A 144179-nucleotide genomic window follows, 5' to 3' on the forward strand; every position below is an offset into this window, starting at 1 on the left:
CAGTGAGAGACATCTGTGCAGGAGGACTCGCGCATCTCGGGCAGCTTTTCACGCGTAGAAGTGTCACACCACTCTGGTGCAGCTTGCATCAGCTTGCAATTAGCTTGCGTGTAAATTTGACTCATCAATACTGCTTGGCTTGAGATCTGGCATGACAGGATGCTGTTTACTTTCTCAGTCCTCTTTGCAGGGGCTGTTTGGGCAGCACTTGAGCTGGTGGAGATCCTGGTACAAGAATGGGAGCTTTTCCCTGTTTTCTGTGGAGTGGGGAATTTTCTCTGCCCGACGCCTGGGTGTTGGGGCTTGCCAGTGGACACAGCACTGTGCTCTGCCACTGGGCCTCCCCATTGATGTGGTGGGTGAGGGAAGACGTGCGTGGGAGCTGTCTGGGATTTTTGTGTTGCAGGTGTTCTTCAGCTTGGGCGGTGTTTGCCGCCTGTTTGTTTTCTGGCTTGTTCTTTTGTGTACATCAAACCTTCATGAAAGGGTGCAGTGCTCTCAAGTAGGGCAAGCAAAAGAAACATAAACATATACATACAAGTTGAAAGAAATGTGGGCATGCACTGAGGCCTGAATCCACCAGGGTTTTGCTCTGCTGCTTTGCTCTGCTGGGGGAAGAGGCATCTCTGGAGAGAGAAGACCTCTCCAGTCCCACCACAGCCCCACGGGAGGGACTGCTGGCTCCCTCCCTTCTGCACCCCCAACCAATGCAGCACACACTACGCTTCTCAAATCCAGTCTGATATCAGTCATGGGATCTGAATCCTACAGACCTTGTCTGAATCCAGCACCAGAGCTTTCTCTTTTGCTTTTACCATCATTTCAGCAAGAGCTAAAGACAAGTGATCCTCTAGGTGACATCACCCCACATATGCTGCTCATTGAAATGGTTGTTAGCCAGAATATGATATAGATTGATTTGGATATGCTTTGGGTAAATACAAGTCAGCAGGCTCAATACAGGAGAGACTGGATGAAATTTTATGGCCTGACTTGTGCTGGAGGTTGGACCAGATGACCTAATGGTTCCTTCTGGCTTTAAAATCCACACATGCAGAAAAAATGTTTGCATTAATCTTGACAATCTTATGTATTTCTTTCATTTGTGTTGGCACGGTGGGTGTCTGTCTTACCAAGATGTTGGGAAACTCTGCCCTGAAGGACACATATATCTGTAGAAACTGAATTTTGGACTCTGCTGGCTTTAGCAGTTTACAGAATTGGATTTTTCTTTCTGTTTACTGATGCAAATATCTGCAACAACCATGCTGAGCTCATTCAGTCCAGGGCTGGGAACAGCCTCATGCAACTCATTTGTCCAGTCATATTAGAGCTAATAGCTTTTTTTTTTTGCTAACTTGCAGGAGTGAAAATTGTAGAGGGAAAAAAAAAAGCAAACAACCCCCAAACTACCAGATAAATCTAAATAATGAATAAATTTGGGGAAAAGGTTATCTGTTCATGGAAGAGTCATGAGCAGAAAAACAAGCTAAATTAGTCAGATGATTTATTCATTGTGAATGATTCATTCCATTACTGGCTGCTTCATCCACAGGCCGTAGAAGCTAATATATAAACTGATAAAAGAAGGGTGAGATCGATCGAGAACAACCTCTCCCTCCTCTCCAGGGAAAATGGGTCACCTGTCCTTGCTATACTACTCTCTGGGCACAAGGCACATCTCAATAGACTATGCATTTGTTTTCAGCTAATGAAGTTTGGTTTTTTTCAGGGCAAAATTTTCCCGAGGAGAGTTTCTTTTCTTTCCATCAGCTTTCTAGTTCGGCCGTCTCCCTTCCCCCATCCTGACAGCTCTCATTGTTCCCAGATGATGGCTGTTTGCCAGCCTATGCAAAAAAAAAAAAGAAAGATGTTGTGGTCTAAATTCAGTGTCCCTTACACATTTGGTGCTGCAGAGGAAGGAAACCTCTGGGTGGCATCAGGATAAGCTCAGTGTAAGACAGGCTGTGTGCTCCTCAAGTGGACCAGGATGGAGGTGGCCCTTCCATGTCCAGGGTGGGACTGGGTGGCAGGGGCTTGGGCATGCTCTACAGTCACACCGGGGCTCCCCGTGTGGCTGCAGTGACTTGTACCCCGTGGCCATGGGATGTGGGTTTTCCTCCTCGGCCCACATCCCACGCCAGCCCTGGTACCACCCTGGGTGTTGGGAAGCCCGGCAGGGAGATCTGCCGTGGTCCTGCCTGCATGGGAGGGACTGATCTGCAGAAAGCTGCCATGCTGGGAAACATTTCTGAGGCCTCTTTTAGCTCCTCATAAGCAATGATATACTCTGTGGTGACATCTCTGCTGAATTTCCTCGCACACAGCACAACCCACTGTTTATCATGTGACTATTTATAAACTGCTGCTGAAGCTTCATAAATAGTTTTTGCTCATTGCAGAAACTGGAGCTGAACAGCTGGAAACTGTATTGCAAGTACAGCCCGAGCTGAGTCTACACAGAAATTACGCACAAGACTCCTATGGCTGGTATTTATTAGGGAGCTGGTGGAGAAGAGCTGCCAGCTCTGGATGCTGAACGCGTTGAGAACTTGGGAGTGCGGAGTTTATTTGCCAGTTCATCTTTAATTAATTACAGAGGACAAACAAGGATTGGAAGGGGCTGTTGGCTGGACTACCTGACTCACAGGGCAGCTGATGTGCTGATGGAGATATTTGCTTCTGTGCTGCGGGGCTGAGCCCGTGCCAGGCACACGGTGCCATTCCCCTGCCGTGACTCTTCTGTGGCCCACGCGAGGTCAGGCACCCATCTCCAGCTTTTAGCAGACAAGTTAAAACACCCCAAAACAAAGCACAAAGCAAGCAGCACATCAGGCAGCAGCCATTTCAGGGAGGTGAAGGGTGGATGGGGTTGGGGATGGTATGCTCCTGACAGTGGTCCCTCCACACACCCCGACAGGAGTTTTGCAATGTTGTTTACAACTGGTAGGTTTTTTGTGAGTAAACATCAGTCTTTATGCTTTTGCTAAACTGATGGTTTCTAAGCAATATACTTGCAAAAAACCACCACCAAAAAAACAGATATAATGTGTACTTATATTAAATGGTCAGGAATAAAGAGGGTTTTGTTTGTTTGTTTGTTTTTTTCCAGATTTAAGAGTTTTTTCAGTCTGAAAATAAAAGAATTTCAAAGATCCTGTTTTTTAAAAAAGTGATAGGAATGAATTAAAGGAAGGAAATATTACAATTAATTTGTAGATGACAATAGCTTTCCAGGCAGCTCTAGTATACAATGTATGGTCTCACAGGTTCTGGAGACAGCAGAAGTTCTCACTGTAAATGAAAGAGGAGAGTGTGTTGGGTCAATACATTGGTCATGGAGTCAGATCTTCAGTGCTAATGTTGCGCAAATGCACAACTGCATTTGATGGCCACAGCTTGGCTACTAAAAGACATTTGTCATTATTAAACCATGATTTGAGTTGAGTTTGATTGGGAAGACTGAGGGTAGATGTGCTGAAGCCTCCTGCTGAAAATCAGGAGAAAGAAATCATCTGTTACAAGGAGTGTGAATTGTGCTTGGCTTGAATGAGATCCAGACCCAAACCAATAGCCTACCTCCCATTTTTGGAAAATTTAAATCCAGAGCCATGCCTCAATTTTATAATTTTATAGCCAATGTGAAAAACAAGGAAAATGGTTAATACATGTATTTTCAGCCCCCCTCTATTATTTTTTTTTTTTTTTCTTTTAGACCCTAACGTTCGAATAGGTTGCATGGGCAGAATAGGAATATACAGTTGTAATACATGACAATGCAGCAAAATCCTGGACTATGTCAATTACTGTGGTACCGTATATTTTCATTTTATTCCGTTGGGGAAATACATCATTCAAGTAACAAATCATTTGGACAATGCAGCTACATGGAGAGTATCCAATGCATGAAGACACTACTTTGCAATGAACTGCATACAGAGTGATATGGAAAACAGGATGAAACTGAGGCAAAATTTCCTGGTCTAATTAGTCATACAGTGCTGCCAAACGAGTGTCTCTCTAGAACACACTTGCTGGCATAAGTCACCTCCAAGATCACTTGTGATATCTGAAGTTACGAGGGACACAGTTGACTCTTTTCATAGTAACAGTACTCTGAAGCAGTGGAAAAAATCCATCACACAAGCCAAATTGAGTTGGGCAGCAGAAAGCTTTGTGGCTGGGAGCAGAAGATGCTTGGGACAGGATGGAGCAAGGCTGAAAACCACCTCCAAATTATTGTATTCAGTACTAGAAGAGCTGCTCAGTAACACGTGCTAGGCAGCCTTGAATAGATCAGAGCAAATGGGTTTTGAAAGGAGGAAATTAGCCAAAAAATGCATTTTGGTTATCTTACAATGACTTCAGAATTAAAATGGAATTATTTTGAATTGCCTGGTTGGAGATTTTTGAGAGAGTTGGGAGAGAAAAAAAGAAGACATAAATAAGGAAGCAAGGGATGGCTTGTCAAGTCAGGTTTTTTTCTACTCACTAACCCAAACACAGAGCCAGGGAAGGGAGATCTCAATTGCCTCCTCTCCCTGGGGAGACATGACCTCTGTGCTTTGCTCCTGGGGGAGCTCCTGAGCCAAAGACAGCGACAGGGCTGCTCCCCCAACCTCTTCCCATGCAGATGTGATTTGCACAGGTAATTAAACACCTCTGGATGCAGGGTCTTCTGCAGACTTGTCAGCATGGCCAGGTTCATCTTTGACGGGGCTTTCATCTTGTTGACAAGGTTTGTTTTCTACCAATATTTAACAATGGTGGAAAGAAAAATCCCCAAGTAGTGGAATATTAGGCTTGAGGATTTCATTTTGGGTGGATGACACTTTTCTTCCTCGGCTGACACTGCCAAGGAGGGATCAGTCAATTCCCATAATTCCTTTAGCAATTTTGGTCTTCCATCTCCATTTACCTTCATATCTTTTTATTAAAAAATAGGCACTATAATAACTTTTGTATCTTGAGACATACGTATGAATTGTGAATTACTGAGTTTAATATAGCATGATCGTCTAAGTCTGTCCGTGCTTCTAGAACTTGGTATCCAGGTCTGTTTGCAACATGTCAGTTATTTTGCCTTTTCAATATCTATTTTTTTTTTTCTTTTTGGCTTATGCAATATATTATTAAAAATTTGGAATGAAATTAATCTATTTTGCAGGCAATAAATTAAACAGAGATGACTCTGGAGAAAATGTTATGCATTATTTTAACTGCAAAATAAATCCCAATGAAGACGATGTGTTTTCTTATTCAGGCATGTAGACCAGTTAGTGTATCTAAAAATACACTCAATCTTTTCATTATATCTGGGCTTTCAGTAGCCATTTCTTTAATGATAATCAAAATGTTTCCACACAGAGAAATAAAACGATGTACCTTTAAAAAAATGTTTTTCTTTGAAGAAGAGGTGGCCAGGTAACCTGGATTCTCAGATAACTGGTGGACAATGGGCAGCAGGAGCAGGATGGGCTGTGGGAGGTGCAGGCGGTGGGTGCAGGTCAGGGCTGGGCAGCTCTTTGCAAAGGGAGAACTCGGAACTAAAGTTTCCCTCGTCTGCTTTGCATATGCATGTGATGGACCTGGCTGCTGAATCAGTTTTTCTTTGCTTTCTTGACAGATTTCACTGAGTTAATGATGTGGAAAATTTGGTAGCAGTGTATATAGCATATATCCTAACTTTTCTCTTGTAATAAATTTAAAATTCTTTTTAAAGTCTCATTATCTTGTCATTTTCAAGAAAAAGCTTAAAGGTAAATGTTATTTTTAATATGGTTGTGGTGATTCTCCCTTAAGTTTTGTGGGTAGAATACCAATGTATCTTTCAATGAATACTTATGAGCTATTGATTAAAAAAAAAGTAGTTGCAGAGCTTGTGGTTCTAGATATGCCTTGCGTTTGGGAGGGTGTATAGATATCTTTATATTAAATGTATTCACACCATCTCAAAAGATCATGCTGGAACTGTAAATTGCAACCCTCTAGCAAAAGTTTAATGTTTATTTAAAGGGGGCATCTTTCTATTACGTTGTTTGAACAGATCTCCTCAGACAATGATCATAACCTCATTCCTTTTTTCCTTCACACATAAGTTATGATATCTATACTCTTCCTACCGCACGTGACTTCACTTTTATGAGCTGTCTCTGGCTCTCACCTGATTTTATGCTTGAAGTCAATAGGGATAAAGCAAAGCCCTGAACAAAACGACGGCCTCAGATTTTTGAGAACTATTAGCAATGGTAAAATGTTTGAGCCTGGGCAGGGAGATGGGATTTTTCCCCTTTTTCCGCAGGGTGGCTGTAACCCAGCTGGGTGGAGGGGGGAGCAGGAAGGTCCCCGCTCGCTGCCGGCGCTGCCCCACATTACACGGTGCAACTTATGCAGGGGGACGGGGTCTGTGTGCCCCCGCGTCCTGGGACCTTTGTATCTGGGGTGGGATGACCCTGACACTTCGCAAGAGGCTTGTGCTGTATTGCTGGGCTGCACCCCCCTGTTAGGCTTGGGTTTAATTCGCCGGATCATGCAAACAGTCCCAGCTAAACACGCTTGTGTTGCTGCTGCTCAGGCAGCCCACGTGCTGCCCAAGTGAGTTACGCTCCATACAAAGCTGCCTATAGAAAGAGGCACATTTTCCCATGCAGAAATATAAGTCCACGCTGATTTTTCATGCACAATTTAGAATCTTTGCTTCTGAAAATGTGACTTGTGGCTTGCTAATGCAAATATACATATTTTTTCACCCTGAATCTAAAAGCAGACATTTTCCAAAATACTGTTGGGCAGAAAAGCTTTATGTCAGATTTGCACGTCAGATTTTTGTTTGCCTTTTTTTTCTTTTCCTTGACAATGCCCTTTAGATTTGCAATTGCCTATAACTTATACATATTATGGAAAGGAGGCTGAAATCTGCATCTAAGCCGTATGTGTTATCAAAGATGAGCCCACTCAAATAATTCAGTAAAAAGTTCGGGCATTAAGTTGGCCACTGAATAGCTGTTCCATCCTATGTAAAACAGCTGCTATCTACTGCATGATCAAGAAAAAAATATCTCCAGCATCCTGATATATAGGTTTTAATACCTAAGCTTTTAAAAATTAATAATGCTACCCTTTAAAAATACTTAGGAACATACAAAAAGGTTTTTACTGAACGCATATTTGGATGAGAAGAAATGCTTCAGTGAGGAGGTAAAAAAGATCTCAGTCTGTACATCTCTGTGTGGATGGGGAAGGCACGTAGGATCCCGTTCCCAGCAATTCCCTCTCTCGCTGTGTGTTTGGCGAACCTGCAAGGGCGGCAAGAACAACCCTGCACCGCAGAGATTTCGTATCCTCTTCTCTCTATCTAGGTTCTCATGCTGCGCTCTCAGCACTGGGGTTTTGCACCTAGGAACGGCTAATAGGTACTAATTATGATTAGAGCAGCAGCTATTTTTGTTATACTTAGTGTGGTCCCATATGCTTAGGATTCTAGAAGACAAAGGGGACAAATTGAACGATTTTGGATGTGAAATTCATTTGCAGTGCTTTACTTCTTTAATCTAAGACTAAAGGGTGTATTGGATATGCTGGCCTAAGAGTGAATATGCGCTCAACCTCCTGGGGATTTTGTCTTACGTGGACTGGCCCCAAAACCTCAGAAATAGTGAAAATAAGAGAAATAAGATTTTTCTCTTATTTTTATTTTAATTTTCATTTATTTTTTTTTAACACAGTTAAATAAAATTTTGCAATCTATTCTGCATACGTAAGGAACTGAAGAGCATGCGTAATGTTATTGCACATTTGAAAAATGCACACGGTAATGAATAATTAAATTCTCCACTGAAATAATTTCACTGATTTCAGTGGAGTTAGGCCAGTAGAGAATTTGATCCCTAACCAACTTGTTTAAAGCCTACTGAAGTGTCACGCTGAAACATATTCACAAACATCTAGCACACCTTACAAATTAAAAAAAAATAACCTGATTAAAATGCTTATATACTATGCTTTCAGTAGATACGATTTCATATATTCTATAAAGTATTTAGTATAAATTCCTGAAAATCCTTCGGCGATTGTCTAAAGGCATGTAAAGAAGAATGTGATACTGCTTCAAGCATGAAAAGAAATGAATTAAAAAGCTAGAATTAATGTGGCTAATTCCAAATTAGGCATATTTTAAAAGAAATATTTTGCCAGGATAAAACTAAGCTAAGGTTCCATATTTGTGTGCAATTTCAATTTTTCTCTACCTTTTATTTTTTTCTTCAGGCACCAGCATAATCTTATAATACTAATAAATGAAAAAACACATTGAGGGAATCAATATACTGATTGTATGATGGTTTTGAACAAGGTTCATTTTGTGGTAGCAGATTAATTTGTGTTTTACTTAACATAAAATTGTCTTTAGCCTTAATTCAGAAGTAAATTGCTCTTTTAAGTCTTTCGATTTTGTTTTTACATAATTAACAGAGAAAAAGGAACTTCAAAACAGTTCAATTAATTTAACAACAATAGCCCTTTGAGGTACAAATACAACCGCTTGCTCCCTTCAAGCAATAAAATTAGCAGTAAATGTACAACGTGAAATAGATTTTAGTACATATCTCAAGCGAGGGACACGTCGTCCTCACTGCAGCAGGGAAACGCTTGCGCTTTCAAAGACTAAATCCCAAGAACATTCAGGTTTCCTCAAAAGCCTGTGTTGCTGAGCAATAATTTAAATTACAAGTAGCTATTAAAAAACAGCAAATGAAATGTGGAGAATCCTCCACTTAAGCATGAGGGGAACTGATTTTTAACGTTTCCTTTTCTAAAACAGGTTTTGGTTTTTATTTACCTTCCCCTCGTTCCCCCCGTAGTGTTCCTATGGAATACATGCATCACAGCTACTTAAAAGTTCAACAGTAAGAGCACAAATGTCAACCAAAGGGCATTATTCAGCATGAAACATCTGTACCAAGTTGTGAAATCATGGTAACACTGTAAGGAATAAGCTGAGCAAAAATTCCTGTGTCTAATATTGTTACACAATTTTATGTGATAAATAGCCAGAACAAATGCTCATCAGAATTACGTTTTTGTTCTATCTTATTCTGCAAAACTAATTTGAGAATGGCCTCAAAGATAGATGATTTGTTAATTTGCAGATGTCCCTCCACTTTTCTCTCTGTCTCTGGTTGTTTCAGGAGATTCTGCATTTACAAACTGTATGTGCATATATAAAATATCTCTCTCTTAGGCTTTTCTCAATCACTCATCGTACCATGTTTAAGTGCTAAATATATGTATTAGGTACACACATGCCCACCCACAAATGTGAGATACATATACATATCTACTAGCTAGACATTCAATTAAATATGTATTGTAAAAGGCAAAAGTGATTTCAAAGATTTGAAGACAACTGTGATGACAGTATATATTACTGTTAAATTCACCAAGGCACATCTGCAAAACAGACTAGGGACTTATCTGTAAATCTTTTCTAGGAAGCTATAGGTAAACATTATCAGTTTGCCAGAACAGTGTGGAAAAAATATTTAAGATTTTGAGAAACAGTTAGTGAAAAATTTGCTGAGGGAGTATTACATTTGCTTTTGAAATGAATTCATCTCCAATAATCAGGGTTTAGTTAAATGGACTAATGCCACTGAATGTTTCAGACTGTCATTTGGGGTGTGAACACTGGCACTTATAGGATACCTTTTAAGCACAATACATTTATGGACTCATTTTTTCCCCCCTCAGGATTAAAAAAATCATTCTTATGCACAGTATCAGTGGCCTTGTTTAATAATTTCCTCGCTGCTGCAGCTCGCCTTTACAAGAGAGGGAGAGTTTAACCACATATGGTAAAAGTTTTAGCCCTGGGGGTTTTGTTATAGCAATATTCTTTTTCAATGCGCTGTCCACCATAACAGGTCTTAACCTTTCCTCACCAGACAGAGAAGCAGAGAAGTACAAGAATGAAACAAGCTATGTTTAGCAGAATTTTTACATACCATAATCTCTTTACCATGGTCAGGCAAGGCTGGAATTTTCGAGATGATCTGTTATGGCACAGATCCACTGCAGGACAGAGCTGATTTACAGCTTAGCACCATTCTCCACTCTTCACTGAGAGTAAGTTAAATGACCCAAGAATAACATTAATATGTACTATAACTAGACAGAATGGTGGTCTAAAGGGTGGTCTAAGGCATTAGCTTTCACCCAAGGAAACTCAAGCTCATATATTGCCCAGAAATACTAATAAGGGTCAAGTATCATTACTATTTTAAGAGGTCGACAATGCGGTGAGTTATGGGGTATGATAGCGAAGCAGGGCTCTTCTCCTGCCTTCTATCTGCCCTCTTGTTTCCCCACCGCAATGTTTTGAACAAATCTTGGCTAAATTCAGGCTCATTATTTTGCACGCTATTACGTGGCTAACTTGGTTTAAAAATACCTGCTGACCAATTTATTTGCTTGGTTGGGCCGATGTGATTAACCTCATCTGAGTCTCACAACAAACTTTTTCTCCCTTTCATTATGGCAGCAGCTTCAGAATTTAAAACAAACAAGCAAACAAACAAAAACCAAAAACAGCTGGGGACAAAACTAAAAGCTGCAAGTTTAAAATTGAGTTAGTAGGGGCACTAAAATATTTCCCCAGTAACAAGAAAGATCTGACAAAACAGTAAATAGAAAAGTAAGATGTTGAGATTATTTTAAGACAGATGCCTTTTTAAAGTGTATTAAGAACACCTATCATGGAGCCTGATTCCAGCAGTTCCTCACACAGGAGGTATTTTATCTTCACAACATCTGGCACTGTCAAGGAGGTACAGTTGTAGACCTTACCAGATGCAGACACTCCATACATAAAAGTACACTAACAAATCATACCATTAATAGCAGCACAACACAAGTGTTTCTTATACATCCATGAAGAGAACTATTCCATGGCTATGGGAAAGCTTAGAGGAAAAAAAGCCACAAAAAAACCCAACAACCCCCAACAGAAATTTCTTGCAATTCTTAAAACGTAAAAAATAACTCTGAGAGCTTTATTTTCAGATTTTTTTATAGATAACTGACAAGAAAGCTTCTTTCTTCAGGGTGAAAAACTCCTTGTCCCATAAATCTGTGTGGTTGACATATCTAGGTAAATTTGTATCCTTGCTCAAAGGGATCACTGGTTTTATTCTCTATGGATTTTTCACTCACTCTATTGTGGAAAGTGAGTTGAGGCAGAAAAAAAAAATTGCTTGATATTTGAAGGAAGGTTTACATTATTTTATATTATCCACACTGTTCTGTTGTCACTTGGATTCTTTTATGAACTGTTTAAAACATGATACTATACTATATAAACCTCACCCATTTTTGAATATGTAGTTTGTTCCATACCCTGAAGGTCTTGAGCCTGATATTCCTCTCGCATCCTCGTCTGTAAGCTGGACATAACTACATCCAATCCAACATAAAACATGAAGGTATTTGGAAGTTATGTATTATATTTATGCAAAACACATGCTATGATTCCTAATTTAACGTTTTTTCTTTCTCCCCTCCCCTTTTTTTTTTTAAAATCAAGGTGTCTCTGATATTGTCTCTAATATAAATGAACAGTCTTCTGTGCTTCAAGTAAGCCTCCCTTGAAGGTAAATCTGAACATCAGTGATATTAATGTAATTGCCACAAACCAAGGATTTAGTTTGCATCTGTTACACTTGATTCTTCCCCTTTGTATTTCACCAGCAATAATCAATATGCTATAGGACTCATCAGTACTATGCATAGGACTTTACAAGAGAGGCAGAATTTCTATTTCTGATTCGTTTCTCCTCTCATGAACAAAGCCCCCACCCTATTATTAAATGATTAAGTACACTAAATATGTCTCAGCTAAATACCCTTTTAAGATCAAAGAGCCACTTGATGTTTTGTATAATATTATCACAACAAAATGCACAGAACAGCAGCAAGCTGCAGTCTCAATGAATTCTTTTAGTATACTTAATACCTCTCCTTTCGAAGCTGGAGTCATAACATGTTGTCAAAACCGTGTTTTCTGTTTCTGCAACATGCTTCAAAATTTAATTTTCTTCAAAATGTGTGTTGTTTCTTGGAACTGAAGTGATTTTAGCTGCCTGCGCCGTGTTATGACAGCAGTGCTGGTGGTGGTGCACGCTTGGCAAAGGGATTAGATATGGGTCAAATGTTTAACCATCTGGATTTACCATGAGCTAAACCTTATTTTTGATACCTCTGTTTAGACTTCTTCCTCGCAGAAGTTTTTCTCCCCCTGTCTCCGGGCTGGTGTGGCCGTGGAACTGCACTTCTCCTACCACCCTGTGGCAATCTCCTGCCATGACAGACGTTCCGCTCAGCCCGGGCTCCCCCAGTCCTTTAACCAAGTTATTTGCCTTCCTGTGATTAATTCTAGGAACAATTATTTATTTTTGTTTGTTTCGATCCAAATAACACACACGTAGGTGCAGAGTGGTGAGAGTAAATCTTCTGTGAAAGAGGCTGCTGCTGCTGAGCTGTTTTTGGATATGTAACTCAAACTATATTATTGTAAAATACCACTTAAATGCTGCAAGGAATAAACTCTGGTTTTGTACCCAAACTATTGATGTATTATAGAGTTGGAGGACCTCAAAGAAAAAAACTGGGTAGTATATTAGGCATGTCTATTTGCTTTAACACATCAGGAGATGATGAATACAAAAAGTTATCTTGATCAAAAAAGAAAGGTTAATACAATTAAAATTTTCTCACTGCATGCACATTTCACAAATTCTCTGAATTTTATATGTAGCAGATGGTGTTCAAACAAATCAAGAAGCTGAAGCTAAAAAAAACACACCAATGGAGAAACTCATATATTTCTTCAAACGATAAGATGAACTGCAGATGTTTGGTGCAGAGTACTGCTGACGCAGGAGACCTGAGAAGCAAAGCCTTAAAAAGAAGAGTCCAGTTGTGTTTAGCACTGGCCAAGCACACCAGCTGTCATGGCATGATTTATGAAGGTTGCTTGCTAGATTTTATGTTGACAGAGAAATTGTGATTAAAAAAAAGGCTGCGAGGTTACCTATGTTAATAGGGAACATGGCAAAATAGTAGCTGCAGTGTACCTTGCACTCCACTTGCAAATTTAGCTTTTCTGGACAGACAAAGATATTCAAGCAGCGTAACTCAGTTCCATCAATCTTTCAAAGTTTTGACCAAAGTGTCTTCATGCTTCTGCATTTTGTCCACATGGTTCTCTGTAGTGCTGCTAAAACACTGTGCTTATCTGCCACCTGCAGTCAAATTAACCCCAAGTTAAGCCTGACGAAGTCACTAAAATGAAAACAGTTGTCTGTTTAAGAACTTGGGAATCAGACACAAAACCAGCTGCTTGATACGTGGTCAAAAATCATTACTGAACATTTAAAAAATAATTTCAGGATTATACTTGATAATGTTTGCAAAACCTACAATTAACTCAATGTTTTACTGGGAGAAAGTCGCACCCTTATGTGTCAGTGTTTCACTTAGAAAATCACATATTCTTAGAACTTGTTGCAACTTGGCTGTAAATATTTACTCTAGACAGCAGCTTAGTACACAAGGTTACAGCCCAAAAGCAAATATTTTATACTAAGTTTCAAATATATGGATTTTCCCATTTGTAAATGATTCAGGCAGCCTTTCCCCTCCCTTAGAACTTCTAACTCAATCTATAAACATAAATATACCATTTCAGAGGAGAAAGGATGAAAATTACACATCAGGGTAGAAGTCCTGAGGGAGTTTATTATGGAGTAATTGGACCAAACAAGGGCCAACTTCTGGCCTGATTTACAGTCTCAACATGTCTATTGACATCAGTGGAGGTCTAAGGCAAGGAAGAATTTGGCTTTAAGGGGTTGGAAAGAGTTTTAAATTATTCCAGCTTAGCTTCCCTGGGCTAACTTCTGCTCTGAAGGGGCACCATTATAAACACGACTTGCAAGAAACTCAACTCACTGCCTTCAGATGGGTGTAACTTAGAACAAGGCTTTGCCTCCTAAACGATGCTTACTCATCAATTCTGAATTTGGCTCATCTAAAATGATTATAAACCTCTGCAGATATTGAGTAACATCACCGAGCATGTGTGGTTTTCTTATGTAATTCCTTGGGCTGCTTGCAAAGCAAAGCTCCAGGCGAGAAGCCAAGTCACATAGAGTATGATTAGCTTCAGAAATAACCACCATTCAGGTTTGTTCACTGCAAGAAGCTCAAGATGGAAACCATTAAATTAAGGAAAATGAAGTAAGTAACCAGTTAGTGTCAGCGTAGTGTTTATAAACCCTTCCTAAGGTCACTTATGTTTCCATGGGGCGTAGAGAAATGTTAATGCAGCTACCGAATTGTGCATTGCTTGGAGTCTTCTATGCTGCGTTTCTGCGTTGCCATCAGACTAGTCTGCCTGTCTCAGAGTGTATTGGAAACGTTGCGAAGCACACTGAGAAATGAGAGGCCAAGAATGCAATTGTCAGAAGGTGTGGATCAATGTCTCTGAACTTACAACGAGCATTTTTCTCATTTATTCATGTACCTTAATTGCCTAAGGTATCTCTCCAAACTTCCAGTGGTTGCTCCCAGCTGCCTCTTGGTTCTGTGATTTTTACCAGATTTACCATGGAAAGAAACACTGGCAGTTGAGTCTGAGTCAGATTCAGGTCCTGCCAGGCACAGAGTTTATGAATGTACCTACTGACTCAGTTTTCTACAGCTCTTGAGCAGTGTGCCACCAGAAATAAGAGAGCTGTTTACAGTGCAGTTATGGTTATTGTTAAACACAGGAAAGATTTGCAAACTTGTCTTAAAAATTCAAGGAGGGTTCCTGGATCTAGAGGGGCTGTTTCTGTCAGTCTGCAGCAACCACACAAGGGTGCAGGTCTGTACTTAACTTCTTCAGATATTCAGTGGCAGCAGTGGGCAGGAAACTGGCTGGATAGAATGAAATTTGGTGTGCAATGGGACTATCCTACACTCTTTTTGATAAATTTGATATCCAGTTGAAAACTAAAATTCAATCAAAAAAATGTTTCATATGATAGGATTGGAATCTCTGCTGTGTGCACTTATGCTGTTGCCTGCCTGGAGATTTTCCTTTGCTTTAGTGTGTCCACCTGTGAGTATTGTTCTTTGTCCTACACCTCCTCAGCACAAAAGGTTTAGCTTTTTTTTTTTTTGTGTTTGTGTAGGACCAAAGAAAGTGGGATACTGGTCCAGTTAGAAGAATAGCCCTCATTCTCCCAAGGCTATGGGTGACGTTATTGCTATGTGATACACTAATACCAGAGAGGTATCAAAACTCACCTTCAAGGAATGCAAAATATGCAAAAGTGACTTAGATACAGCTACAACTTTGTATATACTTTCTCCTCTCTTGCTTTCTTTACTGGAGAATGTGATGTCTCCCCTCTAGTTCTGCAGGACACACACGTGTCAGAATCTGGCGTTACACACTCTTGCCATCCTTGGTAATGTCATTCCTTTGATAAGTTACTGTATTAGAGACCTTGCCTGCATTTCATATGTCATTAAAACTTTGATTAAGAAAAGTCATAAATAGAAATAAAGTATTATGCTATCCCAGCAAGCTACAATGGTGTATATTTAGTCTCCGAAATTGTTCACATAACAAATAGCACTGTAAAACTATTGTTGGTAATCCTCTGTTATTCTTGCTCCTGATAAATGCACTATTGAAATAAACTAGCTCTCCCAGCATTAATGATCATTTGATTAAAGAAAACTTTCTAGTTAACATTTTGTAACAATGTAATAAGTAACTTTCAATTAAATTTTTCTATATGTGGAGAAAATGTGTAATGAATAAATCAGTAACGACTACATAATGGAAGCCTATTAGCAGGGTGAATATATTCTTGTAACTCAAATTTCTATACCACTTTAGTATTATCTTCTATCAGAAGAGAAGGTACAATTACCAATTTTATCTTATCTTAGGCTTATTATTAAAGAGTAGTAAAGGAAACTTCATTCCAGAAGCTATAATGTGATTTTTGATTAATGGTGGGATTTTTATGTGACAAGAATATTTCTCCTAGGCAAAGTATGCAGATGTATCTTTGCCTGAACTGACTTGTTTCTGGCAAGCTTTTCACTGTCAGGAAGTTTTGCTTCTCTATAAACATATGTATTTTCTTTATGTATAGCAGATTTAAATGTACATGATCTAAACTAGTCTGAACTAAATCTATGTTACATTAAAGGGCTTAAGACTTCACTTCAAATTTTAATCTATTTAACTTTAACAAGGCTCACTAAACAATAAACACCTCCCACTTTATCTTATGAAATGTCAAAGTTGTGAAGAGAAACGTTACAAATATGAGCAAAACTAATCATCACTTGAAGTATTCTAAGCAGGTTTCATACTTATAGATACATGTACAGGTTACTGTTATTGGAAGCTTTGTGCATAGAATAATGGCCAACAGGATGTCTGAGACATTATTGAAAATACATTTTCAACCTTTAAAATGTTTCTTAGATTCCTTTGTATTTGATGGAAAGGACATCAATTCAAGGTTTGATGTTCTTCAACTAATACGCGTGATACTTTTAAAAAGGCAAGGTTTGAGTGTGTTAAATGAGAGCTAAATCAGGCTCTCACGGAGATCAGATGAAAGAACTGGATTGGATTTTCGGTTTGATGAACCTTAGGATGTCAGCATTTGCTTGCCAAGTCACAGCTGATATTCACCCCTACGCAAGGGACAGTGAGTAGTCCCAGCCTATACAGACAGTATGTGTAAGGAATATAAGGGCACGTGATTAATACGTTATTTGCTATAATTCTTTTTCCATGCACAAATGCATTAAAGAACACAAGACGGCAGACCAACGCACCTTTAAGGCAAGACCTGAGTGTCTGTCAGTGTCTGTCAGCCTGCAGCCTGGTGTTGTCTTCTGAGTCCTGCTTTCCAGCATCACTTGGCTCCCCTGCAGAGAAGGGAAACAGCTGTTTGAGGCAGTGATGGAGAATCTTGCTCGGTTAAACGTGCTTTGTATCCTACCTGTCCTTGCAAAGAAGGATATTGTTGGCTCCTGAGCTTGGCATGTGCTCTGCTCCTCACACTAGAGGACACTTGGCCAGAACAGCACTCATTGTAGGTCAGCAAGTCCACTCTGCCGCTTTGGTTTTCAGGGCTAATGAGAAACAAACCTCCTATAGATTCATTCCAGTACGTGACTTGATGTTCTAGTAATTTGTGCCTCTACCTTATTTATTTATTTATGTATGTATGTAGGTATGTAACAGATTTTTTCTATTCCTAGCCTGAACCACTATTAAAACACTCCATTTTATTCTTAGCCAAACTTAAGGGATTTGCTCTCGATTTCAATAAAATAACCAAATAAATTGAATTTGGCCTGGCTTCCCCTCTATTTTCTTTTTTTATTTTTAATTTTTTTATCAGTTTTTGTGATTATGTTTTCTTCTGTTAGTGCACACACAGAACCATTTCTCCTGTTCCTTTTATTTCCTCTTTGGACATACAAGATTTGTTTTTCCTAGATTCTCCTTAACTCTAAATAGTATAAAGGTTACTTTGATTTCCCTTTCAATGTATTTTGTTTTCTCACAAACACAAAAAATTCATATTCGTGTATTTATATACATAGATTCATATATGAGTTCATGTAGTCAATACATAAATATACATTCACAAATATCTGTATTCATTCATATGCATAAGTATTTAGATGGTAACTCCAGGCTGGCTCATATCTAACCAGCACTCCAATAAGCTGGCACAGACTGGCATATTCTTTGCTATCCCCTTTTTTAGTCTCCATTGCCAATATAAATTTTATAGGTCACTCAAAATGCACAGAGTCCTGATGTGTGATGCTGCTGCTATTTACACTATTCTGAATATAAGGTTTGGCTCAAATCCTACAAATATCAGTGGATATTCTTCCACTGAAAACAAGTGTTTATGTCAGATGAGACATACATGTAACTCCTGAAACTCGTTCAGTTGTTCAAAACAGGGGTGTTTTTACTGATCACTTCAAATATCGATGGGTTCAATATCTGAGATTTGTTTCCTTTCTTGAAAATACAGAGCTGAAGTCATGTTCACGCTTTTAATTCCATAAGACCATGGAAGAATCGAATATATAATGTCTGCACAACCGAATAGCTGTTTCTGCCAAACTATACGGAAGCAATATTGTTTCAGGTTGTACCAAAGCTGGCTAAGTGAACATGGCCAGCAGTTTTCGAACACTAATGTTATTGCATACAATACTGCTGCTCCTGTTGCATTCTCCACAGTACCTGTAAATATGCACAACATATGAAACACCTTTATAAAGACTCTTCCAGCTTGAAGACCCTATTTTGGCACATAAAAGGCCACTGTTGACTCAGATGCAACATGGGCTACCAGCGTATTTTCCAGGGCAACCACAGGACTTATGAACTCTGAAACCTGACATTCAGATTTCCAGCAACACTCTGAACCCAGTGCAGATCTTTATACATCCCTTTTAAAAACAGAACAAAAAATGGACCTTTCATTTAAGCCCACGTTAGCATAAGAAAGATGATAGTGTAATTTCAAATGTGTGTTACCTTCCACAAAGTATCATGGCTGCACAGAATAATTTCCAGCTTCCCCTGTCACTAATTTCTTAACAAATGCAAATAAAAACCAGTAGCAGGTCAGAGCCACTGTAAGTTACTAATTTCCCTTCCACTGAAATATTTTACAGTCCTTAATTTATTTGTAAATTTTGTTTTAAAACAGAAAGCCGCTTGAGATCTGGCATCTTGTTTTCTGGAGTGTCTGAAGGGAAAACAAGGCTGATGGCAGCCTTGAGAACAAAAAGGCTAAAACGAAATGGAAGATGCCATCTTCAGTTGTTGTAAAGATGTCTGCAAACAGATTTAATGAGATGCACTCATTTTCTCTTTAAAACCTCACAGAGGGTTTTCCATTACACAGTGTTTGCCCCTATATCCTTGTTTTTCCCTCCATCTTCCCCCGTAGTGCATTCTGCCCACCAGTTTACAGCTCTGCCCCATCCCAGTCTAGTGTCTCTGCCATGCTTATAATCCAAGCTGATGAACTGTAATTCTAAGCAATACCCAGGCAAGACAAGCGTCCCCTCTATTACCTGCATAAATTATATGGAGGGCAGGCACAGATCGCCTCTTCTCATCCAAGGCTTCTACGGGAAAAGGGGAGCAATGATTATGATATTTTAATTACTCTTGCATTTAACTTAGCATGAAACAAAGGTATTTGTCCTGGAGTTGACAAAACAGTCTCAAAACCAAACCTGAGTTAATAGAATTGCAGACTTGGGGTTTGAGGGGAAGGGACATCTAGTGGGGTCATATTGCTCAAATTCCCTGCACAGCAGTTTGCAAGCACAAAGAAAAGGGTTCAGACACCACCACCAAATGCTGCTGAGCTTCACTGCTCAGCTGGTGGCTCAGGAACTAGACCTTCCTTTACCATCTGCAGTTTCACAGAAAGTTTCTGACAAATGAATCATCTTCAAATGAGAACCAATGACCCCTTGTTTCTTTTCAATACCTTATTGTGCTGCCCTTAGCTTCACTAATGTTCAATTTTTCAATAAATTATGGAATAGATGCAAATGCTGCAGTTTCTTATGCTCCATTTTGAGGCATCATTGCTGTGAATCGATGAATCTGGTAATCACGGACCTGGTCCAACCAGCTTATACAAAGTCATTTAACGAAATTAAAATTTGAAACTGATCCTGTTATACTGGGCAAAACGCAGGTTCTGGGGACATTCCTCACTCTAGTGAGGGTTCTCACATGTAAAATCTCTGTTTGGGAAATGCTCTTCTTCACAGAATCACAGAATTGACTGGGTTGGAAAAGACCTCAGAGATCATCAAGTCCAACCCTTGGTCCAACTCCAGTCCATTTACTAGATCATGGCACTAAGTACCATGTCCAATTTCAGTTTAAAAACCTCCATGGATGGTGAGTTCACCACCTCCCTGGGCAGCCATTCCAATGCCTGATCACTCTCTCTGCAAAGAATTTCCTTCTAATATCCAGCCTAAATTTCCCCTGACAGAGTTTAAGCCCATGCCCCCTTGTCCTATTGCTTACTGCCTGGGAGAAGAGACCAATCCCTACCTGGTTATAACTTCCCTTCAGGTAGTTATAGAGAGTGATGAGCTCACCTCTAAGCCTCCTCTTCTCTAGACTAAACAAGCCCAGCTCCCTCAGCCTCTCCCCATAGGTCTTGTGTTCAAGTCCCTTCACCAGTCTTGTTGCTCTTCCTTGCCACCCTTGTTCCAACACAGCCCAGACTTCACCAGGACTTATGTTTGGACCTGCCTTAAAGTCAGGTGTTGTGCCACAGGTAAACCATCAGCAATGATTCACAAATGTGAAAAATCTTTGCAGGATTTGAGGCTTTCACCACTCTCTGAGCAAAAACAGTGTCCAGTTCAAAAAATGAAAACGCTTTTAATGAGGTTAGAAAATAAGAGCTGAAGTGGGCTGCAGTGCCCTGGCTCAGACATGTATCTCCTCCCTGCATGCACAGGACATTGCACACCTTTTGGGGGACAGAAAACCTACAACACTCAAAAGTAAGAACACAAGAGTTCAGAATAAAATACGAGGGCACATGTGGAAACAGACCATAAGGCCTGTGAACTATTACACTGGGTGTGATCCTCCTCTAACTTACAACTGGTGTAGATCAATTTACAATTGATGTAGGACTGATATAGACCTGATGTGGTGCAGATTAAACCCCTATTGAAATCAGTGGAGTCAGACATTTATAAAACTTGAGGCAAAGGAGTGGAGAACTAATCTGATTATCTCAGAGTTATGAAAACATCATTTGTTTGCAGAATTGACATACTTTGTGGTTTCTGCTGCTTGACTCTCCAAACATTCCCTTATACTGAAAACACACTTGAAAAATTTAAAGATTTATTGCCAGTGTTCAGTTTGGGTAGGTAATTAATTGTGATGACTATTTATTTTGGACCTGTTTTTATGTATTTTTGGAGGAAAGAGGAAGTTCGCTGCCAGGCAAGAAGGAATCTTTGTTTTGCTTCTTTATAATTTGTGGCTATGTCACTGGCTGATGCATGAAGTTATAGGAATAGCTGTAGTTGCTTTTTCTTTGTGAAAATGCACTGAGCATTTTGTAGCCCTGAGGTTTTTGTTATTTTTTTTCACCTTCCAAGACTTCGGCATCTGTTGCTGTCAGATAATTTGTAGTGAGGCCCACTTGACCCTTAGTTCATAGGTCATCAGAATCTATATGAAGGGGGCTATTCTCTGCTATTGTCAAGCAAGGGATTTACATCCCAACTCCTATTAATGCTTGTAAATCTCTCATGCATCAATGACGAGAGGAGGCCTAAATTACAATCATATTTGCTTATGAATACTGCTAGAGCACTGACACAATGCAAACAGGCATGGAAGCAGAATATTTGAAGAATATGATGTTTCATGTGAAGTCTAACAGGAATCTGATCCTGCACCCTGTAGGGTGCAGTTAGTGGGATACCTGGAAATACATTATTAACTGTTCTGAGAAAAATGAAATGGTTAGGAGAGGTGTTGCAGCCTCGTGGTAACCAAGTCATACAGTGGAGAAAGAGTTGCCTGACCACTATGTGTTAAAACAGTGAATTGCACCAAGTATTAGACTTGTAGCAGACTGCTACTGAGAGGAGCTCATCATCACAGGCTCTTAAGTGGTTCATGATATAGTCCAGGAAAGTGAGCAAGGTGCCATCAAAACTGTTTATAAATATTATAAACAGGCATGTTGAAGTCCACTTTCTAAGACTGATTTTTTTATAACCATTTCCAGTCTTGGTTTCAAGCATTTGAAGTAAAATAGATATTTGTTTAGAAAATCATGCATCAACTCCTTTTCTTTTTGACTAACACTTTTAAGAGATGACACTGGTAGTTTATATCCCTTTGATAAGAAATCAATAAGTGAGGTGTGTCACAGGATCATGGAGGTGGCATCACCCAAAGTGTGCTGGCTGTGCAAACTGTGTGTCACCTTCCTGTGGCTGAGCCCTTCTTGTTTCTTGCTTGGCTTGTGTATTTGTCCAAAAGCTTCTCCAGCTTCCAGTTTGAATGCAGAGATTTACTCGCAGGAATGATCTCAGGGGCACCGTGTGTCAGAGTTACTGTGACCACCACGCCAGCTGCCACATCCCAAACTGTCCTCTTGAAATGTAGTGTAATAGAGTTCTTGTTGTATGGAACTAAATGAAGGAAACAAGCTAATCCTTGCATTGAAAAGGCTACTGTAATATGAATGTGCTTAAGACTATCACAGTGGAAGGCTGGCTGTATTCTACTCAGCTGTCTGAAAATAAATGCTTTTTTTTTTTTCTTCTACATAAGTAAATTGTCACATTTCACCTTGATTTACATGAAATCAGATGTACCTGTATATTAAAGGTATTAAAGGTTGTTGTTAAAGGTATTTCTTCAAATGGGAATAAATCTTATGACAAATTCATCAAATCAAAACTCATCTTGATTCCTTAGAGTCAGCATTGAGGAAGGAGTTCAAAATCTGGATGACAAAGTGATTGTGAGTGATTTAGTCACTCTGAATGCAAAAAAGATCTTCTTAACCATAGGAAAAAAATCATCTCAACACATAACAAGCCAGAATTCAATCTCAAGTCTAAATATTTATACTAATTCTGCAGATAATTGTACACATTTGTCTTCCAGTTTTTAAATGTCAAATTCAAAGACAGTACAGTCAGTTAACCTGCAATTAAAACCAGTGTATACTTATATATTCCACTCTTTCCATGATAAAATTAAGATATCTAATGACTGCACAAATCAAAAGAGAGCTTACAATTTTATCTCTGGCTTTATCTTGTCAGAATTATTTACTACATTTTTCATCCTGGAAGAGCACACCTGCACATACTCGACATTTCCCGAGATGGAATATAAAGGACATTCTCCTCAGGTTACTAAAGTGAAGCACTAAAGGCCTGAACAAGCAGTCTTGACTCATGCAAGTGGTCTCTTTGACTCACATGAGCTAGGGTTGCTGGATCAATCTGTTCTATATCACTTCATTCATTGCTACAAAGGTTACAGGTTCAAAAATGGAACAAATTTGAGCAAGCACTATTATTTAAAAAAAATCTTTCACAACAGTTTTCTTGTGTGTCTAAAAAAAGGTGGGTTTTTTTTTTGTTATTGAAAAAGCTGGAATATCTTATTAAAATTGTTATTTACAATCATTAGTTATTTATGAAGGATTTTATTTCTTAGTGAGAAATTCACAGATATCTGCTGACAAATATTTTAGTAGCTTGTTGTCTCATAACTTAGGACCTATCTGTTTCAGTTTAGATGTTCGTCATCTGGATGTTTCAAAGAATGAAACGGATACACCTATTAATGTGTGTAGCAAAGACTGGACCCACTCTGGACATCTTGCCTTATTCTTGATGAGTTATATGTTGCCTATATAGGGATGTATGTACATATACTTAATATATCCTATATTATGTGATACATGATTAAGCCAGTATAATCACAGATAAACAAAAAAGGCATTTCAAAGAAATACTTATAAACCAAGTACTTTGCAAGATGTATACATGCGTTTAAGACTGTCCATTTTACAGTTACTATGCCTCATCATTTAATCTCCAGGTTAAGTATCAGACCAAATCACTCTTTTGTGGGAAATTATAGAAAAACAAAGAAATGTAACTTAAGCACAATTCAATTAGATGCAAGGGAATTGAACACCTCAATTCTTAATGAAATTAATGATCTTTTTTAATCACAAATGGCCAGACCTTAATTTTACTTGCTATTTAAAAGATGACACCTAGAGTAAAGTCATGTCCCATAAACCACTAAGTGTCTCTGGGATTCAGAAAAGACTGTCCCTTCCTGGATTAGTAAGAGAGTGTCTTGACACACCTTTAGTGCTTCCCATACCAAGACAGCTCAATTATGACTCCAAGATTTTGATTAAAAGGTAAGTGGAGCATCCCAAAGCCAAATGAGATCAAGCAAAGGGCACTCATTAGCTTCAGTGGAATACGGCATCTGTCTAGAAGTCTTATCAACAGCCATTGTCATGTATGGTTGCTTTGAATTTGTACAAATTTTGTTACAGATACATCCAAAGTAACAGAGGAATGATTTTTAGATTATGTCAAACTTAGATATATATTAAGATTTTTTTCCTACTGTCTAAGCAAGACCTACATGTTTCTCTGCAACCTTATTACTTTGTGTTAACAAGCTGAAGAACAGCTTGTTATACTCTATTTTCCAGCTATACTTTATTAATTTTCTGACTATTATCTAGCTCATTTAGGGTCTTATCAGAAAGAGTTTGAAATAATATATTGCAATAGTCCCTCCTAGATGTCTTCAAACCAGAAATCTCTCCAGCAGCAGCTGACTGAGTTAGCATTGGCTTCTGAAAAACAGACTCTTCCAGACATAAAGAAAAATAATCTTCCACTAGCTTATTATAATATGAGAAAGGTATTAATACATGAAAGTTGCCCCAAAATTTTAGTTCCTGAAGTTGAGAGGACAGGTATTCTTGTGCAATGTAGGACTGCACAAAAGGAAGAGACTAAATATCCTGGGATTCTGATTTGACCCAAATAGCTACAGACATACTTATGGTATTGACTTCCAAGCTTGTACAGAAGATGTAAAATGAAAAGGTGAATGAAGCAGTATTAGAAATGGCAGTGTATCAGAGGCTAAACAATAGCAATATTCCAGCAAAACCTCTATCCTATTTTCTGAACCATGTAAGCTTACCAAACTGAGGAATAATGACTATTTCTTCATAGCCCCTCATTATACCTTTCTTACAAATAGTTCTTGACAGTAGAGTCATTTCCCAAAACTTCTAGAATAGAAAAAAATTATATATATTGAGAGACTCTTGTTCTTTCCATGTGACCCTCACATTATAACCAGATGGTAAATCACTGCATTTTTCCTCTTAAAGGGCTGGGAAGTTGTAGCCCATACTGACTTAATCTGAGGTTGATGAAGTGGTTTGTATTTGAGACAACAAGATTAGATTATCACAGTATATTAGTTTAAAGTCTTTCTGACAGTGCCTTGTGTTACCTGGTATTAAACTATGAATCATCTCTGCATGCATACCATGGGCCAGGTTCTCCCCTGGCATAAAATGATGTAACTCCGTTGATATCCCTGGAGCTGCCCGTGCCAGCATCAGCTGAGGATCTGGCCCTTATCACACAATATGCTATTGAAATGTCAGTCTTTAGAGCAATTCACCAGCATGATCTACCTCACCAGTCTTGGTTAGTCATGCCCTGGGGGTAGTTGTGATAATCTCCATTCAATCTGTGCTTCTGGAATGGAATTGTTTGGAAATAATGCTTTCAGCTGCACACCTTGCATTTGGGAAGTTTGCCAAGAGGCTTTCTGCTCTGTTTTGAAATAAAGACTCACATCTCTACTGAGATTTTGGCTCTATTCCCTGTTGCAGAATTTTCAGTAAGTTATTAGGTGCATCATTACCCCATTTCATTTCCTGGCTGTTCTGACTACCATCCTAATGCTGATACACTGAAACTGCCAAGATCCTTTCCTCAACCCTTCCCGTGACCGCCTGATCTGAATCCCACAGAACTCCCCTCAAAGTTTTCCAGTCAACTCAGATTCCTAGGAAAAAATGGTGGAAGATATCTAAAGTTTCTGATCATTAGGTCTTTTATGCCACTGGCTAAGATGCTTAAGTGGAGCACTTAGAACAACAGGGAGCTGAGATTTTCATTCACACAATGTCTTCTATAAGTTTTTCCTCTGTCTCCATACCTGCAGGAACATAATCCCTTGGGGAGGATGTAGATATGGATTTCTTTAGTTTCCTTTTGCAGTACACTGCTTGCTGCTGTTAATGAGCAACTGCCCTTACTGGAATCCCTCCACAGATTTCTCAAGTTTGTGTTTCTCAAGTAGAAGGAAGGCTCTGAGGATGTGAAATTCGTGGGTCTCTAAGATTACTGTGGGTCTCTGCAGTTGTTCTATAATACCCTGGAGTGTCATATTATGCTGATTCATATTTCTGCATTCTCAGTGTTCAGTGTCATATAACGGTGCCTTATTAGGATCAAGAGCAAGATAAAAGATGAGCACACAGCCAGCTTTCTCCAAATAACACACATGGTTTCCTCTCTGGATACAAGCAGCTAGCTAAAAAATCGTTTTTTTATCTAGATAGAAGGAAAAGCTGAATGCCCTGGGAGCATATTTCCTACAAACCTGCATATTTTGGAAGGCTGATAAACTCTAATTTTGATGAACACAAAGAAATCAAACATATGAGATATTTTCTTAGCACACACCTTGAGCTCTAGCGAATAATCTCTCTCCCTCTTTCTGGACCTTGTGCTTGGTATCTGCTCTGTCTCTGTATGCCCTCTGCTTCCCTCTCCTCACTCTGCCAAGCCTTCATATCTACACAATTCACATTCCTGATTGGCCAGGCACTTGCCTTTGTTTTTTGGGTGATGACATGTTTCTTGGGTTTGATTTGGAGACTGCTATAGTTTCACAAGTGACTGTAACTGCTTCTTTATGACTATCTGAAATGAAGGACAGGTGTTACACCTCAGGCTTCAATAACATTTTGTCCAGCCAACAACAACTTCTTCATCACCTCATTGAGCCAGCTCTGGTCCTAAATACCCTCTGTGTTGTCTTCTTGTTCTCTGGACACCAACATGCTCCCTAGTCTGCTGTTTCCCTCTTCTCCAGCTGCTCTGGTATTTCCTTCATCTCATACAGACACAAAAGTGCTCGTGCACAATGTCAGTGAAATCCTCTCCAGAGCTTGCCTTTCCTTTGTGTCATAAAACTCGACTGTGTTTGGGATGGAGATTGCTGTTGTTTCAGCTGTTTGGTTCCATAAAGAGCTTTGCTGCTATTTATATTAACTTTTTAAAGAACAGGACAAATATTACTAACAGAAACTCACCTGAATTTGTTTCAGTCTCTTTGCTGGGTCCTGAAAAAGTTTCACAAACCTGCCCCACGTTACATGGAACGCATTCTCTAAAGTTGTTCTCCTTAATGGTCTTAAAGAAAGAATCCCTGAAATAGGAGTAGGCAAAAGGAGAACTCATCAGAAATCATGTATATCTGGTCCATCTAAGCACATCTTTAAGGCTTCTGTCAGTAGGAGTAGCTCAGGAACAGAGGTTGGTTGAGCTTTTTGTTTCTAACTTTATAGGAAGCTGTTAGAAGACACATGAGATGAAGAGAGATTTAAAAAGGGTTTTTAGTAAAGTATCAGAAGCATATTTGCATCAGACCTGGGAAATGAGACACTCGGCACTAAGAGATTTAATATTAATCTTGTCACATACTAGGTTGTCTTGCTGATCTTTGAGCTGCTCATACAATAAGCACCCTATCAAGTTACTGCTGAAATCTCTTAAATGCTCAGCAGGACGACCATGCAGTGGAATATACAGAAGAGTTTTAAAACTCTTCCTTGAAAAGAGGAAATGAATTTTTTTCCCCAAAATTTTGATGCAATGTTCATAGATAAAATGGAAGAACACAGTAAATATATGTTCACATGTATAATACAAATATTCGTCTTAGAAACTTCTTATTTAAAAATTTCAGATATTAAAATTAGAAGTTAAATGCTCTTTCTGACAAAAACATATCTCAAACATAAATGAAATTTTGTTATCTATGTGTATTCACCTTTGCTTGGAATGTTGTCAAAGATCCAGACTATTTAAACAATAGTATTTTTGATTTCTAGAAAGCCTAGCAAGGCTTTGTGACTTTATAGTCATTAATTAAACCTGTGAGAAAGTCTGTGTTATTCATACCACTTATACCTATTTAATACTAGCTCGCAGGCCATAGGCCATATCTAGGCTCAAATAGCAAACCAGTAACAGAATCACAAGCAAAATTGTGATATCAGTACTCCTGAGACCCACCTGAGCTGTTGGATATTGTCTTCCACCAGCCCATACTATCAGTTACAGAAAATAACCTTTGATGGCTCAGAGAACGATACAGGCACAGTAGCTGTTACTACCATCACTATAACGCTGTGTGAACTTCAGCGAGTGGTTTTAAGAACAGATAAACCCAGACTGAAGGAAAAACCCCAAACTTGTGAAAGTGCTATTGATGGGCAATTTCACTAAATCTGGTTTCACTTTATTTGGGTTATATATTCCATTTCATAAAAACCTTACCATAAAGATCTACATCTATGAAGAATGACATTAAGCAATTCTTTATTATCTCTGCCAGTACATTAAAATAAATGACATCTATCCCTTCCCCTATTATTTCAGGGAGTTCAAGGACTTTGATGTATTTTGGCATAATTGCATTGGTATCCAAAGTGTATTCTGCAGTTGCTGTTGTGCAAATAAGACACTTAAGGAGCAATTAGCTTTTTTTTATAGGACCCATCACCATTGTACGTAAGCAATGTATTAATCTGCATATTTTGTAATGGATGAACTTTTCAACAGTTTTATTTACATATTTTTGATAAAGACAGATGTCGGACTGCATCCAGTTTATCCATACACTGTAAAGTGTTCCCTGACTTCCTAATTTATTAACAATGGCTGTTCATTACAACAACAACTTAGAAAAACAGATTACTTGGAAGTTGAGATGAGGTAATTCTGCTTCTTGGAGCCTCTGTAATGAATCACCGTTTTTCCCTCCCTCCCTTGACCTAATTTCAAAATCATATACCTGTGTAAAATATTGTGATGAGAATTGTGTCTAATTATCTTCTAAATTTTTCTTTTAATTGCTAGAAGGATGCCCATTCGTGAATGAGGGAAGTGTTCATGATGTAATAGTGTTAGAGAGTCCTTGAAATCTAGATTAATTATTAGTTGTGTGGACTTCTGAGAGTTTTTGATGTATTCATTTGCATTCACAAAGATGGCTTTTTAATTAAAGAGAGTTTCTGAACTTATATAAATCAGCCTTTTGTGAATGTTCCTAGAAACGTGAAAAGTGTTAAAAGTGAGAACCAAAGTTTTCCTGAAACATTACCTCCCATTACCAATGCCAAATGACCAATAACATTTGAAATACCAAGCCTCATGTCAGCAGATCTAGCTAATCCTTAATAAAAAAGTAGAATTATTAAAGTTTGCATTTGTCATCTTAGAAATGCCTTGCTTTCAAACACCATAGAAATGCTTCAGTAGAAAAGAGGAATATAAGAATACCTGATTTGCCTTTGACCTTCCATTATGGCATATGTTTCTACCTTTACCTAAATGCTTGGTTTTTCCTCTTTGCAAATTAAAGCTTCTTTCCCAAGGACTCAAATTTTAAATGTTTCCTCATTGTAACTTCTATGATCCCTTTTTGTCACCTGAGGCTTCTGGGTTTTCTTTCTTTCTTTTTGTTTCTTTGAGATGAAGAGAACAAACCAAAAGCTCTCAGTCTCCAGGTCTGTTTCACAGATTTATATATAGTACCATATTTTATGTATTATAGCCATTCACTTCTTAATGCAGCCTAACATCTAATTTACAGTTTTGACTGGTGCTACATATTGAATTTGAGCAGATGTCTTTACTGAGCTGTTCACAGTGATGCCTGAATCATTTCCCTCAGAAGTTCACAGCAAATTCAGATCCCGTAAGAGAGGACAGATAGTTTAATTTGTACCTTCTAAAGGAAATTGTTTTGCGAATAAAGGGAATTTAATTTGACAGAATACTGTCTGATTTCCTTCACTTTGTGAAATCTGCCCACAACTGCTTATACATCTCCCTGCCAGAGCTGCCTGCTTTCATTTTTCATCACGTGAATAACACCAGCCCTTCTCCACAACTATGATCCCATTCCAGGACTGTGGCATGGGGAGAATGGGACCTTCAAACCTCCTCCATGGTCCTGTCTTCTCCACAGGTCCCAGTTATACACAAAATTGTAATCCAGATTTATAGGTCTCTTTAACTGTGTCTTGTGAAGAACTTTGTCAAGAATCTCTTTCAAGTCTGTATAAAAGACATCCATCAGTCTTATCGTGTCCTAAGTCTTTGCAAAGACCTTAGCTGGAGTACAGTAAATCATTTTATTTTTAAGTGATACCTCTGTATTCCCATGGGGTGCTTCAGGATGCCCACCATAAACTTAGTAGGAGTTTTTTTGTATGTTTAAAACAGCTACTATAACTAGGTATCTGGCAAAGTACTATACTCATTTAGAGCATGTTTACTTTGTCTTTCATTTCCAGAAGACATTTACATAATTTCTAGGAGAATTAATGTTTGATCTTAGTTTCCCCAAAGCCAACTAAATATTTGACTGGATCAAGAGGGTTTTCTCTTTATATTGTTGTTCATGTCCTCTGTTTTGAGGTACTTTGTGTCTGATGATGTTTTACCTTCATGACATGTACAGGTACATGGCAATGTACATATTAATCTTTCAGTTTGATGGAAAGTGACCTCAAATGCTACTCTGGTTCTCATGCCTCTTCTATATTTATTCATGTTTTCAATTTTGAAAGTGATCTTGTATTCTGAAGCACTCAAATAATTTATTTCAGCATCTGGTCACTTGTTTTTCCTATTTTCTTGCAGTTGGAGATAGCATCAGATATTCTCACCTTGTAGAATCCTTTCCTTCTTGGCCTCACTGGAGAAAAGTTTAATTTTCAAATTAAATTTTCTTTAGCTTGAGTAGATTTTTGCAACTTGTATTTTGATGGTTTCTTCCCTCATATCTTTTCTGCTCTGTGATTTTATTTGGCAATGAAATGTAAACACTATCCATGGGCGCACCAGTGTTTCTTTAAACTTGTTCTGAGTGGATTTCCTTTCCTAAATTCTCCCTTTAGTATAGTTCTATGGAAAGAAAATATTTTGTTTCCTTTCTTTTTGCATACATACACATCTAGGCATAAACTGCATAAGAAACAAGTCATGCTTATTTATATTACAATCACAGTGCTGTTTAGGGTTTCACTTCATGACCAACTTGTGTCCCACAGCAGAGTTCTGAGAAGCAGCCCCTCATGTCACCCAGTTATTACTCTTCCTGATCACCTTCTAAAGCCATGCTCAACCACCCTAAGCTGGGACACCCAAAGGCATTTGTTCTTTACCTACCTTTGTGTCGTCCACCTCCTGGTGACTCCCAATGACCTCAGTGATGGAAGAGCTGCCATCGCAGTTTCTGCTGCCACTGCTCTCTGTTGTGCTGTGGAGCTGGAATTTTACCTGCAAGGTGTCTGCGTCACGATCTGCATGAAGGGGACCCTGAGACCCCTGAAGTTCTCTGTGAAAAGTGAGAAGAAGGAAAACACACGCCTGAATATTTAATAGCCCAGCAGCCAGGACCCAGGGGATGGGACCCAGAGGTCCAAGTTGTGATTGCTTTCGAGGAGCAGCTTGAACCTGCAGTTCTGACAGCTGGGTGAAAGCTGCAGTCAACAGACTCTTGTGGAGGCTGCAGCAGAGCTGTGGCTGCTTCTCTTTTTTTGGTATAAAAGTAAAGTATCATCAGTGTAAAATATGAGTTAATGATCACTGGTGTCTCCACTACTTTCTCTTTCTCCCTCTCATTTCCTGGTAAAAGATTTATTAAAATTGGTGTTTTTCCACAAAAGATATTGCTTTCTATGAAGCAGACTCAAGTGGGAATACCAGACGGTCTAAAAGTTCCACAAAACATGCAATTCTATCCAGCCATCTTCTTTTAATCTTCATTAGTAAATATCTGCACTCAGCTTTGGAAGACATTTTGCTTCCCCTTTGAACGGCAGACATTTACCCATCTCTGATTTTAAATACAGATTTTACTCATATGATTAGACCCACAGTTGGTACTGAACCAAATTACTTGATCTGGCACTTTTATTGTGTTTAGAATTCATCTGGTTTTAACATTTCCCCAAATCTTTGGTTTAAATAAGTCTTCCGAAATATTCATGATCTTCCTTGAAGGCAGTCTGTTTTCATGTTGCTTAAAATGTAAACCATCCGTGCAATGTAAATGTAAACCTCCAGGCAATTCATTTTCTAATTTGTTTTCTCCTGCATTGGAAACTCAAGAACATGTACTTCATTTACATCTATTATTACTATATTATAGATATTGTTATTATTATTAACATTATTATTATTATTTACTCTGGGGGTGATAGGTACCCTCAGGCAGATGCATTGTAAATTGAAACCAGATGTCCAATGAGTTGATGACACATAGATTTCCAAGCAGAACTGAAATATTTTCTTAAAATTCACAACGCTGCAGATGAACTAACGTGACTCTGTGTAACAAACCAGGAACAGACCACCGCAAGTTTGAAATAATGTCATGTATCACCTTGTGATTACATAAAAAACTTTTCACAATATAAGTTTGTTCTTCAAACAGAGAGTGAAAATATAACAAAACAAGCAGGGAAGGTACCAGGCTACGGTAGGATTGGTAAATAGGTGAGGTACATTCGGAAGCCATTAACAACCCAATGCTACTAACTAAAGCTAGCTTTAATATAGTCCCTCCAGGGAGGATACTTCAAAGATACTCAAATAAAAAAGGCAATTTATTGGCTAAGTGATCTTAGAGGCCCCAAATTTCCTACCTAGCCCATTTGTTTTTCATTCCTCTTAAATTTTAAAGTCACCTTTGCAATTGCTCAAGATCTTTAAGGAATTTTTTTTAGAAATTATACTAATTGGCCTATTTTTACTCCCCTCTCTTTGCCCTTAAAGACTATGAAGCTTGGTGCCTAAAAATAAGTTGGAGTGAGCTGAAGTCTGTGATCTCCAGATGGCTATCAGCAAGAGAGTTCCTTTTACACCCTGTGCTTTGAGCGCAGTTACCTGCGCTCTCCTGCACCAGAAAATTTAACCATTGCAGTGTAGTTGAGAACAGTAACACCAGAATGTAGGGCACAAATGAGCCCCTTGCTCAGGGTATTTTGAACCGAGACAGACGGGTCTGAATTCTCCCATTAGCCCCCGCTACTTCGATGTGGTTCAAATCCACTGTGCAATGTGAAATGCTGCAGTGATTTGAGGAAGAACTGAACGAATCCTCCTGCAAAGCTCTCATTCTGAGCTAGGGACTAATAACAGCATTTAACACCTGAAAGACCTGTATTATTTTTTATATTCCGTTAGAAATAAAAACATTGAGAATGCAGAATCTGGAAAGATAAACCTATAATAATGAAGAGATAGATGCTATCCCAAGAAGTTAATGTTATATGCCTTTTAAAATGGTATTTTAATCTCCTACAGTGTTTTCAAAAATATTGTGACCAGTATTTTGCTATGGAAGGAATATGGCAAATTATATCATGTGAAGCCAAGGGGCTGTCTCCTCACCCTGTGCTGATGGGACTGTGCTGATTTTCTGCCTTCCTTTTGTGCCAAGGAGCCAAAAAGCACCATCTCCAAGACCTCCAGCTGTCAAGGTGGCGAGAAGCTGTATCTACTAAAGAAACTGTGTGCTTAATATTAAATATGTAAACCTCACTAAATTTGTATGTGTGAAATGGTGACATTTTTATCGGACTGTGGAGCATGTTTAGAAGCTGAAAGCTCTCAGTATAAACACAGACTTCTGTTCTTCATGGGACTGCTCATTTATTCATATTTCTTAGAATAGAAAATGGAGAAACATGTTAATTGAACTGTTCAAAATTACTATTTAACACTGTAAATCTTCCAAAAAAATACAATCAGACTTAGCTTTAATCATGTGCACTGTTCCAGGTTGCTAATATATACACATATTGGGAACGTTTAAATGTAAATCTGGACATGAGGGCATTACTGTGCTTTTGAAATCTGAGGTAGAGGACGGCGTTGGCAGGGAATTCACCTGCCGCCTTTCACCTATGTAACATAGTTCTTATTCTCATCAGAGCCTTCTCATAAACAGAGGGGAATGGGTTATTAAAATATTCAAGGAGCATTTTCATCAGCTCACTATCAAAAGGGGGATTTACACATGATAAGCTGAAACAGTCATAAAGCTATAGCAAAGGAGAGCTCATGGCCACAAAGTTTTAAGTCTGTTCTGGATTAAACACAATTTATTTCCTAGATAACAAAAGTACTGTAATGTCTGTAATTTCATTTATTTATACATTCATGAACGGCTGGAGCCCCCCATGGACATTTATTCCTGCCTTTAGCATAAGGGCCGCAGGGTCACGCACAGCCCCATGCAGATGCCACCGTCGCTGCCGGGCACGGGTGGGTGGATGCCCGAGAGGCGGAGGATTTAGCCCCACTTGACATCATTTAATCTAAGTTCTACCTCCTATCTCTTCTTGCAGATGACTGAGGAGGAGGGGGACAAAGCAGGATCAGGACCAACGCAGTGTCTCCTAATATCAGGAAGAATTTAAAATGACATTTCAAATGAAGAAGAAAAAGATCCCACTTGTCTAGCTTGTGGTGAACACTTTTCCTCTATGCTCTTCCTCATATTTAATTTTTAGTCATTTGCACTCTGATAGAGATCAAAGACTTCTGTCAAAACACAGTTTGCACTGAAGTAGGTATTTTGCAAATATATAGGGAGATGTTTTTCTCCCCTGGTGTCTTACAGTTTAAAACAAGTCTGAAAATGATTTGTGAGAGGAACGATTCCTACAGACTTCTGCCTCTTGATTGCTTGGATTTTTCACAGAACTATGCTAAAAATAGTCTATTTTCAGATTATATATCTATAAAATGCACCTTTTATAATCCTTGTCTTGCAGAGTAATTATCAGCAACAAACAAACATAGGAATACTAGTTAATAAGCTGTTACACAAATAATCAGTGAACAGTTTCAAAAGATCTGAGCTATCATTGTATGAAGAAATACTATTCTCCTGCTAGAAGACATTTTATGGGACAGAGAAACATGCAGTTGGCTTTGATATTTTTGTATAAAATCTGGATGACATAACACAATAGACTCAAAATTTATTAGGGAACTGAGCAAAAACTCCAAACCAAACACAACTAAGACAGAAGGAGCAGCTTAAAGCACTCAGGAGTAGAGTCCTCAGGTATATCTCTTTATCATTTTATTTGCATGAAGGAAAGACGACTTGCAGCTTGGCAGCAAGGAATTGTAACCTCAGGAGAAGGGAGTCTTTCTTCCCCGAGTTGAAGGGAAATATGTATTAACACTTCAAGAAATATGTATTAACACTTCAAGTCTCTCTGCTTTCTAAAGTTAAGAATTTTCCTGTCTTTATTTTTTTTTAATAAGGAAAAGGTAAATCACTAGGTTAATTTAAAGACAAATCAACCTTGACTTCCTAAGCTAAAAGAAGGATGCGTTTCTGTGAAGACAACAATCTGCAACACTGATGAAATATTTCAGTGATGCTGCGTGTCCATCTACCAAAACCAAACAGGCCCAGTTTTAGGTTTGCAGCTAAGGTCACCCTCAGGCCTGTTTCCCCATATGTTGTGGGAGATGCTGCCTCTGACCCCCACTGTTGCAGAGGTCCGCAACACAGAGCAAGAGTTTTCTCCCCCTCTCACGTCCCTGAGCTTTACAACCCGTTGCACTGACAGCAAACGGGATGCCTCTGCGACTGTCACCAACAGCAGCTCGATATGTCCTGGCATGGCCACGGGCAGCGATGGCGCACAGGGGCTCCTGGCAGCGGGAATCCCTCAGCCCTCCTCTATCAGAAAGCACCATCCCCTCCATTCTTTGTTCCAGCGGTTCCTTCTCAAAAGCTCACCCTTATCCCTTGCAAGCACATTTGCCACTTCAAATCCGTTTCCCCATGGGATGTTTTTCCTTTATCGTAACAACCTGTTTGCATTTTTTCAATTGTCTAGGCTTCTTAATGCAGCTTGGGGAAAAAAACCCTCCACCTTTCCCTTTCAGATTCTTATTTCTCTATCTGAAGCTTTCTGCCAAAAATTCCCCATGAGGATGTCGCTTTTATTGCTGCTGTATATTTTTATCTTGCCATTTTATACCCAACAAAATGCAGGTCCCCCCCTGTGTCACCTGTTCTCACCTCCGGCCAGCGCTTCCTTCCATTTTTAATTACCATTTCACTTACCTGTTATGACTCTACGCAGAATCACTGCCACTAGAAAACACGCTGCACATTGCTCTCCTGTCATTGAGATACTGGCTAGACTGGTTGTTGTCTTGGCCATGGGGACAGGATTCCACCCAGAGACCCTAAGCAATTATCTTTCTCATTCCCCTTTGACGTTGGAGCATAGTATTGGTAATTAAATTCATACTTCTGTTTGTTGTGGGTTTTTTTCTATATGTTCCCATTTCCCAGAAACCTTAGGCAAAGGATTTTCTACCGGGATGAGGAAACAGGATCTTAGGCTGGTTTGGTTTAGCTCTGGAATTCAATCTGGATTTAAAAGTTACAGGGTGAATCATTATGTTGTGTTTTTTTGGAAAATAAATAAATAAATAAATAAATAAATAAATAAATAAATAAATAAAAAGCTCTAGATATTTTGCCGAGCAGTTGAGAATTTATTAGGTCACATTCATAGTTTGCAGCATAAGGACCTGCCTGGAGTACATTATCTTTTTAGGGAAAGTTATTCAGAGTCCAAAAATGAACTCCCAGCTAAAACCAACAAGCAGCGGACAGGGGGAAGGGAAATTCCCTGGGATGGGTCCTCTTGGCTAGAATCATTAAGTCTGCTTTCTAGTCAGCCAGCCAGCTGCTCTTTTCTCTTTTGCATTTCTGGGTCTTGTTTGCTACCACACACTACAAAAAACAAGCAAACACATCTCTCTCTCTGTATTTTCAGGTCATTTGCCAAGCTCCAGCGCTGCCAGCTGCCAACCCCTATCTGAGTTTTCAACTGCCTAGTCCTCTTCTTCTCGCCACACCACTTTTTTCTATACAGTCATGCCATCCACCTCCACCACTTCCCAATTTGTGTGTCTACAAAAACGTTCATTATTTCTACATTTCATTTCACTGCAGAGGTCTGATCCAAGCCCCATTGAAATGTTTCCATTGACTTCAATGGGCTTTGAATCGGTCCCAATGCCTTTGTCTTCTCCAGGTGCCCTTAGCTGCCTCTAGGTCAGCCTTTCTTCTCTTTTTGCAAGGTCTCTTTTTCCTCCTCTTTTCATTCAGCAATGCGATATGCCATGAAAACCCTTCTCCTCTGCACAGGCCACCCAAGCTGGTGAAGGCAATCTGAGAGCTATTGAGTGAGAGGAGCTGGGGAAAGGTGTAGGCATGGCTGTACATGAACATTGGCTGAAGGTAGAACCACCTAAAACATTGGCTGAAGGTAGAACCATGTTTTAAAAGGCTTGAAGTTTTCAATTTACTTTTAAGACAGCTATCATATTTGGCAACATTTCTTGGTTTTACCATGGTTTTATGGAAATGAAACAATTACCAGCTGCATAGGAGTTGCCGAGGTTCAAGAAGACCAGACAAGCTGAAGGGTCTGGTCTTGCATTAGGTTGCTGCTGAAGGATGGGAGTTTCACAAGTATGCTGTGGAAGGCGACAGCCTTGGACAGCTTACACCTCGGCTGAAATCAAAGTGACATTGGAGATTTACAGCAGATTAGTATTTGTTCTTGAAAATGCAAACATTAAACAAACAGACAAATAAATAAATAAATGTGATTCAAACCTTTGAAAAGAGACATTCCAATTGCAATTATGAGTGCAATGAAAATTTCAGCTTACACTGGTTTTTTTTGTTTGTTTGTTTTTTGTGATTACAAAAAGGAATGCTAAATCTCTTCTGGAAAAGTAAAACCGTAGATGCAGGAACTGTTTTTGGCCTATTCCCATAAAACACAGTTAAGGATTTTCACCACAGGTGAATACCTTTTTCCTGCCATATATTTTTTCCCTCACGTGAAAGGCTTACTTACCTTTCAAGCAGCCTGCCGCTATAGCTATTTGTTTATAACAAGGTCATCTTTTAATTGCAAATGAAAGCCTTTGTGTTAAACTCTAGGGTAACTATTTTCCCCTACCTGCTGTGCTGACAGCCTGGTACATTATTCAGGTCCAAGCCCATCTCATTGCTCTCCCACCCCTCTGTGGACAGGGTTGATCTGCGTCGCTGGGAGCTGAGACACGCACAAGTTCTGGATGTACTTGTATGATGTGTAGCGATATGGGGTGGACCATATCAAAGAGCAAACTTCACCCCTTTTGTAATGTTCTTTCTCTAGTCTGAAAGGCGGAGCTGGTATTTTCCCATCACAGAAGCGTTGATAATTTGAAGTATTAATTTAATCATTCTTACAAATACTGGGATTGTCTGGGATGCAGTAAACACCCTCTGAGCTTGTGACTGCTCCAAACCCCGTTGAAATCAGCAGGAGTCTTTCTGAACTATTGAATTGCAGACTTTCCTCGGGGTTGTGTACCACGCCACAGACTTAATTACCATATTCCTGGCTGGGATAAATATGCAAATGGACTTTTCAGCTGGAGGGCCTTAAAATACAGGTTAGACACATGGCAACTAATGACTTGATTTGGGCTATATGCAAACATTTGCCAGCCAAAGGCCTGAGCCTATTCCCATGGAAGCAAAAGGCACAATTATTACCAGCTCCAGGGAGAGCAGGACTCGCATGCTGCCTTTAAATACTGGCCAGTGTTTCCAAGCAGTTCAAATCTGTCAGCAGCCTTTCCTCAGCCTTTCCTCCTTCTCCTCTCCCTGATCTGCTATGATAAGGAAATGTCCACTACACAGATTTTATCATAAATGCTAGAGATTTATGCACCTGTAGGTTTCACAGCTGCAGGGTAGGCATCTTATTGCAAATGCAGCTCCAGCTATATTCATGGCACAGGTTGTTTTCACAAAGAAATGGGAGCCTGTGCCCAGAAGGAGGAAATCAGCATCTTAAATTTACCAGCATAATCCCTCTGCTCAGCATCTCCTGCATGGTACCACCACACACTCTCTGTCATGGGGCCAAGCATGAATTCAGGTTCTCTCTCAAATCATTAATGCTTACTTGTGTGGTTGATGGTGAAGGATAAGAGAAGATTCAGCCCCACAATGCTCGGCTTGCTGACTCAGCTCTGCGGGGTTCCAAGGCCAGCTGTAAGCAGACTTGTTAAATCAGCTTCTGTTATGGGACAAGAACATCTGCTGGAAACCTGATGTCCCTAACAATTCACAATTCGCATACTGTATTTATTGACATTCATAGTCTATTTGTGCCTTTTTTTTTTTATCTATCGAAGAGCTGAGATCAATAAAAGCACCATTTCAGTCATATGCTTTTGAGAAGGGTCATGTCTGGAGACACAAACCGTGATTAGTGCATTGCTTAAGCAGCTTAATGCAGTATTTTTCATCAGTGCAAGAAAGCCTTGAGTTTGTACAAGGTACGGTTTCACGCTAACATCTCTAACTTCTCTAAGAGCCCCACAATGTTCTGTGCTGAGACATAGGGCAGAATATTTGAATATCTCCCAGGATTACTATACGATCATAAACTGTATAAGGTGCAGCACTGTGGTACAAAATGCACAATTTTGTACTGACACTGTATCTTGATTTTCTGTGTGTCTGCAATCAAACCTTGAGCTTTCCGATGTCAGGAAAAAAGCCCGTACTTGGATAATCAAATCTGAATACTAACGAGACCATTTTTTTAGCATGAAGTGAAATATCACGAGTCCCCTGTGACTAGGAGGTTAAAAAGGATGGAAGTTTGATGGTGCTGCTCCACTCGTGTCTGCAAATCAGCAATTAAGCAATAATAATAAAATACAGAAAATAAGTTGCTTGTAAGTTCCTTTTAAATTACTCCAGTGACAGTAACAATTTTATAGCAATGATGCAGTGCACATTCCAAAGAAATTGCAAAACCTTGTTGCAGTATTTGACACCACAAAATTACCCTGGGGAAAGATAAAAGTTCTGCAGAAAGAGCAACAGGCAGTATGAAGGAATCAAGAATAAGTACCAATTAATTACCTGTATTCTGTTGTGGTTTTTTCTTTGTCCTCCCCCTCCATATATTTACTCCAAAGCAGCACACAACACTAATCAGACATAGAGGAGAATGACAGACAAGTGAAAAATAATTTATGAGACACATATGGAGATAGAAGAGAATTAACAGTCCAAGCATGAAGCAGCAATGTGCTTGTGTGTGTGTCCATGTGTGTGTTAGTATGAATGTATGCATAACTATACAGACATACATATGTTTATTTGGGCAGTGGCTGAAAACAGTAAGAAATAAATGTATTTTTGCCTCTTTAATATTATGTTTATAAAAATAATCAAACACAGTCATGGCCATACCTCAGTACTTGGATTGCTGATGCTGCATCTAAACAACAGATTATCCATTAAAATATAATTATTTCCTAATCACTGTTGAGAATTAATAGACATAGATGAAAGTGGAGAGCTTTAGATGATCACAGGAGAATAATGTAATTTGTATCCAGGCAACGAGAAGACCAGAAGAGGAAAACTCAAGGTAGCTAGTGTTGGTGAAAGTTTGTTTTATTTTTGTGAAGTTGTTGAGGACAATGCCTGCCACGCATTAACCTGTTTGGATGAGGATTCACAGCAGGTTGCTTCAGTATATTGGTGTCCTCTGCAAATCATCTGGACAGCTGGGACCATGAAATTTACCCAGATCCAGAAAGGGTTGACCCTCACGACACCTCAATGCCCTCTAAGGCCATATGTGCAGACCACTTCACATTTTGCACTTGTTTTGCCACTGTGGAATGACAAAAATGCTCTTGTCAAGTGGACATGAGATTTTCAGGTCCTTCCACACAGAAAACATGTCAGCAAAACTTGTCAGATGTTTTTAAACTACAGCATTATAGACACATTTTCCTTAGGTTTTTAGTGTCATCTTCTGTACTATGAAACAAATAAATAAATAGAAAGTAAAAGTCTATTTGACTCAATTTTCTGTTTCTGAACCAAGTATAATCCCATCAGTTTGGTTTCATCATTTGTAGTAAACTATTCACTAATCTAAGACAGGTGCCCCTGGGTGTTAACATTTAGTCTTCTAGTAGAAAAGTGGGTGCAAAGTTAAACCACATGTTCTACTTAAAAATAAGTGAGGTGTGATTAGGCAAGGTCTTTAAAACATGCACTCAGACACACACACACGCACGCACAGTTTGCAAGGAAAAGATGCTGACACGTACTGGCTGTATTGTGTGGTTCTGGTCTGCACTTAACTCTTTGCCAGGTGGATCACTCTGTAGAAATCTGGGGGGCAAAAGGTTATGTTGAGCTCATTACTGTGGACAGCTTTTAAAACAAAAGTGATAATATGGACATTCCTAGGATGATGTGTTTCATTAATATTTGCCCACTGCTAGGTTGTGTGAAGGGCTTTGCTCAAAGGAAACCTTACAGCTTATTCGAGTGGTATCTGTTGGAAAAGTAGATAAACAACGGATGCCTTAACAGACCCATTTAAAAATATGTATACATCTATTTTCAGTGTTATGAGCAATCTCTGAACAGTTGAATTTAACTTTAATTGATAAGAGGAATTGTCTAGAAAAAGTCTACTAACTCTCTAACAATTGCCTTTAATGCCATTTCAGATTGAAAGGGGTACTTCTGAATGTGAACCGATGGTGTTATTGCCTGGGTGGGTTACAGAGCAGTGGAGACTCGCAGGCAGCATGTCACATGCAACAACATCCAGGAACCTGTTTATGAAAATAAAAAGGGGACGGAGTACTCTTCTTGTGTTTGATTTAATTATTGAATACTGTACGCCATTATTCTGAGAGGCACAGCACAGGAAACATAATCAGTTATTTCTGAAAGAATGCATTTGAGGCTTAACTTGCAAACGTTTTGAAAGAAGGTAGGAAAGCAGATTTTTTTAAAAAATTGAAACCAGTTATTGCAGTACTGCTAGTAGCTTTAAAGTCTAAACCATCATAGATCTAAATGTCTTCAAATGTTGGCAAAAGAGCAATGGAAAATTAATGATGCAGTATTTCAACAGAGATGTTCATATCATCCGTTATTTGAGGATCACAGCATTCCAGGGAAATGAGCAGCTTATCCCCATTTTACAGACAACGAGACAGGGAATTTCCTTGACTCACCTACAACCATTCAGCCATACGGTGACAGTGCCATGGGAAGAGCTGCTTAATATCTGCTTTCATGTCTACCTATAGAAATCCTAGACACACAGCAAACTATTATAGCATATTGGAGGCCTTTGAGTGCTGAATTATTTACATCTGTGCTTGAAGCCTTGTTTCAGAGTAAAACTATTAAAATTTAAATGTTCTCTCACTCCACAAAATTGTATACTAGATCTATACTCTGTAAGCAAAAAGAGAAACTTTGCTTATTTGTGAACTCAAGTACACATTCTTATACTGTCTTATTACAATACAAGAGAGAGTTTGATCTAGGAAAGGAGATGAAGATGTTTTTTGTCAGTAGTGAATAGGAATATCCTTTAGGAATAACTAAGATATTAAAAATGGAAGATTTCAATGATATACTACATGTAGCATGTCAGCAATATGCTTCTGGAAAGCTTTACAGATGATGCAGGAAGTAAAATAAAATTGTTAAATTGAAATTGTGAAATCAAAATTGACTAAAACCAATCTTTTTCACAATTCACTTTCACTGGAAATGGGAAACATATTTGCTTTTTCTTCAAATCTGAGAAACTCCTACCAGAAAGCTGAGCCATCTCATGAAATTCAAATTGAGGCATCATTACTTATCCGTCCTCACTAAGCACACTGAAGACCTTGGAGCAGAGGCGCACCTCTGCTTGCCAAAAGAAATATTTCTCCCTCCCTAAAGAGGAGACTGCAGAGCACTGCAGTTCAGACTACTGCTGCGTCCCTCCACCACGCTGAAATGGAGCAGGAGTGGTCCCCAGGGCTCTGTAATAGCAAGAAATTCACTCCGAAAGTGTAAGCGAAGTCTAAACAAGACCTATGAAATATGAATCTATTACAGATGGGTGCTTTTTTTACAGTACAGATTTGGATTTTCACCCCTCTCCTCTTCCTCCTATCATATGTTGCTTGTTTCAGTGGTTGGCAGGAAGGAGGGGGAAAGGAACTAACAACATGTGTGCCTATCATCACCCTGACCACTGTTGTTGTATGTCTAACACGCTCCCCTTTGCTTTGTCTGCTTTTTGTCTTTATCCTGCTCATTCTGTGAAGACTTACGTGTGCGTAAGTTCTGCCTGCGTTGACTTCAGCTGGACTACTCATGAGAGTAAAGCTGCAAACATGATACTCACAACACAGACTCCTTTGATTGTTTCCTTGAGGGAGATTTGCCCTGCAAATAGGTTGGTGCAGAAAGAACAGAGGCAGAAGAAATCTTCTGTCCCTGCCAAAAACCTCAACAAAACCATAACTCTTCCTTCTGGAACATCAGTACAAGAAATACTTGTCGTAGAATCTAGGCTTTTTGGAGACAAGGTAAATGGGAAGAAGGAGAAAATGTGTGAAAGAGCAGAGATGGAAGATGGATTCTCTCTCTTGCAGCTTTCAAGCTTGCTATTGCCCAAAATTGGGGTGGTAGAAGAGTCAAAGTGAGTCCTAAAATGTCTGATGCTCTTCCTGGGGATCGGGCTGCCAGCTGCGCAGAAGGTACCTCCATCAAATCTTCTCTCTCCTACCTTGACCTTGAGAGTGAAGCTACGTCCGAGACCTTCTGTAAGGAAAATGCATCTTATTGTAATTGTGCAACATCTAGCACAAGGGATCCATGAGACAGTTCAAGAAATGTTAAAATGAAAGTAGTATGTATTTCACTGAGACTAAATTGATGTAGTGCTCTCTTCGCATTCTAATTAAAAAAAATAAACCCTACATTTGTACAGCCTCTACTCAGGTGCCCATATTAAACAGGCTAAGGATCAGTTAACGGGCAAGTTCTCTAAAAACAACTGTAAGTGTGCAATTAGCCCTTTCTTAAGCAATGCTATTCATTATCTGGATTACTAAAAGCTTCCCAGTTTATCTCATTTGTAGTAAAAATGGGGCTTTCACCAGACATATTTTATCATAAAAGTGAAAAGAAATGTGAAAAGAAGTGACTACTGGCAAAACAAATGAAGTCAAAAGCTTTGAGTTTGTTTTTTTTTTTTTTAATTTTTTATCCAAACAAATCTAACTACTGGTTCAGATGACCATTAACAAACCCACGGTTCCTGATTTTCCTTTCCTCTAATGGTCTACTGTCAAATATTGTCAAGGTGCCCTCCAGCACCTTCCAGGCGAGGAACTGGGAGATCTTTCCTGATGTGCTCATTTGAAAAAGTATAAATCTCCAGCTATCTGGTTCATGACAGAGAACATAAGAATGTTTGTGCTATATGGGGCTGATCTGTGTTAGTTAAACGACACACATTTCAGTAAAATCCAACGAAGGTTGTACGTACAGGAACAAAAGGCCTAGATCACTCTTATAGAATATGTCAAAGAATGCACAGACACTGAAAAAGTCTTCTAAGAAATGGAAAAAAAAAATCATTGAACCTAAGCTGTAAGTGTAGAGCCATAGCTAAAATGTCAACATGGTTATTGGATGGAGAGAGGGACAATGAGGAGATGCAGAGTTGGAATTACTCCACAGAGCAATCATCTAAGGACCTACCTCCACTGGAAACAATGAGGTCATTGTGGATGTCTACCTGCATGGCCAGCAAGAGTTTTGTCACTGAACCCCTCAGGAGCTGAATTAAGTGCAAAGTGAACACACAGGGCCATGGAGAAGTTAAAAGAGAAGCAGAGGACTCATCATCCCAGTTGTTCTTGCATTGAGACCACAAATACTTTATTGTCTGAGGGACTGAAACTCAAGCATAACACACAGAGCAATCATAGCTGCATATAAGATCAGACAGAGAAACAAAACTGGCTGGGTGATTCAACCAGCTAACATTTATACATACTAGTTAGAAAACTGCTGGCACATATGAAAAAGAAACATGCGTTTATCTTTAAAATTAAAAAAATAGACTGTTGGGGGCTGCCAGCATGCTTTTGAGGAACTATCCTTAATGTGCTCAGGCTGAACTGGACCAGCATCTTGACTTCAACAAACAGCTCAGCTGTAGAAGCCCAGAGCCAAAACCACAGGGTTGTGACACCGTAGCTGTTACATAAAGACCCTATTCCTATAGCACTATAAATGCAAATGATTGTGAAAGGAGACCCAGTGAGATTCAGTAATAATTCAAATCACAAATCCTTTTGCCATGCAACTCATATAATATGATATTTTTATGGAAGCCCTTCTCCCCCTCCAGAAGGCATTAAATTGTTATTCATATTTCAGATTAAAAAATTCAGAAAGAGTATTAAAAGACAGACAGTGATAGCAAGATAGATTCAAGGCTTGTGCATGTGCCTTACGCCTACTATAGTAAGTGCTCCTGCTCTAGAAATATAAAAAGGAAGTCAACTGAACAGCATGAAAATGGATGTAAACACGGAATTAAAAAGATCAATCTCCAAAAGTACAATAGCATTTTTAAGGGAAGGGTGTGTAATTTGAACAAACACAGTTGAAGGCAAGAATTAGCACCATATGCATAATCACATAAATCAAGATAAATAAGGCTGGCAGAATTACACGAGGCTTGTTTGCTCTGAAGAACAGAAGTAGATAAACAAGAATGTCTCAGGCTACACTGAGTGGCAGCATTGGTAGACTGCTAGTGCTTTGTAAATGCATTACTAAAGAAAATAATCATGCTACATGAATCAGTGCTACTGAAACTCCGGCTGTCGAGCTCCGCTGACAGGCATCAATGCATGCAGGTGCAAGGGCAGACATACTGCTCTTAAACAGCTCATTCATTTTAAGTCTCAGTTCATCTGCTACTAGGGCTGCTCTGTGCTATGAACTGGAACACAGTAGGTGAGGTCAACTGCTTCCAAAGTGTGCTCCAGACCAGAGCTAAGATGCCAGCACAGGCACCCAGGAGGGGTGTCCAGACACACACTGCCCAGGTCAGTGGCCTTTAAGGGATGAAGGATGAAGGATGAAGTTCAAACAGCCACAGTCCTGGGAGAACTGAAGTGAGGAGAAGTCCTACGAGCACACACAGAACCATAAAACAGAAAACAAACTTTGTAAGCTTTTTTTTAAGTCAGATTAATTACTTTCACTTGGAAGTTATGGAGAATGAAGAAGTGGAAAGATCAAGGCTGCCTAGGTAGGTATGTTATAATAATGTTTCTTCCATGTGGCTAATGAGAAAAGATGTGAAAAGATGTGCAAAGCATAAGAGAGGTAAGGGCAAAATGCTGTTGACATTGATAAATTTGAACTGATTTGGCTTTGGTTAGGTCTCCTCCAGCTGTCACAGAATGACTTCTATGCAGCATGACTATATTTTCTGCTTTTTTTGTAAGTGCAATACCATTAGCTCAGGAGCTCTTTTATTATCCTAGAAAAGTAGTGGGCTTACAGTCATTAACTAAATCACTGGGACCTTTTAGGTCTGCAATTGCCTCTTCAGAAGGAACTGCCTACAGCATTATTAAATGCTTTCTTGCACCCTTGTGTGCTTGATAAGAATTGAGATATTGCTTCCATGAAACTTAGTTTTTACCACTTCCAGCATTTTTCAGCAGTCAACTGCTTTGGTGCAAGAGCCTCTCTGCAGTGCTCCGGGCTGGGGCCGGAGGAGGAGGCTGGGGCTGGTAGAGAGAAGCTCCCTCTGTGTCTTGCTTCCCCTACAATTGTCAGAAATAAAGAGGAAAAAAGGAAAGAAAAGACACAGGACTGCAGAGATAAGAGGCAGAGCTCAGCTTCTCTTTGATCTCCCTCTCTGTTGCAGGCAGAGGAGATCAAAGAAGAGAGGCATAACTGAAAGCACGTGAGACGTGCATGCCTGTAAGACATTGTCACACGGAGCGCCTCGGCCCTGTGTTTCGGGAATATGTCTGCCTGATGGACACCACCTCTTCTGCAGCAGGAGCTACGGCAGCCAGACCAGAAGGCAGGACTTAGTTTCACTAAGTTGCAGAGTTGCAGCAGCCTTTCCTCTGGCCAACCTTCCAGCTCACCAGCCTACACCAAGGGTGGACACGACATTTGCTGCGAGGCTGCAGTGGAATTAGACTCGATTTAGATGAGCGTAATTCAGTCCAAACCCATGCATGGAAGGCCTTGTTGGGACAGAAATATCCTCTCGTTATACTGGAAAAGCAACTTGTAGCAGCAAAACTCCACTGCTGATGCTATAACTTTTCTCAGTCTTGCCAAATGAAGTAGAGTGGAAATGGCAATAGGGTATTTTTGCCAGTTTACCTGCAACAACATTGAAAGCTTTGCTTATATCAGTCACAGATCACACCTCATTCTACCCTTGAATGACACAATTATGCCAGAAAAGTCTGCTGTGCAGGCTTAAGAGGGAAAATGTGGTTCCATTTTATCACATTGGAGCTTTCTCATTAAACTTATTTGGACTGGGATTAGGCTATTAGAGAAAATTTAACCCCAAATGATTGAAATGGAGAGAAAACCAAATTAAAATATTCTCATATGTTACAAAGGAAACAGCCCCCAAAGAAATTATGGAAAATATAAAAATGTATAGATTTATAGGGGTGAAAGGTAAAATTGTAGAATAATTCAATAAGCTATCCTAGTCAAAATAGCAAAACTCGAAACAAAAAGAAAGAGAAAAAAATGACAGTTAAAAAAAATATTTGAAGCACTTCCTGTACTCAGATAGTGCTTCTTTTATTGCTAGGAACTGCACTATTTATACTTAATAATCCACAAGTTAGAATCAATAGGCTTGTTCTAAAGTAGTACAACTTTGATTTTAACAAGATGTTGTTACCACATATAAATAAGATTCAAGGTGAAAACTACATCACTGTACTTGAATTAAATATCTATGTGGGGTTATATTGAATATATAAATAATCAGTATGGACTTTCTTTGCATTTTTGGCTCCTAAGTGTCTGTACTACTTCAGAATTCTTGATTATTTAGTATTTTTGGCTACTGATTTTATTAGCTCTTTTTAACTCCTCTTTTCCCTCAAACTTTGCTTTTACTTGAATTTTGTAGATTTTTATAGATGCTCCTTAGCACCAGTGATGCGCTGTCGGCAGAACGGGGATAAAATAAATCAAGACAGTTCTGTAGACATAGACCACCAGTAGTCAGGGTGGCCAAGAGGGTGGTCTGGGAGCAGTCAGGAGGCCCCAGGGGATGACTCCATCAGGTATTTCTTGTTTTACTAGTATGCCCTCATTCCTCATCATCTGGAGCCTTCACTCTCTCCCCTCTGTCTTTCTTCCACACCTCTGTGTTTTGTTTTGATGACTTCTCTTTTCCTTCTTTTAGTTTCTTTGCTCCTTCTTATATCTTTAGCCTTTCTTTTTCGAACCTGTTTTTATCTCACTCTTCCTCTTGGCTTCTCCATAACTGCTCCCATCTCCTCACACTATGGCAACTCTCCCTCAGCTTCACTCTTTCTCCTAGCTTTCCCAAATTTTGGATTTGGACTATTTCTAATTTAACCATCCTGTCTTTTCATCAGTGCATGGAACTATTATTACAGCCTCCCATCAATTCCTGAATTATTTTGGATTCAGTTGTCCAGCCTAGGCTGGACCACCCAGAGCTGGTAAAAAATGATAGATTTACCACCATTTACCCTGCACATTCAGCACTTTTACCCTCCTGTAACAGAAGCATGACGGCTTTACTCCTGCCTTTTGTCTTTATTCTACCCCTTGCCTTTACTCATGATGTGCTATCATCATGTTAGCACAACACAGTCCAATATTTCTCCTGTTCTGTCCAGCATATCACTACACAGATGCGCATCAGACTTCTGTTGTCTCTATCTAGCGAATGTAATACAGAACAAAACCGCTTATACCCATCTTGCAGAATTGCAGAGCACTTGTAGATCATGTGTGATGTCAAGGTGATGCAGAAGACTGGAGTGGAACAAAAAAAAATGGCCAGTAGAAAGATCAAGCTCAGGAATCACCTCTTCTAGGTCCTACTGCCAAGGTCAAGGCACAATAGCAGCAAAAGTTAACAGTTTCATTCATGTCCCAGCCCTGCATCTGGCAATAATCCATTTGGCAACTGGTCTATAAGGCTGTATTTTTCTGTGTTGCCAATGCTGGTTACTTGCATTTGGACATCAGACCTGTGGCACACATGTGTTTGACTCTCAGGTATTATGTGCTGCTCTTGGACATCAGGGTGCTTAATGTTATTGAAAAATCAGTGCCATACTGTAATGAATTGGACATGCAGCTGAAGCATCTTCTGGCTGGACAAGTTAATCCTTACTGCTATAGAAATGAAAAATGCTGTTAACTGAGATAACATATTGGTCAAAAAGGAAAAAAAAAAACAAAAAACAAACAACAAAACCCCAAAAATAAAAACAAAACAAACCCCAAAACAACAGAGATGGAAAGAAATAAATCCAAGCAGCAGTAGTTTTGTGCATTATGGAGCTGTTTAGACACTGTGTTGATTTTTCAAAGAGTATAAACCAGCAGCCCTTTTGGCTTTGAAATGTTTTAAGTAGCTTTTTATATGACAGTACCATGAGATATTCATTTGTCTGCAGCGGGCTGAAGGAAGGAACGACTGAATCTCCCAGACAGGAAGATATAAACAGACCTTGAAGAGGTCAGATGAATTCATGTTTCATAACAGCCTGAAGGGAGCTGTTGCAGAGAGGTTAAAGCTGGTTAAGCATTTTTCCCTATGGATACAGAAACAGAAGTTTAAGCCTCATTCTAGACTCATGTCAAATGTTTCCATAATCAACCCAGATGTAAACGGCTATTTAGTACTTTGGACTAGGAAGCCAGAGGCAGGTGGACAGAGCTCTAGATATATCGCTGCTTGTGTGTTATTGTCGACAGAAAGCTGACTTGCTAGTCTGATAGGTTTGTGTTGGTATTTGGCCCTTAACTAAAAGTAAAAACGAACTCTGAAGCATCAATGTAATCAGTCAGACCTCTAAGGAATTGCTGTGCTTATACACAAGGGTTCCTTAGTAACATAAAGGACATACAATGCTTTAGAGTCTAATTGATATCTCTCATGGCTAGGGAATATTTCCCTGGTGCATATTTTAATCAGTCCAGTTCAGTGAGTGATGAAATAATATATTTTTGTAGAATTTATTGCAGGCTGGAAGAGAAAGGACAGTCAACAGTCAGACTGCCAATATTCGTAGCAAATCAAATCCACATTTTGGCTTAACATTTTTAAATATTTATGAATACTAGTTTTGTGCCTCTTAACTCTAGAAGAGATTTCTAAAGAGCAAGAGAAAACTGAATTATTTGATAATGCCAGCAAACAATTGTAAAAAATCTTGTCTTGCATAAATACACTCTTTCTGTTTTGCTTGCTGGGATGACTGGAGAGTTTTTCTAACATAGAGGTTTTATCCATGAAGCAGAAAATACAGACTATTTTGTGGTGGGAAACATGCTAGAGGCAAGCAGCTGTGGCAATTTGAGACTATTTTCAGTCAGTCATCTTGCTGCTGTATGTGCAGTTCAACACATTTGACAATTTAAAGTTCCCTGCTCAACTGACTGTACAATTTGTTTCCTTCCCAGCAGCAGCATGGTGTGCTAGAAACCACCTATTGCACAGTATCCAAAACAAAGTGATACCAAAGACTCAGCCTGGGAGAAGAAATGAATTCTTCTCATGCAAATACCTCCTGGACATCACAGGCCATCTAACCAAGCCTACTAATTACTAACACCACTTGATTTTATTTTTCACTTTGATATTGCACATGCAGTTCAAACTACTGCCAAGTTCAGTAGCCGCACAGTGGCTGATAAACTTGTAAATGTGTGCAGCAAATTTGGGGAAAAAAAAAAATTAGATAGTTTTGTTGATACTTTCCCTGCATCTGCAGTCCTTATGTTTGTGTTAAAACTGGACTTCAGGCTAAAAGATGAGCATGAAAGGAAATAATTATAAATTTTCTGCATAAAATCTGCAACAAATTACCTATAAAACTATAACTATCTAAACAGGATGACATTTACTTTATAGGTTCATGACTTCCTTTCTTTAAAGTTAGCTAAGAAGAGAGTAAAGTAATTACAGTTCTCTTTTGATTGATTAAACATGACATATATGCTAATATGAAAGTAACTTCTGTCCTTTGTTACCCAAGCTTCTGGTTTAAAGCGATTTTGAAGATAACAGATATAATCTCATCAGTGCTGCCATTTCTAACGTATATGCCAAGAATGTAATTCCTCTGCCTTTTTTCTCCAACAGAGAAAGCATATTTTATCCTTCATGTTTTAAATTTTGGATACAGAAGTCAGATGATATTACAGCCATAAATCCTCTGTTTCTTTGCCATGATATGTCAGGAAAGGTCTGCGCCACCAGTAGAATAAATAGTTCTGCCTTTTCACAAAGGTTGTCCCACTGATTTGAGGGAGGTTGTTTGACTGAATAAGGTTGATGGCATGTAGTCCAGTAGGGGAAAAAAGAAACACCTGCTAAATTTCACTTGGAAGTGCCACACACTGCACAACAGTGCCCATCAGATTCACCTTTACTTAGGTCTGGCTCCAGTGTCAAGATACTATCACTGCAACTGAGGTTTATGGGGTTCAACCTCCATGAAGTTTTTCCCTAAAAATATAGTTTTAGCCATCTTTTAATTCCTTGCCTCAATGCCTTTAGGCACTCTAAGTTGCTTCACTGTAACATCAAAATAACACTTGTTTTTATAGTGGGGATATGTCCCCTCTTTACCACATCCCTGGTAAATTATATGGATTCAATTCCTCAGTTTCTCAGAGGCTCTCTTTGTCATTGTCTGTTTGTGTCCCTTTTCATTCTCTAGCTCCATCTTGCCTTTTCTGTAATTGTTGAGACCAAAACAGAGTGTGACATTTTACCTGTGGTCACACTAATGCTGAAAAAAGAGTGAACTTCAAACTCTCTGAACTTAAAAGAGACATTCTAAAAAATACATTCACCAAATAGATGTGCTTCTTTTTTTTCCCCAACATTGCATCACATTTAATACTTAAATTAAACCCAGTGGGCCAAATTCCTCCCTGGATTTAGTTTAGTAATGTCTATGGTGTCCAGTGAGAGAGTATTTGGACCAGTAGCTGTGAACATTTCCAGTTCCCTCCCTGCAGCAACGTTCTTTCACTGAATATTAATATTCCCCTGCAGCTTATTAACTGCATGTAGAAACTTAGTAGGAATGTGATCCCAATATTCAGTTTCCATAATTCTCCAAACAAACACACACTTCTCTGGCAAAGGCCTGCTCCTTTTCTATCCCACCCTCACAGTGCCCCACCAGAAAGGTTCCTGGCATTCAGGTGAACGCTGGAGCTGCAGCAGATCACTGCTAACACAGAGGGAAAGTGGATTCTCTAATAATATTGATTTTGGACATTACGACCCTCAAGGAAAAGTACAACAACATGTCAGAGACTATTTTCTGTCTTGGATCACATGCAAGCTGTAACATAGGCAAAACAGGCAGTGGGGAGAGCAGCGTGTGCGGGGATGGGGAGGGAGCAAAGGGCTGTGGTCCTGCCTGCAGCAGCCCATGCAGTCATGGGGGGAGAGGGGGCTCGCAGGGGGCAGCATCTCAGCTTTGCTACCTGAGAAACTACAATGTGCAATGTACTTCCTTAGGTGCTCCAGCAATTCAATCTCTTTGATTTTTTAATGATATTTAAAAATCTATACAGACAGTAGAATCGAACACAGCCCTACATCAGAGATTTCATACACGCTGTTATGGGGGTATCAGAGCAGCTTGCAGTATTTTTGCCTACAGGCAAGGACAGGATACACAGGGGCTCTCTTTTTGATTTCTTCCCTCTATATTTCTGTTTTTCTTGGCTACCTCTCCTAGCATCGCCATGGTTTTCTGCTTGGTGTGTTACACCTGAAAGGTATAACAAAGATGCAGCCCAACCTCATTGCAAGCTACTGGAATGGCTTCCAAGGAATAAAAGCCTGTGGGTCGAAGTGCGGTCTTGCTACTAGAAAAGGAGTAAAAGGTTGATAAAAATCTGATAAAATACTGGAGAAGGAGAAAAGAGGTTGATAACAAAGTTATAGAAACACAGATTAAGTTAGAGAAGAAAAAATAGTTTTTCAGTTTCTAGGTTTTCCCTATTAGTTGCTAAGGTACAAACACAAATCACTTAAAATAAATCAGTATTATCAAAACTGCACTATTCATAGGACACTGTCTTAGGACAAAAGAGAGATTTGCCAGCAAAGAGGAAACCTTTCATAAATAAGAAGAAAATTTTAACTTTCTTATTATAAATGATTACTTTATATAATCCTCAAGATCTATAACACTTATAAAAGGCTCTGTAGTAATAGTGCCACAGAAATACAGTGCTGGGTTCTTGACTTTTGTACAGTATTGTATCACCTCAGTTTTTTTCTTGGCACAGTGCTAATTTACACTAGTTAAAGATCCAGACCAGAGCAGTTTTCAGGAGGAGATGACTGATTCATGAAGTCTAAGTGACTGAATACAGAAGTAATTCATTAGCTCCATATTATATATGAAAGCTTGACCAGAGATGATGGCAAAGTACAGCATATGCACGTTAAAACAAAACAAAGTAAAAGACAGAATATAAAATTTAGGAAAGTCCATAGCTAACTTTCCTTGAGTTTAATAATAGATTTATAACTTTATTTTCGCATAACTTTAAATAATGCAGGAGGAAGAAATGCAACAGCAACATCCTAGCACTGACCATGCACCTTGATTTTTTGGAAGAAATGTGGTTTATACCAAATTTACTTTTCTTACATATTGTCCAGATAAACTGTCCCTGTCTAGTGTGCTTGTTTTCAGTTAAATGCATCTCTAATCTGAAGCAGAAAACATAGCTGTTTTCTCTGTTTCTATTTTGGGTTTAGCTGTAGCTCCTTTTGACCATTAGTAGTATGGACAAAGTCCTGCTTGAAGGTAAAATCAATAAAAGCCGTGATATGTCCCAGGTGAGTTTATATTGGTTCCAGCTGGGGACATCTGAATGGTACAAATCTCTGCTTCCTCAGTCTACATTTAAATTAATACTGGTGCTTTAAATCCAAGGTCTTAATTATTACATAATTACATAAAACAATACTACATAAAATAATCTCTTTCCTTGGTATGACTTCTCCAGGCTTCTAGAAATCATTAATTTATTGAACAGATTGCTTAGCTCCTTCCTTTCCCATCCAGGTCTTCCTTGGTGAAACATCACTCAACTCATTTCCGAAGTGCTCATTAGGAGCACCTGCAAAAGAAGGCAAGAAGTAACCCACTGTGTAGTGCTTGCAGACCTTGTGTAGATGAGCTGCTGGTGTCTTATCTTTCAAATAATTTTGCCTCTTTTCTTTGGCCGCTTCTCAATAGTCTCTTTTCAGAACATTGTCAAAGGTGTTTTAAATTATTTTTTATTTCTTTGTGAGCAACGTGCCTGAAAAGCTCCAACAGATTAGGGAGGCATGTTTTTCTTTGCTAGGTAGACACTGTCTTCATTCTATTATGGTTCTCATTTATTTATTTTTGTTTCACAATACCCTTGATATTAAGGAAAGAAATTGGTGTTCAATTCCCAGGATCATCTGTAGCTCTCTTATTAAAGATAGTCACTGGTGATCAGGCACAGTAGTTGATTTTAATGAGACTGAATTTTTAGGGGTTTTAGCAGTTCAGCCATTTCATTCTTAAGCTCCTTTGGAACCCCTGGAAATGTACTCTCCTATGTTAATAACTGGTGGTTCTCTAATTTTTCCTTCTGTTCCAGCATGTCCTCTGTTATTGCAGCCTCTGATAGTACCTCATCTTTGTTTCCAGAAAAGAGAAGATATGTCACCCAGCATCCTCTGTGGTAAAGGCAAAGAAATAATCTGATTTCTCTACAATCTCTGTATATTCCTTATTTGTTCCCATGAGTAGGAGCCCCACAGATACACAAATCTTTTCAGTGACTTTCTGGGCAATCTGTCAAATCAAATTAGAATATTGCTTTAGGTAAGATACACATTATTATTTGACATATGTTTTCAAATTTTTCATAAGTAACTCACTGCAATCTTGGTAAATCATTTTGCACAGACAGTCTATATGTGATATTTAACTCGGTCTGAAAGCAGAGCAGGTCCTCTTGTCTCTTGTCACAAATACCTCTGGATATTCCTGCTGTTAGTAATCCCTAATATTTTTCAAAGCTTTTTGTAGATGTGGGTAGACATTATTATTTTCAATTTCATAGTTAGGAAAATGAGTGATACACGGAAGATGCTGCTATTACTTATGACCCATCCTGCTGGTACTACTGGTAGACCTCTCCCCACCTTCGTTGGACCTACAGTTTCATCTGATCTCCTGGCCTCCAGTCCCAGCCACACTTTCTTAGATAGTCAGCATAATCTGACAACATGGCCACATCCTTCTCAAAGATAACTCTTTTGGTGAAATGAAACAAGCTGCATTGTTTCTTAGTAAGTGGTAAAAATATTTTTTTCCAGAGACAATTATTAAGGATTTGTAGACAGCACAAGAATAATGAAAAAGAAGGACTACACTCTAACTGTGTAGTCATAAATTACATGACATACATTTCATTATAAAGCACTACATTTTTTTTCTAACCCTTTATGAATTCTCTTCATTTACCCTGGGGGGTTGTAATGTAAACTGACATCTTATTCTCTTCTCAAAAAAATCCCTAGTATTCTCTAAGAACATTTTGTCTAGGAAAAAAGCAAACAAGTAAACAAAAGCAATGCAACATTGAAGAGAAAGAAGACTTTTTTGTTTTTAAGAAAAACTATAACATCTGTATGGCAGTGACTGAAAAAGTTCAAGCATCTTATGTACAGCAAGAATGATGACTGCCCACTTATCTGTTTAGTACTATGAAATGGGGTGTCTGAGTATTATTGTTGGTGTATAATTCCCCTAAAGAATGAGAAACATGCTAGAAATATTAGCTACATTCTATTCATATATGATGTGTATTATTGTTATGATTTACATTGCCTGACAAAGAAATAACAGTTTCATTTTCCTTAGCTCAAATAATTGTGAAGAATTTTCATCTTTTCTTCTTATTTGAATCAGTTAAACAGCTCAAAGGCAAGTTTTCTCCTCTCCTAGTTTTGAATAACACAGAAAGCTGGCTTTGTACCCTTGGGCTACTTGAATTTAATATCAAACTCTTACCTTGCACAAGGTCAGGAAAAAAAATAAAGCTTATAAAATTGGACTCATATGAAGAATGAGTTTCTATCTTTTAATACCACCAAACAATCTGCAAATTATTTAAATTAAGACAACCAGCACTCCAACATCTGCAAGCAAAATGCTTAAATGCCAAACGCAACTTTACTGGCATAAGAAAATAATAAGTGGAGTTCAATTTGTGTCAGCATAGCTCAGGAAAATAAGATATCATGTCTTGCTGTCTGCTTGATGTCAGCTTCTCAGATTCAAACCCTAATGCCTCATCTTAGGCTGTCCTTACTGGAGGCTGCCAAATAGCAAGGTTCAGCCAGAGTTCAGGCAGCTACTACAAAATAGCTTTTTTTCTTCCTTCTCCTTTTTCAATCATTATGAACCTTCTGCTTTATATTGTACACACTTGATTATATCTATCCTTGAAATGTATACAACTCTATTAGCCTCTTCTCCTATTCTTTTAACATACTGTAAATTCCTTTCTGTTCTTAGTTTGTTTTATAGCTTACAGAATTAGGCTTTTAAACTTTCACTGCACAGAGGAGATTAAGTTGTGCGATTCGCTGCAAGAAGAAAACAATGGAACAGGAATTTATATTAATACAAAAAAAAAAAAAGAAAAGAAACGAAAGTATTAATACTTTTCCCACTTTGTAGACTATTACCACTTTTCTACTAAAATAAGAGTCATCATCACAACCAGGTCTCAAAATAGCTGGAAGCCGGTTAGTCCTGGAAAAGAACAATTAGCACCTCTGTAAAATGCCCATTCTTGTTCATTTTAAGAAGTCTAAATTTCTTTCTGCCTAAAGTCTCATCTCTCTTTGATATTGACATTTTGACTGAGACATCATGGTGGTTTAAATAAGCAATTTCAATTGTTTCGTTTTCTTAAATTGTTTTAAACTGGCTGCATATACAATTCCTCTGACTGGAAGTTAGGGGACAGATAAGCCAAGAATTTTATGATAATGTATGTAGTTTAGTGCCATCAAAATTTCCAGTTCCATTTGAGAGAACTCAACAAAGCCTGTTGTAATATGTACATGTGCAGGATGGAGAATTAGAGTTATGATATACTAACACATATATTTTGAAGATAACATGATCCTTCCATATAACAGTGACTAACATTTTTTGAACACTTCCATCATAATAAATATGCAGACACACAGATGCATCCATACACATGTGGAAACACATAGAGTGTAAAAATTTCCGTTTGTCACAGTGCTGCAAGCAGTATAGTTTCAGTAATTTTAAATTAATTGATGAGAACTTAAGAAAAACAGCTGCCTTAATATTTTCTGAAATATGATGAATATTTAAAAAAAAATAACATTTGGGTCAGTTATATTTTCTTCCATTCCTGACTTGCTGTCCTATTTTAAGGGAAACAAGTTTCTTCACTTAGGTTCATTCGTTGTGGACTTATCTGGTATGAATTACTGAAACAGATTTGCAATATTCAATGTCTGAACAGATGAAACACTTTAATACCTTAGATGGCTGGTCTCTGGAATCAGCCGGAGTGGCATATTCCCCGAACTTTAAAATATTTTTTTACAAAATTCAAAGGCGATCAAGATTAAAATTCCCAAATGTGTATTCTGGATCCCCTCCAAAAACATTCAGTCATTATTGGATATTGTCTTGATTAAAATTCCTGTTGGTTTGTTCTATGGTTAAAGAGTAATCTCGTATCTTAGCTTTTGGAATGTATTCCTATCATGTGACGTCTATGAAGTCCGAATTAATATAAAGAGGTCTCTCTCACTACCCAGCATGGGAAAAGGTTTAAAATGTTCAGATTTCAGCAAAAGCAGTTCACAGAATGTATTTAGCACTAACATCACCACTTAGGTACTTCAAAAAGTCCTTCAGGAATAGTGGAAGTTTTATTTCTAAAGATTTGCTATAAAGCTTTTTGGAAGAGTACAGCTGAGAACGTGTACTAGCCAGTAATTAAAACAAAACAAGGATTATTTCTTTTCTTCTTTGTAGATTTCCTTTACACAGAACTCTCCTTTTTTAATGGAGAAGCTACAGCCATTCCTGACTTAACTGAATCACTTTGCTTAGTGTCTTCCCCATGACCCAGGAGTGTTTTCCCCATGACTATTGGACTGCGTGACCAAGTCCCAGCCCCTCGAATAGAGAGTCTTGTGCACAGGCCACTTAGAGGAGGAAAGGGCAGATCAGAGATCCTGCTCTGTCATTTTCACATCTAAACCTATACCTTTAGGTGCTATTTAACTATTGAAGCGCTATTTAACTACTTCACAGTGTTTATCTTTCATGCCTGATATGTACACCTTTAACGAACTGAGGAGGATTCTTGAACCTGAGCCTCTGGCATTTCATGAAGTACTGTGGAGAGATTTGGTTTTCAGGTCTCCTGGAAACAGCAGAACTAGAAAATCAATTTTGGATCCCTTGAAGCTGTCCATGCAAAAGTCTCATTAACACTCACCAGCACAAGCTGGCAGACAGTTTTTCAAAAAATTAATATTTTCCTCCCTGAAGTTTTCAACTTACAATATCCCAACCACATCTCCAGGTCAAAATTGCATCTACTTTAGACTTGTTTCCATACAGAAATCTGAAAAAAAATTGTTGTAGGGCAGCAAAGGGGGGAAAGAAACATTTTCCAGTGTTCCCGAGGGACAGTTTTAAGTATATAGCGAGTCTGAAGTAATTGACCTGTATGAAAAGTTCCCTAAAACCTGCAAGAGATATATTAGAGTGAATTAGAATTAGACTCAGAACCTGTCTACAGGAAATTTGACTTAATCCACAACATGAAAAACACCCAGTTCTTTCAGAGCAGAAATTCTCATAATGTATAGTCTTTTTTTGTTTGTTTGTTTGTTTCTTCCTTTTTTTTAACAGAAGGAAATAGAAAAAAAAAGCAAACGTATTCTTGTACAATACTTAGAGTTACCCAGATTTTCAGGAATCCATCTTGTGCCCACAATATTGTGTCTACAGTGAACTGTTAGTACCCTGAGAGATGAACAGGTTGGACAGGTGCTTTCTTGAGATGAATTTGGGATATGTGAAACACTCTTTCTTTGCAGAGACAGCTACATGGCAATATGCAGAACACACGGAAATCCCAAGCTGAGCCAAGTATCCTTACCTTGCCTCAGTTGTCCTTAAATTTAATGTACATCCATCTGTCACTTTAAAAAATGACTTGTATATACCAGAAAACCTGACAGACGGCAAATATGTCAAATTCTATGCTTTATAACCTTCTCCTCCTTTTTGGTATGTTTTGAGATTGCCTGTTGCCTTTTTGCAGTCTGTCTGCCTATTTAACTAATTACTGTGCTCTGTTTTTGACCAGAATGTCATGGAAGGCATATTGCCCCAGAGGAGTTTTCTCATCTCTAAAATGTCACGCTCTCAAGGTGAAAGGTCTCCCCAGTTTGAGCAGCTAGGACTCTAATTTGAGAGGAACAAGGGCTGGGTGAAGGAGACAGAATTCCCATCTCATCTTTTAAATAATTTTACATGCAAGACACTGGGTTATGATGGAATTACTATAGATATTTATTTCCATGTTTTTAATTTATAAGTATTTTAGGTATCGTTCATGATTTGTTGACTTACCCACATCATAGTGTGATGAGAAATCATTCTTAAACCCAGTACCAGTGCCCTATTTTTTTTTTAATCAAGTATATGCTTGGCCAGCAGGATCTACATCAAGACCTAAGTACATGCTGGGGTGGCTAAGGAAGATAGATGTTTTTTCTAAATGTTGGAATCTGAAGAGTGAAGGACATTTGGCAGTTTATAAGTTATCCTAATAATTTAGTAGTCTACTTTTCAGCACATGTGTTCCGAACTGCAGATTCATGTTACTCATGCAAGTCAGTTTTATTGTCTGCAGAAATAATACTCCTATAAGTAAGACTTTCACCAGGCTTTTTTTTCTTTTTTAAAAATATATTTTTCTTGATACTTTGAAGGTGTTTTTAACACATTTTGGACCTACTTTTTCATGTACAATGAATTATTGCTCATTTTACTGCTAAGTACTTTGTGGATCCTGGGTGGCATAGCTTAGCAAGACTAAAAGATTTTTAATATGCCAGTGAATGGATGACAAGGGACTGTGAGCTAGCTTTTATCATGTTGTTTCTTTCTTCCCTTAACGCTCACCAGGTCTTTAGTAGCACTGTTTTGATCTTGTTGTTACTCTGTTGAGAGTATTCACACAGAATGTGCAATTAGTTAAGTAGTTAAGTCTTTGTGTTAAATATTACTGCCTTCAGGCCTTCGTGTAGATGAAATGTATGTTCTGATTCCAGCTGTAGTAAAGAAGCAGCTGGTGCACTAGCACAGAGAAAGTGAGGACATTCCTCAAGAAAGCTGAGAGTGCGTTGAATTAGGATCTAAGTCCTGGGTGTTCCTTTAATGGTACACAGACATGGGTGACGGTGACGAAATGCATTAAAGCCTGGTCACTGTCTGCTGTACGGCAGTCAACACTCCAGTCGCTGCCTGCTGATCATAAGGGATATACATAAAGTGTAGTGGTTAATGCACCACAAAATGCAGAGGAAGTTTCAAGACCTATAGCTGGAACGGCCTCTAATCTCAGCAGAGATTGGGTTTGCAATTAAATAGAAAGTTTGACTTTTGAGTTTTCATTGTAAATTCACTATTTATCTCAGGATTTATGAAAGTTTGGTTCCCTACTCTTTTTCCTTCTCCTTTGTGACACAAAGATTGTGCGTGCACCTACAACTGCTGAAAATTAGTGCTTGCAAATAGGAACATGAGAATGACTGCACCAGGTCAAACTGTGGAAACAAACTTCCAGCATCTGGTTTTCACTGAGGCAAGGAGTTCCCACAGCTTCCTTGTGCATTTTATGAAGAACCACTTCTCTCTGTTTGTTGGAAAATACCATATGCAACTGTCTTCTATTTATCCTGCTCAAGCCTCCGTGAGTTTATAGACCTCCTCAGTTATCTTTCTTTCGAACCATCAATCCTTTCTTTAGTCATTCCATAATTCTGATGGTTGTTAATGTTCTCTGAACCTTCTCCTGTTCTAGGATAACTTTCATTAAATGAAAAGAGTAGGAATAAGGGGCCAGAGCTACATAAAACATTTAATAAGTGGGAGCACAGTGGATACACGGAGGCATAATGATGACGCATGTTTCATTGCCTTTTCCTTTCCTAATAATTCCTAGGTTTTGATTTGCTTTTTGGCTCCCGAGTAGCAAGCTGATGTTTTCACAGAGCTGTCTGTTGTTCCTTGGCTCCTGATTTGTAATTACCAGTGAGAGTCCACCAGCGATTTTGCATAGCCAAGATAATTTTTTCCAAACATACATCACTTCACACTTTTTTACAATGAATGTAATCCACTGATTTATATTGGCCAGTTACTCAATATCCTAAGTTCCTTATGCTTTTATCACCCTTCTCCTTATTGACACAATACTCAAGAATGATTATCTGTTACATCTTCCCTTTGTACCCCAAAATGGACCTTCAGCTCTGTGTTCCATGGAGAAGCCCTTCTCCATGGCTTATGTACAAAGGATTTTCTTCACTGAGTAATTAATTCATTTTAGTGGAAAAATATCTTAGCACAGTAAAAGTGCCTACTGTAAATTTTGAGTTTCTGCTATAACCATACTTATATCTTCCCTTTTGTCTACACAGAATAACTTGGTTCTGTTTGTTTATAAACAGCCAAAAATATTGTGGAGCCTGTTAGCTGGGTTCTCTAGACACTACTGTATTGAACAGAATAAAATAAAGCAACAACAAAATATATTACCCTGGTGACAAAGCAGTAATTCCTTATAAGTACTTTCCCACTAATATTAGGAATGTATTTGTGTAATTTTAGCTGTTGCTAGGGAGAAAAATGTTTTGATCTTTTCTAGAAAAGAAAAGATTAAGCACTCTGTCTACATTTGATTTTCATTTCATCTTCCCCATATATTCTATTTCTTTCTTTGGAAGTCAGCCAGCAACCCAGCTCCATATAACTACCTCCTTCCTTCTAGGCCTCTAAAAGTATTTTGGTTGAAAAAGATGTTTATTGTTCTTGTTGTACCGGTCATTCTGTGTTCCTCTTTCCACTGCATTGTCTGTTTAGGTTGTGAGTGATGGGTTATTGTTGCATATTTGTACAGAGCCTGACACAATGCAACCCTACTCTTGTGCAGATATATAGGTACTGTGCTAAAAGATGCGATTTTTCATTGCAATAAATATTAGTGCTTTCTGCTATAAACTATTTAATTAAAATAATATATATCTCAATTAAAATAATATATATAAAAATATAAATTATTTAATTAAACCTCCAAATTGTAAAGGCTTTAAGGTTTTAATTAAAACCCCAGACTTGAAAAGTCTTACAAGTTTGGAGAGGCTCTATTTGAGTTCTTGCAGAACAGGATCAAAATATAGAGACAAACTACTAGGATTATCCAACTAGTATTCTGGATGTCGGTTTTAGTCATTTGCTCAAAATGGTGCAACCCAAAGAAAAACACATGGAAGCCCGAGGCCTACAAACTTCTTATTGATTTTAAGAAACACAAGCTTGAAAGATTTCCCACACAATTCAGTTCAGTCCCACGTTGGTAGATCATCATAGTAAGTGTATGTCTTCCTGGATGTTGTGTGCTCTCTCCAAGGGCAGTCTTGCTCATCAGTTACTTAAAAATAACCCTTGAAAGGCCTGAGACTCTTAAGTGGAATAATTGCTTTGAAATTTTGAACAGCTCATGATATTCTACTCTGAAAGACAATACTAATTGGCACACAAAGATGATCTATCGACTCTTACATTTGTAATAGTACATATTCAAAATCACTATACAGATTCTCAGCTGTTTTCCCTATGTTGTCACTTGGTAAGACAAAAGAGAACCAGTTGACTTTCTTTACTTGTATGGCTTGAAAGCAATGTTGGTGATGATCCCATATTTTATAAGTGCTCTGGATATTTTGAATCTATTCTGCAAACGTAGTCTCTGTACGTTTATGTTGATTTATTTTTTTAAAAGTTATGTTTCTACTAGATGCTTCATTTAGAAATCTGGTATTTATTACTCTCTAAGCAAAGTCAAACTACGTTTTCAGTTTTGAATCCTGTGTGATCACTTTAAAAATGAATTAAAAAGAAAATAATTACTTTTTAAAGCATGCATGTTTGGAATTCCCTTTGGCTTTAAAGTATTTTTGAAGTCATGTTTCTCACCACAGACATTACAAATTATGCATTTCTTTTCAGAAGTACATTCAAGGAATATTACATATGCAGCTTCATTGAACAGTTGGTTTGCCACACGAATTTTGGAACAAGAAGCATAAAAGCCCAGATTCAGTACGCTTATAAGCCTTTAGAATGTGTATGAGGTACATATACAGATGCCAAATACTAGATGATACTACACCTGGAAAACAATCTAAAAGTAACATGCTTAAAGATAAAAAACAAAGAGAAAATATAAGTAAAATATGTCATCTTTTCTATATATTTAAAATTCCTCATCTATAATAATGCAAAATATATAGGCAAGAATAAAGTGAGATGAAAAACCCCCAAAACTTGTAAGATTTTTTTCTGAGTTACTGTTTGGATTTATGAGGTTCTTAAGATAAACTTCAGTCTTTTAAGCATAGTTACCACTGGGTGTTAAATCTACACTAAATATGATCGCTTTCACAATTATTTTACTGTTCAACCATTGAAATGCATGGAAAATTAAGAAAAAGATCCTGAAAGAGTAGGGATGCTAGGAAGACTATTCTAAAATATGCAGAAGAGACTTTCACATTATATTCAGTTTGTCCAGCCTGCAGGTAGTGAGAAGCACAGAGAATCCCCGTGCCAGGCCTGACATGTTTCTAATTCACTACTCCATCATCACCCGCATCCCACCATTTCTCTCGCCTGCTGCTGATGGCAGGCGGTTGTGGAAGCCGAGGAGTTTGCGTTATTGTGTTTTCTCTTCTGGGGATACTTCCAGGAGAGAAATCTGCTCCAGTGCAGAAAGCCCATAAAAATCCAGTGCATTAACCTCCTAAAGGTTAACCTCCTAAAGCGCTGCTGGGTAAATCTCTGCAGCTTACAAGTGATTCTGTCCAGCTGTATGGAGAATCTGTATTCATCTTTCCCTGAAACACTCAAATAATTGCACCATCACATCAGTTTTCATCCTCTGGGATGGAGCTGGTTCTCAAGAGCAGTTCAGCAGCTCCTTTCTAGCCTGGGCAGGATGATTCCTCCTCTGCTTCCTGATAGTGTGTCTCCTAAATAGCTGGACTCTTAGAGACTCCTAAATATTGGCAATAAACTGCAAAAGTGGGTCTATGAAGAGAACCTTTAGCAACAGACCTACAAATAGTGTTTTGAAGACAAAAAAACGGCAACACAATCTGCAGCTCAGTCACAAATATACATGCCAAATTGCTCTTCTCTCTCTGCAAAATCTCCAGCTACTTCAGTTCCAGAAGGTTATTTGATGAAGACAGAGCAGCCTGAATTTTAAAGGCTGATGTCTTGCAAAACCCAGACCCAGAATTTTTGAAATGCCTAAACTTTCCTATTTTTTTTTTCTTTTTCCAAAGAGATCTTAAAGATCATTAAACTTAAAAAAACCCACAACATTTTGTGTATGTGTGTGTGTGTATACACTAACATGATACAGATGCAACTGCTGCTGTTGGAAAAGTCAGCATTGTCCAAGGACACTACACAGTGACTGTAGCTCATTTCTGTGCTAAGTGTATTGGGGTAAAGAGTGGAACATCACATTTCTCTGGTTTAACTTAGCAATTGCTATATTTTCACAACGAGTGAACTATAAATAGATTTTGCATTGTACAATCATACAGCAGTATTCACACAAGTTGGAATGTTTCCTAATTCCTGCCTAATATTAAACAGCAGCAATGCAGATCAAAGGTAATGCATACAAATTCGATATTTACAGTTTCTCCATGCCTGCAAAGAAGAGGAAAAGTGATATGACTGTGTATAAACAAGAGTTATGGCATTTTCAAGGATCAGCTACCTAAATAGTCAACATGTGCACAGACATAAGTTTAATAGCTGCTTATTAAAAGATGTAGTAAAATATGAGAGTGTACTGGCAGTAAATAGATTAAAGGTCTATTAATCTATCTTCAGAACAAAAATATTTCATATGCAGGCACTATTAGATGGCTGGTGTAGCACACTTATCCATGTATCACTTTTTAGGTTATGTATCACATTTGTTAGTTTTTAACAATGTACCATACTTCCATTAAAATAGCTGTTCTGTGTAAATAAACAGCAGGAAGTAATAAACACCCAGTCCAAACAGTGTTTCGATATCAAAATGCGGGTGACTGATAATTGGAAAACACATTTACTAGTCTCTGCAAATAAACACCAAAATCTGAGCTGACAATTGGGAAACAGAGACATTTGATACCTTTAATGCACATCAGCAGGGTGCCTGATCCCAGAAAAATCAAACGAAGTGTTTGCTGGTGCTTAAGATAAATATCGTCTCATCATCGGTGTATCAAGGTAGAGAAATACTCAGAGAGAAGATCAAAAGCAAGCAGTGGATTAGGGCTATAATAAGAGCACTCAAATCAATGTTGACGAGAATCAAAGTTGGCTACAGTTCAAGTTCATGTTAGACAGATGTTTATCATTTTGCCTTGCTCTCATTGGTGCTAAACAGCAGAGCTGGTGCTCTCCCAGAAACGTAAGGGAAAACCAGGAGAAATAATCAGAGCAGAACTGTGAGAAAGCTCTTCTCTGGAAGATCAGGTAAAAGACAAGCTGTTCACAATGGTCCAAAGATTCAAATCCTTTAGAAATGGAGCTTGCTCTGAGTTAATCCCACCAGATCCACTGTGGATGACTGACTACTCCGCTCTGCCTCTACTAAAGCAGAAACAAAATCCTTAAAAACTGCTTTGCTACCTACTAGCGTGGGGATCTACCACACAGACAGAGGAGGAATGTAAAAACTTTTATATCTCATCCCAAACCACATTCCACTCTGAGCTAGCGAGCCTTTGGAATGATCACCAGGTTTATTCCAACAAGAACAATTCGCATTAAGTAAACCAGTTTCTTAGAGCTGTTGGGGGACTGTTATCCATAGGGCCATTATGGCAGGAATACTATATTCATATGGAACGAGGATTGTTCGGTTCAGTTTCTTCAATGCCCTGCTAAAAAATGTTCCCTGAAGATCCCTTAGTAGAAATTACCTTGAACACACTTTATTGTGACCAACCTTATGCTTTGAGACTACTATAATTTTTTTTACATTCGGTTTATTGGCTACATAAAGAAATGCTTTCCAGGTGCTAAAATTTTCCTCAACAGTTTCAATCCCATAGAGAACATATTTGCTTTTATTGACTTTCCATTCATATAATTTTCTCCTCCAGCCTTGAAATTAATCTTCATCATGTCAGCATGTGTGCCTTTGGCCAGAGGTGAACCCTACTGCATTTGGGAGGGAGACCACAGTCCACAGATTTACATGATACCACCACAAAACTATGTGAAAGGTGGCAGAGATATCTGTAGGACTGGTGAGTTTGAAAAGAACCTTGTGCATGAAATACGAATGTACAGAATTAGTGCCACAGATTTGCTAAACTGATCATTGTGTGTTCAGGAAAATTTTGTGCAGGGTGTGATATTCTCCTGAGCTGTGGTGTGATGACCAGAAGCTTGAACAGGATTTGGAGGATAATCTCTGCAGGATAAGGACCTGCAGAACAAAGCTGCAAAAACCTCTTGCACACTTATTCTGTCAAACAAAGGTTTCAAATCTTTGAAAGTGAAGAACCACAGGGAGACAGAAGGCACCCCCATGCCAAAGTCTACCAGATTTAGAACTTCGTTGTTTTATTCAGCTAAATTGTCTTCTTTGAATTAGTCCAAAATAAGATGGAAAAGATGACAGGATAAAGTGTTAAAATTAAAAACAAACAAACAAACAAACTTGATTAATTGTGAAATGGATAGCTAACTCAAAGCAAACAACTTGCACTTGACTTGCTCGTCTTTCTGCATTTTGAATACTGGGAGTACCCTGTCTACCACAGGTACTGTCAGCCAGTTTATGCTATTGGGGGACACTCACTAGCAAACAATGTAGGGACGTGGTCCTACACAAACATATTCTTGATGCTCTTTCTTGTTCTTTAAATTAAAAATATCTGCAGCCTACCATTTTCTGAATGCTGTTCTCCATATGTAGATAGAAGGACTTTGTCTTCCTTTCTTTAAATTAGATATAGGTTATTAACCACTAGAAATTATAAGGAAGTTGAAACCTAAAAATCTCAGCTGAATTTTAAAAGACCTGCCTCCGACCTGCCTGTATCTCTGATGTGCTCAACAACTTCCAGAACCTTCTCCTGAGACTTGTGTCCTGCAAAGGGCTGGTCCTGTCCCTGACACATCAAAGGCCTCCAGTTCTCACCAGTCTCAGGTTGTCACTCAGCCCCAGCAGGATTTGTCCCTCACTCTCTGCCCATTCCTCTGCAGTCTCCCATTTTACAGGGAAATGAAACTTCATACAGTGCTGTGCTAATACTGGTTTGACCCCTTCACACTCCATATACAGTTAATTAAAAGTTTGAAGCAGTTTTGACAGGTATTTTCTTTAACATCTATAATCTAGCTTTAAATTCTTTCACTGCAGTGCATGTTTTCACTGGGGTCTCACAAATCATCTGGTCATTTCTGGGGTCCTGATTAGCATCTTTCATGGGAGTGGACTAAAATGCAGGGAAGAAAGAAAATAGTACATAGTTTTTGCCAGGGTATTAAAAAGAACTTCCTCACTCCCTTTTTAGTTTCTTTTTATTTCTAAAAGTACACTTAGAGCCTATGAGTCTCACTGGAGGAAAAAACAATCTGAAAAACCTATCTTCAGATTTAGTGTGAACTAAACTAAAAGTTTATTCTATTTGAACTAGAACCAGGAAATCCATTAGTATTAGTGGTACCAGCTGTTCTTTGTATTAGCCCAAACTCCGCAAGGGGACACTGGAAGTCCTGCACTACAAGGTCAATACAGAATGGATAACTTTTATTTTAAGTGAAAAAAACAAAGAATAAGAAAGGGTTTCAGAGAAACAAAGTGCTGTGCCTGCAATTCTTTCTGTTACAGCAGCTGTTTTTAGTGAATTTGAGGAACTCATGGAGCAGGACCTCCCCTTTGCTTTTGGGGATTCTGCTGGCTCCATGTCTCAGTTGACTTCCTTCTGCTCTGCAAGAACATTTCAGATATCCTGTATTTCACCTCAGGTTTGCAATAAAATTCAACTAAAAAAGACCAAAATATGAAATTCCTGGTTCAATCTGGCTAAAGTTACGTTGTTGGTCAGAGTTGGTGGAAATCTGAGTAACACAGAGAAAAAAGAAAATAAAACTTGTGATTTTCCAAAAGTTACCAGTCTTTCACACACAGTGGTCTCTTTACCCTATATGTTCTTTCAGCCTGTTTCTTCTATCCTGGGGAAAAAATATAAATATCCTGCTACAGGGTAATTACCCAATAAAAGGAAGCACCAACTTGAAGAGAAGGCAACAATTCCACTGTCCATTACCAGGCAATGTACAGAAAAAATGGTAGTTAAAAACTTGCACCTGTTCCAGTGATAATTTCAGTGACTTCCTAATTCTTTACGAAACGTGAAACTCACCTTTCAGAGTTTGTATTTGGTGTCTTATTTTATCAGGTGTAAATAGTGGCTTCAGATTTTGAGTCCTCCAGAACTGGGGATTGGATTGAATGTATTAATATAATACTAATTCAACCTCAGCTCTTCTAATTTATTTTCTTCTCTACTGATACATTAAAGAAACTGAACTGATACATTGCAAGAAAGATTAAAGACACTTCACTTCCTATTTGCTTTAAATGTTTACTAGTAAATAGTGCTGATAAGCAGAGATACAGCCTAAAGCAGCATTCAGATGACTAAAGGGTTGTGTTATCTCCAGAAGCTCACAGTGTAGCATCTTAATTTACATTTTCAATCAAAACTTTCCAGTCCTACACAGTAATAAATGTGCAGGAGTAAAATTCACAGAAGGGAAGAAAATATTGGCATCCAACTTTACAACCTGGACAGCACAGTGATAAATATAATCTTCTATTTTCTGCAAATTGACTATTACACAGATTCCCCCATGGTCCCTCCTCATAAATAAATAGTTGAAATAAACACTCTTGGAATTACTTCTCACCAAAAAATACATAAGGATTCAGGGCATGTCTACACGTGCTTGACATATTTCAGATGTGTAATTTATGCAGCTCCCATAGTTTTGGGACAGAACACGTGTTTCACACATGGACTGTGCAGTCCATATTAGCTACGGTCCACCTAGTAGTAGGGAGTGGGCAGGCAGCAGATGCTGGGTCATTTGCTCAGCCTTTAGCATGGTAACAGTGAGAAATCCTACAGGAAACTTTATTGCTATTGCTCAGTAGTGGGAAAAACTCTTCAAAGCCTTCAAAAAGGAATACCTGGATGTTGCTCCCTCTGCATCTGTGTGTGTACATGTGTCTGAGTGCCTATCTCATATATTCTATTAGTGCTGCTTACCCAGAAGTTCCTTTTCTGGCAATATGCTCACTTTTCAGACCATAATTGATTAATTGGAGGGCAAATGTCGGAGGTCATCTGAATAGAAAGAGGAGGGAGAACCTGCTCTCTAGGTCCTGGTGTGCAAATGCCTTTGCTCTGGGAAAGAAGAACATTCTTTTGTCATAGGACAGAGGGGACACTGAGAGCTTTTCCTCAACCTTTCCCCCCCTCCAAGGCAAAATCAGTGACCCTTTTGCAGTTCTTGTTGATGTTTGTCTAGCCTTGGTATAGAGACCTCCCACAAGGGACAATCCAGTCTTCCTGCACCTCATTATCCTTAATATTGCAAAGCCTTTGCTAACTCGCAGCTATATAACTACAATATGAGCCCAGTACTTCTTGTCTTGTCCAGAATGGACATGGAGAAGAGATTATTCTACTCCTTGGAACAACAAAAACTTGAGGATCGTACTCCTGTTCACTTGTTCAGAACTGTACCAACTGAGAATTTGCCTATGTAGTCAGTAAAACATTTTTTGTGTAAATTAATTCACTTCAAAAATCCTACATTGCAGGTATTGCATCATTCCCAAAGACTCCTATCTTTGGCCCAGAAAGTTTAAGGTCAGAAGGGATTATACTCATAATTTCCTCTAGTTTTGAGATGCATATCAAATAATGACTCCTACTCCCTCATTTGACTTCATACCTGCTTTTTACTAATTGTACATTTTTTAGAAAGATAATCACTTTTTATCTAAATAGGGATAAAACTGGGAAGTTGTCTTAATTCTAGACAGCATTTCTAACCTTATAAACCAGACCTTGTAGCGTGTGTTTCTTTTTGTTTGGTTTTTTTACAGTACAGTTGCACAACAACAAAGAAAACCCATCCACAACAACAACAACAAAAGAAGATCTCTGAAACCTATTTCACTTTTTGAATGCATCCCCACCTTCCCAGTAAATTGTTTACTGACTTTCCCAGTATACGGTATATAGTAAATAGACCTTTCCATTCTCAGCAGTCATCATCGTAAAGAGCCGCCCTATCCTGTTTACAAGTGAAGGTGAAAGATGGGTACAGCTTGTCACGATAATCAGTGGAAAAAATGCTCTTCTAGATCTGTTAGGTTATGGCAAGGTCTATGAAAGTTATTAAGGATTCTCGTTCATCATTTATGTTGTTGCACAAGTTTGGACACTTTAGGCATCACTTATCAAAAGCGTTGCTGCAAAAGTTTATCATAACAAACCCCCAGACTAAAGAGAAAAGTTTTGATTAGTATTATGGAAAATTTGTACTCATTCCTCTGGGGAAAAAAGAAGCCAGAATATTAAGCATGTTACACTGAAAGGTATGTTATCAAAAGGGACTTCAAACTACAAAAAACTACAGGTTTACTGAAAAATCATGAGAAACATTGTTCTTTCAAATCCAACTGAAAAAAAAATCTGTGTGCTCTCTTGTATATTGATAGTTCAAACAAAACTTATGGTGTTGGGTTTCATGATAAAGACACATACCTTGTCCCGTGAAAAAATCTTCTCAAAGACTGATGAAGAAACTGGTGAATTCATTCTTTTTAACTGCAATTATCTGAGCATGTAGAGGAAAGAGAGTGAGAGATAGTCAGTAAGCCAAGCAGGTGGAAGGATTGTCTGAGGAAGAAGCAGGAAGAGAAGACTCCTCGGACATTTAATTAATCAGAAAGGCAGGTTTACAGGTTTCTAATCAAGCTAATTGCCTTCTGGTGGTGGTTCTTTTGCATTTAAGAAGACAGTAAATAAAGAAGACTGCATGAAAGAAGGGTGGTTTTGCTTCTTTGTTTGCAAGTAAAGAATCCTGCTTATTTCAGTAGCAATCCACTGGGAGATAGATGATGTTACAGAGAGCTTGCCATCCGCTTTCTCAAGCCATCATTTTGTGACTAAGACTGTAATGAACCAAAGAATCCTGTTATCTGGTTGCATTGATGCCAGGTCCTGGAAAGCTAATCTGAGAACTGCAGAGGCAGCATGTGTCATTCCAAAAGGGTGTAAGATTATGGTGGGTACAAAACACCGGATAAGAGTCTTGCTGTAATGCCTTAGGTGTCAAACCATCCTGTTGCTTTTCCCTTTCAAGAAGGCATTGACTGTGTTTGACCAGGTTGGGTTTTACTTTTGAAGCCTTTTGAAGACTTCACTTCTCATGTGAGTCAGATGAGGCTGAGAGTCATCTCAAGATCTTCTGGTTTTCACTTGGTCAACATTTGGAGTAAGAACCTCCAGTATAGACATTACAAGAGCCAGATCAGATAAACTGAGGTGTCAACAACTTACGAATAGGCCTTTTTGCTGAGTTTTACATAAGTTTATAAGCTTTATTTCTGCATCTATTTTGCCACTGTCAAGCCCTCTCTCTTCTTTCTGCTCAGTAATGTCTCTTGCTGGTTCATGTGACCCTGGGAAAGCAACAGATTCCTTACTAGTTGTTAAAAAGAGTTAGCAAATGACATATTTTCCAAGTGAAGTCGGTGGAAATCCCCTGTCAGCTGTGAATTGTACTATTTAAATTATACTACTGTGCTGACAGATTCAGATTTGCTACTAACCACGTTTGCAAGAAAAATCCAGGTATAGTAGAAAATGATTTCTTTCAAGCAATGCTTTACCTTGGAACAACTATAGAGAAAGGCTTTTGGCTCTGTGAATCACAGATTTCAGTGGCATTTCAGTTAATCTTTATGATTATCCATTCACATAAACTGTGAGTAGGTTTAAACTTTCCACACTGCCCATGAAGTAACCAGATGAACTTGTCATGGTTTGTGTTTTGGCTTTCGGTTTTCTTTTATGTGCTTTTAAGTAATGATTAGGCACCAGGTTCTTCTCACATGGCCAGAGGTTTCTCCCCAGGTTGAGGGTGGTACAGGGTGGTGGTTGCTGCCTGCTCACTGATAGTGTCAAGGATTATGACAGAGCAGATTATGGAAAAACAATTCTATGGCCACAGTCTGGAGTCTTGAAACAAAAGTCACTAGATGGAGTGATTATCAGCTGCCTGGGCACCTGTCCCAGCCACTGGCTTCGGGGCAGGGGACACCATACTCTCTGTCCCTGTAAAAAAATGGTAGATTGGGAGACACGGAAAACAGTGCTAGCAGGATATTTAGGGAGATAAAATACAGCCTTGCATCTGCAGTCTACACATGGATTAAGTTGTGATTCTTCTGTAAGATGCCTGGATCCTACCTTTTCCCAGGGGTAAATGTAACTGCAGCAGAAAGCTGCATTGTCTATAAAGAGGCCAAGACACTACCCAGTCCAAACCAAACCTGCGATGACTGCTTTCTTACAAGAGGATATGGCCACAGTGTGGGCAAAAGAAGGTGTCCTGGGTTCCACATGTCCAAACCACTAGGTGATCAGGCAGCTGGACTCCTGCTCACATCTAAACCACGGTCTGGAAAGCTGAGAGTATGTGCTCTGGCTGGTGTCATGGACCAGGGTATGGCTTTAACTGTGAACAGCAGTTGTGCGAACAGCAGATTTTATGGACCCTGCTTTCCTCCCATGTGCCTTCTCTGGTGTCTAATAAAGCTGCTGTGCCCATGCCACAAGATGTCCCTCTAGGAGGGGCACTCTTGTGTCTCTCTTTCCTGCTCATCCTCTCCTTTCCCTCCAACTCACGGGTAGATAACACCTTTGAGTCCTCTCTGCCCATGTCAGAGGAAGTGAAGGCTGGCTAGCAGGGCTGGAAGCTGAGGCTAGAGGAGGGACTGACTAGCAGACAGTATGTGCTACTGCATAAGTTTTGGACCTGTAGGACCTCGGTTTTAAAACCAGAACGAAACTGGAAGTGTTTTCAAGATCATAATAGCCTGATCCTCATGCCAGTATAGATAATCACAGTTTGCTCATTGACTTCAGTGTCCTTTGGAGCAGGGTCAGAGGCCCTTAGGGCTGCCCCCGTCAGCTGTCACAGCTGTCTGTGTAGAAAGACAACACTAAGCAAGCCCAAGTGCCTGATGCCCAGACATTTTGTTTCTTGATATAGTGAGAGTGGTGTGGGGTGGGGAGAAATAATCATGGTGCTTAAGCTATGTGTGTACAGTGGGGGTGTCATGACAGCTCCTCAACATTGAGAGTGCAGGAGCTGGGGTCTGGCAGCTGTAAACTCTAGGTGGTCTGAATTGCTCATTACCCTCTTGAACTTCGGTGCGATAGCAGGCTCTTAATCTTGGATGCTATAGTTGGCAGCCTGTATGGGACCCTTATATCCTGCTGCTTAAGGAAAGACTCTAAGAATGAAAAGTGGTATAATGTAATCCACAAAGAGGGAACAGGAACAAATATTTAGGAATCAATCTTCTTTATTTCATAAGCAGTATCAAGTAACTAAGAAGAGCTCAGAAGAAACTGGCCATGGAAGCACCAGAGAAATGCTCAGGACTCGACCGTAATTTAATTAGCTCTCAATAGCTTCCAGAAAAAAAATCTCTAAACCTGCATATATTTAAGATAAGCCTTTTGTTCCATTTGTAACCCACAAACTGACAAGGAATCTAGGTCCCTTCCCCCTTCTCAGACTCCATTCTCTTTGTATTTTGTTCCCCAAGTCACAGAACTTGATGCTGCTTTTTCTTTTTTTCCCTGCAGTACTTTTCTTTGACCTCATTCCCCCCTCCAAGTAACTCTATCCTGTGCTGCTATGTTCATGCCCAGCCAAAGCTTTATAGATGGCTTAATTATTTTCTTTTCTCAAAGAAAATTCAATCTGATCCCCAATACGCATAGGATAAAATAAAATGAATCAGCTGGGAAGCTGCATTATGAAGGGGGAGGGGTAAAAGAAGTTATGTAAAATTTCATGTCGCTGTCAGACTGTTTTCATAGAATTTGTGTTTGAGATTAAATTAAATCCCTAAAACTGCTTTGATAGCTTCATACTTAGGGTGAAATGAAGCAGATGCATTTTACCCCAATACCATGCTTCTCATCTCCCCTTGCAGAGAGAGAATGAACTGCTTTGTGGAACAGTTCTATATACTTACAGTATTAAGCAATTCTTCTTTTCCCCTGGCATTGGTATTCTTTTATTCAATTTATCTGTGCTATAGCTTGGATAATATTTACCAGATGTTAAATAAATAATTTAAGATAACACAGTCCTGCATGACAGTTGTAACATTTTGGGTCACCTTTTTATTCAATTTTTTTTTAAAAATCACTTTGGTTCAAGATTTCAATATAGTTCAACTCAGTGGTGACACTTAATACTTTTTCCTCTCCTTTAATTTGAAAGTAGTGTTCCCCAAATAGTTCATTTGCCATATTGTTTTTATCTTTAACAAGATAAAATAGACGTAGTGGGTTTACTATTTCAGCCTGATGCCGACAAATATGAAACCAAAGAATATGAAGAGCCAATGTTTTGTAAAAGCCAGTGTTATATAATGAAACCAAATGCACCGCTTGGAATTTAGAAAGAAATCCTAGTGTGAAGATAAAAGGACATGAAAGATAGTAAATGCTGAAATGATACACCACATAATGGTATACTGTCAAGAAAGAAAGATAACATGATAACTTACAGAGCCATCTCAAAGCCTACATAGGTACTAGACCTATAGTTTGCAAGGAAACAATCTTTTTGTTTCATCTGGCTCATATTAAAAATAGGAAAAACAAAACCCTTGTTTTTTTCCACTCTCACACATATGGTTTAAAATCCATGCAATTTTTAACTGTCTAAAATTCTTTTAAGCAATTTAAGACAGAAAGAATTATTAAATCACTTTTCCATTTCATTTAATGAAAAACTGCACCACCGCCGTTGGTCTATGTACTATCAATTTTAAAGCTAGTAGGGCTCCAATTGGTCCTATGTGCAATCCATCACGAGTGGCACCAGATTTGTATTGCCCAAGTTGGGTGTTGCTGAAGATAGAATTGAATAAAACCAAACCAAACCAAACCCAATGTGTAACTTTGAGCAAAGCTTAAAATGCTTCCCTTCTCCATCTCTTCCCAGCTTTTGAAATGTGACTCTTTCTCAGTCCTATCTCAAAGAGACTCCAAAACCCAAGGAACCTCGCTGTCTTCAGTCCAACTGCACACAGGGAACTGCTCTTTTTTGCAGGACTGAGGGGCTAAAACGCTATCTATGAAATTCACTTTGTTAGAAGAGGAGAAGCAACATACCAACCCAAATAATCTGGTTTCCAGAAGCTGCAGGTTCAAATACCATTAGATTGAAGTCAACCTTTCATCTGTCCCATGTATACAGTTTTAAACATCTGTGGTCTGCATATAAATGCTCACAGGTCTGCATTGCAGCTGAGACTACTTGAGAATCTTCTGTCAACAGGTTTTTTTGATAGCAAATTGAGGTTTAGACTTAATTCAAGTTCTTCTGAATGTTCTTCTCTTCAACATTTTAGGAAGTGTCCACAAAGCACAAGAAAGAATCACTTCAAACATTTCTATCAGTTGTGCTGAACTTATTCAGGTCTGACACCAAGCTTTTGGTTTTCAGCTAAAGAAAATGACTTTTATTTTCTGAAAACCAAAAATCTTTCAGGTTATCAATTAAAGATCTTTAATCTTCAACTGAAATCTCTATGACTATGTTTTGTCTTTTTTTTTTTTTTTAAGAAAACAAGGACTTATCTGTCCTGCAGTTAAAGTCTATTGAACAAGCACTCTTATAAGATGAACTTGTCCTAGTTTCCTTGGCTATAATGCTCATTTGCACTGAAACAATTCAGTAGGTTGTTTCTCAGCGGCACTGCATTTTTTTTTACCCTGTTCTAAAACCTAGATGTCCTAAATTTTATTTTATTTTTATTTTATTTTATTTATTATTTTATCTTATCTCCTGCTTGTCACAATAGCAAAAAGTAGGCATATTACTTTGTAGAAGTCACTCTTGAAAGAGCAGGTAGCTAGAAGAAAAGGAAACCCATTATTTCTGGAAACATACCCTCTCTACAATGAGAGCTGAAGGTTCTCAAAGCCTTCTGAAGGCTTCAGAGTTTACTTGTGAATCCTGTTTCAAAGTGCTATTAGTGACCCTACAGCCGAAGAATGTAAATCTGTACCCTAAAGAGATGACTTGCTTTTTCACTGGGATCACTGCCAGGGAATAACCTCAGCACGACACATTTCAGGGGCCTAAAAATAATGGGTAATTGCTCACTTAATTGAGAATTATGTGTTTAGCTGGCCCACTCACAGTTGTCCACAGGTGTGCTTTGGTGTTCGTGTGCAGATATTTCTTGCTGTGGGAGCCCGTTGTCAGCTTCTGGCTGCTGCCTTGCAGCTCAGGGTACCTGGGAGGGAGGGAGTGGAGGAAATGTTGCTCAGTGCTCATCGTTAAAGCAATTCAGGAAATAAAAGTGAATGTCTCTCAGCACAATATATTCCTGGGAGCCTAATCTGAATGAGCAATTCATCGGCATGTTTCTATTTCCAGCAGGGGCTGTGCCAATTAAGAGGGCTGCTTATAAACCCTTTTAGAGATGTACACTGGGAGGTAAAAATAATGATAAAATATGGGTTTATTTTTTAGCTATTCCTTTAGTAATAGTGGGAATGGAGCAAAGCGAGCCTGCTGGACTCTCATTTCACAGGTTGTTTCCATAAGTTTCTGGCCAAATAGGAGGTAAATTCTCATTGGAAGTGTAAAGAAACTTGTCTCTTACTTCTCCTGCATCCAAATGGGAAAATACATTTTCCACTGCAGAGAAGGTTTGTTCCTGTATTTGCAGAATTAAAGGAAACCCTCACATCTTTATATTCAGAGTGTCTTTTTAGCTGAGCATCTCTTGCTGGCTGTGAGATGGGTAGAGGACTGTGGATTAATTTTAGCTACAGAGAGTTAAGTCCTTCTATTCTTTTAATACGGAGATGGCATGGGAGAGGACAGCATACCTGAGGGAGTCAAACCTGTGGGATTCTGCTCTGTTGAGTGGCAAGCAAATAAAGAAAACAGCTGAAAGGCCCCCAGTGACTTTGAGAGATGAGCAACTTTGGGATTCTTTCTGTGTCACCTCAGTCAGAGCTGCAGAACTGCTGTTTTATTCATCCACTTGTGGTTTTATGCTTTTCCTTTGCTACTTCATGGCTGCAATGATGCCTTCACAGTAGCTCTGGCGTAAATCCATGAGCCTTTGAGGGAGGATTTCAGGCACAAAGCAGGGAGAAGCTTCTCCTGCCCTGGGAGAAGCAGCAATTTGGCCTCCACTGAGCAAAAGACAGGAATTCTTTAAACAACACTATTTTCATAAGAAGGGGCAGGGTATTTAGGTACTTGGAGCTTTTCAAAGAGCTCATCTTTGGAGGCATCAATTGCTCCCAAAGCCTGGTGACCTCCTGTTCCATGGGCAGCACAGGACAGCTTGGTTGCAGTGGGCACTGTGCAAACCCGGTATGATTGTTCCTCAAGCCAAAAGTTGCCCAGAAAAAATGAATGCACATCCAGATTGCTGAAACATTTAAATTTCCATCTCTTGTTTTCACTGTGATGCAGAATGAACCTGAGACCTTTAAAAATGTTCAGTATAAGAAAAAAACAAACAGATGGTTTTTTCACTACTTTAGTACAGTAAGTGACCTTCATTCAAAACCATGCTCTAGGGACTTAATTTGAAATTTCTCATGCATAAAGGCAGGTGCCAAACCACAAAACTGTTTGGTATCTAGTAGCAGGAGGGCAGTGGAAAAAGGCAGAAATTTCTCTCTTTTTCTCTTCTTCTAAGAGGAATTGTGTCAAAAATAATTACAGCCCTGGCCAGCTACAACATCACAAAAGCTTCTTTAGATGCAAATCTGAAAATGAGGAGAGATCTCTGATTCTGGTGTGTATCACACATTAACTGGAAAGTGTGTTTCTTATAGCACTGAACAGGCTTGTGTTAAAAGTATTTAAAGAAACATATTTTTAAAAGTACCAAAAGAGCAAACAAAGTAGTCTTTGGATGACCTCTTGTTTCTCTTGACTAGCAGTAGCGTGCATTAATCTACAGCATATGATAAAGTCAACTGTTCAGCTGGCTCCCAGTAAATTAGACTCTTTTAATTGACAAAGCCCCTGCCATCTAAGAATTTGGTTCACTTTTTCATATCGTGCTAAAAGACTAAATAAAATCCAATCTTCTGGAGCAATATTGAGATATTACATCCAGATGAAGGGTGGGTGTCATGAGAGAACAGGCTGCTAGCAATATTCTCTAGGCTTCTTGCCATCAGCTTGGGTTAAAGTAGTGAAGCCGAGGTAAAAAGTAAAGCAGTTTTTATTCCTGCTGACATACAAAAAAAAAGGAGTAGAGGGCACTTCATCAAGTTTTTTTGTTATATGATTATTGACCTGGGAGTAAAATGTTTATTACATTCTTTGCTTCCTAATACAACACTTGTTTTGTCTTAGAAAATACTGTGCTTTTTATAGTAAGTATCCATACTTTAAGATGAGAGGAGAGAAAAGAAATAATTCAGATTCATACTCAGATCGGATTCCAAATGTCCATGAATGTGTGTAATGGAAGGTGGAAATTTCATATTTCTCCCCTGCTAATTTCATCAGGATGAGACTGCACTATCCGTTCTGCTTTTCAGAGTGTGTCAGTCCTGCCTGGAAAAGCGTTTTATTGTGTAATGGCAGAATGTTGTCCCTACTGTGCTGGGTTATTGAAATAAGAAGCAGAGTTACTACAGTTAAACAAACGCAAACCTTTGTACCAAACTGACAATGGCATTTACAGTTCTCTTCAACTGATGCAAAAACATTTACGCCATGTGAAAGCTATAAGGTATTAAATGAATAGCACATTTATACGATGAGCTGCACAAAGAAGTCCACCTAACAACAACCTGCTCAGCTAGCACGGCAGCGGCTGCAGGGTTTTTGCAAAGATGGGACAGATTACACTGCACAGCTGGGCACACAAAGCACAAAGACCCACTTTAAAATTAATTTTTCCACATCAGTCCTGCAACTGCACAAAGCTATGGCTTGAGTGAGTGCTGGGGACCCTCTGGCCATGTAGGCTGTATGATCACTAAAGCATATACACTATACGGTACAGTGTGGCTCAGGGAACCATTTTCCTGATTTATGAACCCAGTTTCATGAATAGCTCTTTAGTTTTTGTTCCTCTCTTCCATTGTTATTCTATTTTCTATTCTGCTCTTCTCCTCCCCACAGCAGAGAGGGGACTTTCATAACACAAGAGACACCCAGGGAATACTGAAGCAATGGTAACTAAGGCACACCAGGGAAATTGAGGGCAAATGCTGTACTGATGGATATGTGCAGCAGAAATATTCTGTATATTGTTAGTTCCATCTTGTCCTGACCTTAATATTCCCTCCAGGGCTTTCTTCCCTGGCATACAGCGTGGCAGATCCCCAGGGAACATTGCAAAAAAATGAGGGAATATTATCTAGTTACCTAAGGCAACTGAAAAGTTTTCAAATTGACCAGTGTAGTTGTGTTTCACAACTCCCATTTAACAGACAATGCCTGTCTCTCAAAATATCCACATTGAAATGCAGAACCAACAGGGAAGTTTGACTGCTCTGTCTGTGTGTCCTGCCTGCATCCAATTAACAGCCAAACTATTTGAAAGGAAAGTGATCAAATGGAATGAATTAATTCAAGAAATATAAATGGGTATAATGATTTTACAATAGAGATTTACGCATTTGCTGAAATGGGGCAGTTTCTAATCTTTTGAAAGCTAAGCCCATTCCCTTGGGAAAACAGTGTCTTTAATTCTGTTTATTGGTTGTATTAGATTTGGGCCTTCTAGGGCCAGTAAGAAATATTTTGCCATGTGTTGTACAAGCACAGAACAAAAAACCTTCTCAGAAAGAACTCAGAGCCCAAGTATAAGACGTAAAGCAGGGAGTCACAGCTAGCTACAAAGAAATAACTCAACAACTTCAGCTTAGAGTCTCCAGCTTCATCTTCCATCTTCCATTCAACTCTTCACACACTGCCCTCCAGCAGATGCCCCATTTAGTCTTTGACAATGCTGAGACCTTCCAAGTACGATTTGATTTCTTACATGCTGTAATGAATGACAAGTTGGTTAGCTACGTCTCTGTTTGAAACAGCATGTTTCTTGGCTTCAGGATACACAGAACTTGGTAGAGAAATTCCTGTGTCATGGATGTGGTTTCAGGCTCTCTGCAAACTCAAACTAACGTTGCTGAGCTGGTTACAGTTGGGCCATGTCTCCAAGGGTGGTTTTTATCTTTTTTGTTGTTTTTGTTTTTTCCCCTGGAATTGGAACAGCTGTATTTTAAATGAAAGGCTGAGCTTCAGGAAAATTAATTAAGAAGTTGAGTCTTTACAGTCAACTGCATTGTATGAGTGTTCCTTAGGCCAGTTACAGATACTCTATCTGGCAATAATTTGTACTCTCAACAATTCTATTTAATTTTAATTTAGTAAAGTGATTCTATTTAGCTACTAGAGTCATAAAACCAGATTAAAACATCAATCCTGTTAAATATATTTAAGTGTGCATTTAATTTTATGCATACAATTGCTTCTATTGACTTGTCTTTCCACGTTTCAAAAATAAGGAAATACTTGTGTTATAACACTCTATGATTTTACTACAGACAACAGGGCCAATGGAATTTCATCAGCAATGAATTTGACCCACTGCATTGAAAAAAGGTGAGAAAAGCTTTTAAGAATTCAAGAAGATTCAAGACTTTCCAGCTCAGTCAAAATATTGCCCAACATACGCTCCTAGCTGGAATACTACTGTTCATTTTCTTTGTCCTGTTTTGCATGTTTCATCCCGGCTTAGCGGATGACCCAGACATCTTACTGCTTGCAACAGAAATAAATAATAATTGAAACCATAAGGGAATAAGGGATATTTAAACATTTACAGTCACAATGGGGACAACCCACACTTTGCTTTGGTGAAATGGCAACTCAGATGAAGCTATTCAGACAGAAATAAAAAAAACAAAGACTCTTCTAGATTTTCAGAACCTATTTTTCTTGAGGGAGTCAGCAAAACTCTAGCTTCTGTGATGTTTCTTTCCATAGCCTATATAGCTATTGGAGAATAAGTCATAATTAAATATGTATAATAGGAAAACATCATGTTACATACATATTCAAGAGCAAATGTTAATTGACGGGCATAAGGGAATTTCTAGTGCAGAATCTGACCCTCAGAGATGCTGTCTTTGAGAACTAGCTATCTAGATACTTATATTACTCCCAGCACTATGATATCTGGGGGCCTTGCAAACGTTAATGAACTTATCCTCGCAACCACCTTGTGAGGCTGGGAAGTTTTAGCATCGACTTTAAGGGAGTACAACCAGGCCCTAGGCATGCAGTAGCAGCCACAGAGGAGCTCAGAAGGAATCATGCTTGCTTCAAACAACATTAACTACTTGTTGGATAATAGCTGGGGATAATGGCGCATACAGCGTCTGGTGGGTTGCCCCTCTCCCATAAATAATTTGGAGGAGAGAGCCTATGAAACTCCAGCGAGAGAGGTTTTGCAAGGAAGTAGGGGAAATGATACTGCTGAGCTATGGATTCCCTTCTCTCCTCCCTTCCCATCATGAAATCCTGATGGCTTCCAGTCATTTGCAGTTGTAGAAATATGCGTGTGTGTGTGCGCATGTGTGTGTGCACGTGTGTGTGTGCATGTGCTTAGAAATGAGGAATGACGTCAAGGAGGGAAAAGAAAGAATATAAGACACATTTCCTATGAGTTCACACAGATTGCTCTGAATGAAATAAAAATACAATAGTTATGTTTTTAACTTACTTTGCATCCAGTTTCAGTTGTATTGCCCACTGCAATAGCCATCAAAATGAAACCTGCCAGGTTCGGTGTGCAAAAGGGCTCAGCCCATCCATGTGCAATAAGCAGCCACCTTAAATTTCTGAGCGCAGGAACTCAGGTGGGAATTGCACAGGCACCTTTGGTCATTTCTCTCCACCAGAAGGTCACATATCCCATACACGTGTGGCATACTGCTTGAAGGAGAAATGACTTTTGCACATATCCAGTTCACCTTTTGGGATGTAATATAAGAAGGGACTTTTTGTAAGACATGGTGTATATTTGGGCACAAAGGAGGAAGCGGCCTGACAAACTGAACAAAGCAGAGATGTTTTCTCTTTCTCCTGAATGTAAAAACAGGGAACTTGCAAAGCACAAGAATGCTTCATGAATTCCAGCTGCTGTCACTCAGCGCTGGAGAGGAATACAGGGAAATATCTGTTACGAACAGGCACCACAATGGTGTGGCTTTTTTTTTTCTTTCCTTCCTGGCAGTCCAAGGCAGGTTTGTGTTTAACTCTACTCATTGTCAAACGCCAGTGGCCAAACTCATTTTGACTGCTCAGGGAAAGAAATGTGAATCTGCAGTAAACAGCCTTAAAGCACGTTGGTGGGAGGATATCCTCCAACTTTCTGCTTCTGCAAGGTGAAGACCTGGAGACCTCTGCAAAGTTGTCTCAAAAATCAAGAGTACATGTACACAACTGCTCCTCTCATATTCAGAGGGTCTACACTAACCTCCAAGGATGTCTGATATTGTCATAGAATCATAGAATCACTTTGGTTGGAAGAGACCCTCAGGATCATCGAATCCCACCATAACCTAACTCTAGCACTAAACCATGTCCCTAAGAACCTCGTCTAAATGACTTTTAAACACCTCCAGGGATGGTGACTCCACCACTTCCCTGGGAAACCTGTCCTTGTACTACAGAGAACCTCTCAGTGCCCGTTCCTGCTAAGTGCAAGTGTTTGTCCTCAGAAATTTGCTTGCAGGATTGGGGCACTGAGTATCATAACCACAGTCTAATCAGAAATATCATTTCTACTCTGCAAAATCATAATCCAAATGAATTATTTCTGTATTTTTGCAGTTAGACCCTCTGAGTTACTTTTTCCCCTTGTCTTTCTACAAAGTGTGCTGCTAAGCTGCACTTAATATATTGTACATATGGCACAGAAATGGGAGAAAAGGAAGCTACTACTCCCTGTGAGCAGCTTGCAAATTCACCGAGGTGCAGCAGAAAGCAAAACATGGCGTTTGAGGTTTTTGTGTCAGGGACGAGAAAGTTGCAGGTAACACACAGGGCAGACGTCAATTTTCTGTGAGCTGTGTTGTACAATTCCTTAAGGCTCTTTTTCTTTTCTTTTTCGTTAATACAAACCCTGCCACTGACTGCAGTTGGAGTTACACGTGTGGAAAAATGATGGGATGACCAAACAGCAAGAAACTTGACAAACCAGCCTGCTTAAGGTTTCGTTGAGCTTTGCAGCACCTGCCTGTCTGTCTCATGAAGCTGTTCCTTAAGTGAGGAGGAATTATCCCTCCCTCTTCCCTCTGCTCTTTCCTAGACATGGAGAAAGGGACGAGGTCAATAGCCTCTGTACTGGGGTGTGGGGAAAACAGTGCAAATGAATAGGAAAAACAATAAGACACCAGTGATGACTCTGAAGCCAGAGAAAGAAACACGCCAAATAAGATCCTAGGTCCTCACAGAGAAAATCTGGGAACTTAAAGTATTGTTTAAAAATTGGCTCAATACTTAGAAAGTGTTTAGAGGTATCTCTAAAGGAAGATTGTATGCAACCACATTGTACCACACAGGGATTTCATGTACATTTAAAAAGAAAACATAAACAAACATTATTTTTATTCTTTGATGGGAACCAAAATTTTGTGCTTTGTTATTATGTAGTTCTAGTTCCCCGAACCAAACATTTTTGCCACTGTTTAGGACATCACAAACAGCAGCCTGTGTTAGATTGGGATGCTCAGTCTGGGAGTTTATTTATCAGAGGCACATTGTTAAAACAAAATCTGACTGAAGGTCTGACAATTTCAACATTGGAATAAATCGACCATTAGCTCCTAAAGAAGTGGAAAGGCAAATCCTGTCTCATTTAAATACATAAAAGCATATGAAATTATTGCCATATTTTTCCACAATGAATTTGTGCTTTATTATACTCTTTCTTTTTGGAGATGAGAGAAAGGAGGTTTTAGTTCACACTGGCTTAAACCCCTAGAGTCTAAAATGTTGATGAACATAAAAACAAGTTTTGCTTACAAAACTGTATTGTGTTAGGTGGTTTGAAATGAAACTGAATCTCTACTCAGATTAATATGGTAAAAGTGAGCTTGCTCAAAACATAACACAGATTCATTTAATTCACAACAAAGGGTTGACATTAACTCTGATCATTTTTTGTTTTCTTTGAAAAAAATGCAGATTTAGCAATACTGAAGTCCTTTCTGAATTCATTGTAGCTTTGCCAAATTGTCTGGAACAAAAACATAATGTTGAAAATGCGGTAATGTTTTATTTCATCATTTTAAAAACAGAATGCTTGAAATCTAAATGACTTTTTTGTTTTGAAATTTCCTTTAATACACTTAAAAATAAAGCTACTTTAAAAAACTTCTTAAATTTGGAAGGATTCATTCAATGTGAAACTGTTGGGTTTTTTTTTATTTATTTTGATTCTGCAAAACCACTGGCAAACCACAAAACTGGTTTTTTTCAGAGAGTTTTCATTCCTCTGGCTTTCATGAGAAATGAATTCTCTACTTAGAAAATAAAAGGTGTGTTTCTTACTAGCATTAGTATAAAAAGCACTGATAAACATAAACCATTTCCTAGGCACAACAGCCAGCAGGTCCAAATAAAGCCAATGTGAGAACCTAGGATCCATCTTGATCTGCAAATCTACATGAAAACTGTCCTCACTAGGATTTTAACTTCCATCTTTTAGAGCGTCTTTTCCCTTCACAATGGCTAGGCTACAAAAAATGAACTTTTTTTTGTTTTTATTTGTTTTCAAGGACTGGGCTAAATTTAAAAATGCAGCTTTAAATCTAGATTTTTGAATCTTTAAAGTCTGATGCCAAATATAGATATTCTTTTATTAACTAAAATCTCCCTTGCTTATTTAAGCCCTCTTTGGCTCTCCCCCTCTCTCAATCTAACATTATCAACAGTTTTATAAGCCCTGGTCTCCTCTTTATTTACTTCATGGCAGCACTTCTTTTTCTAGGTAGGATATGTCTTCATCTTCCTCTGCATCTTTGTTCTCCATTTGGGGTGTTATTGAACCTAATACAGGCTAAGATGCATAACCTGGTAGAGCACTCCTGCTTTCAGGTTAGGACACCTCCTAATTATTCTTCCATCATTATCTTCACAGGAATGAAAACTATTGATGAGGCATCCTTGTAGTTTGCTTATCTTTTGCATATACCACCAGTATGTCAGCTTAACCACAGAGGAATTGACAACTATACATCTTTTATCTCTTCTATAAAGGGAGGGAGTGAGACTAAAAGCAGGGAGGAAGAGAACAAGGGAAGGCAAAGTTCTGAGGAGTAGCGTTGTGAAAATATCTGAAGAATATACAGACCAAGGCTATAATTACAATCTCAGCAAAAATAAGAGGCATTAAGCCAGATCTTCGCCTGATGTAAATCTGCAAAATGTACAAAAATCATTAACAGAAGGAAGGAGCTGGCCAAGTGCCTTCTGCTTGAGGCACAACATTAATGATTTAGTAATCTCTGCTCTCAATGGTGGAGCTGGGCTGATATTCACCAGGTGAGAATCCAAGACCTCATCTTAAAATCAAGATGGTTATTGCATACTTTGGGTAAATTCTGAGCAACTATTGTTTGGAAAAAAAAACCCAACACCCAGTTATTAATTGTTATTGTTTCACTTTTGCCTCAAAGAGAAGTGTACAAATCTGCTTGCTTACGCTGGGCTCAGCTTTCGTAAAGTGCGGTGTATTATACTTGCTTATGAGTGGTTATCTGTTGCCTTCTTGAATTGCTGTGTGATATTTTATTGGCCACCCAGAAGGGTAACAGAGCAATTAATGTGCTGATATTAAAATGAAACTCTGGAATAATATTTTGGTTTGTATATGTGCCTGGGTGTGCACAATGTGTGTTTGTTTACAGGAAAACCTTTGCAATGAGCATAATAAGCACAACTGGACCCAAAAGACAGAACTGTGAATTCAGCCAAGGGTTCATTATTTTCTTCCACAGTTTGGATTCATGCTGAATGACACAAAAGCAAAAATGCCCTACTTAGTAAAAGGTTGCTAAAATTTAATTTCAGAAACTCAAAACCCCCATGTTTTCTAAATAGTCCAGTCTCTCTGCATCCTTCAGGTGCTCAGCAAAATTGACACCAATGTCACCTCCAGAAAGCAGCATCAGGCTCCAGCCACACTGTACCCAGAACCTGGATCCTGCCCAAGACCAGATCTGAATCCTATTCTACAGAAAACCTGGGAGAAAATCTGACTCCATGTGAAATTCTCAGTGTTTCTTGGGTTCTGGAGCTGCAAAAAGAGGGTTTTTTTGGTGACCAGGGCATGGGCTCGGAGCTGAACTCTGTGTTGGTTTGGGAAATATTTCTTTGGATCTTACAGGCACCATGAACTCCACCATTTCTATTAAATGTCACCATTTCTGCTGTAACTTTTTTTCATCAGAAGTTTTACAACAGCCTTTCTTACATTTGACTCTGACTGGCTTTAGCTGTTTAAGTTCATTGCCCAAATCTCTGTGCTCTTACAGAAAGACACAGCAACATCTTCAAGTATACTTTGCTTAAAAACATTTTTGACAAAATATCACGTTTTAACAACAGTTAAATTTTCATGCATATTTGTATGAAACATATCATATAGAAAACAGCACAAATTTTAGCATATGTAGTCAAGTGCTAAGTGCGTATAGGAGGCATATGAAAGCATTTTGGTTTAATTTGAAATTTGCTCTGTTCAGGATCAGCTGGACTTTAAAATCTGGGATCACTTTGGGTGTTCCTCAGCTGAACTGGAGCCATGGGGAGCACAAAATAGCAGGGGCTGCTAATACAGAGCTTGTGAATATTCAGTGCACTTTAGCCTATGTCAGTGGATTTAAAGGCAGTTTGTAAATCAACTTCCCATTCTGTGACTTCCATTGCTGAGTCCAGAAGTTTAGTCCAGGCAAAACTTCCAAAAACAACAGATACAAATGACTTATTCTGGATATTTCAATGGTAAGTAAGAGATGAAAATGAAATCTAAATGTTTTTTTTAAAAAGTTTCGCAGTGTATCTCAAGGTACAGGCTGAAAATGAATGAGAATAAGGGAGGCAAAATCAGACATTCAATGTATCAAATGTAATAAATCCTCCGAGGCTAATCAGTCCTCCTTCCCCCACTACCCTCAGCCCCACGCTATGCCAAATAGTGAAAGCAGATGTCTTATGAACAGGTAAAAAGCAATCTGAATTCCCATTCCCCACAACTAAAACAAAATGTAGGGTTTGGGGTTTTGATTTGGGAAGCTTCCAAACTGAACTGCATGAGACATTTTATCCAAAGCTGTTCAAAGAAACAGCCCAAAAAGAGGAATTCAATTTAGCTGGCACAAGGAGAGAAGATCTATTGTAATATGGAAGAAATTCAAATGCTATAGGAGAGCAAAATGACATCTCAACATGCTGTGATTTATCTTGCCTTGCTTACCTATATTTCTTCAAAATAGCAAGCTAACAAACCCAGCTGTAATGCTTAATACACAGAAATCCTCCCCTTTCCCTGTTCCTTCTTTCCCTCTAATTTTCTTTTAGGAGTTGCAACTAAAAATGCTCCATCTTTGGACTTAGAAAACAAAATCTTTCCTCTAGAATATACTATGATCCTCAATTATTGTTCTTGGCATCAATCTGTGCATAAAGAACATATTTTCAAGGTACTTGCCTCCTTGAGAGAACGTAAATGAAAGAAGGAAAAAAAATACCTTGGAATAGCTGAGACAATAATTTTTCAGGTCTATATGTGTGTGCATCACAAGTTTTCCTGACTAAATACTTCAGGATATTACGAGTGTGATTTATGTCCATCACAGAGATGGGATGGGGTAACACAATATCATCCCTCGTTCTCCGACTCACAGCCTGGTTAGCTGGTCTGAGATGGGTCAAATTCAGCAGGCACAAGCTGACGTGTTCGATAGCATCGCACCTATTTATATAAACAGTGAAACTGGGTGGAAAGAGCTGTTTCCATCTAGTGGCTTTAGAGTGACTGGTATGACATTCAATAATCTCAATTCATTACCAATTAGCCGGATGGTTGTATCTCGTGTCTTCTAGCCTGCTTTGTGTCTGATGCAGCCTGCTTTTTGCTCATTGCTTTGAGGTCAGGCTTTGGTGTACCAGAAAGGCAACTTTTTGTCCAGCCCTTGCCAGTTTCCACCGTCCAAACCACACCATGCTTGGCACCCGTCCCTGAAGTACGTGTTTGTGGACAACCAGTTTCCCTTGTGTGGAAGACCAAGGGCAATATGCGTGTAAAGTGGTGCTCGTGTCCCTCCTCTGGGGGCACCTGAAAGAGCAAAATCACCAGGTGAGGCTGCTTTTCTCTGCCTGAATTTTATGTCTACTTGAAGGTACTTTTGGATCAAAATAATGCCTTCAGGGACACAATGTATTAAAGGGCAAAGCAACACGGCTGCAAAAAGCTTAAGGTGATGACTGTACCATTTCCAGCCCTTTTTGTAGGACTGTGGAACCCCAGTACACTATTAATCGAGTTTTGCAAAGGGATGTTGAAGGTATTTTCAGAAAATGGCTGAGGAGAGTGCCTTTTTTTCCTTCCTTTTTTGTCTAATACCTGCACCACTGAAACAGCCCTCATCACTGGAGCAGGTCTCATACCTGCATCTGCACAATTGTCTCTACAATGCCTTCAGTTGTTTGGGGAGCTGCAGGGGAGATAACTAGCAGGAAAAGAATCTGATCTCAGTGGGTCTTTGCGAGAGTTTTGATGCAACCTTTAGCTAATTAGTTTCATTTAATATAAATTCTCATGGCTGAAGTCCTCAAGAGATGGGAGGACTGTTCTATGAAAGGAAAAAGCTCTTATCCTTAGCAATACTTCTGTATGCTCTATCTTCTTGGGGGAAAAGGGGTAAGAGGTAGGCTGTGAAAAGCCACTATTGCCAGAACATAGTTGGAGGGTTGAGTTTTGTCATTCCTGTGTGATATAAGAAACAAGTTTGCAAAATGCATACCCATAAAGTTCTCACTGATTCCTAGAACAAATTGAAATTACTAATACAGCCATAGAAACTCCACCTAGTTGAACCGATGCTGCATCGTAGTAAACTTTTAAAGTTATATTGACCATAACATTGCTATGAAATGTCTCCCCATTGTGGCTTCCATTAACCACAGCTCTTGCAGTCAAGAAACTAGTCCAGAAATGGAAACGAGAATTGAACTGAAACCTTGAGAAGTCAGAATTGTTGCAGCAGTCGCAGGGAGCTCAGGAGCTCAGGGTATTCCTGTGGGCAGCTGTGTGGCTCAGGTCGAGATCCTCTGCGTTGGCTGTTTCAGAGGAGCCCTACGAGCAGGACATGTTTATGTAGTATAGGTAAAGGAAAAACAGAAAGCCGCATTCCTGTCTGATGCTCAGAATATAAATCTGTCAGAGGAGCCTTCGGAAGAGATTTTGGCCGGGGAGTAATGAAGTGAAGGATCTGTAGGTGAGTACAGATGACTTAGTAAACTAACATAATGGCTGATTGGGGAATTAGCAGCACTGGGGAAATTTGGAGTGAAACAAACCCTGAACTTTCTCTGCCACTATGCCACTCGAGTTTACTGAACATGAGTTTTCCTTAGAATTAATGGAGATACTTTAGAGAAAATTACCTTTTGCATTTTGGCGTTTTGTTTTGTGGGGTTTTTTTGCATCACTTGCAAAGCTACTTCTCTCTTGCTCCCCTCCAGCTTTGGGTGAATTGAGAGCGGTGCTGGCTGAGCGTTTGCACAGTGTCTTGCATGCAAGTGCAGTGGGGGTGGGAAAGGGCCAAGAAGAGAGACAGGCTCTCACTTCCCTATTAAAATTCAGTCTGCCTTAGTGGAGGGTTGGCACAGGGTAAGCATTGCTCAATGAAACCTGGGGCAGCTTGGAAAGCCAGAGCCCAAACCACAGGAATAGGCTCCTTTTCTACTGCAAGTCATCCGCTCCAAACAACTGTGATTTAATTGATTTAAAGTGAAGCTGCATTTACTTAGTTAAAAAGGAAGTTGATTTGTAACTGGTTGAGAAGCTAATCTTGATGATCTTAAGATAAACCGAAAAAGAGATGAAAAAGACATCACTCTGCTTCATAAAGCCTGAGCTTCTAGGCTAATACACAAAGCTGTGAAAAGGAACATATTCTGCCTTTTGTACTGTATTGCTCAGAGATTTTCCAATAATCAAACACAACTAGAAAATGGACATTGTCTTTGCAAAAAACTAACACTGTGCTATAATTTATTTTTGGGTGGCTCTTTATCCCTGTTTGTTCCCATTGTTTTTTTTCATCTCATCTGCTTATCTTTTAATTCTTCTTTCCCCATCTTCTTTTCACTCATTTCCTTTACCCTATGCCACCGAGTCCCTCTGTTCATTTTCTTCCTCCTTTACTGTTATTAATTCTCCCCACCCAACTGTTGCCTGGGTTAACTATTCTGGTTAAGCAGTGGGGTTGGAAACCCAGCACTTATTTTGAGAAGACCTTATGGGGAAAGAGAATTCATACTGTAATCTCAGGTGAGGGTCTAAACATTTCCCAAATTCTCTGACCCCTAAATATGAATATCATTTGACTTTGAATAATGAGCTATTCATTCATCTCTATATAAAACCTCATGTATCCTGACAGTTCCCTATTGCCTTCCTGTCTGAAGTGGCTCAGGAGTATAAATTATTCTAGCGAAGGTTGGCAGTAATTTATGCTCAATAAATTGACTATAGATCTGCTTGTTTCAGTAGGTAGCATGGGAAGGACTTATACATTTTGCTAAATTCCCTCATTTGTTCTCAGACGGACTACTCGTCATCCTGAGGCTGACCATGAGTCCCAAAATGCTGTGATAGGCAGGCACTCATATGCCTTCAGTAAAACTACTCCCGTGAGTAGTAAGTTACTGGTGTAAGGAAGAAGTAGCCAGGCTGGCCATTGAAAAGTCATTGGCACAACAATGTGGAACTGGAGGTCATATTTTGTAAAGGGAATCTGATGAAACAGAGATTAGCAATGGCTGTACTTTAAAAAAATCCTCCTCACTTTAACTGGCAGAAATTTACTGTATCTATTTAGACTGATTTTTCCCCAAAGAGCATGAAACTGATAGGTCATGTAGTTTTCGTTTTCTTTTTTTTGTCTTTCTTTTTAAAAAAATGTAAAATGGACTAGTTCCTTTGAAGGACTTCTGCAAAAAAAGGGTGATACAGTCCTTTTGTCCAAGATGCAAAAGACAGAAAGTAATTCATCACCTTTCAAGTACAATTTATTATGGGTCAGGGAGAAAGGTTTCACTCACGATCATTAGGTTTTAGCAGTGCAGATGCTGGACATGATGAACCAATGAGGCTTATCAGGTGTGATAATCAAAACAGATTTTCTTTTGTTTCTGCTGTCATTTCCTCTCGCTTGTAGAGAAATCTAGGTTTTGGACACTGACTACCATTTCATAAATATAGACATATTCCTTTATTGTTCTGTGTGGAAATTATCACCTGATATTTTAAAGTAGAGTGCTGGGAATGATTTTCATGCCTGAAGTTAGATGCAAGTTTTGATCCTGTATTCCTGGGCCCCATGGGAGCAGCGGGGGCAGCTCCACCTGCCTGGACACAACCTGTTCCCTTTTCCTTCCACAGCACCTACAGTTGTGGCAGCCGTGCTAACGTGAAGCAGGGGGTCGGGCAGATGTGTCCCATGGCCCATATGTGACCAATGGGCCCCAGGCTGGTGACCCCACATTAAGCATATGCACAGAAATTTAGGGCCATGTCCTGCTGTGAACAGTGCACAGGCAGATGATCCCATGTGGTCTCGCTGTAGACAAAAGGCTTTGTGTGGCTGCAGGGATCTGTGTGCAAGTGAAAATCTGGTTTATGGTAATCAACATAATTAAATGGCCAAGCTTGTAGTGCAGTGTAATTCTGGTTCCACTGAATCAATAAAAATGGGCTGTTGAATTCAACGAATCCAGGTGCCACCTCTTCCATCAGTCCAGCTCCCCACGTAATTCAGCTTTGCTTTGCTTTGCAGTTTTATAAATTTCACCATTAGCACAGCACCTGAATGCCTCACCCATTAGCAGCTTTGCAGCATGGTGAGATGCTCACAGTGACCCTCACCGAGAGAAATGGAAAAGCAAAATACAGCACTGATGGGGTTTGCTGACAAAGTGTTTTCAGTACTTGTCAGTCATATAAACTGAGGCACCATCAGCTCCAGGTATCTCAACCAGCCCAGACTACTGTGGGGTAAAGGCGGAAACAGATTCTCTGACACCTGAGAGCCAAAGTTACAGATTAATATTGAAACCTCTGAGTGTCCCCAAAGGCAAAGAGTATAGATTTTGCTGCATTAGATGCCTCTGTACTTCTGTATCTTGAAGCCTGTTGAACAATTTTCCAGTAAGGACTGAGTCTATATATCTACACACATATATGTACAGTATATACACCACACACATGCACCCATATCCATATATACATATACATAATCATCTGTATTTCACAAAGCTGCCTGTGGTTGCAGTGACAACTGGGGATTCAGAAGTAGTGCTCCAAATGCCAGCCTGATCCCAGTCTTCTGGGAAATCAAAGAATTTGTGACTACAAAGCCTAATAGGACAACAACAATATTGGTCCCATTCTGAAATAACATCAATAAACATTTATAACAAAACGAAAATCAAATCAGTAATATGCAAAATCAGTTGTGGCAGGTTGTTGGCAAGGGAGAATTGCCTGTTCCTCTCCTCTCTCTTCTCTTGTTTCTCCTCTCCTCCCCTTTATTCGTTCTCTTTTTTGTCTCTCTTTTTCTTTCCATTCTTATGGGCTGAGTCCAAATGACACTTCTTTTTCTCTCATTTAAAGGACATGCTACCTCTACAGAGTGTATTCTTTCCATCTGGAGTTTCACGTGGGCTGTAATTTGGGTTACCTGTAAGTTTGAGAATGTGAGACTCTAGCAGACAGATGTGAGTATTTCAAGGGAATAAAAAGACATCCCATATTTTTCCAATCACTTTCCAGTGATTGTTGCTTTTTTTATGAGCAACATAATCAAATGAGTAATTTCCACTCCCTACCCACCTCCCACCTTTATCTCAGTAGCTCAGACATCAGTGAAGATGTGCTCTCCTGTGCCAGGATAATAGCCAGCTTTTGTTGCCACAATGTCAGAACTTCCATTTTCTGCCCTACAATTAAAAAGTTAATCTCAGAAAAAGGAAAGTATCTGTCCTTCCACTGTCTCTCCTCCATCCATCAAATAAAATTAAAATTCTGTTGGATTAATCATATTTAACTCACTCAAAAAGTCTAGGATTAGGCATCCTACTTCCTACCTTACACAAATAAGCCAAGTTACATAAATGCTTGCTCATCATTTTGCGTGGGAATGAACTTAAACTGGACATCTACTATGTCTATAGCAGAGCTTTGGGCTGTGTTGCCAGGTTCTCAAACAGATATGGCCTTCTTCTTCAGAAGCTGCTGCAGGGATCAGTGCAGGGAGGTCCAGTCTCCACCCCAGCCAACTCACATGAGCTCTATGTGCCTGGTACCTCACTCAGCTCTTCTTGAGGGTGTTTCTAAGTGCATAATACTTACCAGATTTGAAGTCTCTGGAGCTTTTGTGTGCAGCCTAAATTCAATCTCATCTCTAAGGACTAATTCCATATGTACTGAGATACACTTGTCTAGACGATGCTGATTCATATAAAGTCACCTGCTCACCAAGCCATATCAAAAGATCTCACTTTACTCCCCAGACCATCTTTACTCATATTTTTTACACAGTAGTTCAAAGTCAGTGATTCTTTGACATTTCCTCTTGATAATTATCCTTTTGTGCCTTTAGTTGTAAAACAAGCACTAACATGTTCTGGCAGGTTTTTTTCCAAATAGTTGGCCAGCAACTAGTATAAAGTATTATCAAAATTCCTTCAACGAATGGACAGTAAGACAGGAAATGTTTTGTCAGGAAAAAAGGGGAGGGAAGAAGAAAGATAAGTTGCTGCCCTTCAAACTCAATATCAGATAAGGATGTCTCCTAAGGAAAAAAGCCTAAATTGTAACAGGAGCAGAAGCATTATATATTTAATTGCAGCGGCTACTGGTCTTTCATGAAGGGAGCCTCTAATCAAAGGCTTTGATTATAAGGGACACAGCTGAGATAAAAGTCTTATACAACATTTTCAAAAGAAAAAATCCTCAATCTGGTCTTTTAAGAACACATTAGGTAGTACAAACTGCAAGTGTGCTGTGAATCAAGTCTGTTTTTCAATAAGGATATCCTTTGCTTTGCTTACTTATAATATGACACAGTCTATAGAAAAACTAGTTCATCCAGACAATGGCACAGGAAAATGCTTCAGCAAACAGCAAGGAAGGTCATTAGGATCAAGGCTCATAGTTAAATAAGACATGCACTAAATATGTTGCTGAAGTAGACCAACCAAGCTGGTGACCTCTTCCTTCAGTGGGAAAATTCCCTAGAGCCACAACACAAGCGTAGCTCATTTCTACCTCACTTTCTTTCTTCATTTGTTTTACCTCTTTTTAAACTGAAGATTTCATCCTGCAAATTCTTTAATCCTCCTGGAACTTCACACGTATAAATTGTGTCATTCTAGCAGTATATGGGTCTGTTCATGTGGAAAAAGTTGTGGATGTTGTTAAAAAACAGGTGGTATTCTCATAGAAATTTAGAAAGTCAGTAAGACCTAGAGCACAAAGGAAACCTGTACAGCTTCTAGCAAAAGAAGTCTTCACCTGTGGCTAGTGTCCATACGTGTTATTATAAAATATTACAACATTGAGTTGTCTTTCAATGGAAATGTAAAGCACCCATTTCTAGGTTGGTTAGTTTTTTGGTTTGGTTTTGATATGCTTGGGAATATTTAGAAAGAGGCAACACAAAACATATATTTGAGAACAAATCAACACAAAATTGGAGCCCATAGTTACTCTACAGGCTCTCTTTAAAATGTAAGCTATGAAGCAAACTCTAAACTGAGTTCAGCTCTAACCACCTAAGCTTTATATTAAAGAACAGTTCTCCATCTGTCATCTATTTTGTGGTCCTTACCCATGCCTCCACATGAAGTCCTTGATCACATCCACTTCCTTTGCTAACCAGCTGCAACTTGGAGAGTTTGGACTCTCTTCAGAGGTGTTTTCACCAGTTTCAGCTTCATTTTCTTTAACCCAAATCTGCATGGGTTGTGTATGTCTAGTTCTGGGATCATGAGTCCAGGTATTGAGTAGTTTATTCTGTCTCCTGACGATCAGGCTCCTGTGGCTGTATGATTTGTGCTCAAGTGACGAAAGCAGCTTGTGCCTAAGTGATGAAAGAAATGTGCTTGAGCCTAAATAAAACCCAGTCCTTTGCTGCCAGCTCGGCACAAGGTAAACACTGGAAAACCCGAACAGTAGAGCACAAGTGAAGTTCTGCATAGCGGTAATGCTGACCTGCAGTCAGAAGATGAATTGTTTCCACACAGGGGCTGATTAGGGCTGAGTGAGCTCAGTGGGACTCTTTCCAGTGGAAATTAATTCTGGACTTCATTGATTTCAGGAGGTGACTGTCTGGATGCCACCACATCTCTGACTCATGAATGAGAATACAGGATGGTTCCCAATGTTTTTACTGACTTGTTCTGTCCATCCATCTGAGCTTAGAACAGAATTGTTGCCTAGAACCTTTAGGTTCACTGAGTTAAACCCAACATTGCCATCACACTTTGCCTTTGCAGCTGTAGTTAGTAAAATACTGACTCAATAGATCCATTCAATGTGGGGACCCATTTAAATTGTGCCATATCTACTGAATTTCCTGATAAAACCAAGATTTTACTACTGTACTTAGCATAACACAGCAAGTCCAGCTAATGGAAAGGGAGTGAGACACTCTTCCATCATCAACAAAAGTCTGCTCCGGCTGCCCAATCCTTACTACAGGTGATGAAGCGTGAATCAGACAGAGCGCAGCTCAACTTTCACGTGCAGGATTAGCTGGCAGTGGTGCTGGATAGAAAAATAATCTTTTCACCATTCAAATGAGCAAATTTGATCTGGAGTCAAAGGAGCACCTTACAAGGCAATTCTTCACAAAGTGGCCTTTTCACAGAGGAGAATGCTTGAGCCCATTTCCTAGTTATTAAAGGAAGAGCAATTCCTTTCTTCCCTTTAATACGTAACAACAGAGACTGGTCTGTTAACACTTCTTTTGCCCAGTTCCTTGATAATTCTAGCAAGAACATTTACATTGAATATTTTTTCTTTCTTCCTCTCTAGATACCCATGGCAAAAAGGAAAAAATAAATAGTTTTCTTGACAAAGACCCATATCTGTTGATTTACAGGCAGTAAACATTCAGGGCCAACCGAAACTATGAAAATAGGGCTCTCTTTATTTAACTTCAAGAATGGTTTCTCATTGAGTTGGGAAAAGGAGAAGAAAAAGGAAAGCTGTTTGTAAGAAACACCTGAATGTAGTGGGACAAATTCTGCTATCATTTCTGCAAAAAAAAAATGGTTACAGATCTTGGCCTAGCAAAAAAATTAAAGAACATCTTTAATTATTAGCATGTGAACAACTATTTTTGCCCTTCTTGGAAGGGCTATATGATATAAAATATGCTTGTAGGATCATCTCTACTTTGACACTCTAACTACCTGCTTATGTGTCTTTCTGGAAAACAGTCAGTTCTTGATGGGCTAAAATTCAGAAAAGATGTTGTTGATACCTAAGTCTTCCTTAAGGAAATATGTTTGATTCCAGTGGTTTTAAGCCACAGATTTTCAGCCAAGGATTTTAAATATCCTTTAGAACCAGATTTAAATCTTCAAATCTAGACTAAATTATGGGCCTTTAGCTGATTTTGTTTCTCACTTGTCTAAGTAATTAAAGCTGGAGAAGATCAGCCTCAGACTCACATTGTTTGCATAAAAAAGAACAAAGATCTTTAAGGGAAAAAAAGCACCCAAAACCATCCTGACTCAGTTGTTTTATCATTGAGGAGCAATTTCAGGCCTAATTCAGATATTTAATATGAAGCTGCACATCACAGCACAGCAGATTTTTACCAGAGAAATGTCACTTGCCTCTGAAAAGATGCACACCACCATCGTTAAACAAGAAAAGTGGTAATATATAGGCAAGAGAGGTACAGCTAATTTGTAACTTTACAGTTCAAATATGAAAAATCCAAAAGCCCTCCCTATAGCATTTTATGCAATGAAACGTTGCATGGAGAAGATAGGGCTTCTCTCATGTTAGTTAATGAACTGTCTCGTCATTTTCAGCTCATTTGCCTAAGCCACTAATTTCCTTCATTTTTTTTGTATTAGTAATCTGTAGCTACTGAAACAGAGACATAACAGGTTGGTGTGTTTTGTTCATTTTGTTCTGTTTTGTTTTGTGTTTTTCAGGCTGGCTTGTACTCTGTAAGGGAAGACAAGTGTCTATGTAAATATTACTTGTTGCTACACACTTACATTTTATGCCTGTGACTCACCACACTTTACACATTTGGCCTAAGCACTTCATATGATACTATTCCATGGCCAGCTAAAAATGAGTTGTTCGGATGAAATATGTAGGAATCTTTTAGAGAAAAAAAAAGACAACTCATGTCTAGTAGCTGAAGCTGCAGCGAACCTTCCTCATCATAGTTCCAGGATTCAGGATAAAACTTTTTCATTGAGATCTTTTTCCTGGTACCATCAGTATGATCTTCTGTTTGAAGCCAGTCTCACTATTTCATCAGACTTGGTTTCTATAGTCCATAACTCAAGCCCTCTACTTTTCTTCCACCTAACTGCCCACAGAAGAGTTGAAGGAAACGAACCAGTAAATACACCCCCCTAAAAAAATTGCCAAATCATCAAAGTAATAATAGTCATAATCAAATAAAGTCTTACAGCAAGTAGATTTCTAAATTAATGAGATTTCATGAAGATTGCCAGAGACTTTATGTTGCTATGGATTTTAAACAGAAGCTGGGCAGACATCGCACTGATAGGAGATAATATAAAACCCTTGTGATATATAGGTAATTGACCCACACTGTAAGATCAACATTAGAGATAGATCTGCACCAAACCTTTGGGCCTTTAACATCCCAGAATTTCTGGAGGATGGTGGGCAAGTCCTAGATGTGAATCTCTATCTCGGCATCCTGCCTGACACTTTCCAGCCCTGAACATGCATGTGCAACATGTGAATTTTGGTGCTGTGATTCATTTAGTAGAGACACCTTCTCTGACTAAAACACTCCGTTATAACCTCCTGCAGGATTTTCCTTAATCACAGGAGCAGTTGACTGATGTAGAAAATGGGATATTTTGTTTAGGGTAGCTGCTGTTACAATAGGATTATATGATAGAATCCACCAGGATATATTCACGCAAACTCATTACACCAAGTCCGAGTTTTAAAAACCAAATTCTTTCTACAGCTGTAAAATTTGCTTGTCCTCTGAACACACGAGCTTAGAGTGCAAATTCAGTCTGACTCATACAAGGAAATACCTTCTGGCAAGACACATAATCGTTTCAGGGAACTCAACTGCAACAAGGGATTACTGGGTTGGTCTGAAATCGCAAAATAAACATTTGATAGGCAACAAGAGTGTGTTGTGTGCTTTTATGCTAGATTGGATTAAACCACTGAGATGAATGTCTCAGTGGCATCAGCAGGAATTACTGGAGCCTGAACATGGTAGATCATCTGTGATTCTACTGTTCTGTGAGTTTGCTCTGACATAACCAGAAACGTCTTCAAAGCTAATTAAAAAGAAATACTTAGCCACCACAACGCAAGAGTATTTTATATTGGTTTCATGGGAATAAATTCTACCAATAATTATATTCCCTTTCATTGTGGTTGTGCAGATAAATAAAAAAATATTTTCCAATAAAGTACGTTGATTATGCAAAGGCTGGTGGCATAGTAAATAACCTGCAAGAAGAGAGGTATCAGGTAAACTAGGCAAGTCCAAACAAAGCACACATCAACAGATCCAAACACAAAGGGAGACATTCAGAGACAAGAAATGAAGGCCATGCTTGCAGAAATAAGGACCTGTATCCTGGAAATTGGTGATTCTGAAAAGTTTCTTGGACAGTAACACGAGCAACTAAACCTGAGCTCCCAGCTCAAGGCTTTGGCAGAGAGGGACAGAGCAATCCTGGGACTGATGTGCATCTTTACAGTGATTAGACTTAAAAGCAGAAGTCAAACCTTTTTCCTAGAAAGGCATTGCTGTATCACCTACAAAATATGGCCTAGTACCTTTAGAGTCTATAGCTGTCATGTCCATATTTTGCCAAAGATGTTAAAACCAAAACTGATTATAGAAGAAGTAGAAAAATCTAACTAAAATGCTGAGAGTGACAGACTTGATTACCCTATCACTTGACAATAATATATAAAACACATTTTTGGGAAACTCAGAATTTTTAATTTACCATAAAAAGGAGTCTGAAAGATGATTTTAAAATTATATCAGAGAAAACTAATGATAATTAAAAAAACTTCCAAACTAAACAGACAAAACTTCTTGGCACTGAGAGCCATGTGAACTGAGGGATTCTTCATTTCTTGATGTCTATGAAATAAAACTACATTTCATCCTGGAAATGAGGCTTTGCCAAAAAAAAAAATAAATGCTGTCAACAGGCTCAAGTGATTGGTCTCAATGGAGGAGTAACTGGATGAAATTTAGTTCGATGTGATACTCAAAAGAATAAACCAGACCATTTAATGGCACTTCTCCCCATAACTCAATGAATATTCATATGAATTAGGCTCATGAAAATGCAGTAAAACTCTGTTATTTCTTTGCTTGTGAGGTACGTTCACATATATCTTGTGCACTAATTTAAAAAATCTGAGCTCAAATGAATCACCGGATTTCCCCTGGTTACGCAATGCCATCCAAAACCTGTAGACTGATCTAAATCAGCTCATTTTCTTTATATAGATATATATATATGTATTTTTTTTTCAGGCAATTTTAACAAGCTTTATGGAAGTTTGCAAACAAAATTGATCCTGTCAAGTTTTAGTATGTGCAATTTTCAAAGTGCTGCTTTTAATTGTATCTGCTGTCATCATGTCTTAGGGCTGGAAAGCGGGCTTCTGGATACTATAACAATACACACCATTAGAAAAATAAAGAGCAAAATAGGAAGCTTTGGGTCACAGCTGCAAGGCTGTTGCCAAATCACTAACCTCCCCCCGCTCCAAAACAGCAATAAAAAGTCATCTCTAGAGATCTCAGCACTGAAGGCAGCGAAGTACAGTAGTTACATTTTGAGATGGAATCCAGAAGCTGCCAAAATGAAGATATGCAATCTCCACTAGGGAAGAGGCGATGAAAACCCAAGTACATAATCTGACAAGTGAATCATGTCAACAAAAAGAAAGCAACAAAAATCAACTTGTAAAAAGCATCTCTGTGTGTCAAATTGTTCAAAGCAGTGGACACACTGCTGAAATGAGTTCAGTAAAGATGAACATCTCATCGCAGCTTTCAGGAGCTGAAACTGCATGCCAGAAATGGAATTAAATTCCCTATCGCTTTGCAGCTGGTAACACAGGGGTGATAACAGTGTGGAAATACAGCTTGCCCTGGATCCAGATCCTCTGCCCTCAGGAGAGCGATTGTGTTTGATATCTTAAATAAATATGAGTATGTTTATTCTTAGAGGTGCACTAAAGAGTCTATATCATACCCAAGGATGTGGGAAGCACGCAGGCTGGTTGCTTGTGAGGGCGGTGGGAAAGGCAGGGAGATTTCCTAAAATCTTTGCAGACTAGGTAACTTCTGCATACCAGCTCAGTTTGGTAACCTGATTGCAAGATAGTATTGGTAATTACTGTAAATTCCACACCCAGCCCATGTAGGATATTTCACTGGAAAATAAAAATACCTGTATGCTTTCTGAGAACTATTCATTACCATTAGGACAATTGTGTGCTGAAAAAGTCTTTAATATTAACCAACTACTTTTTGCTTTAAATAACAGCTTCAATGAACCAAGAAGGAGAGAACTGAGTTCTTAGTAATCTTGCACAGTATCTAGTGCATGGCAAATGTGTAATAAATTGGATAGATTTTTCAATAACTTTGAGAAATTCCACTGTAAAAAAAAAACTTAGTGGTGATTGTTTTGAAAAGATGTAGTATGTGGACTCAATTCATCCATCATGTAATGGTGTTGCCTTCATCCGAGTAACACAGATTTTGGTTTGTTTTCTTGCTTCACAAAGTAACTAGATGCAAGAAGGTCTGCAAAGGTGGAAACACAGAATCATGGAATGGCTGAGGTTGGAAGGGACCTCTGAAGATCATTTAGTCCAACTCACCTGCTAAAGCAGGTTCACCCAGAGCAGATTGCACAAGACTATGTTTGAAAAATACAACTAAAGCAAAATGTAGTAGCTACACAGAGATAAAAACCAAAGATGAAGATAAGCAGTGATTTGAGACAGTATTATTATGTACTGGGGACATGAGTATTTTTCAAATGCAACTTGAGCATTCAATAGTGCTTGGCTTACTGACCTAAGTGCTGCTAGGGATAATATGCCTGTTCCATAGATATTTGCTTTCATATGATTTATTCCAATTCTGAATATCTCTGACCTTTTATACAACAATATGAGAATGCAAGTTACTAGAAGTTATGTAAATGGAGCTAATCAAATTACACATAATGTGGTAAAACATGTTGAAACTTAAATTAACAATACAGAAGCCAAAGATGAAATAATTTCATGTAAAAAAAAAATGAAAGCAAACTAAAACATCAGCAAAGAGGAACACATTTTCAGTTGACATGGATTAAGGAAAAATAGTGCACATAATTAAACCCTCTTCTTAGTAAAGTTTTTGCAAGTAAAGGAACCTTTTTCTATAGTTCCTGTATTCTGACATCATTCATTCAGGAAATTTTGCGTGTTGCATTCAACAAGCAGTCCTAGAAACCACAGGAAGAACACTTTTGCAAGCGACGTTAAGAGACTGGTTGTGCCAAGCCAAATGGAGGCAGGTCAAATGGCACTAAGCCCAGCAAAGGCTTTTCTGTGCACCAAGCAACATGAACACCATGGGAATGCCGCCAATTCCAACACGCTCTGTTTCTCCTGAAAGAATAGAAGTAAATGAGAATTTCTTGCTCCTATTACTCTCTCTCATTGCTCCACACTATGCAGTGGACAAAGTATTGCTGTTGCATTTAAGATATATATATGAGTACTACAATTCAATTTCTTCAGCGCATGCCTGATGGCATAAATAGTCCCAAATGAATCAACAGGAGTATTTAACCTTTTAAAAGCAGGCACAGGTTTAGTATTTTTACCAAGATGATATGCTGATTCCCATTTTTTTGTGGCTAAGTTATTTTCTCTGTCATTCTTCTCTTTCACTTCTTTTTATTCAGATAAACTATTTCTATGTAAAATGGCAGTTACACTAATAAAAGCTATGTCCCAAAATGTGCAACTTTCTCACTCAGGAGTTACCTTAACTCACATGAACAGTCTCATTTGACTTCAGTATTTTTAACGGAAGTAAGTAAGAACACTATATGTAAGTCAGGGAAACACAGCCTCTCAACTGTCATTTAGTCACTGGTACTGAAGACTGATAGACCATGGAGTAAGAAAACAAAAATCGTAAACAAAAAAAATAAACATAGCCCCATTTCCATAATGAGCTAAGAAGCTGGGTGCAAAAGGTCAAAATCTAGACAGAAAGAAGATTAATATTTTCTCTGTGTCCTTCTGTTGTCTGTATCACCTGGAGCAGGCAGACCTGGACTTTGTTACAGGTAAATAATTACAGTTGTATCTGCCATAAATATCCACTTGAAGGGGCTACTGCAAAAAAATTGAGATTGTATCTCCAAGCAACTGTCAAATGGCTAGAATAAATTTAAAGGGCTTGAAATACTGATGTACACTTTCTATCATAGATATCTCTTGGTCTAGACTTTCAGGCTGCATTTTGACAGAACACATTGGATGACTGAGAAATTAGGGACTCAGGGCCAAAAAAATTACACAGTGTTGGCACTTGTGGTTTGTGTCTTCTTTACCTGTGGTACTAGAGAACAGGAAGTCATTGCTTCACAGCAAAACCAGAAATATTAGCAGGACATATCCTTTTGCGTTTAAAACACAGAAAGCAATAAATCTTGAACAATGATGGCAAACCTAAAGAGGTCACTGAGTAATGGTAAGCATAATATCTGTACTTTTCAGTGCTATAATAAATCTGACAGTGCCCTTTTAAAAGTTGGGATGCTTCTGTACAGACAGAAGATCAAAAGTTTCTTTGCCCCCCAAAAGGAAAAAAAAACCAGCACACACATGCACTGCAATCACCTGTTTTTCATTTTGCATATTTGGTGGAACATGGAACAATAGAGAGTGAAATAATATGCCTGTCTCTTTTAGTGTGGGTGATATTCTCATAAGTCCTGACTGAATGAGAAAAATCTGTCTCTTATTTATAAGAATAGATAGGAAAGTCATTCAAACTTTGAACTTCCTTGTGTGTTTACCCCCCTCTCCTACTTTCCCAAACACACACTAAAATATCATTATAGGGGCTCCTTCCAGGTCTGACCTGAAAGCTCTGATTTCAGTTCAGATTATCACTCCAGTGAAAGCAGCTCTGAATTCCTCATAGCTGTATCTGACCACACCTGTTTTCAGAGGTCATCCTATGCCCACTCCAGAAGACTCCCCTCAACAGTTCTTAAGTCAGATGCTCTTGGGGCTACAGTCTAAGACATTAATTCTTCAGAGCCTCCAGCTCAGAACCTTTTCCTTAATATGTAACATATGTAGAAATGCTGTGTTCCTCAGAACAAACATCTTGCAGACACGTAACAATTCTACCAAACAGACCTATTTCCACCTGCACTTGCAATGTTGTTGCTGCCCCCCTCCTGAGGTTGAACTTGTCTGCCTGGTAGTGCAAAGCTATACAGACTCTGTTTTTGTAGTAGCCAGTGCGAAAGCAAGCAGCAGATAGTATACACTAATTTTTTTCTGTCTTTGTGTGTTTATTTGTGGATCTAGCCAAACTCCAGAGACCCTTTCTTTATGCTAATCACAAAAATGAAGTACGTTAATAAAATGTAAGAGAAGTAAAACAATGGGAACTCTGTTTAAAACAGCAGCCATATAACATCTTGTAAGATACTCCCTTTCTCTTTTCATTTGTCACTTGCCATGACACTTCCCTGAGTCATGACTTACCAAGCTTACAAGTCAGGCCACATGTTACTGCTTAGCAGACCATGATAATCAAAGGACGAAGAATAACCCAGGAATATTCAGCAGGACAAGCTGAGAAAAGCAGCACCACTGAGCTACCAACTGCGAAGCACAAGGAGTAAGACGACAAGAAACCGGACAGTTCGAAGGAGCTGCCTGTAGGATGTGTATATAGATACCCATCACCATAACTAGACTTTAGGACCAGCTTTGGGCTCAGGCGATGGGGAGTTTTCAGCCCTACTGAAGCTAAACTGCAGCCTGAGTATTATCTGTCAAGCCATCTCACCATGTGTGAGACTGTGAATGCATAAAGACATGGAAGAGATTTTTGTCTGCAGCCTTTATCTATAGTTCGGGAACTATTTATACTGCTCACTTATATTATCTTTTCCCACTTCTATGTTACAGCAAACAGAAATCACTTGTAGGGAACCATCTGTGTACAAGGTTCCCAGAAGGGAAAGCTGTAACCCACCTCGGTGGCTCATTTTTCGTACTGGTGTCTGGTAAAGCCAACCCAGTCTCCTGGGCTCTGATGGCTGTTGAGCAACCTGCCCTCTTCACTGCCCGTGTTCTCCACAGCCTGGTCATCTCCTCGCCTCCTCTGAAACATCTGCTTCTTCCCCCTCTCTGATAGTGATACAAACGATAATTTTTCAGTCTTTCAGCAATTATCTTAGTGCTTTTTCTCATGTTAGCATTTCAGTGCAGAAGGAGCTCCCTGAGAACAACCACCAAGCCACTAAATCTGTCTTTATGACACTTTACTATCTGCAGATGGTGTGCGACAGACTTTGCTTTTCAAAATGAGCATTTCATCCTTGGTAAATTGTTTTGACTGTATCTGTGAAGTATATGCACTATTCTATAACTAAGGATAGAGTATAGATTTATATATTACCTGACCTTGTGAACTAAAATTCACAACTGAGATTAACTATAAATATTACAATAATACTTAGTTTGACTCTGGTCAAATAACTGTTCAAAGTGCACTGATATAATAGGAAAGATTCTCATGGGCATCACATGAGGTGAAAGATTCTCGATCCAAGTCATGATCTAAATTAGCATAAATTTTTATGCATATGAATTGAGGTTGACAGAATTTGTACATTACTCATTTGCCACTGCTTAACAAAGGGTCAGCTCTTTTTTCAGCAAGTAGTGATCACATCTTCAAAATCGTGTCGGTGACTGTGGAGTCTACAGCCAGATGTCTAAGGGTTCCCAAGTCAGTTAGAAAGTTTTGCAGCCTCTGTTTGCATTACGTTTTGAAAAGAACATGCTTAATTCAGGCCAGGACCGCAAGGAGGGTTAGTAACACTCTATTTGGAAATACTTAAATTATTTTCAACCTCCTGAACTCTGTTATTCAGGAGTATCTCCAATCAGTGAGTGTAAACAACCTAACAGACTTACTTCCCCCCTCTCTTACCATGAGTAATATGTCAGCATAATGCTTGAATACTAGTGTAGCAAAGGATACAAACAGACCCTGCTACAACTATTTATTTAGATTTGCAAGGAAGAAAGGAGGTAGATTTAATTCGATCACCAACAGTGAGGCTGATATAATGACCAGAAGGAAACTCAACCAAAGAATATATAAGAATAAGAAACTATTTAAATGCTATTTCTATGTTATTTTCCAATTCAGAAAGTTAGAAATCGTTTAAACAGATTTAGGTCTTTATGTATGAAATGGGGAATGTGAAGGAAGTCTCTATTGAAAAATCCAGCTGATGTAGGTCATGTTAACACCTATGGACACCTAAATGTAAATAATCACCAAATCACATACCTAAATTCTATCTGAGGGTAGTATGTTAGCAACATAGATTTATACTAGTCCAAAGTAAATCTATCTATATATATTGACACTGTGCATACTTTTATTTACAAAGCCAATTTTGCTTTGTAGACAGAAGTTTTCCAGAGTAGGACAAGGACACCACACAGTCTGAGAGCCCCCTTCAAACATCACTGTCCTCACATGGGATCTGCAGAACTCACCGACTGCTCCAAGGGCTGTACATGCACTTTACTGAAGTTGTCACGGTGCATTTGCCATTCCTGTCATGTTGTGAGTACGGGGAATAAGAAAGACACGTGGAAGAGTGTAATTTCTGCATCCACATCCAGAAGTGCAGGGCACCGAGGCCTCTAGAGCCCAAGTTCTGGGCAGAGACAAGAGGGCAAGACTATGAGGAGCACCAGCAATTGTCTGGTAAAATGGGGTCATTTAGTTCCCTTCTTTCTCGGGCCATTCCAGACATTTAAGGCCACTGCTATGGAGCTAACTGAAACAAAACCAATTCAACATAGAACTCAAGGTAAAAAGTAATTTGCTACCTCTCTGAGAGATTGAAGAAAGGATTATGTGTACATCTATGAGGCCACTGATGTGGGGTGCTCTATTCTTTTGATTCATTAGCCTATGTCTGGCTAAACTTTCCTAAAAGCTTAAAATAAAACTTACAGTAAGCCTAAAATTTCTGGTTTAGGAACAAATGAGGATAAAATATAGCACAGGTTCTATTAAATACAAATGTCTGTTGATTCCCAAGTGAGCTTAATAAATTTAAATCTTTGACAGATTTATTTTGTAAAACAGCAAAGTTTTGAAATATTAGCTAAGCTCTGTTATGGATTTCTGAAGATTTCTGCTCTGCCACTGGAAGAAGCTGAGGAACAACCTGTTCTCCCCAATGGAATAAATGGAACTGGAGCCTGGAAAAGTTTCATCCTCAGCACAGTGCCAGTCCTGGCACTCCCTTTCTCTTCAGAGATCCAGCATCCCAGAGTCCTATAAAGTATGCTATTTCTTTGTATTCATTAGGGCTACACATTGCAGCCTGTACCTGGGCATTTTAAGCCAAATTAGTAAAATGGAAATGGAAGTCATGAACCTAAAGGAGCAACCACAGTCCATTGCTTGGGTAGAAGACTGGTTGCAGAAGCTGTTCTCCTAACCAGTTGACCAAAGCCCTTTTCTTGTGTTTTCAGGCTGCCAGAACATAGAAATCAAAATTTAAGAGTTTGTTCTTGGCCAAAGCTTGAGTATGGAAATGTGAAAGTCAGCTGCTCTCAAAATATCATGCAGGTTTAAAGACAGAGATACTCTTATTGCCTGCTTTAAGGACCTCATTTAGGAGCTGTTGATCACCCTCGGGAAAGATGCTGTCCTTTTTTTCTGCTGACTATGCAGCCTGGGAGATAGCTTGCACAGAGCACCCTGACTGGTTTCCATTTTGAATTTCCATGGTGAAGGAGCAGAACAGAGACCCGACATTGCACTGCAGGGGTTCCTGTACTGAGCTAGAGTACAAAGCAGAGAGAATATCTCAAATGTTGCATCTTCAACATTTGAAAAGCAGCTACTAGATCCACTTCCCTTGCTATTCCCACAAGAAGCAAAGCTTAGGCAGTAGACTACTTGTAGATATGATTTTCATAAAATGCACAGTTCTACTTCTGGAAAAAGAAGTCGGGTGCAAATTGATTACAAATGTCTTCTTCCATGCTACATGATTACCTTTGGTACAGATAGAGTTACTTGTAATAATACCTTGCACACAAGCTCTTACAGCAAGGGTTTTTTGAATTCACATAGTGCTGTTCATCCAGGGTCACCAAAATACTTTATCATCATGACTGTTATTTTACAAGGCAGAAACTAATGGACAGAATATTCAAGACATACGTCTATGGTTGTACAGACAGTCAATAACAGAATGGGGAGCAAGCCCCATCTCCCCACTTAGGGTTGTTTCACAAGGTCACAGATAACCCTGTGAAGGGAGGCGTAAGAGGATCCAATGTTTCTGCACCAGCTACAATTTTTGTCATCAAATATTTACAAAGCAAACATATGTGAAACCTGACAGAAATACGAACTCTGAAGTGGTCACTACCTAGTGCACTCAGATAAGTAATACTCCTGTTCAGTAAATTAGCACATTCATGAGTTACACACTTTCGTTTGTCAGCATTTTTTGTTAGCGTGCATAGACCAGATTTCCACTACATCATTCAGAGGTTAGCAGGAAACAAAATTAAACCTGCAGTGTTTTCATGACCATACAACTTGCAAACTCATTTTTCAATGAACTTAGCAGGTTATCTTGGAAAAGACTAATAAATGGTGAGTGTTGCCTTTGACTTTCCCTTAGCAGAACTCATTGTTCATCTAATTTTTATGACAGATTTCCTACCTCATTTAAAACTTCAGCTAGAAACATCTTCTTGTTCCATATTGCAAACAGACATATACAGTGACTCAAAAGCTTGGATCGGGTTATGTAGTCAATATAGTTTTTGGCAAAAGACTGGGAAGCCTTTTTCTGGCTGAAAGTTAAGAATGATAAAAATAGATCCTGATTTTACAATCACTGTGACAAACCGGCTTCCAAAAGTTTCCCAATAGCACAAAGGGAAAAAACTAGCAAAAGGGAAGGGAGCTGGAAAGAGATATATTTTTTCCCCAACAAGACTTAAATTCACTATCTTTTGAGGTTTACAATGATCTTATATCATTGCATATGGCATGTGCTGCACAATGGCAACCAAGAAGTCAGCTTAGCTTGCAACCAGCCATTCTTTTCCAAAGCTTTTCTTCTGTGAGCTCAACGCATTTAATTCACATCACTTATAGAGCTTATACAACCCCATAAAATAACCTAGTCTCCTGAACCACCTTTTACCTACGAGATATAATTTTATTCTATTTCATATGATTTCATTATCTTATTTTTGTCACTTGATCTCATTTTTCTTGGGGTTCTACAGGATTTAACAAGGAATGATAAGAATAAGATTATCAGCACAAAAATAGGCAATAATTAAATGTCAGTCATGTCTGTGACAGAACAAATGCAATTCTGTATCTCACTACTTTTGGTGCTGGCTAGTGCAATACTCATTAAACATTTTTACTGTAATGCTGATAGTTTTGCAGTTATTTCAAACAGCTGAAATACATTTCTCTTACCTACCCTTCATTCCTCTTCCTCTGCAAATAAGTTTTTTTCCAGTGAAAGATTAGCATAGTTGGTACCGGCAATTTCAAATGGGATTGTTTATGCATCAAAGAGTAAGTATTAATAACAAAAATGCACTCACAGTATGATTGCTTTGTGATGATTAGAATATAAATTGTTAGTTCTATATATACAGACACACACACACACTGAATTATATGCCTTGGAATGGTATGTCTTTTGCATTCCTCTAACATCTGATAGTCAGATGCCATGTCACACAAACACTTGTCAATTTGTTTTATCACTCAAAAGTTTGTCTGTGAAGTTGCATGGAGCTGACAACCCAGCATTTTCAGAATCCACCTGAAAATGTGTGCCCAAAGAAATATTTTGCACTTATAGGGATGAGAGGGAAGGAGGCAGCCCCTGCCCTAGGATCAAGCAAGCAAAAGCATTAGCTTCACACAGAAAACTAGTTTTCTCATTGTTGATGATGAGAGGTACACGCTAAGCAATAAATTAAGTGAGCACAGTCAGTGGTGGACAGAAATTCCTTTCTGCAGGCTCCGCTCCACCACTTATGAGTTATGGGGTCATCTCTAACTTGTGAAAATAACTCACATATCACACTCTCCCCATCTCTATGCTTCTTACTACTCCTGCCTATGGAGCTGGTGCAAAAGCGTTGAAGCCAGACGGCAAAATCCAGTCCCTGCTGCTCCTACCTCTCCATGTCACTTCTGCCCTCCGTCCGAGGGGAAGATGCTCCTGAGTACAACACCACATGGTTGGACAGGGCTGGAGAGCGGCTGAAACCGCACCTGTGCTGCGGCTCTTTGCAAAACCCCTGTTGACCTTCAGAGGATCAGAAATTTCCCAGGAATACAATGAGCAAAACAACCAGACAAACAACCAAGCTGACCGTGAAAGGTATGGGAATAAATAACACGGTGTTAAGCACAGGCTAGGCTAAGCATGTGAACCTTCAGTCAAAGTTTTGACCTCAGCTTTTGCAGACATACCCAGGCACACTTTAATTGCCTGGTTTGCAGACTGGAAGTGAAGCAGCTGCTGCTGCTCAGAGCTCAGCGAGGGCTGCAAACTCCCCCCGAACGGGCAGCGCTGAGCTCTCTGCTGCCGTGCCCGAATCGGCCCTGCTTATGGCGCAAAACAAACCTGCCCATCGCATCCACCAGCACTGCACGGCTGAGAACTGAGCGTAAGAAAACGCACTGAAAGGAAAACAACCCCTCTGGTTTTGGTAACGTGGGCAACTGTCCCGTGTGTCCCTGTGAGGGGCTGGGGCTGGCTTTGATCAGTTACACTGTTATTTAGCATCCGAAGCAGGTAGTGCATAATGTCCTTCTCACTCCTTTAATAGGAAAGGGCTGTCTTTATCCATAAGGCAGAATTATGCTTATTATCATCTTAATTAATAAATTTCTAATGAGAAACTCTTTCTCCAGCTTACACAGAGCCAAAGTGAAAATTGAAATAGTTTTCCTAATTTAAAAAGAAATTATTTAAAAAATAAGCAAGGAAAAATTTCAAAGAGCCAAACAAAAGGAAAAATACTGGAGCTAGTGAAATGTTGGTTAATTATCCTTTTGTTCACTCTTTTATATCTCTTCCCTATTCTTAATTGTCTCATCTAATTAGATTACAACTATTTACAATAGGAATTATATTTTACTCTGTATTGAATATGAAGTCTTCATAATACAATTCAAATAACTACTACTAATAATAATTAATGAAGAACTTCCTTTTCTGTCTTTCCAAGCCAGGGAGCCAGCTTGTGGGTAACATCCAAATGTAACTGTCCTCTGGGTTTGGCTGTATCAGCGATAGAGGAACAGAGCTGGAGACTTTGCAGACTTGGTTATTTCTACTCTTTCTTACAGCCTAGATCACCATTCTCAGACCTAAGACCATCACCTCCAAGGAAATGTTCTCTGTAGGTTAATCCTCTTGGTACTTGCTGGAGGAAACATTGCATTAGGCATTATCAGCTGCTATATTTAGCAGGGACCTTTCCTCTCCTTTCTGAAGCTGTCCAAGAAAAGCTTTGTCTGATCTCAACATCACCAATGCCTGTTCAGAGCCCAGGAGAACAGTGAAGCCACCACATCTGTGGTGCTTGAAATGTAATGCATTGGGTCCTCTGCACAGCTACAGCTTCTTCTAGGAAGGTTAATGGTCCCTCCCCATTCCTCAAAACCTTTCTTTTGGGCAGCTTAGTGTTGCATAATAAACTTGTTAAGTAACTTCATAATGTATTCTTTTCCATTGTAGTATGACAGGAATGCTTCAATAGAGGCTGAGGGCTGAGACAGTGACTCCACGCACCCGGAGTCAGAGGCTTTCAAGAGCTAACAGAAGACAGATAACAACATTTCCTTTCTGCCACCTGTTAATTCTTTTTAACAGATGGAGAACTGGAGAATGGAGAGATTAAAAGCCCTGATACAGGAAACCATATTTTTTCAAGACAGTGCTTAGACACATGCTTCTGCAAGCACAGGCTTCTGTCCCAGTGAAGTTAAGCACGCACTTAAATAGTTTTCTGACTCAGGATCTAAGTGACTCTCTCAGGGTCATAAAAGGAGTGGAATGAGCTGCCCCTAAAACTCCCAATTCACTTCACAGCCTTGGTCTTTCTTCACACAGTACATTTCCAAAACTGTACCTGTGGAGAACTCTGATAACCTCTTAGGCTCTTCAAGCAAAGGGTGATGGACAAATCTCTGTGTCAGCTACTTGGGTAAAAAGGTTACTTCAAGTTTGGGTACAAATTGCAGATGTGAAATCAGGTAAATGTGAGAAAAATAGGAACAGTAATTAATGGAATTAAATTTCAAGTCTCCTACAGCTTAAGCTGCTGTAACTAAGAAAACAATGGGATTTACCTGTGTTTATGATGTAAGTCAAAAGAGAATCAGATCCATCATGAGTTACAATATTGTGCAAACCTTTGTGGCACTTCTACTCATTTAGAATTTCATTTCTTCACTAATTTACCATGAAAATGATAAAATGTTTAGAGTTGAACACTAAATCTCTATCGGTTCTCAATAGATTGCTAGTTTAGAAGGCAAAATATTGCTTGTGAAGCTGAGAAGGTCTTGAGGGAACAACAATGGACTGAAAGTAGGGGGAGGTCTCCCACAAGCTGCTTCTTTCACCTGGGCAAGAACCTTAATTCCCCTGTGTCTTAGTCTCCCATTTGTATGATCAGGAAAACCTCTCTTTTTCCAAGGCTGTGGCTGACTTGCCTACTTCAACTTACTTTTAGAAACGCGAAGGTAATGCTGTTTTTAACTACCACAATCCCCTTCTTCTTTATCTCAAATTAACTCCTTGCAGAACAGCATTGATTCAAACTTTCCCAGAAAGCTTTATGCAGAGCTGTAACCTCATAACAGCTGCACGTCAAATCTGCCAGTAAATTTTGGGGAGTTTTCATAAAAGCGTGCAGTCTCTTGCAGTGTGATAAACAAGTAATGCACACATTGCAGGTACTATAAAAATAATCCACAAAGCCTTCCTATGCAGCTACAAAGAGATTTTAAACTGAGATAGGGAGTGCCATAGCTTGTACCTGGGCTGTTCCAGATGTGCTGCCTCACTCTCCAGTACTCATGCATGCAGAGGTGAGGCCTCTGTCCCTCCTCTGTGCTTTATTTCTCTTTGGTGCATAAGCTGCCTGGAGAGAAGGGTGTCTGCCACACTTCCCCTTACAAAAGGGACTTAATCCTTGCAGAGGACTTTCATTACCCCTGCTGTATGTTTAGCAGAAAATGTCTTATATTTATTTCCAAAAGTCTTTGTATATTACTGTACATAAACTTAAAAATTAAAAGCATTAAAGCTTCTTTTTTTCTTTTTTTAAAATAAACTGCCACCTAAGCCTTGGAGAAGTAAAGCAGATTATATGAAAGGTAGGGTGTTAAACAGCGTAGTGAGGGGAAAACACTTCATTTACCAAATGGATGCTCTTTAGGTCCTTATTCCATTAAAACCTATATCTGTGCTACTTTCATGGAGGATGTTTTGCTGTTACATGCAAATTCCTCATTTTTCAAGGAAAGCTTTACATAACCTGCCTATTTGGCCTTTGTTAGTCATGCTACAAAGATTTAAAAGCTTTGAAAATTGTCTTAACTAAAAAGAGCCACAAGAACAAAAATGCACTTTCTTCCAGTCACTGATCAGGCTTCTAAAGAGTAACTAATAATGTGAATTTTAAAGAGCAAAAGGCAACAAGAAAATATTTAATAGTACAACTAATAGCATAGCATACCTTCTGCAGAAACCTGTCTGCTTTACTTTCCTTTTATCAATATTGCCAAGAAAGTAAATTTGTCACTGTACAGTTGAGAATCTCTCAAAGATCTACTTTAATGTTTCACGCTACGTTTGCAAAACAAGAGTAATAAAAATAATGACACCATTATTACTCTTCCCTCTTTGTTTTCAGTTCATCACTTGCATATTTGAATAATGAATTATATTCACATTATCTCTACACTTTTGCTCTTGACTTCCTCTGCTGGCTGAAAGTAAAGCTATTATCCAGTTGTCAGCTTTGAAGAGCCATTCAACACAGCAGCCAATGATCCTGACATGTAGATATACTACTATGCAAAATTATCTAGAGTACAATTTCAAGCTATATATGAGAAAATTACCAGCCAGTGTAAAAATGATTCTTCAGCTTAGGTGAAATATTAAAAATTTCATCTAGGGCCACTTTAGAACATAAATAAGTAGACAACAGAATTAGTTGTGAATTAGGCACAAAAGGCTAATTAACAGTATTGTATCATCTTGATTGACTTAAAGTCTATTAAATCACTATTTTATTGTTTGAATCTCTGAACCTTACGGGAAAAATAGAACCTTCTTCTATTAAGAGGCCCCTGTTCATTCTCAGATCTGCAGCTTTTGGCTGAATTTCGTTAGAACTCATTCCACTAACCAATACTTTGCACATGTAATTTCCTCATAAAGGAATGATTGTTTGTATCAGTTGATTTTTACAGCATTTTTATTAAGTGCCATGTTAAGTTATAAACAAATCACATAAACCAAACCCCACACAATTTTCCTTTAGTGTCATGTCCTTTCATTTAATTACAAATATAACTGAAGCTTCAGTTGAAATCAGATTTTCATCATGCAGTGAGAGGTAAAGGAAGCCTAGTGGCAAATATTCTCAAGGGCAAAGACTTTTTTAGACCTTTTTTTTTTCTTCATGCTCAAGTGTTTTTGTCAGGAAAGAATAACTGGAGGTTGGGAAGGTGAGGAGGTGCCCTCTACCAGGCAGAAACTGATGTGCCCAGGATGATATTAAACAAAGAAGTATAAAAAGAGGTGTGGAAGCAGAGCAAGCTACTGTGCTTGCTTTGAAGAACTGTCTCAGAGAAAGAAGAGCAGCAGCTGCCTCAGTGGTCAACATTCATTTTTCTATGTCAGCTACTTCAATCCCTTTTCTACTAATTAGACACATTCCTTTTCACATCACTATATCAGAAATATTCTTCAGATATTTGAGAGGGAAGAGACAAAAGCCCAATTAGCCTTTAGTGCAATACAAGGTGGAAATAACTAGTTTTCTATAAAGACTGAAAAGTATATCTCGGGGATCTCCTTTGAGGATGTCTTGGAGCCCATGAGCATTTATTGAAGGTTAGCAATGGCTACAATTATTTGAAATTTACTTTCATAGATTACAGCTCCTCAAAATTTACATCTAGAAGAATTTTAGTTCATTACCAACACTGTTTCATCTCATAATAGCACTTACTGCAATTTAGGATTGTAACTGCCACCCCTTAAATGTGGGATGTTGTAAGCAATCAGATGGAATTATTTATCTAAGATCATGGAATGAGGATAACACTCTGTCCTCCTGGAAGTCTTGTTTTTGTAGGATTTGAGGACAGCAGCCATTCCTGGATATCTGTAACATGGTAACAGTACCTCTTTTTGGTCTGTGGACATCAGCCACTCCTGGACAGAGGAACATCTTCTACATATCAATTGCACAGTGCAGGCAAAATGAGTTGGATGCGTTCATGAATGTGCCAAAAAATGTCGACATATGCACAATAAACCTGATATGCCTGGCTTACTGCACACTGGGAATCCATCTCCATAATGCATGCATGCATATTTCTGCCTGGGAAATCATGGGCAGCAGCATGGCAACCCTACATAGAAAGTCCTCTTTGAAAACCATGCTCTCAAGTCAATGTTTAATTCATCAGGTTAACCTTCCTTAATCAGTCATTAGTAGAACTATTTAGCTCATGATGCCTTAGAAGAAAGTCTAAGACGCTCCTTCCCCCGCGGAAAAAGAAGTATTAGTTCACATGTGTTACGAAGAAGGAAACAAGATGGAGGGAAACTAAAGTAACATGTTCAAAGTTTGGCTCAGTTTTTATTGTTCATAAATGAAAATCAGTGTGGCAACGCAATTTGGGATGTGGACTTATTTTTTTTTTTAGCTGTAGGATGTAGTAAAATGAACTGCAGAAGTTGAATAAAAACTAGATTATGCTGATTCTTACTCTGTTGATCTGCTCTGAACCATAGCATTGTCCACCTGATAGAACCAGCAGTCTGTGTTGTGGCTAAGGTCTGGCCCACCTCCCTCAGTGATCTACTCTGTGCACTTTCAGATCCAGAGTTACCGTGTGCTAAAACCTTTGCTGTGTGAAAGGTGAGAGAATCGAGCGGTGCTTAGAGGCAGTCTGTCCCATGCTACATGATCACTCAGTCGTGGCTTGTGTGTCTTTCCAGCAGCATCTTCGTGTGAGAGCGCTGATAGTGAACATACAGATGGGTAAGAAATGTTACAGCAAGCACACGTGCTAACTTGGAAACAATAATCAAAGTTATCTGGGAGTCCCCCTACTTAACTTCTGTACTGCATCAGGCATCCAGATACTATCTACAGGGTGAAGGAGGTATTTCAGAAGCGTGATTTACTTGGCCCACCTCAGAAAAAAACACCCTTGAAATGTCTTTCTATGGACTGAAGAGGCAGGAAGACAATCAATTCAGATGTTGTCACCTACAGCACAGACTTCTTGAGTTAGATGAGAAATTCCCACACCTAGAACCTACTTGTTATACTTACATTTAGATATATGCTTAGATATCCTTGGCACTGAGAACAGAGGAGCTCTAATATTGGTTCTCTGCCTTCAGGGTTGTAAAAAAGAGCTAGGGCCCATCAGGAGATTTAGTACCATAAGAAGAAGCAGGGGAGTCCTGCTACTTGGTGTTGTGCTTCTCTGGGAGCTGGAAGGCTTATTTCCAAGTCTCTGCCTGCCCACAGTCTTTCTGCAAGTGTCCTTGAGTACGTCACTTAACTACTTCTCTGCTCTTACCAGCCTGTAAAGTGAAAGCACCAGCACTTAACTACTTCACATGGAAGTTGCCAGAACAAATGTAAGGAAATTTGAAAAGCCCCGACAATATAATAATGAGAATCAGACAAATGCCACTGATGTGGGAAAGAACGAAGATCAAAGAAAGGACAGAAGTATGCAGTTGCATCTGAAATTAGCATATGGACACTTTAAGTTTCAAAGGAAATCTTTGGGGTCATTGAGCATTCCATTCTACAGAATCAACATTTCTTCTTCTATAAATATTCATATGTATTCCTGGCTTAATACAGTATTTTTTATATTGAAAAAGAGTATTACTTTGTTTTCCTCGTGGGTAAGAAGTTTTCTGCTATATTGAATTGAATATAACTTAAGATTTCATGATTAAAAATGAAACAATATGCAATTAATAAAAGAGCTCAGACATACAGTGACAAAGTAGGGACTTATTTTCATTTAGACAGGCATGACAAAACTTGCATTACTGAGCTCATTTGCCAGGAGCTGATGCAGTATGCCAGGAAATTTTACATGAAGAAACAATTTTGGCCACACCTGTCTTTGGAAGTCCAGAAATATTGAAACCAGCTTGACTATCAAGGAACAGTCATTTAAAAATTATCTTCTTGTCCCAATGTTCTCCTTTTTCAGTTGATATCAACACCGATGTGCTTAGATCCATCTGAGCCAGTTACACCTCATCCAGATCTCAGTTTTATCCAGATCATATGCAGCTGGAAAACTGCATTTTCATACAAATATCACAATACAGTCAATATGATCCTGGTAGCTGAAGCCTTCCAAAAGAATCCCTTCACTCAAATCAACAATTCTGATTCAGGTTCTTCCAGTATAGCTGGCATTTAGAGTCTCAGGAATATTTAATTATATAGAAAGCCTTAAGGGGCAATAGCAAGCTGGTTTATGAGTTAATGGGAGAGAAAAGAATACGAGATTAAAATCTAAAAATTAAATAGAGGGTCATTCTTTTTAATGACTAATAACTCTCAAAGAATTTAAGTTTCAATTAAATTCTGACTCCAAAGGTATTTATGTAGTCATGAAACTATTTTTAAATACTTCACATCCAGAGTGCTCCAGTTTCTTCCCTGTTTCTGCCTGATATCAGACACCATTACGTTATTTGATCAGCTTTGCAGAAGTGTTGTTTTTCGCTTTTTACCTCTTGTCCAAAGTAGTGTTTTTATTTTCTATTCATGTCTTTGGAATTTTTCAGGATTTCTTAGAAAATTCTGCTGCCTGCAGGATACATAGTCCAAAATTTAGGCGAAACCAGGTTACTTGCACCTTTAACTGCTGAATGAAAAGAAGAAGTGAGAGTCTGGTAGGAAAGTAACATAAGACAGGTGGCTAACTGGACATTAGACAGTCCTGGAATAAAGGAAAAAAGGGACTCTTTTCCCTTGTATGTCAAAAACGCTTATATAATACAGTTGCAGAAAAAGGAAATGCAAAAAGTACTACTTTTCATAACAGGACACACCACACACTGCAAAGTAGCCACTCAAACAGGTCTCGGAAAGCATAAATATACACATGCTCTCATTTGGCAACATGCAGGCACACGACTATCAGACATTAAACCCAAAGCCTTTCACACATGATAAGAGCAGAGCTGTATCAGCTAACATCTTGCATTAATTTATATAAGCGGCTCAGGGATTCCCAGGTTGCAAAGTATTATGGTTTTCTAGAAAAAATAACCCAAACTACCACTTTCAGTTAGAATCCAACTAATGTTGTAAGTAGGAGCTACAGCCTACTCCACACTGAGGTCCTCTGTGCAAGCAGAGGTCTCCTCTCACCAGTCTGGGAGCGGCTCTAGCAATTATGTCTCCTCGGAGCACTCTATGAGTCTTTCATAATTTTTTGTTTTATTAAGTGCAACATTGCATCTTCAGAGTCTACAACCTAAAACAGGTTTGCATTGCATGAGACAGACACCTACACTTTCCTTGGGATCCAAGGCTTAGGTATGCCAGCGATTAATCCCCTCCTCCTCTCCCTCATGAATTTCTGTTATCACTGACTACCCCAAACAGTCATGATTTCCCACTGAACTGATGCACTGCAAGGAAGAGATGCAGCTCATGTCCATAGTACTTAGGGCTGCTTCTGTTGCTATTGGTGCTCCAGAGGACCAAGATACCTTATATCTTTTTTTTCCTGTTAAAGACCAAACTGCAGAATACTGGCAACAGGGTGATCCAACCCAGTCCAGACTGTGCTCTAACACTAAGGACATTTTTCAGCCTGTCAATTGATGGACATAGTGTGATTACATGGTCCTCTTCCCAGCATAAATGCTGAACAATCAAAAATTAAGTAAGAGTGTACCTTGAAGATCCCTAATTTTGAAAGGATCTTGTTGATCAAGGGTGACTTTTATATTATAACCTGCACAGGCATCCCTGATCTGGCAGAAAACAGCACATGGTCTGAAGCTCTTTTTTCTCACAGCCCAACACCTTGATCTGGTTGTCTTTCCTTTTATGACAACCTCATGATGAAGATGTGCCAGGTCTATCCAGAGAGCATTGAGAAGGGGTCGGAAAGGAACTCTTCCTCTTTCTCCTCCAGATAAACTGAATTTGTTTTGGCTTGATTTTTTATTTTTAGGCTGAATTGTGTTAGTTTTAGCTGTAAGAGACTGAACGGATGGATGCGAATTCCTATCATTAAAATGTAATTTCTCAACCAATATTAAGAAAACAGTAGCAAGAATACAGAGCAAAATCATGCAAAAATGCATTTAAATCTAGAATATAACTCCATCACTAGGGCCAAGCATATTGACTTTTTTTTTGCCCCCTATAACAATCTGGACTAGGCATCTTTGCTGTGTAGTCAATATCTCAGACCTTCTCCAGCCTATCAAAAACAAAAGACAGGATATATTCATTGCTAGAAAAATCCTTAAAGGAATCTCTGTAATTTCTTCAGGAATCTTTAGTTCAGAACTTGTATCTCTCTAACAAAATTTAAAAGGGAAATATGGACAGGAAATTAAGAATAACTTGCTCTTATGTCATTAAAAGTATATTGGGATAGATACTATAAAGTTTTACAGTAAGAGATCCTTGGATCCAGTGAATAAGAAACAAGAAAATACATTCTTATATAATTGTATTTTATGTGCATATATTTGTAAAATTTTCTATAATTTGTCCATTTTACAAAATGGGAATTAGGGATTAGACAAATGCTCTATTTAATAAAGGATGAAGCTAGGTGTTAAAATTTGAGATGTAGGAAGAAAGCAGTTTGACTCCCTGCGAAATATTTGGAGAAACAATTGGCTCTTTACAGTAGGGGCAATTGACCCTGTGTGTTGGGCAGTCAGCCTTTTGGAGAGCCAAGGGATGTAGAGCACACTGAGCAACAGGCTTAAATGTAGAAATTCACTTCAGCCTGCTGGAAGGGGCTTTTTCCCCTGGACTCATGCTGGGATTTTTTCTGAACATAGACACACATGGCCATTGCACCAGAATTTGAGAGGGGATTAAACCCCCAAACGACTGGAGCACCTCACCTCCCTGTCCTTTAGGGTGTTGATTTGGCTTCTTTCTCAAGAAAAAAGAGTTGGTCTTGGTTTTGTCCACTGTCAAAATAACATTGTATTGGAATCAACCACTGCCATGAACCATATTCTACAGCATGTCTGTGGCTAGAGAAACCCATCTCAGAACAAGGTACCGATGCACCTCAGTGCCTGCAGAGCTATGTGGCAGTTTGGAAAGTGTTTTCAGGTGTATAACTGAATATATCCTCCAGATCACACCTAAATGCCACATCGAGGTTCTAGATTGGATTTCCTAGCAATACCAGCAAACAAAAATGAAGAAATCCTCACTCAGAAACTCCATTAGTTTGCAACTACATGCAAGCACCTCAGCTTTGCACTCGCAATTCCATACTGCCTCCTTTTTCTCTTACAGGGGTACGCTAGAAATGCAACCTCAAAATTTAGCTTCGGGTCTCGAACTTTAAGGTATGACTTCTAGAATCCGTTAACTTAAAAATATATATAAGGGTGCAAGGGGAGCAGAAAGAGTATAACACCTCTATTCAATAGATTAAGCAACATCATCCTCAGCTGGTGTATGTTGGCATAACCATTTACACCAGTGAAGGGTTAGCAGGATTTATTTTATCCTAAGAAAGACTCTGCATCTGAATTTCTAATTCAGTTAGTTTTAAAACAGCAGACTTGATAGTGTTTCTGCTCTTAAAGCAGCTTGTGATTTTGGTTGTGAATTTGATGCAAAACAGGGGGAGATATAATGATTATGTCTAACACACACATGCACGTGTTACATACACACAATATACACATATATTAACGTATCTCCATTTTCTTCATTCCCCACAAATTAAAGTGACAAGCTAGATGTTAGTCCTTTCTGAATTAATCCTGTCTGAATCGCATTAGTGTCATCTTCACTATACACCAGTAACCGCTAGGCTATAAAATTTATGATATAACATTCAGAATTAATCTGCAAATATATACTAATTCCCACTGACCTTTTTTCAAGCTGAGGCCCTTTTAGCACTCACTGTAGGTTTAACATTGCCCTACTGAGTGTTATTACGAAGCAGTCAATGGTTGTCCATAATTACATCATGCAAATGACATTTGCTTTTTTGTTTGAGCTTATTCCCTCCGATGTTTCCTTCTTTTATCACACACTTCACACATCTGTGTCCCTGAAATGGCACTGTAAACTCCTCCTCTTTTGGTCCCCAAGTTGCTTTTTCTGTCTTGCCTGACTGTCATGCAGCCACCACCAGCAGTTCGGGCTGGTGCAGCAGTGACATCTCCCTCTGACACAGGTTATGTCGCCAGCTGGTTGGAACAGGTGTACACTGATTTTACCATCAAATGGCAACACGCACTTGGCTTCCTACCAGCGCACAGGCATGAAAAACCTGTTCCCTTAAAATTTCTTCTGAGATTGATGGGCTGTTCTTTGAGACAGCATCCAGCAACAATTTCAGTTCGCAGATTATTTCTCAGCATTCGGGCTTGTTCTACAATAGCAACAATAGAAAGTCCTGGAGAACTTTATGTTAGTGTAGACAAATTACTTGGTGTTTTCTTCTCTTTCTTCAGCAAAATAAAATACAACTTTGGCTAGAGCAGCATGAGTACCCAACTGTTTGCAAAACAACACTTGATACCAAATACCTGCCTTTTAGAAAATAACTCGTGCAAAATATGAAGGAACATTTCATAAAATTCCCATCAAAAAGGCAAACAAGGTAACAATAGTTCTTAATACGAAACTGCTTAATCTGATTAAATAAAATCAATTCTAGGATATGCATCTATATCCATATCTGGTCACGGCTGCGTCCTGTGAGTCCTGTTAGTGAAAAAACAGTGAAATTTGGGATACAAGGCAGAGAGTACACCTACCAGCTGATGATCTTCATCTTTCCAGTGTCACCCACTGTGGCAGTGCACTTATGGAAGTACAGTGCTCAGCTCTACTCTAAAGTACATTTTTAAGGCTGAGATCATCTCCTTATTTTGTTCCCAGAGTAATAAGTAATGCTCTGATTAATTCTGCAATAGAAAATAATCTAATACTAAAAATATCTCAACTTCCATTAAGTCAATTCTGCAGCCTTTAAAAATCCAAAGCAACTATACTACTTTATATCTGACAATATGTCTTGATTTGTGAATACTTTGGGAAACCCTCGTTCTTCACAGCTGAGAAATTACTCTTTCCGTTAAAAGCCATTGCTTGTATTACCTTGTTAGGGCATCCACACTAAATATTGGATGGGGAAGGAGACTTTTTAATGACAACTGATCAGAAGGTCAATGGCTGCAAGTCACAACTAAGGTAATCGAGTTAGTAAGATAATGTTATTTTAGTCTAAAACCAGTTGAAAAGTGGAGGTGCAGGAGTGAAGCAGTGCACGGTTCAGCTGCTCCTGTTCTTAATATTTCTTTTCCTACCAGGATAATTTTAAAATTCTTTTTCCACAGCTCCTTTTGAAGTAAAATTTTTCCCAGGGAAACTCCGCACATCACATTCCTAACTAACAGCCTATCAGATAAAATTGCCTGACCATATATTTATTAGAACTATAAAGAGACTTCCTTAAAAGGCTTTAATATTTTCTTTTAAAAGTGTTTGTTTGTGTGAAGTATTTAAGCCCCTGTACACAGCATAATAGGGCTGGTGCTATGGTAACTACTGTGTTATGTTTTTAATTGAACAGCTGACTTTCAGTAGTGAGCAGAGCTCCCCGCTTCCCTGTTTCCTACAATATACCAAGGCTCTCTCCCAAGGAAAAACAATGGATTAGGAGCTGCTAGCATGTGCTGACTTGACAGCTATGTTTTGTCAATACAGTTAAGTGCAGTTCACATAGAACAGGTCGGCAAAACCTGTCACGGTGCATACACATCCTTCTTCAATAACTTGATTTGAAATCAGCTTACAATTTCTTTTCCCCCTTGGTCTGATATTAAGGACAGAAGGAGTTTGAAAGAACTCATTATGTTCATATATAGACTAGTATAGGAAAAGACCTATGTATTATTATGTGTTATGCATAACTGTACCATAAAGAAGACTTTTTCCTCCAAATAGTTAATTGGGATGCAATACTGGTTATTTTAAGCTTTACAAAAGAGTTCTTTACATAATAGAGTGGCTGTTTCGTGCAGCTCCTATGATAAAATTCTCACCAGTCTTAAAATGACAGATGTAATATTACCTTTAATAAGTGTCTACCGATGCATGCAAATTGAATTAAATAGTGGGAGTACAAATTTGTCCGATAATTAAGATAAAAATTCATGTCAGCTTAAGCCCTGGTGTATATTAGTAACCCTGTATACTACTTTTTCTGCATTCTCTACCAATTACTTTTAGTGTCAAACTCTTGATTACTGTAATATGTAGCTCTTTAAAAAAATTAAAAATTATATGTAGAAAGTATTAAACAAACAAAAGACTTATTTTATAGTACCCTCAATGCAAAATATTATATCCATAACTTCAGAGAGTCTTACAAATTGCTCAAAGTTCAAAACACATCACATCTGAATGAATACTAACAGAGAGTGATAGAAACGTGAAATAATAAGTACAAATGTACAACAATAAGTAGAGCAAGCAGTAAACAATTTCTTCAACCTGTGAAAATTATCACTGTTTTCAAAAAGGTCTCTATTTCGTGTCCGGGCAAAGTTCTAGGATCAGCACAAGTTTTCCACAAACCAGTTATGAAATTACCTATTGGACTTTCTTGTTAGTTACTCTTTGAATAAATAATTTTAACTGGAAATTCAACTTGTTTTATAGTTAAGAAACTCACCTAGAACACAAAACAGACAGCTCAGGTGCTTGAACCTGGGTTTAAACACTTCTTGTACATGTTCTAAGTCATGAGCTGCTCTTGGATAATCTCTTATGTGCTATCATTTTTGACCTGAGATGCTTTCTTGGACATGATGACATTATAAAAATGTTATTTAAACTGCTACAACCCCACGTAAGTTGTAATTACAACAGAATGTTGTTTTTCAGCCAAACCCCATAAAATCTATAGTAAAAATATAAAAATCCCTATCAGCTCTTGGCATAAATGGATGTACATTTTTTTTTCGTATTCACTTTAAATCAGAAGTTTCTTATGTACAATATTTCTATATTAGGAATGTCACATCCTTAAAGCAAACTAGAGTCTGGGGTCATTTGAAGCTAATCATTGTAGAATGCATGCTTGACATCCACAGTGACGTTTAAGGTAAAAAATTCAAATTCAGAGCACCAAAAGCCTGATAGATACTTTGGAAATAAGATAAAATCAGAATTTCATCCTGAAACACCTCCATTTTATTTTTGTGAGGATCTAGAGCCAAGATTCCCAGGTCTCAATGTTGTTACTATTCAGGGCTGAACTCTAGAGCAAAAGTCCCCATTGGATTGCTGATGCAGTGAGGTATCTCATGAAGAGAACCCATCTGTTGGTCCCAGCCTGATGGGAGTCTCCTGAAATTAGCTGGTCTTCCAAGTATTACAATTACAATATTTGAAGACAAGATACAAAACCAAGTCTGTTCCATTCTTGGATTCAAAAATGCACTTACAACTTTAGTGCTTACAATTCTAGTGCTCCTTTAGCACTGAGTAACAGAAAATGCAGTTTTTTGTACTCTTGGGATAGGTGTAGTCCCTTTATTTGTAAGACAAAACCTGTGTGTGAACTCCAGTGGTGGATAAACACCCCTAACAAACTTTTTAGATGTTTAATGAAGTTAAACATCTGTCAATAATAAATATAATCTGGTCTGAAAATCCAGTCACCTTTGATTAACTGCTTTGTTATCACATGACAAAAGCAGACAGTCATCATATAGGCTTGCAGGCCACATAGGTAGAACAGGCACTTTTAACCCCACCCTCAGATTAGGAGCTCAAGCCCATTCTGCTGCAGGCTCACAGCACAGCTCAAAATAACTTTGGAGGGGTCTGCAGGAAGCTGCAGCATGGATCACCCACCAGTTTTGGCCATGACATTGCACTGAAGGTGTGTGTTTTTTCTTACAGGAGCCTGCCCTGCTGAATTCTGTGCCCCTAGACATACCCTTATTATTGCTCTGTCCATCTGTAAAATGGAGATAATAGCACTACACTGGCTCAGAGGGATGTCATGAGGATAAATACATTAAAGATAATGAGGTGCTCGGATACTACCATAATAGGAGCCATATGAGTAAGCTTTGTTTAAATTCGTGTATGTTAATAACAGTGTTCGTTCCATCTCTGCCATAACACCGCACTTGGCAACATTTTAAGCATTATAAAGAGTCATACTGTATAATGAGTGAGATTATAGAGCTGAATGGATTTGGAAGCCAAAACTGGCCTAATAGAGTGAATAACACAGACCCTGTCATTAACCCTCGCCTCCCTTTCCTGCCACACCCAGCAGCATCCCAGCCGGACAGCCCGGGCAGCGCCGGCTCCTGCTTCACGTGGCCCAGCCCTGAACAGCCAGGATCCGCACCCAGCAGAAATGAGCGTAACGCCAGTCAAAATATTGGTTTGACCTTACTTAAACCAAGATGGCCTTGATATTTTGGTGTACTAGAGGGCGTAAAATCACATCCCACACTAAGAGATTTCTTCTTGAAAGAAACGACACCAGAGCAGGTTCTGAAAACTATTCCCAAAAATGCTCAAGTACTATTTTTTTCAAGTCCTTTTACAGTAAAAAGCATTTACCCTCAGTATATAGATAAAATGAGAGAAGCAAGATAGGATTTATGACTGCCCAAAGCTTCAGGAGTCAGTTAGAGTTTTACTTTAATCTCTGTAACCTTGTGAAGAGTTCTGGGCTCAGTCACTAGAACCCATCAATAACAATAAGAAAATCAGTGTTTCAAGTAGGTGTTTCAGTAAGAAGACACAGAAACAGTTTTGCTGTAACTGTACTAAGAGCAGCTGGAAGTGAATGTCTAATTCAATGCAATCTCCCAATGCCTCTTGCCACCACCATAGATACAGTCAGATGTTTGGTGAATTTATTTGGTTTATCTATTGACTGTTCCACTGGCCTCCGTAAAATGATGTGGGGGAGAGATCTCTGTACTACAAAACAACAACGGCTCAGGAGAAACACAAGAACGCCAACAGGCCACAAAGACCAGTGTAACTAACGTTTGCAACAGGTATCATAAATAGTTTCCTCAGAGAAAAGGAGCTACAGCCATTGTCTTACCTAAGGGCTGAAACAACAAGGTTTTTGGGAATCTGGAGTTCCTCCTACCCTTTCCTGAAAAAGGACAGTAAAATACCTCTTCAGGGTCAATGCCCTCCTGTTCAGCGTTTCAATAAGCAGCTACACTGCACAATATACAAAAGAAGTGTTGCTTTCTCTGAAAAGAAACAACACATGATAGGAGAGATGCTTTTAACTGGGTTGAGCAAAGAGGGGCTGAGTTTCCCCAACCCTGAGTGATGTGAGGAATAAAGTCACTGGAAGGAGCAGCCAGGGTTGTTCCTGGTGTTACCCTATTTTGCTTTTGATTGACTGTAGCAGAAGCTCTACCTAATTACATCTGTGATTAATTTGTCCTCTCTGCTGTAGAGAGTACTAAGGAGTGTTTATTACAGATTGGTATGTGATGGTGTCTTCTCTGTAATCCTTGCAACTAGTTCCCATAAAATGTGAGATGATGAAAAGGATCAGCCTTAGATTTAACATGAAGCTGGGCTTCTTATCATTTCTTTTGAATGTAGGGTAGCTGGTGAGTTAATATACACAGGTATTCAGAACTATAAATGACTATTTATCCTGCAGCTGGCTAAAAAGGTTCAAACTATATCACAAATGAGAGCATACTGGGAAAATGGCTAACTGTGGTCTTTAATTTGTCAATAATGATTTTAGACCATGACCCTTAATAGGACACTGTCACTTGTGCTGTGATTTATGCCTAGTGTGATGACATCAGTACCAATAGTGCTGATAAAAGAACACTTATATTGAAGCAAACAGGATGATGAATGGAGTACAAGTCTACTTACTCATTTCATTACTGACTCTTCTGTTCACCACAGAGCTAATGTAGCGAGTCATTGTCTGCCTTGGGAGTATTTTGCAGGTTGAATTTAATGGCACAAGTGTGCAATATGTACTTCAGTCCTGGTGTTTGAAATGGCACAATCATAGATTAGAAATATATGCGTGTTGGATAGTTTATGTATCAAACAGAAAATAACTTTCTGTCAATTTTTTAAAACAGAAAACAGCTAGAAAGTAATTCTCTTGTTTTTACTGCAGAATTTCCAAGGTTTACGAGAGCACTTAATTCTTCAACAAGTTTAATTTCTGCATATGTTTTATAGAGTGGGCAAAACCAGCAAGAAACATTACCAGCACAGTCAAGTATGACACACGTGCTTTTTAAAGGTGCACAGTGTTCTTTTTTTATAAAGTTTTCCACTGCAACCACAGAAGCATTAACATATAGCCACCTCTAAGAATGCTTTCATTAGCAAACATTCAATACTGAAGCTTTTGTCGAAGTAAACAATGTAAATGTTAACATTAACTTTAATCAGACCTATTTCCTAAGATATAAATACTATACTAATGAAAGAGTCTGCCAGCATAATCAGGAGAGCAAAGAAATCCCCTAGGACTCTTCAAGCATGCGTATGTCACCAATAATTCTGCTAACCCTTGAGTGCTAGTGACGTTGAATGTAGAGAAGGGGAGGTAAATGCAGTTTTATTAGTGCAGTTTTATTGCTATGGCCAGCTGCACTCTTCTCTCTATAAAAGGTAATTACTTCCAATAGTAACAAGCTAATTGATTGCTAATTAAATCAATTGGCACACTAACAGCTGTCAGAAAGTGACAGATTAGCTGGTCACATGACAGTGTGTTAGTAATGAAAAGTGGACATGGTCTGAGTGTGATTGACACAGCAGATGAAAAGTGATTTGGGATCTCCTAGGTGGTCATGAAGAGGGCACAGAAAACATGATTGATTCAATGGTGACTGTCAGGGAGGAAATGAGAATTGAATGGGATTCAGTGTTGCCCTGGAACCTCACCACATGATGCTCCAAGTTTTTTCACATGTAAATAAGCTAGACAGTGCTTTTTGCCAAATGAAAAGCAGGATGGGGGAGGAAAATGGGTGGAACAGAAAGTGAAACTAAAATCAACAGAACTTATTTAGGAACTTTGGCTTGCTTTGCAAACTGGGAAAAAAACCCACAAATATTTAATAAGTAAAAACTTCTTAGCATCAGTATTTCAATGACTAAGGCTATGACCCAGTGCATTATTTTCATTAGTTGTGAAAGTTTGTGAATTAGTTTAGGAAGGCCTTTGTAAAAAGAATAATAATTTTTAGTCTGTTGCTTTAGTTTCCAAGAACTCTGTATACTTTATAAAACAAAGGCAAGAAAAATTGAAATAATTTGATACTATTAATATTGCATTGAAAAGTGCATATAGAATTACTTACATATCCCTTTCTCTGTGTTGCTCTGTCTCTTTTAGGCATATATGTATTTTTATATAAAAATATAGAAAGGTCAGTATCACAAAAATGAGTTGGTTTCCTAAAGATTAAAAGCTCATATCTAGTATTCAACATGTATTTATTTCCAAAACTTAGTATTATGAAGTAGTCAATATCCATATCTCTAAGCCCAGCCTTTTAAAGCAAAATGGGAAAATGTTGCAATATTTTTGCTGGAAGACATTCCATACTTGCTATACAGTAATTGCCATTAAACTTGAGTAAGACTTTCCAAAATGCCACAATGTTTATGTAGTCTTTGAATAAGAAACACTCAGTTAATAGCAGCAGCTCCTGACAAATGCTGACATTTAACTGTAACTGTGAAGGTATTATCCAGATACATCTGAAAAGGAGACAATTATTACTGTTTTATTAACACATAAGATGGTATGAGCCAGGGCTTGTATGCTTTATTCATCTTTTCAGAGAACTGGCACCATTAAGGACAAGTGCTATTTGGGGACGCACCCAAGCTGGCTGTTCCCTATTAGCAGAACCCAGACACAGCATTGTTGTACAAGATTGTGGACACAGTAATTAAAACCCACCACTTTTTTTAAAGGAATTGGAACTTATGGCCTCATCCCTTTTCTCATACTGCCTTAGTCAACCACTTTCAGGATGGTGTGGGAAAGAGGTGCTGCTAGTTATGACTGACTTTGCTTTCTGTAATAAAGAAGCCAAAACAAAAATGCGCCTCTTTCCAACACCATAGCAGCTTGTCAAGTCGCTGAATGAGGCTGTGACTGGCTGAGATGAGACATATACACCATCTAGAGGAGTTTGTTTTGGCTAACTGATGGAAAGTGTGATTAGAAAGCTGCAGGTGATATCTCGTGCCTTAGTTTGGGCCAGACTGTTCACCACTGCAACTCAATGTAGTCTCACTGTAGTGAGCAGTGGGATCCAGATCTTCAACAGAGTAAAAGGCAAAGCGCATGTTCTGCCTCCCTTAACTCCAGCCAAGTCTCCTGTGGCTGCCACGCTCTCACTTGCTTCCTGTCACTTTGCATTTCTGCTTCCTGCTTTTCCTGGTTTTGAATGGACATGAACTGGCATCCCTTCTAACATGTAGGTACCACCCCAGGGGAAGGGAAGAAGTATCTTTATTTACAAGAATTTGAACTCATTTAGTACAAATAAGCCTAGATTTCTCAGTTCAGTTCTCCCTCAGACATGAAAACTAACACAATGGGGAAAATGCTGGAAAGAATCCTACCCATACAAATTATCCTTAAACTTAAATGCTATGCCTGAATTAATGAGTTCTTACGTAAAATTGTGCTCCAGATGATACTGTAGGCTTAGAGGACCAATAAACACCACCCCTAGTTGGGTAAAACACACATTGTATGAATATAACAGTATTTTGCCAGAACACACTATGGGGTCAATACTTCCCGCGAATATTCATTTTTAATTCCAGTTTATAGCTTATGAAGGATCTTCCCTGTCAAAGTACTTCCTATTAGGATGAGTAAATTATTTCACCATGAGGATGGTGAAATTATTTCTTGATATTTTTTCAAGGATGTCAATTCTTGCTCTTATGAATTATCTTTGCACTTTCATGTGTCTATTTTTCAAACACTTATACAAATGAAGACAAAGTTCATGCACACAAGTTATTAGATATTAATTTCTCAAATACTCTTAAACATGCAGCATTTTGTCTTCTATTTTTGAGCCAAGTCTTTTATATCTATAAATAAGAGTGAACGTCACATGTAGATATATGTTTTGTCATTTATCTCAGTTGGTGAACCAAAACCCAGAAGTTATGAAATATTACCACCAAAAAATCATGCAGGAATTATAACATAGAATTTCAAGCCAGGCTGACTTCTAAACATGATAGCAGTCAGCAACGAACCATAAAAATCTTCCCTTGTTGAACAGCAAAGTATTGCAAAATGCTCTGGAAGTTCCACAGAAAGCATTACAATATATCTGTCAACTTCGTAATGCGCATTTTTGTCTTTTAAGGTTAACTACTAAACTTTCTTTTCTTATAATGGTGGCTTTCTCCCACCTGATCACAAGCCCCAAATTCCAGATTTGAAAGTACACCTGAAAGAACAGCTCAAATCCAAACCAAAAATTTCCTGTGTTCCTGCCTCAAAGAATGCAGACTTATGAGTCAGGCCACACAGAGATGCAAGACTGGTAGAGATACAGAAAAAAGTCCTTTTTATGTGTTTTCTGTCTTTTTGTCTGATCCATTAAATCCGTTTCCTTACTCTGGGATGTTTCAGGCCTTACATGTAAGTGTGGATCACACGCACATAGCACATGCTCAGGCCAGTGGAGGTTCACAGGTGACAACTCCATCACTGCAGGTGGAGCCTGGCTGGGTACCAGCCTGGTACAAGATCCACCAGTGCCAGAGGTTCCTCCCCATTCCCATCTTCCCACGGGGGCTGACTGGGATTATCCAGTGACATCTGTGACAAGAAAGCCCCACTCTTGATCATGCAACACGTGTGTCCAACTTGGAAAACACAGCCAAGCCTTTATTGGAATGTGAATTTTCTCCAAAACAACAAAAGCTGACACACTAATTCAAACACTGTTTGGTGGTTTGTGTTTTTGTCTTGTTTTGGTTTTTTTTTTTGTTTTGTTTGTTTGTTTGTTTTTGCCTTCTAGGCCTTATTCTACCAGCTCTCTTGAAATAATCAGTACACTGGTTTGCAGACCTAAACATGAGCTCAGTAGGCACAAGAGCATGAAAACCTTGACCCTGGCTATTTACCCAAAATCTCAAACAGAAAATTTGTCTTGCACCTTGAGAGAGAAGTTATGTTTCTCGATACTCAGTCCAATGTTTAGGATCATATTTCCTCATGATTAATTAAATTTCTGTACAGGAAGAGGTTGTAACAAGGGTCCTGCCATTCAGTGTGTTGTAAATATGTCCTTTCAGCAAGCTAACAAGGGGGTGGGAAGGGAAAAATACTATCACAGCATGTCATGTTACCTTACTGATAGAAATAAAATTGAATTAAACTTGTGTGGATTCAACAAGGCTGTCATTAATAACATAAAACTAACCACACTTATTACTGGGTTATTTTAGGTCACAGAGCTAATTCCTTAATACAGTGCTTAAATAAATCAAGTGGAATCTGTACATTCAAGGGGTTCCTATTGTTTGGATCAACATGGTATCTGCTTGCCTCCTTCCAAGGGTGTAACTATCCCGCTCTGTCAATTATAACCAATGGCTTGTCTAGTTGAGGCACTTGGGAAAGATAAAGCAAATCCTTTAATGGTGTGAAGTCAATACAACGTAAATTAAAGCATGTCAAATCCCCATGTAAATGCTCTCAGCTAAAGGGGCTTTAGATCAGATGAAGCCTTCATACCCAGAGTAAGCACTTTATCTTAGACTCGTTGACATAATAAGTTTTCTTTATTTGCCTTATTTTTTTCTGAGCATCCACAAACAGACAAGTTCTCTTATGCCCACATGCTGTAGGGAAAGAAAATCCTATGATTTATATCAAAGACACTATTTAAGCTCCACAGTGATACCCTCCACACATTTAGTGACAAAATTCCCATTGACTTCAGTGGAGTCACATCTTTTACCTCAACCTGTTTGAGTTTATTTTAGCAGAAAATAGTCTGAGGAGTTGCCAGACCTTATCTACTATGTATTGTTCAGCATGAAAAGAATCTGACCGCGTTTATCTGACTGCTAGGATTGCCTCCTGCCAATGATATGGAAATATATTCTGAAAAGATTCCCAGCCACAATCTTGGGTCTAATCGGACTTTTTTTTTATATATATGATTTCTTAGACAGAAGAATTAGTGCTGCCTGGGCATCACTTAACACAGCAAAACCATATCAAATGTCTGTGTCTTCTGAGCAAAATTAATCCCAAAAGAATAACAGTGCACGTAGGTGGAGCTTCAATATCACTCTTCCCTGCTCCCAACCTGCTTTGAATTCTGCCATTCAGTCTCTGTTGTGAATTTCAGTTTTTTCTTCTTTGGAGCCGATCCAAAACTCATTAGAGCCAGAGCGAATTTAAATAAATGGACTTTGCATCATGTCTTTAATTAAAGCATTTTACAACCCCAGCCCTCCAAATGTTTCACCCTTACTGAAACACTCTTATCTTTGCTTCTTCTGCTATTAATGACACCAATCTTATCCATCCCTGCATAGCCTGTTCAAAGATGACTTTTTCAATTACCATCAACTGCCAGCTCTATGCTAATAATTCACTGATCTACATCTCTCTAGACCTATCTCTGTGTCCAAATTAAGGTTTTGGTCTGCCTCTTTAACATCCTCCATTATTTATCACCTAAAGCTCAGCATGGCAAAAACATACATTCTTAACCTTTCCTTTCAAGCTTTCTCTCTTACTTTGTTATTATCAATACCACCATCCTGTCTGATTCAAACCATAACCCTGGCATTAACACTGATTCAAACCAATCCCTAGATCTTTGGATGACTGTTTTGCCTAAACGTGGCTGGTCTAGAATCTCTGAAATACAGGGTCTCTCCAAGTGATTCAAGGTCTCATCATCTTACCTCCCAATGCAATATCATTTTCTCACTCCCCAAAAAAGTGCAAACTTACTCCACTCATATCCAGTGAAAATGCTACCAAAAATCACATTTCCTCTAGTCTATTACTTCCAGTATATGAACCACATTTCTTCACTTTCCAAGCCCTTCACAGACTCCTGCCACTCCATCTCTTCCTCACTATTGAAACTCAGCCCACATCTCAGTCCCCTTATAAACTCTTCATCAAGCTTTTTCTGTTCTTTCACTTCTGCATAATTGGAAAGTGCTCACTATAAGTATGCACAGAAGTATCTCATTATCCTCATAAAACTCATTTTTGCTGGAAAAAAGAAAAAAAGTTAACAATGGTCAGACTGCTTGATCATTTATACAAGTGTTTCCTTGCTTCTTTTTACTTCTTTTTTTGACTGTGTCCAATCACTGTCTCTTATTCCATAGCTGTATCGTAAGATCTTTGGACAGTGCCTGCTTTTTACTTTTGCACTCAGGCAGCTTCAAGGCAAAAAGTTCTTTAAACACTGTGATAATATTAATCTGTAGGAATATTTGTTAAGATTTTTAAAAGGTCAGAAAGCACATGATATAAAAAACCATCTTTTTGGTACTTAAAATCATTGGCCCAATGAGTTAACATGACTAATATTTAAAAGAAAAATAAATAAATGAATGTTTGTATAGCACCCAGGTGATGAGTCCCTGACCTCAGTGAGTCCCCTTCAGGTACCTAGGTACAGTTAAATAACAGAATCATCTCACCACTAAAAAGCACAAGATTTTAATGCCAATGCTTTATGGCAAAGGGTATGAGAATGAATGAAATATTTGCTTAATGTAACTTCTGTAGAGAGCTGATTTATAACAATGTACCATGTTGTCTACATTTATGTAAGGCTTTGTTCACTGCTTCACAGACCACGCTTTAGGCTTCAACATTTTGTCGCACCAAATCACTAGTTTTATATGTCCCAATATACAGTCCGGTCCACACTAAAGGGGGACCAAACATTAATTTTAGAGATATCCAGTGATGCGTGGACAAAGTCCCTTGGGCAGGAAAGCTGGGCTTTCTTTCCTGCTCAGGTTTTGGAGTCAACACAGGAGAAGCCCTAGAGCAGCAGAATCACTTCTGTGAGTTGCTTTTGTATCTAAAGGAAATAACTTGGTGAGGAGGAATGGAATTGGCATTTCTAATGATAAGAAGTGAAACTGCCACCTCTGTTCAATCCTTATTGATAGCTAATTTCCTTATAGTAAACACTTAGGGTGATTTTTCTATTAGGTGCACAGTAGGGAAATGTGCTGGGGTGAGGTTTACATGTTGGCTTGTAAACAAATTTCACCACTAAGTATGAAGTACTTGTACCAAAACTCTTTTGACAACCTACTTGTCCCTTTCAAAATATCTCCACTCCAAACTGAATTAAGTACAGATACAGCCTGCAAAAGTTTCTATCCTTGTTTTATATCCTCTACAACACCCCAGCCAGAACAGCCTAGTCTATGTAACTTCTTCCTCATATTCTGTGTGCCTCACCTTCCTTCTCCGACCTTTTCCACTTTCTCCCTTATGGTGTCTCAAATACAGCATTCAAGATATGGGAGCACAGATCTACATGAGAGGATGAAGATGTTTTGTGGTTTGTTCTCTGTTCTCTAATAACTTTTCACATTTTTGCTCTTTTGATGTGGAAGGACTATATGAGTTGTTCCTTTTTATGTACTGTAGCTGATACTGAGATAAGAGTAAGAAAGTGTATGAAGGACATTGCCACAGGTCAGTCCAGCCTTGAGCTCACTTGGATATACGACAAGGGACTGAGAGCTCAAACAGCATAACGATGGGCACAGGGTAAAATCTAGATTGAAACAGTACAGAGATGAAGTCAAGATGTAATTAAGGAAGAATTATGGGTGGAAAGGGACAGTTAAATTTTTGTACTTTTCAGCGAAGATAGAAAGTGGTATGGGTTAGTCCCAGGCATATGGTGAACAACTGATGCCTGGAGTCCACGCAGCAGCTCTGCCAGCCCTGCCCTGCTGTATTCCTCCTGCTCCACTGCTGGGTATCCCCTGGGCACCATCTGCCATTTGTGCCAGACAGTGGGTGGTTTTCTGTGACACAGACAAAAAAGCCTGCCAAGGATCTAACTCCACAAACACTTCAGCAGAGTCCCAAGGCAGCTTTTAAAATTAGATTTCCAGCAATAAAAGGATGAGGGTGTAAATCTACACAAACTTCTTTCTTCAGACTTTCATTAAAAGTACAATGCATTGAGTTCACTAAAGATGACTAGATTCAGTACTTAGGCTAGAAAGTCCACCATTCATCCTAGAAAGCATGCTGCCAACAAATCTATTCATTCTCAGGATGAAAACATGCGGAAGACAGTTTGGTGAAAGCTGATTTGGAAAGGGTTTTGGGCTACTTTGGGCTGGGGCAAATTGTAGGAATTTTGTTACTTAGACAACTAATGGCAAGTTTCATTTTGGAGAGGTCATCTGGTTTTATTTTTAATCTGGATTTCCTTGGCCTAATGGTTGCAATACATCATATGTTCCATAAAACAAATTGCACAGGTTGAGATGGCCTAAAAGTCAAGATGACTGCATCTTAACAGTGAACATTTGAGTTCCACATCCAAAAATCTCATCCTCCATAGATCTGGACTTAGAGATCAGTAGCAGACTCCTTTACTATTTTTCCTTGTTTTAAGCTGGGGACCTTAATTTTACATTCCCTCTATATCTGAGTAAGTGCTAGACTCCTGAAAAGCACCAGATATTATCAAAGACTTCAGTGCAAACAGATGACCTTCTGAAGATCTGCTTTTAGGTACCTATCTCCATAAGCCTCCATTTACATGGGACTTCATATCAGAGGTAAATTCCTTTCACTTGGGGAGATATTGGCCTTCAACCATCAAATATGCAAAATGATGACAGAGAACAGATATATAAAGAGCATCCAGAGAAGATGCTAAGCCTTTGTCCAAGAAGTGAGACATGAGAGAGCAAATTCTCTCTTCTGCTTGAGAGGTTTCAAATCACCAGTACTGCCCCAGCCACCTTTAGCTTAAAGTGCCAGGAAAGTAAGGAACTTTTCAAAAACAAATTTGGGATTAATTTTACCAGGGACAAAGCATGCAGTAGTGAATAGACTAGGGAAGACAATCTATAACTGCTGCTAAGAAGTTTTTTAATGAGTGGATGAGCTGCAGAGCTTGCAGAGTTTGGTGGTAGTTGAGCAGGAGGATTCAGGATTACAGGTTTGGATTTAGGGCTCAGGTATATTCAAATACAGACACAGACAGAGCAATAAAACAAGCTTTGGACTTTTACACAGCTGACTTCTTAGCCCACTGTAAATGCAAATGCAATGAAATGAGCTTGGCCTTGTTTGAAGATGAGGAAGAAAGCTCTACAAACTTGGTGTCCACAGCTGTCATGAGATGAAAGCGCATATGTGGGCCATTGTCACAGATGAGCTGGTGTTCTGTTATTGATTATTCTCTGTCATGTTTGAGCACTCTGGCAGGTAACTTATCCCAGTCTCTCATGAGAAGGTCAATTCCTTTATTTACAGGGAGCCATCAACTACTGGTTTATCTCTGTCGCAACTAACCAAGAAGTTTGTTCAGTTAAAGGGCAAATTCCCTTTGTATTTTCATACAGATGTTTCTCATACTTGTTCCTCATTTTGTGACTCTTTTTTTCTTGACATATCTTTAATTTCCACTAAAATCTTATTTTAAAGAAATTTATTGTCTTTAGATAAGTGACTTTAGTACAGTTCATTCATTACTGTTAAGATTTTCCTGTAGTCAGCCTGTATTCAAGGCAGAGTCATTTTGTGATGGCAGGGAAGTTGTAATGATCAAGAAGATACCACAGCTGGCATCAGCAAGGGGGTCAAAGATTAGAAACTCATTAATAGATGGTTATGAAGCTTCTCTTGAACATGACATTCAAACCCTAAATTGTGATATTTATTATCCTTATCTGATGGTGGAGAATAATCAATAACATTTGTTTATTGGTTATCTACCAAGATTGAGAAGTTTCCATTCATGAGGGATAATGAATCACACACTGAAGATGTCCCTCTCCCCTGTGAGTGTAATTAAATATTGCATTAGCTGATCAATAATAACTAGATTTAGAGAAGGTATGGGACACTATGCCATTAGCCTGATGACAGGAGCAGTTTAGTCTTTTTAAAATTTGTCTTTGAGAAAAGATAGAAAGATAGTAAAGATTTTCCTAAACATAAATCTGCATACTTTTTTAAAAGATCTGTTTTAAGCAGGGAATTGAGTCATTCCTCAGGATCAAACTGGCTTCAACAACCACTTTTTAACAAGAACTAAATGCCAACTCTTATTATGAAATCCTTTCTCTACCTGAACACAAATTAGAAAAAAAAATAAAGGAAAAAATGACACCGCCAGTAAAAACAAAAATTAGATTTCACTTTGTGCCCCCAGGAGGGTTCCCTTCAATGCAGAAAGGACTTGCACCTGCTATGAGGACTGACAGCAATGCCAAAGCTCATGCTCTGCACACCCCAGGGAGGACATCTCAGTCCAGGGCATTTTTGTGCCCACAAGGATGGAAGCAGAGACTCCCTTTGCCTGGCAGAAGTTGCCCACACAGACCCACTCCATCCCCTGGCCTTCTGAGTTAGGAATTGCCTTGCTTTCCAAAGCAGACTAGGTCATTAGCCTTTCCAATGACCAACTCAATTAGCCAGTTATCAGGAAAACGCTAACCACTGCTGAAGTGGTATTAAGAAGGAGCTCAGAAGTTTATCGCTTTAACTTCCAGTTTTAAAGTGTTGAGGTCTTTTTTCCACCCTCTTTTGTGCCTGGGACACAGTGTTTTATACCTTACTCTCCCAGATGTGGGCATACAGGCAGGGTAGAAGACAGACCCAAAAATCTCTTCCTGCAAACTACCTCAGGTTATTGCTGATAATGTTGCCTAATAACATGACCAAAAATTTTCTTAACTGAAGAATATACCTTAATAAAATAAACGGGAGATGAATTTGGGTAGCAGGGAACGGTAAGTTGCTGGAAGCAGAGTTATAAATCTTTTTTCTTTTTCTTTTTTTTTTTAACTTGATTTGATTTAGAGTCTTGTAAAAGTCTCTTGCTTTTAGAAACACAACTATGCTCCCATACTGAAAATAGAAAAGCCATTTAGTGCCCTGTCTTGCTCAGCTACAAATATTCATCAAAAGCATCATCTTCCCTTCTTCACTTTCTCTTGCTTCTCATAGCCTACTGATAGACAAATGGTTCATCTCTCCCCTCAAGTCTTATCTGCCTCTTCTGTGCACTATAGTCAAAAGATAAGATTTAGTATCACAGTTGCATAATAATTTAATAAGCAGACCTTGGAGAACAGGAAAAAAAGAAGAAAGAGAAATGCTAAAATATTGCTCAGAAAGAGAAACTGATGGAGCTGTTCATAAAAAATAATCAGCCCGGGAGCTCTGAAAAGCGATACAGACTGAAGACAATAGAGCTTCTGAATACTGCCTCAGCAGACTCCCCAAACAGCTGATGGTTCCCCAAAACAGGGGTCCTTAAATTTACCCAGCTAAGTATTTTTGTAACCCACAGATGACTCAGCATACACCACTTTTCCCAAAGTGGGCCTTAACATTGACAGTTTACCCAGTGGTGCGCATTAAAGTGAATCCTTGGGTCATGAATCCTTAGAATCATTCTGATGTTGCACCAAAGGAAGTCAGCATTGCAGCTGCAACCCATTCCTGATGGAAACTGTGGCTTAAATATGTGGAAAGAAAAGCTTTCTACACTTATCTCCACTGCTTGTGGCTTCTTTGAGCAAGATCATGACTACTAAGGTGCTGGTTTTCCGACATATCATAACCAGTATACCCTCTACCATCCGAGAAGCAGGTCCAAGTGTTGGTGACACCAACTTTGCAGCAGAGCATTTGCAATGTGTTTTTGCCTCTATAGTATCCCGAAAAAGTGCAACTGCTGGTTTTGCTGAGGACCGTTAGTGTAATTTACAGTATGCAGGATTAACCAGAGTGTGGCATCTCCAAGCCTACAAACCGTATCAAAACAAGGCTTTCCAATCACCAGATGTTCTCCCCATCTTTCTCTGTTTCTGCTGAAATATGCACCTCCATTACTTTATTATTCATGCAGCCACCTTTCACCCTCACAGACATCCACATGACTGCATTGCAGCAAGTTAAGCAGGAATCTCATAAAACAAGACATACGATGGTGTTGATAGACACTTTGGATTTGTCATACCTGCACTCCTTCCGCAGATCTCCTCTGGCTGCCGGAGGACAGGACAGCGCTGCTCACATTTTCAGCTTCTGTTTCACTTCAGCCATGAACTTTCCAGGCTCAAGGGCCAGTACCTGTCAGAGAAAGTATTTTGTGATATTTTGTGGCTTCTTGTTGGTTGAACAGTAGAAGCCCAAACATTCATTTTTAACCCATGAAGTTTCACTCGTAATTTATACTCTATACTCTAAAAGTACATATTGCCTCTCTGCTCCTCAAGTACTTGCAGAGGAAAAAACAATTGGTTTGAAACACCAAAAAAGCTTTACTTATTGTAGTATATCATTATCAGCATAAGCAATATTCTCTAAAACACACTATAATTAAAAACCAGTATTAGCTAGAGATAAGCCTAAACCGCGGACTCTGACTGAGCTAAACTGAGCTCCAAGAGCTTTTAGGTGTCTGATTACAGTTCAAGCTTTATTAGAAAGTGAAAAAACAAACACACACGCCCCATGACAAACAACCACCACCAAAACCAACCAACAAAAAATCACCCACCAAAACCACTGAGAAATCCCCCAAAACTCCGACAAACCAACCAACCACACAAGGAAAAAAAACACAACACAAACAAACAAACAAAACAAAACACCAAAGAAACAACAAAACCAAACACTTTGAGCTTCTAAAGCACAGGCTGTGCATGCTCAGAACTCAAGGGTTTCAGAAAAATGACACTTGTGCAGATTGATTTCTTCTACATAATATCACAGAATGGTTAGGGTTGTATGGGACCTCTGGAGATCATCTAGTCCAAAATGAACGATTTTTCACCCACAGATAAATAAAAATCAATTTAAAACCAAAATGAGGTATACGGCCAGTCTTTAAGTATGTCCTTCCAATACATAAATGATTTGCTCTAAGTAATTAAATTCTATGTGTACATTATCTTTCAGGCATAAGTTTTCACTTTCATTCAGAACACCGATGATTTTGACAAAACAATTGATTCCTTTTAAGTTGCAACTGGTATTTTATTTGGAAAGGATTAAAGACCAATTTTTTTAGTAACAAAACCAGCAAAAATGAAAGTAAAATAAAATGTGTATGAATTTAATGGAATACGTTAAGGGCTCTCATTGTAAATACTGTCCATCTTTTAATTTACTGGGATTACAGAAGAAGGTAATAAGTTTTACGTTTTTATTATGGTTTTATTTTAAGAGTATTATAGTTCCTTTTGCTAGTTGCTTGCTTTCAGGGCATCTTCAGTACAATTGGGTGAGGAAAACAAAGGAATAAGCCTTATCAGTTATTTAAGCTGATATCTTGCACTACCACTGAAGAGATATTTTGATGATACAGTTTTCATTACTAAAATGCTATAGCATAATAAATTAATTCAATGTTGTGCACTTATCTATTAGACACATTACTACAGAAAAATAAAAATGTTAATTATTCATTATCATCTCTCTGATTATTTGTTGTGGCTGATAATTACATTGAATGTATTTTATATCAGTAATAACCTTCTGTCTACATTTACAACATATCATATCTGGGGGGCTTGTCAAGCTTTTTCCCAAAGCCTTTTCTTTATTAAGACACAGACCTCATGAGTACATAACCTTTATGTTGAAGGCTGATTTTCCTCTTTCATATAAAGAACAAATATTATACATTAATTAATCCAACGTGATTATAATTTAATCACCCTTCTTCTGCAGTCACAAGGGACTTTGTTATTATTCAGAGGCTCATTCATATTGTTATGGAGAATAAATGCAGTCATAAAAATATTTGTGTGTCACTTAATTCATACAATTAAACAAAACTCAATATCAGTAAACAAAACCCTTTCAGCATAGAAGCTTTGTGGCCTCACAGGCTCTTACTTTCCACCTCTTAACTATTTGTACCAGTTCAATGTATTTTTCTGTGCAGCCTCCATTTCCAAACTGAGTAATACACTCTGTTCCCTTTCCAAACAGTAATTAACTTGATTTTTTAAGAAGCTGACCTAAAATCGACACATGGATCCTGTGCACATTGGACAAAACACTGCTTGCTCCAGCCTATTTTTAAAGCAATGACTTACACATTCCACTCATGTCTAGCATATTGCACTTGATTTTATTGTCAGTGAAAATGATTGCTTATTAATCTAACTTCTCTAACATTTGCTTTTATGCCATTTCCTTAAAGTGTAGCTGGACCATGTCCTTATCACCATGGAAATCCTTTTGGATTATTTCCATGCCAAATTCTATGAGCTCTTTGAAGGCCAAATCCTCTCAACATTTATTTTAGAAGGACAGGGGAAAAAAAAAAATAAAAAGAAATTTCTTTGCATGAGACCTTTGAAAAAAGTGTAATTTGAAAGCGTGAATGAAACTACTGTTTAATAAAAAACTGAACATTTGAGCTACTTGGCCTTGGGACAATGTTGTTGAAGTAAATCAATCAAGTTTATCTTTTTACTGAACTTTGAGAAACTAAAGTAATAATTCACAAATACACTAGATGGAAGCAGAAGTTGCGAGAGATACAACCCTGATGTCTCTTATGTCACATCTAGGAAGTCTTCGTAAGATCATTGGTCAGACATTGCAATGCCATTGTAATTCTACATAAGAATAAATAAAACTACTGTTTAGAAAACAAGTATTGAGTGTTACATGAATAGTACTAGCCCAAATTAGTCGATAAAAAAATGCAGCCTGTTCAGGATGAGGTTCAATGCACAAGAATCACACAAACATCATGAATAAGACAGGAATATGACATAAAGAAATTCTTGCATCTGTGCAAGGTACTGATAGTGGCTTTATGGTTGGTTAATGATTAGAATCAAACATTTTTAAAGGAAATCAAAAGTTTTCATTAGACTAGATTAATTTGTACTCTGGATGTTTCAAATCTCTTTTTCCTTCATTTCAATACTATACTTTTCTGTCTTGAAGTTCCCATCTACAGTTCTCTCTTGCCCTACCTGTGAAAATCCAGGAAACTCTGCATATAGTTTCAAATATAGTTCTACTGCTTTCTGCAGAAAAATTCTCGGTAAGAGAGCCTTGGTATGGTTGGTTATGTCAGGAGTTGCTGAATTCAGCGGCCCAGGACGGGTGAGGCTGCCACAGCTCCATGCTCAGGCTTGTTCCTCCAAAACCACCTGGACGCAGCCTTACAGACCAGGCTTTATTTTTCCCTTTCTGTCTAAGGCACTGAAGTTCTTCAAGCCAGTGGAAGGAACTTACAGGCATGGAAACAGAGAATAATTTCCATATGGTGGAGTTCCCTAGGTACAAACTCATTTTTCCTCCAGTTTTCTTCTCTGCTTGTGGGATACAAGTGTGAGCTGCAAGGAGCCTGGACATGACCTGAGCATTTAAAGCTTGGATAAAGAACATTGAAATTGCAGCAGCTGTGGGCTGGGACTTTCCAATCTCTTCACTGCCTCAATA

The sequence above is a fragment of the Nesoenas mayeri genome (assembly GCF_963082525.1).
Source record: "Nesoenas mayeri genome assembly, chromosome: 6".
NCBI lineage: Eukaryota > Metazoa > Chordata > Aves > Columbiformes > Columbidae > Nesoenas > Nesoenas mayeri.